Here is a 127,862-nt window from a genome sequence, read left to right on the forward strand (position 1 = left end):
AAGCAAATCAATCAGTTTTTGTGGCAGGGCTACAGCTCATTGAGATGAACTCATTAAAACTTTGTACTACAAACCACAAGTGAGAGGTGCAATATTTCATTGTTCAAACACAGAGAATAGACAGACGTCCTATGGAAAAGTGAGTCATATTCTCTGTAGTACATTCTGTTCATTCTGCTATAATAAACATGAGTGTTTGTTTTCTGGGAACATTAGCATCCAACCATAAACTTGATTAGGGGGACGAGTTCCTAGGCCTGCTTCTGAGTTAGCTTGTGCTTTGCCATTGGGTTGCTCAGTTGTGTAACGGTACCAGTCATGTCAGACTGCCATTCCAAAAGGAAATAACAGCACTTTGCTCATTTCTTTCAAATCCATCCCAAATTTCTATTAAAGACATCAAAGCGATAACTCTAATACTTTCCATGCTTTCTGAACGACTCATCTTTTAAAGTAGTTGCTGGGAGGCAAGGAACCAGCAAGGTTCCTTAATTTCAGGGCTTTAGACTTTTAAGAATCTCCTGGAAAGAAAGTCAAAACAAGCCATAAATTAATTTTGTCATGAAACTATTCTCCATGTTTTGTGTGTTTGCATTAATTTCAGTGCTACTAGTTTGAGCTGGGTTTACATGCTACAAGAAATACCAGGGAAGGAAAAAGGCCCTTATTGTAGTTGTTGTCTTCACGCTCTTATTTTTGTGATTGCAGAAGCAAAGTTATCGGATCAAATACATTTATTGTTGTTTTTGTTGGAAGAGAATGGCTTTCAAAAAGGATGATGGCTGGCTGCATCTAGAACTAGTACTGAAATACAGGATTGTCTGCTGGAAACAAAGGAAATTCTGGGAAGGAAGTTTCTGTGCAGCATAAATAGTGTTTTGGAAATCTGACTCTTGCCCAGTTGTAAGAATGGGAAAGGTCTCCAGATTTTTAAATGCTTGCTGCATTTCTAGGGACTCTAGATGTGATGGGAAGTGTTTCTGCTGACTTCAGTGGAAAGAGAATTGGAGATTAGCCGTGGATTAGACGCTCTGGCTATTGCTGCAGTCAGTTCTGCTCAAGCGTTTCATCTCTTTCCATAGAATCACTTTCTCATTACAATTATTTGTCTAACAGAGAGCTCCTGGAAGTGAGGTCACTGTCCTGCAGCATCTGAAAGGAATAGCTGAGAACGTTCAATATCTGTTATCTGACTCTGACAGGCAGGTATTCCCCAGCTCTTGGGCTGCTTGACGGTATACTAAGGCTCCTCATTTTTAACTGACTTTTTTCTTCCACCTTCTGTCCAGGTCTCAGAGGGGCAGTGGCAGGTGGTTGCAGACTCTGCACGGTGTGAGGTAGAGCATTCACTGGAAAGCTGCGAAGTGACAGCATGAGACTGCATGTGAAATGGCAACTTCATTCCTCGAGCTAAACATACGTTGCAGCGCCCAAGTAGGAAGTAAGTAGCCTTTTCTTTTTTATGTAGTATTTGAAAGCATTGGAGTGTTTCAAGTTCTACTGATCATACCATAGAAATATTTGGTGAGCATTATTTAGCTACATAGTGAGAAAATGATACATAGCTTTAAACCTTGAACAGAGCCAGGGTGTTTCAGTGCTTTCCCTGGCAAGAACACATGGTTGGTGTAGCTATTTTCTAGGTAAAATATAGGAAGTTTATCTATTAACAGAGCCTGTTAAATCCAGAGCAGCCCCAAGTCTCATAACACTCCCTGCACAGACATGCCCGTGTTACAGGTGAAAGCACTGCCTTTAGAAAATGGAGAATGACACGACTTCTTCTATTTTCCTTTTCCTTTCCCCAGTGGCGCACTGTCTTCTCATCATGGCAGTGTCACCCTGTGTCCACCTGACTAAAGCGTTCATATGTTTTTTTTAATCCGCTTTCTCTGGAGAAGGATGCTATGCATGCAGCAGGTGTCAGGAGCTGCAGAGGTCTTTGCTGTGATGGCTCCTGGTGAGGCTCGGGCCTGCAAGGTTGTTTGGTACTTGCTGCTGCAGGCAATGTGTGTGCAAGCATCACGTGGTATCTGTAGGGCAGGAGCATCTCTGCTGGTATTCTATTGTTTGATTTGCTGATTCTCACACTTTCGTGAAGAAATGTGTAGTTGCTTCCTGCCTCAGTTTATCTGTAGAACAGAAATAGGGAGATTCCCAGGTTACCCAGAGCTAAATGTTCAATGACTCGTAGCTCTTATGTGCCCTGGAGCAGAACACAGGCTTTGAAGCTGCATACCATTGCTTCTGTGATTTAAACATCAGAGGAGCCCCTTTTCTGACAACTGTGTTGTATTCTGGTTATGTTTGGTGGCACTGCTGAGGTCAGCCCTTGGCACACAGAGTTGCAGCACGTTGACCCCATGCCGGTCCATGTGAAGATTCAGGTTTTGCTTTCTCTAAGCTGTGTGCTGCTGGGGACCTGAGGAGCTGGAAAGGTGCCTGTTGTGCGTGCTGTGCTGTTGAGGTGCAGAAAGCAGCATTTACCAGACCCATGCTCTGCAGTCAGTAGGTGCAGACTCTGTGTGCACAAAGTGGAGGCCTGCTCCCAGCATCGGCACTGCCCCAACTGACCCACAGCTGTGCTCTGTCGGGTGTGGGGCTGCAGGCACACACAGCATCTCCCAGCTGGGCTGGAGGTCAGCTCACCCTTCCCTTGGGAGCAGGCCCTGCTGCTTTACCAGCAGCTCCTAGGAGGCTGCAACAGTCGAGCTTATGCTGGCTGCCCCAGCACACAGAGGTCAAACAAATTGAATTGCTCTTCAAATTAGCTGGATTCCGCTTTGATCGCTGTCCATTTGAGACGTGTGTTTGAGCTGGAAAAATGCATGCCACGTTCCAGCCACCTCCTGCAGCCAGGAGAGCAGTGATGCCACTGGCAAATGTATATTCTCACTGCGCCTAACTTAGCTTGGAAAGCAGTCGCTGAAGTGTGTCCTCTATCTAGAATGATCTCAGCTTTGCTAGGCCTATCTCTTACAGATGTTAATTCCTAACTATTATCTTTACAAGTTTCAATAGAATAATAAGCTGCAGTAAGGAGGGGATATGTTCAATTTAAATACTGAGATTACTGTGCTCCAAACGAAGCCACTTTTATTAATAATTACCTCTCTGCCGTGACTCTAAATTCAAACAGCTGGACAGACTCTGCTCTTTATTAATTTCCTTGGATCCTTTGGCACAAAGCCCTCAATTCCTGTGATGTAATGGTATAAAAAGTTGGCTCCTGCCTGAGCTTCCACCCACAAGTTCTAAATTTGGAGCATGGCAAATTTCTGCAGATTCCAGAGACAGGCTATGCTCAAGACGTGCTGATGCCTTCAGTCCCATCCCATTGCACCAAACAACAAAACTGTGTGCTTTTTATAACTAGGATAATAAATATGACTCAGATGCACATGTTGTCTATGTAAGCACTTGGGGTTGGCTATCACTTTATGGCACTGGGAAGAAGCCAAGCCAAATAAAAATTGTTTTGAGTAAATATTACATTTCTAGAGCATGAATAACATTTCTCTCCAGCCAGCATGTCACTGATGGGAATAAGGAAGAAGACGGGGTGGGAGGAAAGCAGTAACTAAATCATCCCACTGAACACAGACAGTCTGCAGCAAGACCTGTTGTTTCGACCCATCTGGGGCGTAATGTCCCAGATAACTCATAACGGGTTTCAGCAAGGCCACAGGTGATGGAAATAAAAGCAGCTAGATCTCTCAGCGCCATACTGCTGCACGGCTCTCTCCCGGGTGGGATCTCTGCCTGTGGTATGAAAAGCAGGCAGCCGAAGAACCCGGTGTCCTGCTCTCCCTTGCTCCCACATCGAGCCTGTGGATTGCTCCATGGAGATCAGTGTTGCTACTCACGTGGTCAGCGCTAAGCATGTGCATATGTCTGTTCAGGATCCGGGCCAGGAGGAAGGATGAGTTTTTTTATTCTGCAACTTTGGGACATTTGGGGGGTGTCTGCATTGTGGAGCTCGGGGAAACAGAAAACAAGCCTGAGTGCAGCTTGGTGCTGCTGCACCAGAAAGGGAGGTGCTGTCCTGCCACCAGCATGCACCACTGCAGGGATGGTCAGCAGAGCTGCTGGCTCCGTTCCGAGGCTTCCAGCAAGTTGTTATGTCTGTTGCTTTCCCCTCCCTGCCCACGAAAAGAAACCACCAACAAACACAGTTACCCCTTGAGTGCCCTTGAGCACTGCTCTGTGAGCAGCTTACAAAGTACTTAATGTACCTGAACTATAAAGGGATAAGAGCAATGCTTTGTGTTCCAAAGACATAGGGGAGAAAAGGTTATGTTAATGTATGCAGTGGGGTGGGGGAAAAAATTATCTGGAAACATTCCCTCGTCCGGGCTCCCAGGACACGATAGCCAGATAGAAATGATGGGAGAGAGTCTAGCTTTGAAAATCATTGGTGGCTTTCCTATTTTCCTGCGCATTCCGTCCTGTTGCACCTTTGAGCTTTTTCACATCAAATAAGTGAGTGCTTTCATGAACTTTGCCGTCTTTTGGGTTTGTTTTTTTATTACAGACCATTTTGGCACGGGAGGAAGAAAACCTGGCTTTAGAAGAGGAGTTCAGAGAGGAAGCAGCAATATTCCAGGAAAATTTCTGAGCCGAACAGGAGAGGAAGTGGCTTCTCTAAGAGCGTATTGCAGAGGTTCCCTAAAACATACAGCTGCACAGCTGGAGCAGGTGAGTGGGAATGCGTAAAGGGCACGCGATGTTCTTGTGTCCCAGCTGTCCCTATCAGCACTAGAGAGGAGCTATTCTATGCTGCAGGCTGGACCACAGCTCACAAATAACACATTTCAAGGGCTGTGAGCCCTGCAATAATGACAGCCTTGACGTCAGCAGACCTGCACCTCTAGAGACCGGGCTGAGAAGTCAGTGCCTGTTTGCCCAGCTAAGGCAGCTTTGACTGTGCTTCCAGTATCTGGGCAATAAGTCTTTTTCCATGCCTTGCAAAGCTGCCAGTGGTCATTTTCTGCCAGCAGATCAGCCCTAGCCATGTATGAGGAAACTAACCCCATCCCCTTTGTAATGCATTTTACACTTCAGTTGGACTTCTGTAACACAAGAAAGTGTTTTTACATAGTAGAGCTTCTAAATTGTTAGAACAGTTGGAAAATCCTAAATTGCTTTTAGCAGACAAGAAAAAAATAACACAAAACATTGTGGGTTGCAGAATTTACTGAAGTGAGAGCTGATGGTCAGTTTCCAAGACTGAAAACATATTTGGGGATGGTTGTTGCACTTGCAAGTTGAACACAAGTACTTCAGCCTTCAGCAAGGTATTTGTACCCACCTGCAAAACTTGTTGCTCTGGTTTGTATAGCTTAAGCTCTGAAACCTGCCCAGAGAGTCAAGGTCGGTCCTGGTTGGGTTTATCAGGATGTTCCTGGACTCCAAGTGCCCAAGAGAGGGGGAGAACTTACCTGGGATTGAGTCAGCAGCCTGAATTAGGGATGATGAAAGAGGGCTTGGCTCAAACGCAGTGACTTTATGACCGTTGCCATGTTTTTTTCTGATACTTGAGGGCTAGCTACGTGGCAGTTTAGCTCTAGGTCATTAGAAATCTAAAGGCTGCTTCGATTTGTGGTTGTAACCCAAGAGCTCAGAGGAGGTTTTCAGGCCACAAGGAGTTAGGCATGAAGGGAGGGGGGGCTAAAAGTTTCCCAGTGGATGGAAGGTGGGGTGCCAGGAGTCTCTGCTCAGGCGGAGTTGCTCTGATCTGAATGGCCTTCCCTGAAGGGCTCACACAGCTACCTGCAATTTGCACCCTGTGGGCATGATTTCAGCTTACCATGGCATTGCTGTGTCTCTTTGCAGGAACAGCAGGGTTTTGCAGGCACTTTAATAGATAAACTATTACCTATTAAAGGTTGCATGTTTAATAGATAAATATCCATCACATTTCATCAGCAAGCAGCTGAGGCATAAGGAGGTTAAGGGACCTGACAAAGGTGATAGCAAGTCAGATGGCTTGGAATTTTGTAGCTCTGAAAGATCATCTTTCTAAAACAGGAAAGCCTCTCAAGAGTAGTAGGTTTTCATTAAAACAACAGTTCAAACCTGTCGATCTTGATATATCAGGAAAACAAGGAATGTAGAAAATGTGAATGTTAGCCTGGTCCCTCTTAAACTAAACCACCAGGTCTGCGTTCCTACAGAGAAACAAATACCCTGCAGGCATCGTGGTGTCTTTGATTTATTTTTGGAAGCTGAACCTCCCCCTCTTTTGGTGTCTGAACGAAGAAAAAACAAGGATTTGGGGCCAAGAGAAGGTTTCTGGAGAAAAAAAAACCCTCCAGTCTCCCTGCTGGAGAGTCTGTGACATGAGCAGTTAAAGCCGTGTGATCCAACTGAGCCTCCTCTACGTTTCAAAATTAGATTAAAGTTCGTAAGTCGTTGAGGGAAAACGTTACCCAACAGAGCGACTGTCTGCCTCTCAAAGTAAACACTGGGCCTTTGCAGGGGAGGGCGCAGACCTGCTCACAGTCACCTGAGTAACTCAGGGTAGTGGCTGTGCTCAGGGGTGAGGCTCGGTGCTGCTGGGCGCCTGCTGGGCGGATGGCCTGCGGAACCGGCTGCCTTGTTGGTCAGCCCTGCTGGTTCTTGCCTGTGTTGCCATTGTGCGGTAAGGTAAGGTAGGTCACATGAACGCTGAGAAGAGCTTTGGGTTCACTGTTCCGCATGCTTTCCTCGCGATGGAAGACTGGTTTTTCCTCGTGCCCTAGCAGTGTTGAGCTGCACGTACGCAAATGACGCAGCTCAAAGTAAGCTACCAGCTCGGCTGTAAATAACTCGTGTAGCACCGCATCTGTGCGAATCTGCCTTTCAAAACAGGATCTGCAGATGTGATTAATTAGGAGTGTGAGAGGAGCCGTTTTGTTCCCGGAGCTGTTTCCAGCATGCCTGTGCAGCGGTGTCCGGCTGCCATCTGGCGTCGAGTGCCCGACGGGGGCCGCAGTAGGGCAGGGCCCCCAAAGCGTCCCCCCGCCAGCCCAGCCTGCCGACAGGGCCGCTCGAGTGGCAACTTCTGGGCGATGGCCAAGCCGTGAGCAAATCCTGCCCAGACTCACCAGGGCCCCCCGCCACCGTATCTCCCGCATTCCTGTGGCACATTTGGTATTTCTTATTGTTTTCTCCGTCTCTGGGGGAGCTGCTGCAGCTGCCTGGACAGCCTGTCAGGGCAGGAGCTGGCAGAGCCCCGTGCGCGGGTCCCACAACTAGCCGGGGGCTTTGGAAAATCTGTGTCAGTTTTCTCACCCTGCGTCGGCTCACAGGGAGCTGGGGATGAGCAGGAGGGGAGAGATAAAAGCGAGGAAAGAATGGAAGGCTTGAAGAGTCCAGAAGGGCTGCACTGCACCACCAGCATGGGAACAGCATGTGCTTGGTGTGCACTGCCCAGCGCCACTCCAGAAGCTCTGCTGAAATCCCTGCACTGGTTTGCAGCAGCAGAGCTCCTCACTTTGCCAGCAGTGTGCCCCTGAGTGGCGTGCAGTCAGCTGGGTGGTAGCTGGGAGTTGGACAGCAGCAGGAGTGAGTGTTCTGAGTTGGGTGAGGAGGGGAAGTGGAGACAGAGCTGTCTTTGGACTCTGCAGCACAGCATCGTTGGTCTCTGCAGAAATGCCAGGTAGCAGCTCAGCCCAGTGAGGGCAGGGCTGTTTTATAAGCAGGGCCACATACAGCTGGTATTACAAGATCAGCAGCCATGCATTGTGATCTGTGCCTCGCTGCCTCTGCTTTGCATGTATAGAGACAGAGGAAGTGTGGCAAGGCTTTTGCTGAGTCATGGAATGGGGAGAACTGCACAGATCAGCACGAGGGGGCAGCAGCTCCCAGCTGGGTACCTGCTGACATTGGCTACTGGGCCACCAGCAGCACGTAAGGAGTTGGGCTGTGGGCCTTGGGGTGATGGTCCTCCCGGACACACATCTGCGTGAGCTGCGCCACGGGACTTACTGGTCTTGTTTCTTGAAAGGCTGCAGATTCCTTGTGCAGCTGCAGGTAGGAGCAGCCAACACAAGCCTCTGCAAATTGCACTTATACTTGCAAGCACCCCCACGGGGTTTCTGTGACACACTGGTACTGCACAAGCAAATCACTTGTGTGTGTGGAGAACAGGCAGCAGGAATAACAGCAGACAGGCATTTGCACAAGGTGGCGGGCCTGGGTATGGCTGTGGTGCACCACGACTGTAGGAAGCAGCCCTGTTAATTTCCTAAGTGTACAAAGCTGGTACTAGAGCAGGTTCTACTGCCGGGCACAGGAGCTGTGTGAGCACTGAGAATGCTAAATGAAGTGGAAAGGTGAGTTATTTGCTTGGTTTCTTTGTCGATGAATTTAAAATAAGGGACAGAGGGAAAATGCAAATAAAATTGTTCAGATTTGGTGCTGTTTGTTTGTTTTTATGTCTTTTTATTTATGTGGTGTCCAGTCTGTCATGGGCTTTTTCTCTGAGTATCTGCTCCTGTCCTTTTACATTACCTGTGCTGGGTACATCTGAGAAATCAAGGGAGAGAGAGTCTCTCCTCCAGGGGTCTTTCCAGGATTGTGCTCCTAGGTATCATTGCATTTCCCCTTCATTTTTCAGGTTTTTAACTTCTGTTTTATATCATATTGTTCCAGGTTTCATATCTTTTGGAAGTGCGAAGCTGCTGCTGTGTTCCAGGTCTTCTCATTTCAAGTGTTAAAACAGCCCCTGGCACTGCCGTTCTTTCAAGGAGTTCCCACCTTTGGCACACATCCTGCCCTTCTGCATTTTTGGTTCTCTGGCATTGCCAAGTATGTCCACAGTGAGATTTACAGGCAGGTAACCTTCCTTACTCATTTCTCCTTGACCCAGGCCCTGCGCTCTTTGGAAAAGCTCAATTTATCCTTAGCTAATGGTAACACTGTTACTGTACAGACTTATTTTCCTAGGGATCATGTAGACTGCACTGAGATAACTGAAGAACCATGAAGTTGAGGATGGTGGCCTGCAGCGCCGATGGCAGCAATGTAATTGTGATACACAAGGTAATTGTGATACAGGTTGTGTAATGCTTGTTCATCCTTTGTACATCGTTCTTGTATGTGTCAGTGGGGTTGCTGAAGGGAAGAGAGGCAGAAGGGTGCTTTTCGTTGTCTGCAGACACTCAGCATGAGTAAAACCCCCGTTAATCGTGGTTCCCTGGAGAAGCTGAGCTGCTTAAGGTCCAAACCACCACCAGATGGCAGCTGAAGTCCAAAGATGAGATGGGCCCAAGGGCCCAGCAGGGGACTGCCAGAGGGGAACTCCGCGGTGCCCGAATTGGGAAGCTTTAAAAAGAAAGACAGCTATGGTTACTGAGTAATTGGCACAGCGCAGGCAGCGCTGGAAAGTCCCTGCCTGATGGGTGAGTGGGGGAACTAACATCGTCTTAGTGCTGCACCACTTCCTTCACTCTATCAGACAACTTTTTAGCATGCTTTTCTTTCCTTCACATGACAAGCAGCAGATTACTGCTTTGTCCCAAGTGGCTGAAACACCGTGTGTGTGCCTCTTATTCTGGCCACGCACCAGTGCCCACAAATGTGAACTTAAAATGCTTTATTTAATTGAGATAAAATCTAGAGCAGACATTTTCAGTTCACTTTTACTGAAATAGATGCTGTGGTGATGATGCTTTCTCCAGAAGAAACTGCAAGACTGAACACTTGTGTGCCTTTTTGGTTTTGCTTTGGTTTTGTATCCATCTCCCCACCCCAGTCCCACTCCGCAGCTCCCCTGGATACAGAGATGGCCGTAGCACGCGTTGCTTCCTCAGGTAGGCTTTGCTTTTATGGCTGGGAAGTTCAACTCAAGTAACCCAAGTTGCTGGAAACCTGCCTGTTACAGCTGGAGAATGAATGCATAAGGCTGCTAAAGTCTAAAGTCTTCATAAAGTGGTTACAGGGCAAAAATCTCATCTTAAATGAAACAAAGAATGATACTGTGATATTGGTTTGTAGGATTGTTCTCTCAGCAGCAGAAGGAAAACCTGAACTGGGCAGAGAGAGGATAAAGTCCATCCTACTGAGGCACCACATGCAACTTCCAGCTGCCCCAGCACATCTAAGTCTGGTATGTACACTCAGCACTAGGCTTTTGAACGGTGTGTGCCACAGATGGAACTGACTTGCATCATGTGAGGATGAGTTTGGTTCATCTCCTCTTGTAGCTGTGACTAAGAAGTACGTGGGTGACATGTTGATTAAGGGCTGTTCTGGCTGCAGTGCATGCACACCAACTCTGCAGCTCCTTGAGAACAGGAGGTCATTTCCAGGCCAGTAAATGTGGTGGGACATCAGAAGCAACTCTATGTTCTGAAACGTCACTGATGTTTATTACTTTATTAAATAGCCAATTCTAAAGAACAGTAAAAAATCTGAAAACGCATCTTTTGGTGTTCTTAAAAACAAACAAAAACCCCACAACATTTGTCCAAAACGACTGTTAGGAAAATTAACACGTGTGGCTCCAGAAGGTGTCTGTCTACCTTCTGCTCCCCACGAGAGGCACAGAGCAGTTATAAATACCGTTCCTTTTCATCTAGCAAAGTTGAACAATGTATACATTAGTATTTCCATTACAGCTTTTTTCACATTTTTTCTGTAAACAAGATCAATATAAAACTGCCTTGTTAGCAAGCTTAAGAAACTACTGCTTTTCTGTACAGTAAATACAAATAGGACAATCCTGGATTTGCCTTCCATTTTAATCAGCATCCCATTTACCAAAACATTAAAAGATTTCAATTAGTATAAAAAAATATAATCAAAGAGTAAATGTCTGCAAAGATTTCAGTATTTGAGTGAGTCCTAGTTAACAGGCAATGAAAATGCTATTGAGTTCTGAATCTGAATCCGCCTGTACAGCTTCTGAGAGCTGAGCAGCACCGCGCTGTGTCCAGAGGCACTTATGGTTACCCATCTGAAAGGCTCATGTCTTATTTCCTAAAGGTAATTTAACATCGAGCTGAATGAAAAACTGTTGTGTTTGGTGTGTGTGCAAAAGTCAAAGCGGATTAACAAACCACACCAGTGGGCACCTGGTCTTCACAAGGCAGGACTTCTCAGAATGCCAGTCGAACTTAGCAACAACTGTGACTTCAGCTAGACCTCAGCCTGGTGAAAATCCAGGTTACCGGTAATGCTGGAATGGATGGACAGGAATTATTTTGTTCTGTAGCAGTACTGCTACTGACTCATCATTCTCATACCAAATTAAAATGTCAACTTTAGTTTTCATCTCCCATTTTTCTAATCAGGACCTTAATGAAGAATAAGACAAAACGGAGCGCTACAACTATAGGACTGGTCATTGCATCGACAGACATCTTGCATAAACATAGGTCTGATGCAGATATTTCATCTCTGTGCCTCACGTTCCATTCATGCACTCCAGAAAAATCTGAGACAGAAGTGAGCATCTGTTAAACCACAAACAGAGTGCACTGTGGTTTTCTAAGTTCTTAAACTTTTTTTAAGCCAGCCTCAGGTATGAAGCAGTGACAAGATCAATCTTGCATGACTGCTTTTCCTAATGTTCTGCAGCAGCATTCTGTACATGCCTCCTTCCAATGCTTTTATGTGCATTCCTGCAGAGGACACACAGATCAGAGGAGCCAGGAACCAGAGACAGTGGGTACCCAGGGATGAAGCCAGCCACATGAAGAGCAACAGGCAGACAGAGGAAAAAGCAAAAGGAGCCTAAAAGGAAAGAAAGGTAATGCTCTGGACAGAGGCCACAGGACTGACTTCTCCCAGGTTTACGTTATACTAAGTATAGCAATTGCTTCCCTTGCTTTTTGATATGAGAAGGATGGTGCCTGATGGGTTAGATGCTGCCTGTTTGTTACAGGCAGAAACCACTGTGTCACAGGCTACACTTAAATAAAAATCTTCAGTAGAAAAGTCTTGCGTAAAGGAACAGAATATCTGTTAAGGTGAAGGAAAACAGCAAGTACTGCCCGACAGCACATAGTGGTGTAGTTACGGAGCTCTTAGTAGACACTTCTGCATGGTAAACAGTATTTCCTTTGTAGAAAGGCCCTCCTGCTGAGTAAACTAGCATCTTCAAAAGAGCGACAAGCTGTTCTGTGCAAAGCAGAGTGAACAAGGGTGGACTTCTGTTCACAGTGTGTCAGCTATCATCACTACTCAGAAGAGGCTTTTTTCCCTTTCCAGCTCTTCTGTCTTTGCTCCAGTTCAGCTTCAGTGAAGGCTGCTGGGCCCCAGTTTGTGATGAGGTGTGGATTCTTGGAGCCTGGAAGACAGAGAGCATTGAAACAAATGTTTCTGACAGTCCCACCACTCCCACAGCAGCAGGACAGACTTGGGATGGTTCGGTCAGCGCTCGATGGCTAAGGCAGCCCAAGGAGCCACCTAACTGCAGCAGGAGGGACACCGGGGACACAGCAAAGGTGCTTCAAGGGAGAGGTTCCCAGCTGCTGCCTAAACATCCAGTAAGTGGTGAAGGTATCTTTACTTTGTGCTTTTGGCAGTCCATATTTAGACTGACTAACACTCAAACATGCCACCTTCAGGTTGATCCTTGCTTTGTTTATATATATAGTAACACAATGCAATACTATAATAATGTAATATTAGAGACAAAATGGTATACCAGAGAATGTTGTATCTCGATATCAATACAATATTATGATGCAAAGTAGCAATATAATGTAACAGTAATTGCATCATGTCATAGCATATGCTATATTAGGATATAATACTAAAAAGAAATAGTTTTAGCAAAGCCACTAGAGGGGTAAAGATGTGAAAAGGATCTGATGTTTAATTTTTGCACAGGTTTAACACTCCAGGTACGTGGATTTCATAATGTCCCTTTTGAAAGCAAGAGCCTTTATCTACTGCTAATTTAATAATACTAATTTATTTCAAGTAAAACCAAATCCTCGGGGAGCAGCAGGTCTCATCAGTCAAGATCCTTCAGTACTTACACTGCAGCAAGCAACAAGTTTTAAGTCCTGTCCTGACAGTATTGTTCTGTAATATACTGTATGTAGTGATGAGCTGCAACTTCTCTTTTTTCCAAATCATGTAGGTTCTGAACACAGAACAACCCTACCACTCAGAGGGAAGATCCTACTCTGACCAGCAGTTCTGACAATTTAGTGTTTATTGGCTGTAGAGAAGCCACTAAGCTACAAGAAAAGGTGGCCTTAAATACACAGCTGGCTGATGCACATGTGTGAGTACACCGCCTTTGTGATTTTCATGTTAATTACTTACTTACCTGGCTCTATTAGTCGAATTAATCCCTCATGATGAGCTACTTTGTCTTTCCAGCTCCTGGTGTTATTAGCTGCCGTTTCCAACTTCTTTTTAACCTCCTGAAATAAAATATAGCCCCATTTGAACGTGAAAATAACTTCATTGTATTTATACAAAAATAAAGCACTTTAAAATCCAACAACAGACAGCTGCTGCTAAGCCACAAGCAAGAAAGAGATTCTTCTGCATAAAATGGGCTTTCAGTCAATTCTAAACAGAATGATCAGCTATTTCTAAAATGATGTCCTGTGCCAGTCCAGCCTGCTCCATAGCTTCTGTGAGGGACAGGCTAACTCCAAGGACACAGTGACAGCATCAAAACACTCCCGATTAAACAGAACTCTCACTGTTTTGTTTTCCTGACCTAAGCAATCCGGTGAACACCTCTCCAGCCCTACAGAGTACACAGAAATCCAATCTCTGTACTCAGCGATTCTGAGAACTACTTCACATTTCTTCCATGAGTACAGCTGCTGGCCTACGCACTCAGAGGAACAGAGAGCAGGCCTGGCATTTGGGAGACCAGGCACTGCTCCATATTAAAGGACCTAGACTCATTCCTTGCCATCCTCAATATCAATTCAGTGCTTAAGTATTCCTAAAGGAACAGGGGCTTACAGGTGCACATCAGTATTTCATCTGTAGAAGACACTGCCCTGTTTCATCAAGACACTGCAAGAGTAACTAATTCAGAAGCATCTCATTTGGTTAGGATAGCAATGGGACCGCATACAGTCTACAGCAGCAGACAGGTATGTGAAGTATTTTAGGCTACTGCTGAGCTGGCTTGCATAGGAATTAGGATAAAAGAATAAAGGAGCGGTATATTTGAAACCCGTCCTCTTCTTCAAATGTACTGGTCTGTGGCAAAAATGAAGTCACATAACTGCCCTCCCTGTGCTTAAGCTTTACTAATCCTTTAACAGGTGTGACACTGGTAAACTTCACATTCAGTTCAAATACCGCATACCTGGCTAACAGGAGAGGCTGATAAACAGAACAACTCACCTCATATTGTTCAAGGGCCTCTTTCCTTTCCAGTTCAAGCTGTTCCAATTGCTGCATAGCAACCTGAAGAGCCTGTTCCTTTATCATTCTCTGGTTTTCTAGCTCCTGCTTCTCAGCTTCTGTCATCTGAATGGTCTGTTGCTGCTGCAAGTGCCATTTTTCCAGTTCAGCTCTCTTTGCTGACTCCTCTTCCAGTAATCTGCAATGGGGATTATGGTGTCAGCTGCACTTCACAGTAAGCTGTAACCATGACATTGCATACACAGAGGAGAGCCAAGCTAATTATTTTCTTTCTTGGAAATTTTCATTAAAAATAAAGTCAAAGATTGGGAAGCAGAGAAAAAGTTACTGCTTCCTGGCTTGTCTTCAGTGTGGCACTGAAAGTGACGGCAGCAGCGCAGCAGGCTCACTGCTACAGGGGGCTGGTCAGAAAATACAGTCAGTGATGCAAATGCAAAACACTGAAAACCAGAGAAGAAACAAACATGCGTCAGTTGCCCTAACTGTCTGGAGAGGAGTAACTCTATGAGGAAACAAACCACAGAAAGCAAAGCCCAAAGCAGAAGATTTAACCCTTTATCATCAGTTAAAATACATCAACAAGCTGTATTCACAGCTGCTGCTTTACAAAACACACAACTGAAAGTTTATACAGAGCAGTGACAGTTTTTAAAGTGTGGACAGGCACAGCGCATGGTGAAAAGTAAGTGAGCCTGCTCTCTTGACATTGCTGAGCACTATCCCTGGCAGGGGCTAATAAAAACATAAAAAAAACAAGGATGCCAGTTGTGGCCTTCATAACTTAACAAAAGAAAATCTCCCATCTTTACACTTGAAGTTATTCCCCCTTCCCAGTGCAGCGTGCAAGATGCAAACAGTCATTAGAAGTATGGCACAGTTGGTTATTAGTACAGGGGAGGAGGAACAAACATCACCGCTGGGTACAATACATACCTGGCTTGAAGTTTCCTTACAGTCTCTTCATCCTGACGTGCCTGTTTCTCAACCTCCAAAGCTTCCTGCAGCTGCTTGTACATCTCTTCCAGTTCACGTACTCTCTGTAAATACTGTTCCAGTTCAGACGATTTCTGAGCAACTTGCTCTTCCATTTTTTGTCTCACCTAGCAGCACAAATTGAGGGCACATGTGAGTTACCATTCAATTCAGGTTTCCAAGGATAAAAGAAGTACCAGGTTTCTCTCAGATGGCATTTTCAGAGAGACATTTTCCTGCAGCCTGCAGAGCAACACCAATGAAAGAGGTCCTAGAGCTGTCACTGTGGAATGGTCAGTTACATTTTCTCACTGCATGCTGCACAGGACTTCTACAGTGGTTTAAGCCTATCTTCAGTAAGTTTGATCATGAGACTTAGCATACAGATACATGCTAAACAGAAGGAAGGAAAAGCTTGCAGATTGCCTGGACACAAAGGTGAGGGCACCTTAATTACACTGTTTGAGCTCCTTTACTCTGGCAAGCCCTCATCCAGCAGCAGCAGATTTCACACGCAACTGGATGATGGCGCTGCAGTGTGTAACAGCAAAGTGTGGGTAAAGGGCTGGAAATCTGCTGGGGAGCTGGCTGAGCTAAGAGCGACTATTGTAACCAAAAATTGAAGGTAAGGACTAGAGAAAAGTGAAGGAGAAACTGTGTATCCACAGACATCCTGCCTCATCCACCTTCCCCATCACTGACCCGAGCAGAAAATGAGGGGTACTGCAGTACTTGAACTGTCCTGCTCAGCTCACGCTGGAGACAACAGCAATCGGCTACCATTAAACTGAGAGGAGAAAGTAGCCAAACCTCAGCAATTAGTAATGCATAACAACACTTCACAGAAGGTAAAGCGTCAGCAAGAAAAGCTTGCTTTCTACTGAGATAGGACAGCGTGTCCTGCTCCACTGCTGCTCTCCCTGGACTAACCTAAATCCCACTGACCCAGAAAGCCACAGTGTCCAGCAATGCACACTCAGCCCATAACACAGCACTACACACACATTTGCCCTGAGGCGTTGTGTATAATTGCACTGACACAACTATTTCTTTTTCTGCAGCTGACAGAAGAGCCTGTTAATGCTTCACTAATTCCCTGAAGACAGAAAGATCAGTTGTGGGAATCCTTGTCCTGGATCATAAGAACAGCATTTTAATGCTGCAGGTTTCCCTCTAATTGTGCTTGTGTGTGGATAATAGAGAAGAACCAGCAGGATGGAGAAAGGAACCGTTTGGGGAATAAATTCAGAAAAATCCTAAAATGCATTTTAAATTGGGTCTTTCTTTGTTCATTTTCTGTATCTACACAACATGGACCAGCCCTGGGCTCTCTATCTGTGAAAATAAGGAAGGATAAATTCAGTCTGCATTTATTTTGCCCACCATTCATTCTACTTGTGATTTTCCAGTAATGCTGAAGCTCGCTGTGCCAACCATGGAGCTGTTTCAGGCTTTTTAGTTTCCCTGTAAAATCCTGTTATCCTTCCATCTCTACTGACAGCAATGCAGACTGCGTTCTCCAACCTCCTGAAAGTTCTGCTGGAAGCTTTCAGTGACTGTGTGTGAGGGACAGCCCAGCAGAGCGTGCTGCCCACAGCCTGGAATCGCAGCAAAAAGCTGCAGGCCCCACTCACCATTTTCTCTCTCTCCAGCTCCAGGCTGAACCGATCCTGTAACTCAACTTGGGTCTGAAGCCTTTTCTTCTCCTCCTCGGCAGCACGGGCAGCCGCTGCTTCCAGTTGCTGGAAGGGAAAGAGAGAAGGAAAAAATCATTCATCCAATCCAAACTGTTTGGGGAAATGGAATTCAACTGATTTATTTTAAAGAAACCTTTAAAAGCAATTGAGGCTTCAACTGTTGTTTGTTTTTGTTTTTGATGTCTGAGCCCATCCTCAGCCTCTGAGTCTCAGTTTCAGTGTCACTATTGCACGACAATTCTAAATTTATACATAATTATTTTTTTTAATTGACTACCAGATTTCCTCCACGTTTCCCTTGAGATCTCCAGGCAAAACCAACAGGGAAGGAAATACAGCCACGCCTGTTTTGTATGAGGTAGAAAAACTACTTTAGAAAACTCCATTCCAGGCGGGACTGCACAGGAGTTCAACAGTGAGAACATGGCAGCATGTACAGAGTTCATACAGAAAGAGGGAAGCATTGAATTGCCATGGCAAAGCAGAAGCACCACAACACTTGACTGTAAGAAGTGATTGTGCTATCATGAATCACATCCCTTTAACGTGCCATAAATTGCCATCTAAGGTAAAAAGAATTACAGACTATAATCACCACTTGAAACTGGGAGGAAAAAATTCTCCTTATCAAAGCTAAAGAGAAACAGCTGCTGGGACCTTCACAACTTACAACTTATTTAACAGGGTTGTTTGTTTTATTTTTGCATCTTAGTTTCACAAATACAGATTGCCGTTGCATTTCTTCCTTTCATCTTACTTCAATAGCACCTACATTCAGAGGCTGAGAGGGCTGGAAATGTACAAGCACCAGTCAAAACATTAACAGCACTGGGAACAAAATAACTCTTTCACAGCATTTTCTAAAGGAACTTATCTGATTCATGGAGAGAACAGAAAACAAGCACCCTTTTTTGAACATGCTAGACTGGGGCGTTCACTGCAGCAGACCTTCAGTGAGAGGGACGCCCATCTTTAGATGGGCAGAAGGGAAGGCTCCCAGTTTCTCTTTTTAAGCTTTAGGACACAGTATAGAAATGTTCTCCTTTGAAAAGCTAAAATTACTCCACCAGTCTTAGGGGAGCATTATCCCTCCTCTGCCAGAACCTCACTAAGCATGCAATCATGGTCAAACCCAGGCTGTTATTTAAGTGAAGTTTCCTTCCTCACACTCTAATCAAACAAACATTGCCAGCAGTGAACAGAGAGAGCAAACAAGTGCCAGGTTTTTGCTGCAGCTCAACAGGCTGCTCCTAGCAGCAGCTCCCTGCTTTCCTGCACGGTGCCTGGCCTATAATGTTACCTGGGTATCACAGCAACTGTAGGCTTTAGGGAGACGTCCCACAGTGTGAGGAGGGGAAGGGCAAGAAGAGCACACACTCCAGCAGGAGTTAGCACAGCCCCTGGATCCCATTCAGGACCCCAAACTGAAATAGAAAGGGTGCACAAGGCTTTTGCACGCTCTCTTGGTAAGAAAAAACCTACCTCGATCTATTCAGCGTGTGCATCTCAAAACTCCATTTCACATTATGAAAAAAGGTCTGTTTTGCACAAAGGCACCTCTATTCTTCTGATAGTTTTTAAAGCAGGAGCTATCAAAACAAAAACCGGTCTGAGTGTGCACTTTGGCAGCTGCTGTGTAGGGCTGGCTCCCAGCCACCTGCAGCAAACCAACCTCGGAGCCTGCCAGAACAATTCCTTGCCCTGAACCACTTACAAAGACTTTTTCTTGAAGAGTTTTGATGTTGTGTTGTTTTTTTTTTAACTCTTCAGTTTAAATTCTTCCAGCACAGCAGCTCCCAGATGATTCCTCTTAGTCAAAGTGCAGCAGACCAAATTCTTTTCCTTGAGAAGTCACTTCAATCCCTCCCACTTTAAAAGATGACCCTTTACCTCAGCTCCTGTTGGTTTACCCCTTGTGATTCAGACAGACAGCCTGGGGCCTGTCAGCATCCTGCTGCTCCCTCAACAATGCTCTCCTATCATCTTCCCCCACTGTCTCTCCATGAAGTCCATTGCACACAGAAATCCATCCCTGTGTTCTCTGTTAACAGGTACATTTCTTACCAGTAAATCTGTAACACAGGCTACCCTGTGAAGCACGTTTGGCATTACAACTTGGGTACACGCGGTATATAGGGATAAAATGAAATTTAGAAACATGGCTTTCCACTGTCAGATTTTCCTTTAAAACAAACGGAACGCATATATCCTCAATGGGAACACAGAGAGTCAATTTAGGAAGAGAGTGAACAAAAGACTCTCTAGACTAAGCATGGAGTAAAGATCTCAGCTGCCCCAGCAGCAGGCACTCAGCGGCCGAGGCATTGGTGAGCACTTCAATGGCTCCCTACCCTAATTCCAAGGCACACGCTTCTTTAAAAGGCATCGTGGCAATAAAACACATCGTAGCTCTCCCTGCAAGTCCTTACAAGTAAAATATGGGAAGCAAATCTGAATTCTAATCAGTGTCTCTGCAGAGAACTATCACACACATTCCTTGTTCCAACGATCCATCAGCACGTTCAGCCCACTGCCGGTGTGCAGCCACAGCAGAGGCACTTTCAGCCCCTGGATTTAGACTAGAAGCTGCCTGTGAGGAAATCAGTTCACTCCGAAAACCTGCTGCTAATGCTCGGAAATTCTTAGAGCAATTCTCAGGCTTTCAAAAGACAATCCAACATTCCCAAGGAACAAGCACTTAACCTACATCTAAATAGTACGTTTCTTACCTCCGTACATCCCTCTGGCACCGCTACAATATAATTAAACCTACACATATTCACAAAATCAATTTGCAACTTTGGAACCTTTGTAAATTCAACTTCTATCTCTGGAAATTAAGTCTGTGTGAGGAGGAGTGTTCTGCCCCAGATCGTTTGAACAGCATTAGAAAAATTGCCTAGGAAATTCAATGTGAAGCCCCCTGTTGGGCAGGTATTTCCAACAGGGAAAAACCCAAACCAACAACCGAACAAAAGTAACTGAAAATGCAGGAGTCCCCACGCACAAAGCTGGGGCTTTTCCTTCACAAACTTCAATAGCATTCATATGCACTGAGGATGGGGACACAGCACACGGGTTACCCTGAGCCCACAGATCCCTGTAACTGGCTGCAGGCAGTGCCCAGGCGTTCCTGCGGGCTGCAGCAATCCATTTACCTGAGCACTCGAGCTGGCACAAACTCCCCTCCTCCACCAGAGTCTGCTTAATGTGCCTCAGCACCAGAGCAGCCAAATGGACTTCCAAAGCCCATCTAAACCATGCAGGCTCAGCCTAAAGCGTGCAGGTCAGCAGCCTGCACTCCCACCTTTCTCACAGTCTCCAGCTCTTTCTGCTTGTTCTCGTTGGCCGTCTGCAGTTCCTTCATCTGCCGCTCCAGCTCCTCCTGCTCAGCCAACAGCTTCTGGCGCAGCTCCTTCCGTTTCTGGCGTGCCTCTTTGTGGGGCGGAGGGCTCCCCGCTCGCAGCAGGCTCACGGTGGTCTGTATGGCTGGGAAGGAGTGTGCAAAACACAGGGAGAGAGAGCAGGAGAACATCACTGAAGGGAAACACCCAACTTTCCAGGCAGCCCAGGGAAATGAATACCTCTGATGGGGCTTTTTCCTGTTCTAATGCGTGTTTAAATCAGAAACACAACCCCCTGCTAAAAGGAACTTGGCTTTGAATAGGCGCGTGCCACAAGAAGGTCAGGCCATTCCAAGGCATTCAATCAATTCTGAAACTAACGTCCAACAAGCAATGGGCAAACCAATTGTTTGTCTATTTGTATCACTACAGAAACAGCTCCCACACTTCCCACTGCCTGGGTTCAGCAAATCTAATCAAGGAGTCTGAAATGTTACCTAACGTACATGTTCACCAACACTCCCAGAACTGAGCTTACACCATTTTTAGACTCACTGGAAAAGCAGTCTCGTTTATATTCAGACAAGGAAATAACAGGCATTGAAGCTAAGGAGAAGTAGATGCTTTTGATATATATCAACACATGCTTTTTATCTATCACAACCATGAAAACAGATCTCAGTTTGGAACCACGTAATTCTTTGTACATTAGACTTTGGTGCAAAGTACATGCTTCAGGTAGAAAGCAAGTGTGAAAGAGCTCCAAATAGAAGCAGTATAAATATTAAAATGATTAAAATGCTGCACACGCTTAAATATTGCTGGCAACTGTGGATTTGCAACAGCCTCTGCCTTGCCCTGCAAAAGATGTGTGCAATGTCACACTGTGCATTACCTGGGAAGGTCTCAGAAGGAGTTAACTTCTTTGTGGTAATAGAAAGGAAGTCCCAATTCCCAGCCTTACCCTCAGCTCAGCAAGCCAAGCTACCTCAAGCAAAACCATGAAAACAAAGCCCATTTATGATGCTGAAAGAAACGAGCTTCCCCGTTCTCCTCAAATACAACAATTTCTTGTGCATTTCCTGCCCTTCTCACCCATAGAACAGCCACATAGAAAAAGCAAATAGTAACAGTCATTTAATTTGGGCTGCTTGAACTGAATGAAAGAAGTCAGTTCCCTCCCTATGGACCTTTAAAAGGTCACAAAATGGAACCCCCGAAAAGTGCAAGACCAAGCCATTTCATAAGGCTTCAGTTACTTTAAAGCCCTGGATGCTGGGCATCCTGATCTAGCAGATGGCAGCCCTGTCCATGGCTGGGGCTTGAAACCAGGATATCTTTAGGGTGTCTCCTTACACTTAAGCCATTCTGTGATTCCATAAGTTCAACATTTTGAAGCTTTACCTTGAATCCACTCTTGTCTCTTCTTTTTATCAGAGGCGCTGATCTCAAAGCTTTTATCAAGGCACTTGATGAGAAAAAGGCATTTCTTTCCATCTTTGTCAGGCAAGGCCTAGAATGGACAACAAAGGGTTGTTCCTGCCAGACATCATTAAGTTACGTTGTCAAGCCCCATTTCTGCACTTATCTTTTACATATCTACAAATACTAATATTAACAATACAAAGAACACATACAGACTGCTGCATACGAAGTAAAAAAATACTCTCTGAATAAAAGCTGTCAGAAGTCCCATTCCCCCAAAAAAGATAAATTCTTCTTTAGACACAGTCACCATTGGTTTTCTGTTCATCTTTTCCTTTTACCTCTACACAACAGTTGCCATCCAGTATGATGTCCCCCTTCTTGTCCTTTAGGTCTTCACTTACATAGTAGGAAATAATGTTGGGTTTTAGTACAAACCATCGTTCCGTCCAGTTTTTCCTTTTGTGACCTTTTTTCAGCATATAACCCTGCAAAAAAACAACAGCACAGCTGAAAGCCCTGGCCTTGTTTAACATCTCAGCCTTCTGGTTATGTGGCTTAAGAATTCTTCAGCAGAGTACACAGAAAAATTAGCCCAGGACCCCACAGACAGCCCCTACACATTTCCGTCCCTAAAAGCAGCATGCTGCTCATTGTCTGCCCCATGAGAAACAGCTCCCTGATCCTCCGTCCTACTTGCAGTACAAAGCAAGAGAAGTTCTACCCTGGGAGCAGCTCCTCACAGCCACACGCTTATTTCATTGCACCCTGTTAAAGCAGCGATCCACATACACTGCTTCTGTGCGTGTGCTGGAGGAACTGATAGCAGAACCATCCTCCTGGTACCTGTCCGATAGGATACAGCAGCACTCACTGGTGAAGCCTGCATTTTGCCTTCACAGCACAGAGCTGTGTCTTGATTGAAGTAACACCGAGATCTCTCTGCCAGTATTTTATTTCCTGAAGATGACTGACTCCACTTTCTTACCAAGAAAAACGTTTGTAAGCTTGTCCTGAATGCTGCTATTGAAGAGTATCTCAAAAGGAAGAGAAGTCCACACACTGTTGCTGAGGTCCATGGAAATAGAATAATAAAAATCACAACAACCTAATGATAATAACTGGGTATCATGAGCAAATCCTCCGAGTTTCTCTCTACTGAGCATTAACATATCTGAACCAACAGCAGAAATGCTAGTGATCCTGCTCTACTTGCTCCACTATGGTGATGGCAATTCAAAGCCCATCTCATGGATAGAAACTGATCACTCTTCCAGGCACTTGATTCTTTGTGCCCTTACGTAGGGGCACTGGGAGCTGGTTACCCTACAATCAGTTGTTACTCTACAGTTTCAAAGTTAGCTGGTAGTTCAGCTTCCATTTCTGGAATGATATTTCAGGTTAAGATAAAGGTAAAGTTAAGAGACAAACGTTCATGGTTTCCTTTCTATGTCTTTCAGCTACAGCACACTGGAAATAAGCAAACAAACATGCTCTGACAAACCCAGAGCCGTCTCTCTCTACAGGTCTGGGGCAAAGAAATCAGGACACTCACAGGAGCCTGCTTGTTTCTAGAAAACAAAACCACACACACAGAGCTTGGCTGCACTCAGCTCCTCCAGCCGGAGCCCAGCCATGCCTATTCCCTCGCCATCCCACCCCTTGCTCAGGACAGGAACATGCAGGAATGCTCTGCCTCCCCCGCACGCAGCTGGAGGTCCAAGTGGTTGCAAGGGCATGTGAAGGACTCCTGCAGCTTTGCTCTTCCTGCCTCACAGGACCCTGTCCGTAACCAGGTGTCTTTCTCTCCCTTATACACTGACAGAATTGGCTTTCAAAGCCAGGCCAGAATGATATTTTCTCCACAAAACTGCTGCAAAATCTGCATCTATTATTTTTTGAGAGCTCCTGGAGTTATTTCACACCAACTACCACAGAAGCGAACAGAAAGCTAAAATACAATAACATTTAGTTGTCGTTGCAACACTCCTCAGTCTTAGAGAGCCAGGATAAGTGCACAACAACAGCAACATGGGTGCTAAATGATGCATCCCTCATAGCTTGAAGCAATAAACCAGACCACTCTGCCAGCCAAGAGCTAGCAGGGAGCATGCTGTGGCTGAAGCAGACAGGGTCAGCCACAGAGGAGCTCCATTCTCCCTTAGGCCAGTGACCATCAGTGGTGGTGGGCCGCACCTCACTACAGACTATTTTTAAGCACTGAGGAACCACTCACAGGCACTCAGACATCCTTGAGAATGAGGCTGAGCCTCTCAGAGAGGAAAGAAAGGAGACAGTCAAGGGGAAGAAAAACATAAGAGGAAGAGACAATGCCATACAGAAACTGAAAAGAAATCAGATTTCCTCACAGGTTACAAATGGAAGGCCTGATAGGACACTGGCTATTTTATCTTCATGCTATTAAAGTGCAGAATGGTTTTGCACTCATCTGACTCAGAATGTGCATCTGTCCCATCCCTCACCTCCAAAAAGCAACCAAGAGTTAACAAAAATAGACCTCAACATTTTCAGATGGCTGTTCTAAAAGCAGCTCCTGTGCCAAAACACTGATGATTTCTGCAGGGTGGTTTTGCACAGCCTGCCAAGAAAGCCTCTGTTTCCATCCTCACCAAGAAATCAAAGAAGGAAAAAAAAAAATCCATATCAGGTAAAAGTCAGTGTAAAACAGCTCTGCGGGTCAGCTCAGCTGTGAGCCCGCACACCCCAAAACACTTCTCAGTTTTTAAAGCTGCTCCTGAACGGATCGTCTGGAAACGTGCAGAACCTAAAGGCTGACAGAAGCTTGCTGTGGGGTGAGCGAGAGTGTGTCTGAATACAAGTGAGCCCTGAGCTGCATTGCCTGCTAAGCACAAGAAAGGAGAAAGCTCTGGAGACCCCCTACATCTTCTTGCACTACTGAAGTAGGGCAACTTAGAAGCAAATGCTTCAGCCCAGCACTCCTCTGTCCAGGCCATGCTGAATACACCAGCTGTATCAGCACGACTTCTATTTGCTACAGTGTTTATTTGCATCTGGAAAAAACCTTTCCTAAGACTGAAGAATTGTCATAAATTAAGAACTGACAGCTGTAGCTACTCTGTCAGCTAGAAGGAACTGGTAATACCATGAAAAGCTGCATTTCAGTCAGAACGCACTTCCTTTTTAAATGGAAATCCTCACAGAGAGCAGCTCATTCACCATATTGCACAAATTATATCAATCTGAACAGTTCCAGTTTCTCTCTGATAAAAATTAGGTCATACTAAAGAACTAAAGATAAGTAATTCATCTAATTTTCCCCCTTCTCTTTATCTGTCAGCCAAAGAAATTCCATCACAAGTTTTCTACTCATACGGTAACTGGCTCTATTCTGAAACATCAGTTCTCTGTGGTCCTTACCTGTTTGAGTACATCTAATATGAGCTCATTAAAGACTTCGTTAACTGCCATGGACACAGTCTGCCGGTCCATGCCCTTACTGAACTGCCCGCTCCCGATGAGATCGATCAGCTCCCACGCAGAGAGACCCTCCCGGCTGGTGTTGAGGGCAATCTTGTAGAGGTCAAACTGCTCCTGCTGCCAACCCGCTCCCATTGCTTCCGTCAGCTTTTTAAGTAAGTATTCAATCTGTAAGGAAATATAAGCAGAAATTAATTACTTTCAGCAGATGTAGAAATCCAGAGTCTCCGGAGAAGCACAGTTTAATAGTGCTGAAACTCCTTACAGCTGTGTTCCCATGTAGGCACCAACATGTGCGCAGCTCAATCTGCACAGACTGCAGGAGCCAGCAGCCTTCTGCCTCAGCTGAACTGACAGCCAGCCCCACCTGCAGCTTCTCTCTTCATCACCAAGAAACAAATCATTAACCTGCGAGTCTCTGCTACATTCAGGTTCCTGCATGGACCTTCCCTACAGCACCCTCCAAGCCAGCACGACTGAGGTGTGAGAAAGCAGGAAGTTTCAGAAAGCACTTGTGGAAGAGGAAAAGCGAATTACAGACAGTAAGAAGAGTAAGGTGACAGCTTGGACAAGCGAAATGCAGAACCACTGGTGTATGGCCATGTCTCAGCCTCCTGCCCCTCCACCGCTGCACACCAGCTTGGCAGAGGCAGCAAAAATAGATACATAACTATTTTTCACCTCGGCTTTTATTGTTTCCAGAATGAACTCTCCTTTAATCTTTCATCATCCTGTACACATCACCACAGCGTAATGCTTCTAATAGCTGCTCCAAATAAATACAGGAATACAAAGAGGGAAAGAAAGTTGGCTGTGTTTTATTTTGCAATGCATTACTGTTCATTCACTCTTTAAACACAGCATGTTTCGAAACTAAGCCTGCCTACAGCTTTAGCGCAGGCAAAACGTTAACGGCTCATAAAGAAAACGATTAGTGAGAGTCTTTATGCAAGGACCTCTGCGCAGCAAAGCAAAAACCGCACTTCTGCATTTCCTTCAGCGATGCAGACAACACGAAGCAGAGCTCGGCCTGGCTGTGCGTGCAGACAGAGCGCACGGCACCTCCTGCAGCTGCTGACGCGGTGCTCTGCTCCCTCACTGCCTGCGGCCGGGACACGGGCGCAGTTGGCACCATGGCTGGGTGTATGGCGTGAAGGTGCCTCACCGAGAGCAACACAGACCAAATGCTTTCCAGGACTCTGTGTTTGGCTTTGGTGTTTTTTTCCCCCACTGATGTTGGTCTGCACTGCACCGCCGGGGAACAGAATGCAATTCCTCATAGGGCTGAGGAAGCCCGGCGGGGAGCCCCAGGGGGTTCCTCTGCAGAACTCGTGGACTGCTTATCCACAGCCTGGTCAGCTCGCAGGCAGCCTACTGCCCGGCACGAGAGGTTTGGCAGCGCCAAGAAACATGGACACGTCTCTCCTATTTGCCGCAAGGACCCAGCTCAGACATGCTTTGGATGCACTACACGTGTGGATACCTCAGCTTCTCTCCCACAACCGCAGCGGGCAGATCCCTTCCTTCCCTGCACTGCCATCAAAACACCCACGTGTGCACCAGGAGGCGCTCCCTTGGCAAAGCTGAGAAGTGCCAAACCTGGAGCTCACCCCACGTACAACTCTTCTCACTAACATTTCTGTAGGGTCCAGTTTCTTTAAACATCTTTTTCCCCATGTGGAAGCACAGATCTGCCCCAGCAGGAGCTCTGCACAGTGACCTGGGTTTCAAGTAAAGCAGGAGAGGGCGAGACCTGCCAAGGTGCTGGGCGGTCTGGCAAAGAAGTAAGGTAGAACACATATAATGTGGCATCGTGTCATGCACTAAAAAGAAGGCAAAATATCCTTTAATGTCATTTGTGCATACTTTTACTTTATTTTGCTTACTGGAACAGATGCAAACATTTAAGGCTGCTCACCTCCCCTCTACAAGTCACTACCATCACCACAAATATCCCAAATCCCACTAAAGTATTCAGAGCATATTTTAACTCTTCGTATATTACATATTGCAATGTAAACGGTCTCAGAACGTATCCTTCATTCAGAAAAGCGTGGCTGACCCACATCCCACACAGCTTTTGTCAGACATCAGTGTGGGGTGCTGGGGTGGGGCACGACTAGGGAGCAGTGTGAGGAAAATACCGAGAAGCGAGTTGGATCTGGCCAATATGGAAGCAAACAAGAGGCCATTCATTATGAGCTCAAATGAGGAACCTCTGTGAGCCAACGACATTTCCCCTCCTCCCCAAGGAGACGTGTGAGCTCAGCAAATAACTGACAAATTAAGGCTGCTGGCTCACACACAATCTGCCCTTGTGGTTAAAGAGCAGTGTTGAAAAGCAAATGTGAAGCAATGTTTGCTGTTGTCCTGATGGGGCCTTGCTCACTCTTTGATACTGATGCAGTTTTGCTTTAGAACTAACGTTGCACCCAACGCCGTATTCCATGTCCTGCAGCATGGAAAACCAGTCCCATTCCAAACCAACACTTTTCAACCAGAACTCTGCCAGCAGAAAACAGAACAATGTAAAGCTCAGGGGTTCCTTAACATGAGCTATGCAGCCTTCCCAGCATCCGCCCTCAGGGTAGCTGTTCTCTACCCACACTGCAATATCTACTTGCTTTCCACTTCCAGGTCTCTTCTCACTGGTGACAAGTGACAGAAGGAGGGGAAATGGCCTCAAGTTGCACCAAGGTAAGTTCAGGTTGGACGTTAGGAAACACTTCTTTACAGAAAGGGTAGTTAAACACTGGAACAGGCTCCCCAGGGAGGTGGTTGAGTCCCCGTCCCTGGATGTGTTTGGATGTGGTGCTCAGAGATACAATTTAGCAGAGGGTTGTTACAGTTAGGGTACTATGGTTAGGCTGCGGTTGGACTTGATGATCTTTGAGGTCTTTTCCAAGCTGAGTAATTCTGTGATTCTATGATTCTATCCCTGGCACGATTCTCTGCAGGGAAATAAGTTTCACAAGAGTTTCACCTATTTTTTCTGATACATAAAGTGGGTCTCCAAGAGGAGGAAAAAATAAATGATGTTAAGGAGGCTTTCATGCCCAACAGAGCATGGCAGACGAGGCTATTCTGGTGCATGCTATTCAAATGGGGTTTGTGGCATTAATAGTAAAGACAAAAAAAGCCCATCCAAGCTGTACCCAATTCTGTACAAGTAACATGGCAGCAATCATGGCCCATTTCACAGCCTTCGTCAGTTCCTTCCCCCACCCCATCGGAACAGCACACACCTTCAAATCAAATGTTCTTCCTTTCCACTATCACCAAAAATCCCCATATTTGAATTCATTGAACTTCACAGATAAAGGTTCCTCCGGATCAATAGTTGGTGAAAACAGAACCCCACGCACAGAGCCTTCATTCTACTTACAGCAGTTTTGATTTTACTTCTGAATTGCTATGGGTCAGTTCCCATCATCATTCACAGTATCAGATGCCAGCACACAGAACACAAAAGAGGTCACAAAATATTTCTGCGGGAAATATCTTCAGAAGAATCACTACTGGCAACTTGAGGCTTTCACCTCCCATCGCCTCATTCTCAAACATACAGCAAAACCACACAGGATTCAGACCCTCTTTGTCCCGGGTAGAAAGATTCACTAATGCAGTGAAGACCAGAGGACAAAGAGAAGGCGACTATACAAACCATGGTTCCTTAAGAAACCAGACCTAAAAAGCACAGACAGGAAGTACACAAGGCTTGCTTAAAAGCCATTACGTGAGCACTGCATTACAACAAGAGCATGCCGCCCGCAGTGCTCCTATCTGCCAGCTTCACCACTGGGGCGGCCCAGGAACACAGCTGACCACACACCACAGCTCTCAGGCAATAAAGCATTCCTAAGACTGCAGTCACATGTCCAGAAATGAGAAAGGGGAAGTGTTAGGAGACCTCCTCATACAACAGAAAACATCTGGTTAAACAGCACACAACCAAGTCTGACAACAGAAACAGGAGGCGTAAGGAAATCTCATGACAGACCAGGAATAGTTTTCCTTTTATGGCTGCAGCACTCCTCACCTCTCTTCCTTTTGTTTTCAGCTCTTTGTGGAGGAGGTTGGCCTGTGAGGGCTGAAGGAAGCACACATTTCAATACCTGCACCACAGATGCTGAGTGGGAGCACCCAGTGAGGAACAGGAGCAGCCCTCCCCATGCTCTGCTCTCTGAGACCAGGAGCCACACAGCTGCTCACTAAAGCTCTGCTCACTAAAGCTCTGCCCACTGCACACTGCTGCCATTAGACAAGAAATGCGTCAATTCTGGAGACCATCCACAAGGAACAATTTAACTTGAGCAAACAAAATACAGCACAGTTTTTCTCCCGTCTGCCTTCACTCAGCTTACAGAAATGCTGTACCTCACAAGTACCACAGCTTCTCCCTTGAAAGAGGAGGGAGATCTGATAGCTTTACACATTTCCTAGGGACTCAAATACTTTAGCACAACAGGCATTTATGGACCCCTGCTCCTTCCCAGCTCTCCTCTCTGCAGCCCAAGGCCACCACCAGCTGAGTCTGCCATACCCAATGGGGAGGCACAACTCTTGTGCCCATGACCTGGCTATTCACCATCAGCACAAAGCTGCAGCCCACCCCAGGCCTCTCCCCACACCAGATTTCACTGACCTCACTCACCCAGATGCCAGGCTGCCTCCTCTCCCTACATAGCAGGGAAGAGCCCAGGCCAAGCACTGCTTCTGGCTTCCAGTCTGATCTCTGCTACCCAAGCAACAGGACAGCTTCTGGCCTGTGCTATCCCTCTACTGCTTCTAAATTTCCTCTTTGTAACTGTTTTCCTTGCCTTAAGTTTCCAATGCTTTCCTCAGCCTATGCCTTTGAAAGCTTTCCAGACTGTTCTCCCTTTTCTGTTTGAGCAACAGCTATAACACTTCCAATTTGCAACCTGCCCAACACCTGGGCAGGGAATCAAGCCTGAATGCTTTGCAGCGGGGGCAACAGCCCGTCCCTGGTGTGCTAAGAGGAAAGGCCCAACACAGCAGCACCTGTGCGTAGGTACAGCACTGGCAGGAAGGAAAGACAGCAGTCAAAGCAGTGCAAAGAAGTGAAATTGCACACAAGCCAGAGAGGTTTTCAGATAAGAGATGGTGCAAACAAGTGCAAAAACAGTTCAGGTCATTAAGATCAAAAATGAGAATCTCAGACAGGCCCCAAGGAGCAGGTCCTGAGAGGAGGAGGAGGAAGAGAACTTTGCAGCCATGTGAAGTTGTACCAACACTACAATGGATACCTAAGAAGTTTCTCTGTATCACAATCTTGCCATCCACAAGGTGGAAAGTAAAAATGTTCGTGTGATCGCTGTTCCAACATGGAAGTACCACCCAAGTTTCTTAATTCCTTATAAAGGGAAAATAAAGTTCAAAAGCCAAAAAGCCTAAGAGGTGGGAGGGAGGAGGGGAAGCAGCTGGATCCTGCACTAATCCCCCTAAGCCAGAAGCAGCAGTAAGTGGCATGTTGCAATATTCACAGCCAAGGATAAGAGAAACAAACAGGGAGGGAGAAGTGCTTGCTCCCTGGCTGCAAGGTTACAGTGATTCATGTGAGGTTTACATTTGTCTTACCCAAACATAAACACTACAGATCATTGCCTTCCCATCTGCTCCACACTCTGCAAAAATCCCTGCTCACATTTCATTCATTGAGGATGTGCAAGACAATTTCAGTTCACAGACAGGCAATGCTATCATGTAGTAAAAACTGAATACATAAACCAGTTTTCATATGGACTTGGGAGGCATAAAAAGAAAAATACCGTGACCAGGTACCAATATCACTTTGAATGCTATTGAAAAGAGCTGTTTTCAGCAGGAACTTCTCAGTATCAAGACAAAGAAATTGCAAATTTGTACCCCAAAAAAAAAAAAAATGCCCAGGAAATCTGGAGTTTAGATTTAATGTTAAAAGCAGTATAAAACCATCAACAAAAAACCCCATAAGAACTTAAAAGGCAGATATGAAAGGTCATGCAGAGAAAGAGCAAAACTGATCTATATTAGAAGTTTCCATCTTTACTTCTGGAATTTTGAGTAAAAGGGTAAGGGAACAAAGGTGGACATTTCCAGAAGCACAGACAGCACCAAAAGGATCAACACAAACCAGAAAGGAGGGCATTCACAGCAGCATTCCTCCACCAATCGATTACATTACCTGTGCAGTCTAAGGTAAAAGGTTAAAGAGTGTATGTGGGTATTGCATAGGATAAGAACAGAGCAGCCTTTCTTTGCCAGGCTCTACAAGCTTTCCTTAAAGAGTACTGCAAGGTGTAAATCTTGCTGCAACCAAGGAGATGCAGACACACATCCACACTAATGAGTTTTAAAAGTAATCCAAGTGAAAGAGCCATACAGGTAAACCCTGGAGACCAAGGATGGGAAGGAAACCTGATGCTATTAAGACAGGAGTTATCCTGCCTTTTAGAAATGTGATCTCTGTCCCCCAGAATCAACAGGAAAGACAAAAAACAAACAAGGGAATGCAAGAAGGCTGTCCCACTCTCTGGGGAATCAGCATGCCTGGTAGCAACCTGTCATCATCAGTCTGCCACAAACAGAAACACTGCACAGAGTGAAAGTGCCCTGCAAAAAACAAAGTGACAAGGCAAAACCGAGTGGTTCATTTCAATAGGGAAAGGGCACGATCTGTAAGTAGTGGTTTGGCTCAGCAGCTGGGAGCTGTGGCATGTAAATCAGACTCTTTTCATCTTTGACTTTTCAACAGTTTGGAAAACAAATACACATCCCAGTGCTGAGCTGTAGTCCTGCAGGATTTCTGCAGCAGGTTTTGCAGAAGATGGTTAATGCTTAGAGTTCCACCCAGAGTCCTTCTTCCCTCACTCCTCCCCAGGGGAAAAAGCTTTAAATAGTGAAGATTCCAAAAGCTCGCTTTAGGGTTACCTACACGAGCATTGCCTGTACTCGTCCGTCCACTTGAAGCATAAAGAAACTTCTCTTTTTTGCTCACTGCTGTTTATTCCTACAAGCATTTCAAGCAAGAGCATTCAGGTGGTGGCTGGTTTTGATCAGAAACAGACATCATCTGAAAAGTCTCCACTTCTCCATTTCAACAGGAGGGTGACATGAGACTGAAGACTCATTTTGCTCATGGTAACAGAGCAGAGAGAATTTTTTTTTTAGAATCACACTGTGCAAAATGTGACTCACGCGTAAGAGAGTTCAGGTATTAAAGATCCCAACGTGCACTACTCATGAGTGAGATGAGAACCTCAACAGCCCCAGGCAGGTGCATGTACTGGAGCTTGTCTCCCCAGCACCAGTCAGGCCTCACAGTCTGCAAAATAAGGCATTTACGGGCAGCACTCCCACTTAGCCCAAGCTGTTTAAATGGCAGACAAGAATAGCAATCAGTATCTAAAATACCCTGCAGGATCCCCACATGTGCAATGTGCAAGAAAAAGAAAAGCACTCAAAGCCTTATAAAAGATGAAAGTAGTTTCTATTAAAAAAAAAACAAACAAAACTCCAGAGTAGCAACCATTAACAAACCCAACTGAGAAACTAAACTAAGCAAAGCAGTGCTCAACAGCACAAGTTGCTGTTTCTTACCTCCTCAGGTACAATGATTAAAGGGTACTTGTCCTCTGATAAGAAGTTAAAAATAACCCACACTTTAAATGCATCTTCATCACTGATCAGCAAAGGACTTTTCGAGAGGTTCTTTTTAGCACACAGAGTCCAACACATTCTGTTGAATTCAACTTTATCAAAGTTCCCTTGAACCTAAAATGAAGAAATTGAACAACAACAATCAATGCATAGGAATGGCACAGGGTAACAAACAGATGAAATTTAACAGACCAAGTCATACCAAAGCACCAAGAGACTCTAGTTTGTAAGAAATACCAAGGCCTAAAATAAGCACAAACACAGCCTGCTCTGACTTCCTGCACGGGGTAAACTAAAGAACTTCTTTCAGCAAAATCTGCATCCAACCTCCAATTTCTGGTGAGTTAATAACACCCTGACCTCATGGGAAGGAGGCCACTGTGATTTTGTCTTTCCTCTCACACATAAGCTTCTGTTCCCAAACCTTCTGCCCTTCCAACTGCCCTTCTGTTGCACTGCTACTAAAACTCAACACAGTAAATGTGGAAACCACGAGAACAAAAACTACATGTGGACACACTAGTACCCATACTGGAACAGCTGGAAAAGACCTTTAATAAGCTTTTCTGCTTGATGTTGCTTAAGTGTAACTCCTGTAAGAAAATATTCACAAACGTAATCTTGCTTTAACATTAATCCACCCAAAATCTTTTTTTTCTCAGACTCTGAAATCCTCCCCTTATCCTTTATCATACCTAGCACACGCACGTACCCATCTGTGAGTCATTTACATATGTGAAAGCTTTCATTTCCCCTATTTTGTTTTTTAAACCCTGTTTATGCTATGGATGAAGTATATTTATCTCCACGCAGCTTTGCCATGCTGTTTCTTTGCACAAAACCAATAAAGTCATATTCTGCAGTGTTACAGAAGTCTCTTGAGATGTTGGAAATTATGGGTAAGAAATAGGTTCTTACACCTTGCCTGGGGGCACCACGGGTAACATTCTGTGACATTACAGGGGGTCAAGCCACGCAGCACTTGCACCCCAGAAATGTGCTGCTAGTTACCCTTCTCCTGAGGTGATGTGATGGAGCAGGAAACTTGCTTTCCTACAGGCAGCAGCACTTCAGCAATGCATCTGGCTCTACAAGCAGCCCATCTTGGTGGCAGCGAACACAGGGAGATGGGTGGAGTGACAACTCATGCACAGGCCTTGGCTGGGGTAAGAGCTGGTGGTTCCAGCTTGTGAGACCTGAAAGAGGCACCAAACCCAAAGCAGCCCCAGCACCTGCCAGGATTTGGCAGCAGCCAGCAGGTCCGAGGGCTGCTCTGCCTCAGGATGGGGCTGTACTGCACCAGTACTGCCATGTTAGCCATTCTTCCTTCAGACCTGCACTCAGTTATGGAAAGGGACTTCATCAAGTGTCCAAGTGGCATCCAGAGTACAGACACTGCATAGAAATTACTCAGGAAAGATGATCAGATGAGCATGCAGACTCCAACTCTCCAAAATAACTCTAATCCACCTTCATGGGTTGTTTTGCTTCATTGCTTTTTTTTTCTCCACACCATCACAGGCTGGCTTTTAAAGAAAGGATATAATTATTCTGGGGATGCTGGGAGTTGTGGGTAGAACTAAGTAAACTAAATGCGTCTCTTTAATAAGAGATACTATTTTTTCTGAACAATTTCACATGGCAAAGCTAGCTATTTCTGGTATGTACATTCTTGAAGTACATTTGTGCATGGCTGTGGGGGAAGCAAAGAGAAAAGCCACAACCAAAACCAAATCAGCTCTAGTGTTATCCCTACTACAGAACCCTGGACTGTGCTACTTTGGCTTCCTTCACTGCCTGCGTTCAAGTCCAGATCACTACACAACAATTACTCTGAAGTAGTAATTAGTCTGAATGACTGCATCCCTGACTGGGATGTAAGAGAGATCAATTCTAAGCACTGTTTCATTACAATGAAAATATCTGAACAGTTTCTAGAATTACGTTTCAGCTCATTCCCAAAAGCACCTCTAGCTTAATTAACAGCATGCAAACATAAAAACATTCCAAACAGGAGGAACTGATGGCTAAAAAAAGCAAGTCATAAACACACATACACATTGCTTTTTAAAGACACAAACAAAACAAATGTCTTGAGATCAAGAACTTTTGTTGTCTGATCTCGCTCAGAACAATTAATTTGCCAGAAAATACAACCAGAAATTGAGAGAGCTTTCTCTGCGTCTGGGGGTATAAAGTACTGGTCCCACTTTAGCAGCTCTGCTTAGTATGAATTCATGGCATCTGTACTGTGATCACCTCATCGAGAACAGACTATGCCTTAAAAGAATGAAAAAAAAGACTTTCTTGTTTGCTTTTTTTGGTTTGTTTTAAACAAAGGAGATGTGCCGTGGATCGGTGACTTCATCCCACTGCATGCTGTCTTTTGGCACTGACGTGGTCATCTCCAAAAGATGAGATGTCACAATCAGTGCACAAAGGTGGCCTTTTGTCCAAAGACTTTCACTGATTTTCAATACCAGATGTCTAAACTCTGAAGAGACATTTAGTCAGGATAAGTAATGTGAATTCAGAGACTACTCAACCCTGTTCCTTAACATTTTCTGTTAGCTGTTAAGAAAAACCAATGGTATGGGTACATCCTGCAAGTATCAGAAGCCAGAGCAGCACATAAACGAAAGCAACACAGGACTCTACACAAAGTTATGCTCCTTCTTTCCACAAGAAAGCAAGGTAGCTTGTTCTTTGCTTTTGCCAGGGGGTAAGAAGATGCCCCAGAGTAGCTACATGCTGTAACTTCACATCAACAGGTTTAGGTAGCCAGGTTTCTCATTTACAAATTGAAGTGTTATTTAAGAAATGCAATTGCTGCTCAATTTCACAACTCTTCTCCCTATACACCTTTTAATAATAAAGCATATACTATTACATTTGAAAAAGCCTTCTGCCTCTCTTCATTCATTGACTCAGTGGCTTGCTAATGCCTACAAATGCTACTAACAACAAACCTGTACTTCAGACTCCACAGCCATGATCCTGCACTCAGAATAAGGGCTCTTATTTCAATCTATGTACAAACTGCTCAGTCTCTGTTGAACCTTACAAGAGCTCAGACAGCCAACACTAAGTAGAAATGAGATGATAACCTCCCTAGGGATGAAGGGAGATTCTCCCACAGCAAGCAGCCAAGACAGCACGTGGGCACTACTAGAATTTATCTGCGGCCAGCAACTCCCACACATGGAACAGGGCTCTGTCACTGGGCAGGAGACACACAGACTAGAGAGGCAGAGGAGCTTATCCAGATAGCTGAAGCTTTCCTTGTTTCCAAGTTGACGGACTGCACCTCAGCTATGTATCATATTTTCCACCAGTATTAAATGTAGATTAAAGCAGCAGCAAAAGTCATCAAAACGTGGCTAAGGAGCTTGCATAATCTGCAACTGTCACATGAGTGACTTTCCAGCAGAAGGTCACTTTGGGACTTGACGTTTTAAAAGAAAGCAACCATCCGTGTATCTCTGCAGCCACAAATCAAAGCTTGAAGGTTTCAGGGTCAGCCTCCAAGAGAAATCAGTGGTATTGAAGCAAGTATGTGTGTTCTGCCTAGACCAATCTCCCAACCAAAGCCGTTAGAAGAGAAGTATGATAGTCCTTTACTTTCAGAAATGTCAACTGAACCTGACACACACAGCCCCCAGCAACCAGCTCTGGCCCAGCGCCCGCCTCTACTTAGAATAAAATGGATTGTGGCAAGGGGGAAACCCAGGTGGTTTTCCAGAGCTTCCCCCAAAACAACAAACATACAACCATAAAACTCTCAAGAGCGCTCCAACACCATGGGAAAGAACTCGTAAGGCAAAACTTAGCATCACTCCCTGACATTCCCCACCAGAAACATTGTTGGGATCTATTTATTAAATTTTTTCATGAATGGACAGTAACGATATTTTCCCTGTCCTGTCTGCAGATGAGGCTGTGGCAACAATCTTTTGTGACCACAGTATGGAGTGGGACAACCTATAGCTCCAAACACTTCCAAATAATTTTACACTGTGCTGTTTTATTAATATTAACATATTTCTACACAGGCACAGCATAGAGAACAACAAGATGTAACAGGAAATGGAAACAAAGGAGAGCTAAATGAAGTCAAGCAGAGCATACCCTTCCATTTTAAGGCACAGACACCCCAGAGCAGTGCCCCAAAACAACCCTGCAGAGACACAGCAAAATGCCTTCAGACCAGCACGTTTCCTGCAAGCAAAGGCCTGCTGTAAGGATGGCATGCTAAGGAAAGACACTAAAAAGAATGATAAAGGGAAAAACGGAACCCAAGAACCTAAAACTTACCTTTTCCAAGATGAATTTGTTTAAATAAGGCATGTAACCCTGATTGGAAACTGGTCCTTCATCATCATCCCTAAAGTGTTCTTCCAAGGCCACTGGGTCATGGGGAACATTTAACACCGTGCACAAGTTGTGAGAAAGGACCTGGGGACAGAACAAACATCAGTGACACCACTGTCGTGCTGCATTTCCTCCAGAGCAGAGCTGCGATGCACGAGACTGAGAGCAGAAAATGGCACCTTCAGTTCTGCCTTGGAGATTTTTCTCAAAAAATGGAAAACACCAACATTTAACTAAAAGAAACTGACTGCAAGGATCTGACTGCTTCACACTATTACAGGGGTGATTACAAACAGATCCGTTGCTATAGAAGCTGCCCTTTATACGCATACTCTTATGCATTTGAAAGCCAGGAGAGGCATGGAGAAACAAACACCAAAGTAGCATGAACACTGTGAAATTAGACAGCGAGGGAAAGTGACCACCAACAGCTAGCCCTGGAGATTGTAAATAATTATTACCCAGTTAAAACAAGCATCGAGGAAAAGAATCCAATATGCCACCTTTAGCTCACAAAGAAATGACCATTCCAATTAAAGTATTAACTATGGGTTTCTGCCATCTGCTTGCTTTTGAGTTACTTTTCAACATTCACCCCAAGTTTTGGCTGGTAAAAGAAAGGGCATGGAAAGCGCAAGAGTTTAGATGTGCATCTCCAATTTTTATTTTAAAAAGGTATTTGCATGCATTGTGTCAAGAGCTTAACGCCCACCAGCTCTCACGGCTGTTCTTGAGAAATGGCCTTCAAGAGGCGACACGCTCCATTAGTTTTAAGGAAGTACAGAATTACTGAAAACCGACTGGTAGCCTATGTGTCTTAACTGCTCCAACACAGACTGAGCTTTGCACGCCCGAACGGTGCCCACAGCAGGAAAGCAGGGCCTGAGTACCAGCTGCCCCTGTGCCACCAGCACTCTTCTCACACGGACATCCCTTCTGCTTTCGCTCCTCCTCCTCCTGAGCCAGGTCACCCCTGCACACTGCCACCCACAGCACTCACCCTGGGGACCATGCAGGGTTAAACTTCTGGGATTGAGTACCAGCAGCAGGAGCTGGGTTAAGGATGCAGCTCCACGTGCCCAAGAATGGTCTGTACTGGAAAACGTGAAGAACCAAAGGCAGAAACACAGGTAAAACAACATTAGGCAGAGGCTGCAAAATAAGACATGGAAGCTTGAAGGCTCCAAAGTCCGGGCAATCAAACACCTGCCACACACCTGCAATGCCTTTTATTTTGTCCCTGGATAAATTAATATACATTTACTTTTCATATGTATGCTAAGGAGACATACAGAGTCTAAGCACTGATTGGCACAGAGTCCTACAAAGTCAGCCCAAAATAAAAGTTCACTTCAGCAGAGAATTCCTGTTTACACACTCTGAAAGTTTCCATTTCTTTCAGAAAAGCACACGTCTCCATAAGAACCACATTTCCATACTTGCATACCAGCACAAAGCTACTAGGTAGAACAGCTGCAGAGTTACAGGACAGGAAAATAATAGCATCAGCCTTACCACAACAAAAGCTGTATTTCCCAAAGTAGCACAACAGTATTTACAAGTTACCACATTTCAGGCTACTCTCCATCAGCTGTCTTTTCTCTCCAATCTATCCTTCTTTTAACAAACAAACTGTATGAGTGAGTCTTTGTGATTCACAAGCAGGGGGGAAAAAACGTGCCATCATGCATGTTTTCCTTTTCTATTTAAGGCTTGAGGGATTCCTGACTTCCCTGGGGGGATCTCACTTTTGTACCCAGGCTACAGTTACTAACACAGTGGCTATAAAGGCAGCTAACAAAAACGTTCTACAAATATAACTGATTTGAGCACGTTAGCAACATAATTTACATGCTCAGTAAAGCACTTTCTCATCATATCCCCTCCACGTTACTCCTCCCCCTGGCCTTCTTGCTGTGCTCAGGCTGTCAGAAAGTTAGGTGCTTTCTGCATCCAACAACCAATTACCAGGAAAGAATTCCACTTCCAATCATTTCTAAGGGCTGCCTTATCTGCCATCTCCTCTGTGCCCAGGGCTCTTTTCATAGCTCAGGAAATTCCTCCACGCCTGCCAAAGCTGCCATTCTTCAACATGGCCCAGTGCCAGCTCAATCCTTCCCTCACAGGGCAAGACTGAAAAATTCTGCTCTGAGGTCTCGTTCTGTCTTGCTTTGTTCTTTCAGATCGCATTATCTGCACCATCACAGACTCTGCTCTAACGACCCATTCTCTTTTGTAGAAGCTAAGAAAAAATGAAAGGGAGCGAAGCAAACAAAAAGCTCCCAACAACTAATAGCCGAGGAGCGGATTAATTAGGACAGGAAAATCGCCCTGCCATGCAGATCTATCAACCACGAGGTGGTTTTGCACCAGCAAGAGTTATTCCCCAGTGCCGTGTGGTTGCAGGGCAGCTTTCTCCTCTCCCAGCACCTGTGGTGCTCTGAGTGCTCGCCTAACAACCTACAGCTGCAGCAGGTGGATCCAGTGGGGGTCCCCAGGCTGCAGCCCACGATGGGTCACGAGCATTCTGCAAAGCGTCCACAAAGACACCGCTCTCATTCTCTTTTCAATCAGAAGTTTTATAAGAGAGGTGCCCAGGGCTACCAATGAAATACTGCAAGTGTTCTGCTATGCATACAGATAACCCAACGCCAAAGGTCTCTGTAGCTACTGCTACAGACTTTGGACATTGCTTTACCTGGAGGGCTGAACCTCAGCCCAGCTCTAGGCACTGCAGCTGCTGCCCATTGGGCCCTTCTGAAACCTCATGCAAGTGGAACTGTCACCAACTGAGTGGCTCCACTTTAACCTTGTCCATAGAAGCCATCTGCATTTCTAAGAGGGACGAGAGCTCTGCTACCTCTTGCCCAGTAACACAAATTTGGCCCAGATGACAGCAGGACCATTAAGAAGACAGATTATTTCTACAGTGGCTATTAACAGGCTCTTCTGTATTTTTCCTTTCCTTTCTTTTCCATTTTTAGGGGGTCTCCTCCCTCCCCCGTCTCTCTTCAATGCCTGAAAATGTTGGCAGCACAGACCCTGACAGCTCCATTCACCGGCCTCGTGTGAATTCCTTCCAGGACATTCTTGGCTCATCTCTCCCCGACATCCATGTCAGCAGCCAGCCCGCCAAAGCAGGCCTGCACAGCGCTTTCCCTTTTCCTCTCCTAATCAGCATGAAATCAGCACCGAGCAGGTCCTCAGCACAGCCATGAGGTGTTCTAGCCAGAGCATGTCACAGAACCTCTGCAGCACAGCCTTCTTGCCCACCAGACCTGGGCTCATTGATGTCAGGTTGGCCACACCATGGCACTTACACCAAGCCCAGTTCCCAACACTGCACAGTTCATCTGCACGGCCCTGGGGCTGGCTGCCATGAGCACTGAGCCCCGAGTGCAGCCCTGAGTCACCGTGACTAATTTCCTACTGCCCCTCAGCGCTGGACAAAACCAATTGTCCCACGGGGTCCAGCCCGCTCCTTGCAGACTCTCAGCCTTTCCAGCGCCTTGCTGCATTGTTTGAAGCCTTCCTCTCCGTCTGACCGGCCCTCTCACCCCAATTACACCATCCTTCCTCTTCTACCAGCCTCTGACTTCCCATTTAGCAGAAGGGCAAAGCGAAGGTAAGAGGCACAATAACCCCGTAACATCCCAGCTATGACTAAAGGCCGGTTTAAGTTTTCTAGGCTTCACCAGCAGCTTTGGCTGCCCGCACCTTGCCAGTGTGCCTGAGGCCACATCCTGCACCAGCAATGCAGGACTTGGCAAAGTCCGTCCCAATGGCAGCACATGGAACAAAACAGCCAAATAACCCCACTGCCAAAGCAGAGAACTCTTACAGCAACGCAAGGAAGAGCTTCCAAAGACAGAGTAAAAACAAACTGGTAGAAAATATTAGTGCCAGTATTAACATGTACCACAAGGAGCGTTGCTGGCTAAGTGTAACTCCATTTAAAGCCACACTCAAGTTCCACGTGGAAAGCAGGCTGAACGTTGACACATTTGAGAAACTTTTAAAACAGTTCAATTTTAAAATGGCAGAATGAAAGAGAGACCGGGTTTAAATGTAGGAAAGCAAATATTTGCATGTAGCTCATTTGAACCTCAACACAGCTATAATTTCATCCACCACAATGATACTTCAGTGTTGCTATAGCAGCATTTGAAAGTTCAGTAACAAAATGATGATTATGTCCATATTTAAACATGTAATTTATGAAAAAAATAAAAATAAAAACACCTCCACTGGTGTAGAAAACTGGTAACATCTACAGCTATAACAGTAAAACTTCTGGAGATTACTTAGGACCTTCTGTACATCCGTGCAGTACCTTACACTGGATTACACAACTCAGAGATCCATGGTCAATAAGCTTTCCTACCATGAAGGGAAGCTCTGTATGTTAAAATACAGCCTGCTGCTCTCTGAAAACAAATGGATTTTTACCAAGCTTCCTCATAATGAAAGATTCATTAAGCTATTAAACATGTTTCATATTGCTGCCAATCTCTGCTAACCTGCTTACTTCAAGTCTCTTCTCTCTGCTTTATGGGGGTGGTGCTCCTTATTTATTGTAAACTTGGACAAGAAACACATCACCACAAAATAATCCCTTGGTGCAACATAGTCCCAAGTCAACGAGGCAGAGCTCCTGCCCTAATGCCCCAATAGCTACAGCTGTGCAAACACATTCTCTCCATAGTAGGACCGTTGGTTCAGCATCCACATTCATCCTCTGCCACAAAAAGGTTGCAGAAGAGCACTGCCTCTTGCCAGGTTTCCTGAAAGCAAACTCCTGCTGGCTATGGAGAAGCAACAGCCTCATGTTAGCTCCCCAAGTGCCACTCCCCCAAAGCCTTTGCACCAGAGGCAACTGCACAGAACCACCAAAGCCTATTGCTTTTCCATGCTTTTCACTAGCATGAAACAACAAAAGAGCCTAGGAGGATGTCTGACAGGTAACGAGGAGACAAGTTTAGTTTCCCATTTCTCTTTTATCTTTTTTTATACATGAGCATTTGCAGGCATGGGATGCTAACAAGATCAATAACCATGCTTTGGTTTGGAAGCACAACTAATCTTCTAGCACCCAGCATGTGCTAGACGCACAGACACCACAGGTGGAGCACGCTGTCTAAGTCCACCAGCATCAGCCCCTTCTTCACCCATGGCCTCACCCAGTGCTCACAAACAGCTGCTCCCCACCTGGTGCCACCTCCTGGGGATTGCAGCACAGCAATCACAGCCCTGCACACGAGGCAGCATGGTAAGAGCAGCTCTGCTCTAAAATGCAAGAAGGGAAAGCCCTACACACGAGCCAGTTCAACCCTGCAGCCCTGCCACCCCTACACAACATGGAGAGGAAGGGGCTACCCACAGCCAGCCACACGCTGCAGGTGCTGCATCACACTGCCCATGGCAAGGCCAATCCCCAGAGCATCCAAACCCAGCAGGCAAGGAAAACCCAGAGTAACAACAGGGAGCCACAGTTCCAGATGTCAACAGGTGTTGCGCTCTTATTCAAGACATTTGTTTATCCAGATCACTACTATTATCGCCGGGCCAAGGCAGCCCCATAAAGCAGGGCCAAGACGGGACCAGGCTCGGCAAGCTGCCTGGGAGCTCTCTTCAGAGCACAAACATCACTTCAGAGCTCGAGCGACGAAAGAAAGGCACAGTTGGAGCCTCTTGGCCAATTCTCCTGTGCGTACCCGAATAAGAGAGCGCTGCGGAGCCCCCGCTCTTCCCTTGGCAGGCCACGTCCCGCTTGCGCGCAGCCAAGCCGTCGGGCCGGACGGCGGGGCAGCACCACAGCGGGCCGCGGTCAGGCGCTACGGGGGCTCCACGTGGAGCGCAGCGCCGCAGAACCGCGGGCCCGGCCTGCCGCACGGACGGCGGCCTCGAGGGAGGAAAAGCAGTTGACGGCCCCGGCGGCCGCGTGCCCCCGGTCGGTCCGGCCGCCCCGCCCCGGCCCCGCCTTACCTTGAGCTGCGACTTAGAGACCTTCCCGCTGCGGTCGAGGTCGAGCGCGGTGAAGGCGTGCCAGATGGCCTTCAGCAGCTCCTCCTTGAGGCCCACCATGGCCGGCCCGCCTGCCGACACCCCACTCCTGTCTCCGCTCCGGCTCGGGCTCTCCCTTCCCGTTGCCCGCCGCCGCCAGACCCGCCCCGCACCGCCCCGGGGGCGGGAGCCCGGCCCGGCCGCCACAGGCGCCTCCCCGCGCGGCGCCGAGGGGGAGCCGTGCGCGCGCCACAGGTCGGCGCGAGCTGCCCGCTGCCTCGGCTCGGGAGGGCCCGGGGTGGCGTCCAACCGGCCGCCTCGACCAGTAGCTGAGCAGCCAGCAGCACGAAGCAGGGTGTCAAAGCGGGGCTGAGTTCGTGAGACGTCAGGAGGAAAGCAAGTAAGAGAACTCGAAGGTGCTACTAGCTTTGAGCATCGACCTTATGCTTTACATGCAGACTTCTCAGAGCGGGGACCTAGTCTTTGTTTTGCAGCAGGGAGATGTGAAAGGAGGAAATCTGCAAGCGTCTCTCCAGTTATGTGGATTTACATGATGCGGTTGAATCCTTTGCTTGCTTCCTGCTCAGCTCATAGGCAGCAGCCCACGCTCCAGTATTTCATTAACATCGGTTCCTGTAAGCCTCACCTAATCCATCTGCTGGTGAGCTGATCAAAAAGAAGCCTACAAATTAAGTATACAACGAATACACTGTTTTGTGTACATACACACACACAAAACTCACTTTGTTTTACATATACGTGATGGAAGCAATAGAGTAAAACCATTTAAGCTGAAGTTCATGCACAGACAAGCTTGCATCTGCTCAACAAAATCTTTGTGGTTTATGCAGAAACACAAAGTTCAGGACTAACTGCAGCCACGTCACAAGTGTGACTGTGGGTTATTTTAAGCAACAATCCCATTAAAGTGGACCAGTCTGGGTCTCCCTCCAACAAACAATCTGCATTTAAAACCTTTCAAAATAACATTGGCACAGTCTGCAGAAGACTAATTAACAGCGCTCACACTTACCCACAAAGCCCTTGATAGCATTACATAAACTAATTTGCTTGCATTATTCATGTGACAAAAGTAAGTTGTGATGCAACTTGACACACTTCTGCTTTTCTTGGAATTTGAGATCTCAGCAACTTTATTTTACAAGCTGTGCTTATTCTAATCTTGTTTGCTCACCCTGGTTAAAGCATGACTGAAGTGTTGTGCTGGGGAGGTGAGGAAGGGAAAACTGGCTCAGTCTCAGAGTGACTCACTTTCAGGAAGAAGCTTTACTTAGAGCCTGCTGAGGCCCAGCCCTAAGAGGTCAATCACTTCTCTCTTCCTCCCCCCTCCAGAAGCTTAATTACTCATTACCTAAACATTTAAGTATTTGTCTGGGCGGTTCTAATGAGAATAAAGATTACACACTTAAACTGTCACTAATTTTGTCCTGTGTCACTGAGTCATTTCAAACAACAAGAATTCAGACACGTTTGTAACACTCAGATTTTGCTCATCAAGAACGTCATCCCAAACAGTGACTGGAAGAGTCATTTTCACTCTCAGTAAAGCCACACTGAAGTAAGCAGAAACCCAAGACTTTTAGTAATGCTTTTTTGCCTTCTTTGAAGAAAACTATTTCTAGCACCTGTCATTGCACAGCAAGATTTCAATAGAACATAAATCTAAAGCAAAATCCAGTGTTAAATGATCAACACATTGCAGTTTCTGAATGGAATAGCCCCACTCTTAACAAGTCTCAAACACTGACGGTAGGGTGAGAAGAAGCAGTAAGCATATTTGGTATGATACTGCAGTTGGTCCTCAAATCCCTAGGTGAATTTATTTCTTCAGGTATTTTAAAACCCATTTCATCTCTGGCCTTACAGCACACACCCCCTAAAGTTCTCACTGAGACTATGTAGAAACTAAGTATGAACATAATTTTAGGTGAAGTAGGCAGCAGCACTGGATACCAAGTGAAATGTTAGCTTGGTCTCACCTACAAAAAGCACTTAATCTGATGTTTGCTTCTAAGATTCTTAGAGCAATCCTTATAGATATCCCAGCAAAAATACACTTAGATACAGTTTTCAGCTATTTATACACATGCTTTTTCAATCACACTTTAATAAAGAGGTAAAATATGGAGCACTAAGTTATCTTTTCAGCTCATTCCTGTTCACAAGCATCTTAGCCTACATTTGCAGTTAATGTAATGGAAAACTCAGAATATCAAGTAATCTTTGAGCTTGTATAAGTCAGGTCTTCGAACATGCTAAATAGTAATAAACTGCTTCCTGTTTAATTAGGCACAGTAATACTCTCTCCTCGAGGCCGCTCCCTTTCCCTTACCCCAATCCTGTATGTTGAAGGTGATAACATCTTCACACAAATCAAGTGTTTAAACAGAAGTGGAACTCCAATTTCCTACGTGCTGTCCTGCCTGCTCCCTGCAGTTTCTTCAGACTGTAACCTGTGTCAGCTCAGCAGCCTCCAACTGGGGGAGCTAGAAGCTCTCAGATGGTTACTGAAAACAGGGAAGGCTGGTGCAGAGTTTGACTGTTTCTGGTCATTGCTTTAGAACAAGTCCTTGCAAACAGCAAGGCCATTGGTAAGCAGCACGAGTGCTGAGAGTTATAAAACCTGTGCATTTTATACATATATCAAAATTACATGATACTGCCATGATTTCACTGTACTTCTCCAAGCCTGCAGAAACACAGTGTGAAGACGAAAAAAAGATGTATCACTTATCTAAAGTGCTGCTGATAAGAATGCTTAATCACTACTGCCAAACAAAACAAACAAAACTAATAGTGAGAGAAATGCCATACTAGCACACAATGAATGTTTTGCTAGACATTCATTGCCTATTTTGTCTAGAGGGTGTTGCTGAAGACCACTAAGCACTTTAAAGACAAGGTCACAGAATCAGCTTTTGGTAGGGTGCACATGGGTTTATTTTGTCTTGATTTAAATTCAGTTCAACCACGCCACCACTGATGGACTGCAGCACTGGATTCAGATTCAGGCCGGATATGAGCATATTTCTAGAGGAGGCAGGGATGTAAAATACCAGCTTTACAGTTATTTTAAGGTTCTCTGTATATGTAGTTCTTCAATAAGTCAGGCATTCTGATCTAAGCAGTCAGAGTACAAGACCTCTGCTTTGCAAAAACAACCTATTAAAAAAAATAAAAATCACAAGAAAAATGGAAGTCATAACATAGGTATTGTGAATATTATTTGCCTCCCAGTTCGATACTTGCTGCTTTAACCGAGATCTAACCCTCAAAGTGCCAAAGTTCACCTTGTTACGCTGCACTGCACAGAGTTTTTCCAAGTGATGTTTGACTTCCTGCACCTCACAAGAGGCCGGTAGTTTCCTTCTCCAGCTGTGTACCTCTGTGCAATTTTTCCCTAAACATTTGTGCATTAAAATAATTGTGGTAGCTTATGAATTTAACTTTCTATTACAGAAATCTCTCAAGGGCAGTAAAATAGAGACACTGCTTCTCACTCAGCAAGCATATGAGTCACTGGATGCTAGGAGCATTCAAGAAAGCATTCACACATTTCACAAGTTCTCTGGCTCCTCCCACAGTAGTCAGGATTCTCAGCCTTACCATTGGCCTGACTCAGGAAAAGCTATTCCTATTGAGATGAAACTTCACCATTCTTACTGCTCCTCTCCCTCACACATGGAGGAAAGTTACAACCCCTAAGGCCACTTCAGTTGTATGTTGGGCATTACTTTCATTGCAGATACAAACTTGCAACCAGCACATCTGTGTAGCAGCAGTTAATTATCTAAGTAGATTTATTTATGTTACACAAGGAAACAGACTTTGCTTAATTTTCATGACTGCTTAGAAGCATGCTTTAAGAGAGGCCTCAACGTAGATGAAGACTGTACCATATACACCAAGCCAAATCTTAAAAGGAACTCCAGTCTATCATTTTTATTGATGAGAACTGCTTATTCAGCAGTTACCTAAAACAAGCCTGAGTTTATCATATAAGGAGCACCAAAACACCTCTTACAAAGAATACAATTTTCATATTAACTGCTAAGTTAAATTTTGCTGCTCCACTCCACTCACGTACATTATCTCTGCAAAGCCATCCTCAATTTATTTTTTAATACAGCAACCTAAAACTCGCTAAGTAGGCTTATCAGTCAAGCCTTTATTAATGTAGCTCTCCTCTTTACGTATACTACATACATGTATTTTACTTCCATGCCACAGAAAATGTGCTCTTATCACATTCCAGTTCCTACCAGTTTCCCTCCAAGCCTCTGCATTACCAATTCTCTTCCCACTCTCAGCAGTTTTCCCTCCTTACCTCAGAAGCAGCGGGACTTTCTTCACGGTCCACCCAAGTATTCAAGTCCAGTTCATCGAGTTCCAACTCCAGTGTCTTCAGCTTCCCACCTCACAGTACCTTCCTGAAGCTGTAGAGACAGATTGCTGTTGACATACACTAGCACAGGCAGATTGTGTTGCTTTTGCCCCATTGTAACTATTGGTGACTCCCACTCTCCTGTGAGGGACTTGCAAAGCGCTAGATAGGAATAGGAAGCAAATCTAACCCAAACTTGCCGTGTTCCTAAATACGCATTTCATTCCCACAATTATAAAGTTTAAATAAGCATAGGACACCACTAAACACAACTTTTAACTTTAATATTCAAATTCAACACTAGTAAAAACAAACAGAGCACAAATGGGAGAAACACCGTTTACACTAAAATGAATTGAGAGACAAGCCAGTCATTGGAACAGTTCTGTTTTTCAGTAACATCTACAGCCAACATCAGTACAAGTTTCAATGGCCACATTCTGTTTGTTTGGGACTTTAAAATGAACAGTTAAAATGTTTCTGTTGGCATCCCAGACTGCATGTTTAGTATCGCGTACTATAGGCACAGTTCAACTTATGTACATCAACCATGAACACTTACGCTAAACAATTATTTACAGGTATTTCAACATTAAAAAAAATATACAAGAATGAAAAACTGAAGAGAATACCAACATTTAGAGAACCTTATTAAAAGGATTACAGAACATCAATAGCCAAGACGTTAACAATTGCACTATACTAATACAGAGTCCAAGTATTAAATTGGTGCATTATTTCACAATGCACTAGCTTCAAGAGAAAATGCTGCCTTCACTAAAACGCAGCTTAGATTTGATTCACATAATTGTTTTAACAAGAAGCCTATTAACACAAGAATGATTGTTTTAATGCTACAGTTTACAGCGAGGACAACACACTAAAATAGCAGCAGTTCCACATGGCACTTAATTCCACAGGTTTCTAAGCTGTGGGTTATGCAATGCCTACAAAGTGCTCCCAGTTGAATATACAAATAAAATTCACAATAGAAGTCTACCTGACATCAGGTACACCGAGCATAGGTGGCCTTAAAGCCCGTCTGTCAAAATTCATTCCCCTCTGCTCCAAAACCAGTAACACAGCAAGTCCCCTTCCCTCCTTCTTAAAGATCATTAGGGATAGTACTTCTCATTACAATGCTGTAACACCAAAAAGCAGCACACCACTATAGTGGTTAACCCTGGGACGATGTAACATCTAACAGTGTAACTGAAATGTTCTTGGATTAACATCCAGGATCCTCTACAGATAGTAACCGAGTCCATTATCTCAATGGCCACTACAGCTCATCAGCCATATCGTAGAAATTAAAAACCCAGAAGCAATTCCTGTAAAAGTAGCGACACTGTTCAGACAGGACAAGAAACCGGGAATTGAACAATCCCTTCAAATCCTCAGGCTTCAGTCCAGCAGAGATGCTAGAGCCATTCTCAGTAGTTCTTTTGGACCTCAGTTCAGTATATAGTAAGACTAACTGAGCGGTTCATTTTCTTGCCAATGAGTCTAGATGGTCTACTTTGTGTCGTAGATCTGGTTGTCATTCTGTCAGTGAACAGAGCTCTCTCCTCAGCTGCAGCCTTTGCCATCTGTGCCTTCTTCAGCTCTCTGCAAGACATTGGAAGCCACACTTTAGCAAAGCACCAGTGGGGGTCTACGTGCACGTCACAGTGAGCACTTCAGATTAATCACAGCAGTTCAGAACTAAAGATTTGCCATCCGCTTGGGATAAAAACTTTTAACAGTTCCTCAGTGGCTTTTGCTTGTGTTTATAAAAGCCAAAATACCTGCTGGAATGGAAGCGTGTATACACAATATAGCTCACTAGTTTTTCGAACCTTATGTAATACCTATTTCATCTCCATTTGTCATCAGTGATAAATAAATGGGGAAAAATGATTTTCATGTTTTCACTCAATTGGCCAGTTCTATTCCTGTAAGCCAGAGTGTTATCAACACCAGCATCCTATCCCATCCTCTCCACATAAACATAGTGCCAGTTCACTGAAATAGTACAATCCATTTTAAACAATCTACTTCCTTAGAAGACTGGAGATCAGTCATACATGCACACGTCTACCCATCCATCACACCAATGCTAGGGAATTAAGATCTACAACATGTACCTATTCATCCCTAGAAGTCTAATCTTGAACTCTTCCTTCCACTGAAGGACGCAGTACAAGAGCCGAGTTACCTCAGCAAACCTGTCCTTACAAACCTGCACAACCTGTCAAATTCTTCTTTCTGCAGTCAATCATAACCATCTCATCAAAAACAGTACAAAACTAAGCTACATTTAAGGAGCCCGAGGAATTACTTACTTCTGCAAAAGTGAATTTTTGAATTTTTCAGCATTCAGTTCTATCCGCAGCTGCTCTGCGCTCTTCTTTGCGGCAGACAGCAGCACTGAATGCTTGACAAGCGCCACAGCTGAAGGTCTTTTCTCCGGATCAGGACTGATCATAACCTTGGAAAAAAGAAAGAAAGTCATCCTAGTTAAGGCCAGTAATACAGTAATAAACTACACGAATCAGCGAGAGGCTGGAACAAGAGTGCTTACTTTTAGTAACTCCAGCAGTTCTTGGGAAAGCACTTGTGGTATTCTTGGTAGTTTTCCTTGTCGAATTTCATGCCATTGGTCACCATTAGTTGGAAGAGGTTCAGCCCCAGCAGCGCAGACAACAGTTAGAGCAAGAGCAAAAATATCTGCTTTTGGCAAATGAGTGTAATTCTTTAAAAATAAAGAAGAAATTTATTAGACACTATCCAGTAATAAAAAGAAATCTGACAGACTGATGAATACTGAACACACACACACACGTTACATTTCCACCAGTTTTCAGGGAGAAGTCGTTTACAAGTTTCTCCCTGAGCAAGGAGGTGGCAGACAGCAAATCACTACAGAGAAAACAGCACACAGATCAAACACGACTGTCTTCTACAAGAAGGATAGCTACCTCCTGCAGGACTTCATTCGCAAGGAAACGGCTGTCACCTTCTTCCACCTGTGGACTCGATACTCGAGTTACATGACCAAGGTCACCTGCAAAAACATGAAGTTACTTCTCAGAAATGCACGTGATGCAGCTCTTAAGCACAAGTTAGCTGCTTCTTACCTATTTTAAATATGACTCTATCAGATGACCACTCTTCATCATCACCTTCTTCTGAAGTTGTATTTGGCACCGATGTCCTGGATATGAAAATGTTACCTGAAGAAGAGTACAACTGTTAAAAAAACACGTTTGTGTCTAATTTTTGCTTTACCTGGCTTCACCCATTTATCTTAGCCATAGAGAAGTTTCAGTTGCATACCCAACTCCTCAAGCAAGAAATTACAGCACACAAACGCACATACTCACTTTGTGCCTCTCTGCTGGGAGAACAGCCAAATTGTATGCAAGAAAGAGTCAATTACACAAAAAAGATCCAAGATAAACTCATTAACAGTTCAAGTTTGCTAGCCAACTTCCTAACTGACATCTTTGTACCGCTACTTAGAACTTCAATGAACAATTCACACTTAATAAAGCATGGTTAACTGCTCATTTGTCTACAGAAGATTAAGTTTAATGAAGAAGCTATCAGTAGATTAAAGCAGTTAACGCTTACTAGGTTTGATGTCCATGTGTACCAGTGACATTGAATGTATGTACTTTAAGCCTCGAGCCACCTGAAGCAGTAGGTCCTTCAGCTCTGGCTCAGTAAAATAACGCATGTTCCTGTAATTCTCACTTATGGCATCGGCTAAACTGCCACCTAGAAGAGACATTAAAGAAAACAATTATTTTCTACATCAGACAATTGAGAAAGTAATGACTGCAAAATTTAAGTACAACCGACTTCCAGAAATAGTAGCAACTCCATCGTCAAGAATTTGCTGATGATGCACAGGAAATGTAAAATCAAATGCATCGCCTCTTTTTATAGCCATGTAATGTATTATTCCACCCCACCCACCCAACACACACATTTTTTCCAGGGGAAAACCTTTCCTCACTATTCCAGCTTGAGGTACTATACAAAAGAAAGAACAGCTTTACTGCTCACAAACACCTAGTGTAGTTCCAACATTCTTGGACGCTTCACACCAACTAAAACTTTGCTATTATTGCTTCATGTACCTGTTATCCCTTTTGCAACAGAAAGAAACACATCTGAGACAATAAAAGCACCAGCTATGTGTAGGGCAATCAATTCTTGCTTAATGCTAGCAATTGGTAGATACCTGGATATCTTCAAAAATCAGGTTATTAAACAAGTTGAGGTCAATTGATAAGCAGTACTTACCATTGCAGTATTCATTCTGTATGAGCATATGATCATCTTCAGCCCATGCAGAGTAGTATCTTACTACATGAGAATGCTGTCCCAGAACTGCATGTGCATAAACCTCTCTTAAAGCATTTTGCCTGTTGCAGTCACAAAAAAACAGCACATAGGAATGTTATGAGGTAAAATTAGTTCCATTTCAGCTTGATATAGAAACACATTATAACATCACCCCCTTCTACCAGCTCAGGTCTTTAAATAAAAATCTTAACATTCATCGCTGTGGCACCTTCCATTGGGTTTGTATTTATATCCAACCAGCTAAAGCCACTTATTTTGCATTAGAAGACACTGAACGTTAAAAATCAGGCTTTGTTGCAGGTGATTCTTGATGCCACTTGCATCACTTGCTTTCCAGCCACTCCCAGCAGCAAGTTTTCAGAAGCACATCATTGAAGTTTCAAGTAAAAAAAAAAAAATCAGAATCATAAGCTGGGACAACTGAACAATTTGAAATCCCTCCTGTGTAGGCCTGGTATGCAATTTCAGGCAGCGCACTCTAATAGAACTATTTAACACTGGGGAAAAAAAGTCAGGAACATCAGGCTCACCCAAAAAACACCCGACAAGCTGTTTGTCACTCAGACATACCCAGCACACACCAACACCCAGTTGTGGCCACATTGCTTTCTTTTTGTAATTCAAAGATCAGCACCGCACAGCCTACTCAAACAGTACCCTCCTGCCAGTAATGCAAGGGAGCATTATCTTTTTATTTCCAGACCAGAGCAAACTGTTTCCATTTAGAATACTGGGGTAAACGTGTTGTGGTCAAACGACCTCTCTTCCCCAGTTTCTAAGTCTGTACAGCATTCAGAAGAAAAACTAAACCAACAAACCGATCACACACAAAAAAAGCACTAAAAGGTGGCTCGTAAGAGTAGGAAATACTCACTCATCCACTGAGCCTGCTAAGGGCTTCTTGGATCTTTTTATAGCATAAATGCAGCCATCAAGCCTCTTCACACACTTAAATACAGAACCAAATTCACCAGACCCAATCTTCTCCAGCTCATGAAATTCGGTTGCATACCGTGACTTCATATTACTTTCTGTTATTGTGATCCTCTGCAGAGATTAGAGAAGAAAATACTAAGGTGTGCAGACATGCAAAGTGCCAAAACTCACAAAAAGCTCTAAACGTTCATTACCTTAGCAGGTCTGATAGCTTCATCTTCAGGCTCTCCATCACTCGCTTCCATATCCTCTCCACAAGAGCTGGAATTCACACTTGTCAGTTTTGCAGAATTATAACAGCTTAATTTACAATTCAAGTCTAACATCTACTCACTGTTTTGAGATTCAGCTCTCCCATTCCCCTCAGGTTTAGTCTAACTGAACACGAGGCATTTACAAGCAGAAAGTTAAAACAAAAACCATAAGCAGCTCAAGCACCATTGCTATTTCTTCCCTGTTTCACACCAGCATTGAGCGTGTTTGCCCTTCCTCAAGGAACAGAGTGTGCAGTTCAGACACAGTCTGATCTTTCTCTGCCATGTACTAACCAGAAGATCAAACACTAAACGGTTCTTCCACACTACCACACATCTCAAAGACACACAGTCTCAAGAGGTGTTTCACATTGCTAACAGACTCATAAAGAAAACTGTTCTCACAGAAGCAGTTCAAAACAAATAAACTTCACAAAGAAAGAAATACATTACTCACTCATTCCAGTGCGTTCTCTTCCTCCTTCGACACTGCCCTTCAGAGTTGTGAAGGAACATGGAATCCGGAGTGAAGGGATTAATATTCACATGAGGTGTTTGTCTAATATTTGAGTCTTGCTTCTCTGACCTCCCAGCGTTCATAAACAGGGAGCCTCCTCGAAGTTTGACTGAGCTGGAGCCCAGTCCTTGGGCTTTAGAAAGCAAACTCTGTATTTAAAAGACAGAAAAGGCGCTTAATATTGCTTTAGACGCAACGAGTCACACGGGGATTTTTCATATAAACGGTATGGAGGTTAGACTAAACAGCGGGCCACCAATTCCAATGACAAGCTTAAAGCAAAAGTTGACCCCCACCAAGTCAAAGGGTTGCTCATCAAATCGGGAGCAGAAGCCCGCAGCCGGGCCTCCCGAGGATGCTAACCGCCGTCCTACTGCATCGCCAGCAGGAGCACCACCTCATCCGACCAGCCGCATACAGAGTCCGAATGAAACGTTCGCATGCAGAGCGCCCCAGCCCTGCTCTCCAAAACCAAACTAGTCGGAGACGCTCACGGTTCTATGGAGTCTCAGCACGGTTCTGCGTTCCCACTGGATAACGTCACCGATGTTTTCGGGTTCTAAAGGTAACCTCCCCGGGATAACCGGCGGGAATTCGGGAGACCGATCTAGAGATCTCCGGCGGAACTCAGCGTTAAGCTGTCTGCTTTGAGTGTCACGGTACAGACGCTCGCATCTCTAAAAGGTTCGCTCCTACTCGGCGTAAGCGCATCTCGCTCTCGGCCTTATCTAGACAGGACACTGCGCCGCCGGGAAAACCTCATCAGCGGTGAAAGTTGGGGAGAAAAACGAAAACTCGGCCGCACAAGTACAAGGGCCGACGGCACGCTGCCCCGTTATCAGCGCGGAGCGTTACTCCTCTCTTACTCCTCTGTTCGCCTTCCCCACGAGCACGCGAACGGCGGCGCGTTCCAGCCCCCGCCTCACGTGTCCGCACCGCTCGGCGCGGCGGCAGCACGGCGACGTGCCCGGAGGACGCGAGCAGCCCCGAGCGGACGCCCCGCGCCTTACGTAACCGCCACGGCCGCGCCCGGCCCCGCGTTCCAACCGCCGGACGCGAGGGGCGGCGCCCCCCCCACCTTCCCCCCGCCCGGTAACGGCCGCCCCGCCCGCCCGCTCACCTTCGGGGTGTGCGGCGTGTCGAACAGGCGCAGTTTACGGAACGTCTTGTGCGGCGGCGTGCCGGGGTAGTCGGGCAGCGGCGAGCCGGGCTCGTCGCTCCGCAGGCGGCAGCCGCCAGCCGCGGGATGCGGAGGGGAGCGCCCGCCGGAGCGGCGGCCCTTGTGCGGCGGCGGCGGCGAGGGCGAGCCGGCCATAAAGTAGGCGCCGGGAGACTTGACGGGCGAGGAGCCGAAGCCTTCCTCCTCCCACGAGTCCCCCTCATCCGGCAGCGGCGCGGCCGCGGGCTCCATCATCTCCTCCTCTTCCTCCTCCAGCAGGGGCGGGCCGCCCCGCGCCGGCGTGCGGGCTACCGAGAGCGGCGAGTCCGCCTCCTGGAAAGCCGAGTCCTCGCCGGTGCTGTTACCGCTGCTGCCGCCCTCCTCCTCCTCGTCTTCGTCCTCCTCCTCGCAGTCGCTGTGGCCGCTGAGGAACAGCAGCTTCTGCCGGATCGGGGCGGCCGCCCGCCGGGCCGAGACCCGCCGCGGCGGCGCCGTCGTCGGCTGCAAGCTGATGAAGCTCATCGCGGCTCGGCCGCCCGGCTCAGCCCCGCTCACGGCCGCGCCGAGCCGCTCCGTCCGCCGCAGCTCCGCCCCGGGCGCGGTATCGGCTGCTCCGCGCGGCTCTGCCCCCGGGCACGGCGCACCTCGCGCCGTTCGGACTCCGCGGCTTTCCCGCGACCGTTAGTCACGTGGCACGCACGCCAGCCAATCGCGCCCGCCCCCTCCGTTTGAAAACACGGAGGGCGGGGGCGCAGCTGCACGCGCTCGCGTCACGGAGCGCTTTGGCGCGAACGGGGAGAGCGGAGGGGGCGGGGCCGGGCGCGAGCCGACTGCGGGCGGTTGGGCGGGGGCGGGGCCGGCACAGCCACACGGCACAGCCACACGGCACGCGCTCCGAGGCGGCCGCGCGGACACGTCCGAGCTGTGCCGCACGGCGCCATCTTTGCCGCGGGGCGCAGCCTCATCCGGCTGCGGCGCTTCGGGGCCGGGCGCGGCCGGAACCGCCCGGAGAGCGGGCGGGGAGCTCGAGTCTGCCGTGCCGCCTCGGGCTGCGGAAGGAGCCGCGTCGCGGCGAGCTCTTGGCTCCTTAGCGTAAGGGCTCTCCGAAGGCTCAGTTTCACGCCGCGCTGAAGCGAGTTCCGGGCGCTCTTCCTTAACTAAAACAGAAAAACGGCGCTCCACGCTCCGTGCCGTTTATTTGCTCTCGGGAAGAGGAAACGCGCACGCATCGCCCCATGCAGTCACTGGCAACTCCCACAAGAGCCTTTAAAGGGCCCACAGGTCACAGCGCTGTGCCGCTGGCAGCGGCTGCCGGGATCGGACGGGCGGCTGGTACTGCACAAACGGCAAGAGTGCGTTAAATTAATTTGGCTGAACGTGCTGGCCATTGCCATGACTCAGTACCTCCCCACGCTCCCAGCTTATGCACAATGAGGTGGTGTTGCTCAGAGCTCCACCATCATGTCCAAGAACAGAGGCCGTCAGTTCTTCTGACAAAGTGCAGAGGGATGTTTCCACTTCATGTCAATACCCCATACACTCCTCGCACTTCTGATCGCCTGAAAGCTGAGGGCAGACAATGTAACCTATGAAAGAACTGGGCATCGTTCACACAGAGATGGCTACAGCAAGCCAAGTGCTGTACAAACACTTGCCCTGCAATAACTCAGAACTACAGTAATTCAAAACGTGAATGCACTGTGCAGCAGATACCAACTGAAGTATTTGAGTTTCAAGAGAGATGGAACATAAAAAGGTCTTTAAAAAATACAGCTTTCATCTTGATCAATGGCACACAGGAGATGAAAAGCAGTTTCTTATAAAGAACCCAAAAATTGCCCCTTCCCTCACCCCCCCCCCCCAAAAAAAAGAGGGGAAGGGGGTTAAGGGAAGAAAGTAAACACTTCAGCTTCCTTTCCAAACTCCACCTAAATGTAACTGTTGCTGCACTGCTTTCTGAGTCTACAGATACAGCTATTTAATGAGGGTAAGTGGCAAATGGAACTGTAGAAGCATCCTTGTACAGAGTAACCACTTAGCTGTTCATCACTTGAGGGCTTAAATGGGACAACATCAAGTGGAACAAGGATGAATTTGTGCAAAAGAGGAAATAGTTCTAAAGAACACAAAGAGAAAAATGCAAGAGGAAGAAAGGAATGGTGAAAGAAATGAACAAAATGAACCCAACTGTTTAAAAAGAAAGTTTATTTCCAAACTGACAGCAAATAAGAAAAGGAAGTACTGTATAAATATGCAGCTATAACAAAATATGTAGCTGCTGTAAAAGGACCGCACATTCATAGCTTCTACATACGTGCCATCCTGAATCCACATAAGCTGTTGTTTTTGCTGTATTTTGCTGGGACTATCAATAGTTGTACTATAGAAAAGTTGATTCTTCCCAAGCATGAGTATGGTAACTTGACTACCCTGCCCACCATGAACAAGGACTAACATTACCAGGCCTATCAACAGCCTAAATAAGCACTACAGAGCCTATTTCCTTAGAGAGTACATTAGCAGAGGAGACTGTCACAGGGAGAAGTGAGCAGGGAAGAGCCGAGTGGTCTTCTCCTGCACTATACTCTTTGGAGCCAAATTCAGCCCTAGCTCTCTGAAGCTCATTAAATTGTACCTTGGAGCTTCTGTAGATCGTGCTAAATAAAAACCTGATCCCATGAATAGATATGTACCCTGATGTCTGGGCAGCACTTACCTAGCAATAGTGCAATGCCTACTAATTCCATTTGTTTTCAGAATATACTTGCAATTTTTAAAAAACGACTTGCTTTTAAACTAAAGAGTGTATCAGTCCAGTGCACTCAAGATTTCTGCTACCAGAAATGCTTATCTGGGGTGGCACACTCTCAATGGTAACCAACAGCTTTTAACTAGGAGTTTTCAAGCTCAAAGGGAAACAGTTCTCTCCCTCCAACCCAAACAATGATGAATGGGAAAGAAGTGAAACAATGGCCAATTTGTCTAGCTGTAAGAGGAAACTGCCACGGAAGGGAGTACAGTGCCTACTTGTCAAGATTTCCTGCACTTACAAGTTCATCTGCAGTTCCCCAAAACCACAGTGATCAAATTGGAAGAGTTCTGCCAAAAACCGGATGAAACCCATTGCAGAGCAGCCAGCAGAGTATTGAAGCTGGTTCATTTTATGAGAAGGATAAACAAAGTGAGAAAGCCAAAGAAAAGGAAGGTCAGGTTGATTCTACGAAAATCAGAAACTCTACAGCAGCTTGTAGTTGATGCTGCCAGTCCCTTTGCTCTTTTTAGCCCACATTCGGCATGTAGATAGAGCATTTCTCAGTGATGTTATCTGCACTTATTGAGTGAACACAAGAGCAAGAGATGGAGTTGGACAACAGAAAGGGGAATTTGACAGCCTTCTATCAAAGAAATTCTGGGCCCAAACTACAGGAATTCAAAGGAAGATCTGAAAATACTCAGCAATAAGTTATATTTAAAAAATAAAAAACCAAACAGATTTTGCCAAGCAGTCAGGCGTAATTCCTCAATGTCTGTCTATAACAATGAAAGCACACACTCTTTTTATCAGGCCTTACTGGCACCCCTTCTGCATACATTTCTGCCTCTGGTTACAAAGAAAACAACAGAAGAATCTGATCCTGTGAGATGTGTTCAGATCAGAAATTACCTTGAAATCTGCACGGTGCTCTCACACTACACTCCTGTAGTTTGAAGAGAGAATGATTGCCGTGACTGAAAACAACAGGTACAATGAGAATGCCCCTTTCCTGTGCATAAGTGAAGTTAACAGAGGATTAAAAGCCTCAAAAGGTCCCATGCACATAAACAAAACAGTCACTACTACTTTACCAGCATCCCTAACCTTTGTCTTTTTCCCCTCCAGGAAACATACAAAATCATAGAAGTAATCTGCCTTTTCTCAAATTTACTGCAACTTATTTTAATGATCTCTCATGTGCATCATTTCATGTAAGAAATCTTGCAATCTTTGTTGACAAAGCAAAAAGCAGCTCATTTTGTCTGCCCCACAAATCATTCCTGCATTTGGCTATTTTTCAGAGCCATCATAACTTGCATTCAGTTCTGATTGAACTCTACATCATGGCTACCAGCCCATGGGAGATGTAGCTTTCTCTAGGAGCTTCCTACAGCACTGTGATAGTTTCTATTATGTCAGCAGACCTGCCAGGTATCAGGAATTGTCTTGCCTCACTAAGATACCTTCTCAGAAGCTCCTTATCCAAATACTACAGCATCAACATGATGGTGAATCAGAAACTCCCTGGATAAGTATGTAAAACACAGCAGTCAGCCAACATGGTGAGGGTAAATGCTTCCTTCGTGTAAGGCACTTACATGTAAGCATGCAAGACACTTTTTTTTTCTCCACGCAATCATTTGTGCTCCAAAACTATCAACGTTTTGTCATTCTTTTGAGTAAAATGCTTTAAATAATTTAAACAGAACAAAACGAATCTAGACAGAGTCTCTTAGGTCTTCAGAACCTGAGCTGGATGGGATTTAAGAGGGTCACGTTTCAATTAGAGAAAAACACACAGACTACGTAGGACAAAACGCTTCCTTGTTGAAATAAGCTTCTGTGTTTATTGGGATAATTAAGCCTGCTTTGAATATAGCTCTTCAGTTGCAAAAGTATGCTATCACATTAACAGTGGGTCAGGTGCCAGCCAATTACTATTAAAGGTGATAGTCTAATTGCACTGACAGATATTCCTTTGGCCAAGTGAACTTTGCTGGCAAAATAACATCAAAGGAACATCAAAGGATCATCAAAACTGCTGAAAGCACCTAAGCTACATTTTAATTACACAACATGACACCAAAAAATGCTGATTTCTATGACTTATGAGTATAGTTTACTATTTAAGGCATAGGAACCAACCACTGGCTTTTGGTCTCCCGTCATACAGGTTCAAACATCTGAAGGCCTTTATCCAATGGAGCAAAAAATACTTTTGGGAGATCCAGTACTCAAATACACACTGATTTGCAAAAATAGGAGTACATTATTATCAACAATGAGCTGGAGTCTGAATTCATGCATTTGCATCCGTGTAGACAAAGCTCCTTCAGAAATCATTTTCCTGCCCGCCCTGCTCTTACTTTCCCTTGTGCTATACATGAAAACTCTACTGAAATCTGTACTGCACTTCTTAGAATTACCCTTCAAAGACAAACTAAGTGACTGGGATGGGCTCATTACAGGGCACTTCTGCATTCTGGTTAAGCTGGAGTTATAGTCACCCTAAAGTATGCAGCCTGAGTTTACCAGATGTCGCTGTTAAATGGCTGGATTCAAACAGGTCTCCTTCACACCCTTACTCTGTGCCATCTTTTCCTAGTGGTTAAAACTGATTAAAGAGCCTCTCGGCTCTGCCTCCTTAGATGTATGCAGCACACAGGGCTTTTTCAGTACTCTAGTACAGCATGACTGTTAGAGAAGCCAGAACATCCCGTCGAACAGATTGTTCCCCACAATTCAGTGAAGGTCAGGAACTGGAGTAAAGTTTAGGAAGAGCTGCCCTCCATGCTCCTACATTTCATTTATCTGGACTACTGGCTTTCTCCTTCTGTTCTATGCTAGGCAGACATCACATGCCCTGTTTTTCCTCCCATACTGTGCCTGAATATCTCTGGTATCAGTCAGCTGACTGGTCGCTGAGATTACTTAAACTATCAGGGATTATGTCTTTTTACAACTTTGTTGTCAGACTTCAGGATTTACTCTTCTAAAAACACAGTCTTGCAGCTTCAGCCTATTCATGTGTGCTTTGGCATTAAGCTCTTTAGGGTAAAAACTGTCCCATTGTTATGCATAGTGCCTCTGGCACAAAAGGTCATCAGCCTGGAGCACCTCTAATAATTGCCTCTCTGTTTTTGCTATCTGGAGAGGCACTGAACTACTGCAAAGAAAAGCAAATCCCCCAGTGCAGACTGCCAAGTCTAGAGGTGGCTTGTTTGTCTTGTTGGGGTTTTTTATTTTTCCTTTAAGGAAGGAGTTGACTTAGGGCTGGAATTCAAGTCTAAAAGAAAATTGTGACTGGGAATGCTGGAAATGTGGGAGCCAATTTCTACGAGGAAAGGCTGCTCTACTTCATAGGATCCCTCTTTTACAATTCCTTCTCCTAGCGTGCCACTCCCTTTGAAACAGAATATTCGAAAAGAGGAGTAAAATCTGTGGTGAAATATAAGAGATTTCTACTGCCTAACACGCAGTTCTTTGGGGCATATTCTTTGCTTCCTCCTCCTGAAATCCTTTTCACCAAGATCCCTACTTCACCCAGTTTTAACTCATGTAATCTCCACTACGGAACCTTCCAATGGCAGTTTCTGCTCACAAGACGTTTCCCTTCCATCCCAAAGCAGGCAGAAAATCACAGATGACTCTCCACTCTGAAAACAAGTCTGTTATACAAACAAGGCCTCACAGTGAAAATGCACACAATCATCTCCACTTCTCTCTCAAGACTAAGCAGTCTAAGTCAGTCTGGCTTGTTTATTCAGTATTTAAGTATGTTTTCCTTTATAGGGGTAGCTATGGGGGAAGCACAACCTTTGACTGCAGTTTTGCAAGAACAACTGGTAAGATACAAGAAAAATCACTTAAAGATCTTGCAGCTTTTCCTTATCGAGCCAGTTTTCCATACCTAGCAGGAAACTAACTAGTATGAAGGAAGATGTAATACTCACATTTGTACAGTGGTCAGAAAGTGTCCTGGGAAACAAGAGGTACTGCTGTTATTTCTGTGCTAAGTCACTTCCAGCCACTGCTTCCATAAACTATTAGCAATGAAATTTAAGAAGAAAAAACTTGAACGCTCATGTCAAGTGATACATCTTTAATTTCTAAAAGGTCATAAAAGCTAAGAAACTGATCTAATTGACACGTAATTAACCTCTTTGCATAGTACAGTTTATCTCCAAGGGACATCAAAATTACTTAAAATTTCAGGAAATCTGGCATCTAAGTAAGTAAACAGCCTCAACCCTACAGGAAGGTTGCAGACAACCTCAGTTTTTTCAAAGTTGTGCTTTGTAACAGCTCTGGAGATTAGTCTGTTTTGACCACCTTTATCCCATAGTACTGTGTTCTCTCATTGCATTGCAGTTGGCCACCTGTATGAAAAGCATAAAAAGCCGCAACCCGTATTGATATAGTCGATCACATTAAATTCAGCATGGCCTTTTTGATGTCAAATACCTCCAAGTACATCATTACTAACTTACATTTTTTTAATGCAAAATGAGCCCCTCACAAGACATACAAAATGATCACTTGATCAACGTTTCATCCCCAAGATGTTTAATCATTCCCTTGAGAAAGATAAAGGTGGGGCTTCGGTTTCAGAAGTGCTCTCGACACTCATCCAAAGTAAGTCTTACAGGAAGCCAAGAAAGTTTAACTTGCTCAACAAGCTTAATAACAAGACAAGTAAAGACAATTTTCTGTATAAAAAGTTTTAAGTTATATCTTACAGTACGTGTTAGATTTATATACAGTGAATTTTTTCCTTTATAGAATGATAGGTGGAGAGGAGCACTGTACTTACATCATCTTTCATTAATCCTTTTTTTCCCTAGTAACTTGTGTCCTGATTTTCAAAATCATTGATTATCAGCACATCGTAGGTAACCAATAGTAGCTGCAGGCACTCAGAACTGTTGAAAACAGACTATTAGTACATGTACTTATGCCCCAAATGCACCATTTGAACATATTCCTCTTGAGAGCTCCCAGGTTACTTTCAAGTCAAAATCAGTTGACTAATTATGCTTTCTAATAATTTCTGTAGTGCTTCAGAATGCTGAAAATAACAACCAGCACTGATTACTTCATATACTTCAGTGGACCATGGTCAAAACGAGTAAGTAAAAAATTTAAACTTATGATAAATAAACTTTGGGGAAAAAAATTATACAAGGCTGTAAATAAATAATTTAACTTGTGCCACTAAAAGTAAAACAGTATGTCACAGAACAATGTCATCCTATCTAGATAATACAATCTTGTTATCTTTTATTGCATAATAATTTCAGAGTAACATCTTAAGTAAAGTATGTAAAGAAACAAAATCATTAGATTTACTTCTTTTAATATTGAACAACCAAAGTTTCTCCTTTGTACATAATCCAATTTAAAGATAATACAATTAGCACTCCCAGCATTAACAATCTGTATTTACAATGAATGAGACGGGCGGGGAGGGGGCATCTAAAGAGTATTCAAATCTGTATGAAACAAATCAAAATATGAAGGTTTACAGTAGGCTCAAAATCCACGACTTTTCCATTTATGGAAAACAACTGAAAAGACTCTGTCTTCTTTATAACTTGAAAGGGTTCTTGAAATTATGATTTTGTCATAGTCTTTACAACACTTCAAATCTTCAGTAATGCCTTCATTATTTGTACATGACACTAAAAATTAACTCCAATACTTCCGTTTTGTTTTTAACTTGCTTGTAGACCAGTCTGAAATCTGATGAAAGGATAACAAGGAAATTTACTATATAATCCTAATTCCATATTCCTGAATATACAACAGTTGGAAGTAGATGATGTCAGTCCATTCCCAGGGTTATGTACACAACACTTACAAAACGTTCTTTGCTCTTGCATAAAATGTGTACACAGTACCAATGAGCAGGGAACTTCAAAGTTTTTGTGGATTGCTGCTGCCATGGACCTTTGTAGTTTGAAAATAAAATACCTTTCAATCTATTGTTCTGGTAGCAGTTTTAGAAGTTAATCATCAATGCCCGGTGTTTCACCCTGTTGTATTCTGGAGGCTATCCTAATGGCTTCTTCCAGAGACTGTTGTTCTCCAAGCTGAAACGAATGCATTTAAACAGAAATAAATCTAAAATTCGACACAGATCAATTTTTCTTTACAGTTTTGTAAAGTGACACCAAAGGCAAAGATACCGATCGGCAGTGAGCACAAGTAAGTGTGATCAGTACTGTCACACCTCCCCTGGGTCATCTACAGTAACAGCTATCTAAGCAGCAGGAAAACCAGGAGATCCTCTGACAGCAGATTTAACTGAGATTCTATGTATTTAGCAAACTCAGTTTCTTCAGAGAATTGCTGCATGGCAAATGCATTTCATTACATATAATAACTTAGGTGATTGAGACAGATAATAATTTCACTTGACAGACAGAACAAAGCTAAAATAAGGCTTCTGAAATTCACAGTAGCCACTGAATTACATTTTAGATCTGGTAAACCAAACAAACGCTTTCAGTTTCCTTAATTCTTCTGGGAAAATAAGCTCTATGGAACAACAGCATATAATATACACAGTGTACACCTACTGAGGAATTCCGATAACATAAAGAAACAGTCCTGTTAACACTGTTCAGTTCTACAGCAGTTTAGAGAGGAAATTATTATTTTATCTGTATAGTCTGCGTGTTCATAGCCATCCAGCTTTCATAATGTGGCATTCCTGATCACCTCAACATGTAAAGCTGAAGGATGAATGAACACACTCTTCCACTAAAGACCTATTGACTCCCCAGCAGTACGAACATCGTTCTCTGGTAAAAGATTCAGCTGCCCTGAACTTCAGCCCTCCCCAGACAACTTTTTTTTTCTAAGTTCTACAAGTAGATTTGGAAAACCAGGTGCTTATTATTCTTCTTCCTAATACTATATACTATTTAAAATACAAAATTATATGGTTACTGATTGTTTTTTTTCAGGGGATCCAAGCTTATTACACTGATGTAGTTATACTACTAGAAGCTCCTAGCTCTAGAAGCAAAAAACTCTTCAACATTTTACCTGTACTGCAATTTGTGTTCCGTTGGATGTAGCCAACAATGTAACAGGTCTAGCTTCTGTGGTCACTAAATGGTGCCCGTGTTGTTGATGTCCTATTTCTGATGAGGTGCTATGAAACGCTGCTAAGTCTTGAGCCACAATGGCAACCTTCAGGAGCAAAGAATGAGAATCAGCGGGATGGTTCCAGATTACTGCTATTCACCTCATACAACTGTTACAGAACTGTAACATAAAGATACATTCAAAGCTATGGCTAATCTGAGCTCAATTTTAACCTGCAGAGCAGATCATTTTTAAGAAAGGTTACATCTCTGTGTTTCTCAGTGTCATCTCTTAGCCCTCATACATAATCTCAAACATAATCTTCAGAACAGCACAGAAGTTCAGTAACTGTATCTGTGAGCCTATGATTATCTACACATGCAGGGGATGCATACACTCATACAGAGAAGTCAATATATTCATTCTCACATGGCACATTTTTAGATCAGCATTTTCACTTAAATATAAAAAGCTGTATCACTGTATTTGTACTAAAAAAGTTAACTACTGTATATTAATAGCAAAACTGCAAATGTATACTTAAAAATGTTTTCTCTCTGCAAAACAGATGACAATCCCATAACATTAAGCAATAAATTCATACTGGGTTCTATGTTTAGCTTTACCACTTGTTTACTGTGCAATTCTGGGGGAAACGCTTAGCATTTCTATGTCTTGTTTTATGCATACCTACATGAATTAACAAATTGGTACCTCATTTTTCTTTTTCTTGGGGCCCAATTATTGTTTTTAAAGCAGCCTGTTGCTGTATGCTAATGGAATAGAATACACTGTAGTCTGATAGGAATGATACAGCCTGGTGTTGATTACTGTGATGACTTTTGTGCCTATGCTATACCATCCCAAAAGGAACATTACTTACGTACACAGGATAATTTTTTACCTGCTGTCCTTCGGTGCCTTCTGCAGTAACCATTGCTACAGAATGTGTTCCTGCAGAAGAGATGACAGCGTCGTGGGCAGGGACTGTGATAGTGGTGCCATCTTGTGTTACCATAGTGATTGTATTTCCAATGGCCTGCATATCTGCCTGAGATATGTTGACCTGAAACATAACATAATTTCTGAAGTAAAGAAGGTTTAATTGCTGCTCAAGTCATACCTGAGTCTGAGCTTTCAGCAACATAATGCTGTTTGCAGGTAACTGTTCTTAACTGAGATTTGAAAAAACAAAACAAAACAGAGTTTGCTTTTGCACTGTAGCGACATTCATCAAACACATTCCCACTAGTTGGTTCAGCAGCAGAAGGTGCAAGCTCACCTTCCTCATGTGAAACAAACTGCCTGACAATTCAGAATGAAAAGGCAACTTATAATAGCACTGAAAGAAAATACCCTAAATCCCATATACAGTAACATACTGTCCACAAGTTCTAGCAGCTATTATTCCACTTCTTGATGTACTCATGCATTTCCTGAGAATCACTGTCACTCTCTGGCCAATTCCCACTCTTGGATGAAGAGCCCTCATTGCAAACATCTTACTGATGGAGATCTAACACCCCGTGGTCTTCCAGACACATGTATCTCTTTACAGAAATACAATTATGGCTGAGAAGGAGGTTGTGTGCTTTCAATCAGAGCCTAGAACTCCATGTCAGTCAGATCATACCCCAGAGGACTCCATGTGAGGTTATCTATGCACGGGTCTTACACAAGAGGACAGTGAGACTCAAAGCAGTTGCATCACGTGCTTTTATCTTAATGGAGACGCTAAAGAGGTTTGGTAAGGACTTAGAATTAAAACCACCAATTAAAAAAAATCACTTAAAAATTGATATAAATTACTGATGTCTCCAATATAAATGTATTAGGGCATCAGTCAGTGATTTGATAAGATGCATGATTCAGAAGGCAATAAACATTCCAGAACTGAAATCAAACTGAAGGATTAATAGATGTGAGAAGAACTCCATGTTATGGCTTTCAAAGGCCTTCATTTCCAGGAGTTAAAATGTTGGTTTCTTAGCACTGCTGCAGTGTTCAGGGCTGGCAATGTGACAGCCCCCTTTACTATTTCATCTTCAATTCTAATACAGAAGATGTTTTTCATATCCTACTACACTACTACTAGCACAGTAGCTACCTTCTCAGTTGAAATATATTTTTTTTCCCTGCATTCATTCAATGTATTACCAGAATTAAACTAAAGAATTGTGCTGAAATCCACACTCAGTGGGTTTCTTACCCATTCCTCAAACAAAGCTATCCAAAGGAACTCTCAGGTGTAGGTAGTATCATTCTATTTCCTCATCTTCTCATGTTTATGTTAGAAATGGTAAGAATTGAATACTACCAGTTTGTAAAACATGCACTGGGTCGATGTAGATTATTTTTTCTAAAAAGCATCTGCAAACAACGCAACAGTGATATCAGTGATATTATTCTACTATTATCAGGTATTAAGAGAATAACCAGGAAACTCTGTGAAACCTCAGTAGCTATGTTGCATATGTAACAGTTGTTATACAGCCTGAGCCGACAGTGTGAGCATAATGGACTTCCAGTGATAAAAGTAACAGGATAGACCAAAAAGTCTAAGATTGTAGTAACATTGTTTCATATAAGAGAATATATGGTTGAATTTAGGTGCTCCAGAGGAGATCCAATCCTAAGCATACAGATAGCATCATCTTCAAAGAAGTTTCTTTCCATGAGAACTCAAAGCACACATTTATCAAAGATGCACAAGCTTAAACTCTCAACATATTTTTGTCACCTTTTCTGCAAAATATTTACTTACATGTTGGGTTCCATCCTGGGAAATTAGTGCTACTTGTTGACCTAATCCTGACTGAGTAACTGTAGCAACCTGTGCAGAAATTACGTCCTCTCCCTCTACACCTGTCACATAGGCTATTTGTGAGCCTTTCAGAACATCTTCCCCTTGACCTATTTGATACAAAGAAGGCAAAAGAGTAGTTTAGTTTGGGTACTCTAAGTACGGGCAGGAAAGATAACCAACAAGGAACAAATGCCAACCTGGTTTGATGGTTTTAAAACACTTCAGTCGAAAAAGGATAGTTGAAAGATGAGAAAAAGACATACAAATACTATACATAACAAAGGCATATTACCAGTTTATACTCAAACATTAAAAGGCAACAAACCATTTGTAGTTCAATCTTTAAATGCTAACTTTTCCATACAGGAGCCTTCATGAGAACACAAATGGCAGTTTTTCAAAGAGTTATTCATTAACGAGCAGACAGAGGAATACAGCGATGCCTTTGTGTGAAGATTTCAGTTAATTATCTGAATAAATGTTTAACTTCAGTAGAAGAATCCTGTAACTCCCTCAGAAGACGACATGAGACTATAGCAAATTTGCTTGAGGCGTTCAGTGCTGTTTCCCAAATACACGCAGTAAAACAGAACCCTTTGCATCAGCATTTTCTATCTTCAGACAAATCACAGTTTGCAAAGTAATAACTGTTCTCTCACAGTATTTCTTTTAGCCTCGTGTTTATAGTCACAAGATACTACTGATAACATGACAAACGTTCTTAGCTTATTTTCATCTTTGCCTCTAGGACATAAGTTCACAGATACTACCATTAGCTGTCACAAAACCACCACAGTATCGAAGCGCTGCACAGACAGATTCTTTCTTTTCACAAGGCAGTGCCTTTATTGCTGACAAAAGACCTCCAGCAACTACGGTGCCTCAGAAAAATCCAGTAGGTTGCAGACAAACACTTCAGACTCTTGCAGGTCCCTTCACACATTCACGTTTATAGCAGAATTGTTTATAGCAGGTTTGCTGAGACTGTAGCTCAGATTTCTCAACTCTCTCTTATCTCCAGCCTGCTATAAAATCAGTTTATGATCTGGTCAATTACTCTCTCGGTTTCTGTTTACAAGTTGACCAGCACACTAAAAAAGTCCCACAAAGAAGTTCAATAACTTTTATTAAGAACTTCAGATTCTTATCTACACTTTAATTTCCTTGGTTATAAACAGCATAATATCATTCAGCCCATTTGTTACGACAAGAGATTCAAAGACTGAAACTCTAACCTGGTGGTGGCTCAAAAAAAGCCTCTTGTTCCTCTTCAATGGGCTCTGTGTCATTATGTGCTGTCCGCTTGTGCATAGCAAGTGTAGAAATCTGCTTGTACGTCTTTCCACAGTGATTACAATTATACGGTTTGGAATGAGTATGTACAACATGATGTTTGTATAAACTGGAATACTCTGTAAAACGTTTATCACAACCAGGAACTGTACAGACATAGGGCTTCTCCCCTGTACAGAAAAGAGAAGGAGAGAATGTTATCCGGAATGCACAGACAAATTGTCCACGAATTTGTAGGGTATTTAGTGACACACTTCCACTACCAACTCCATTTCAATTTCAAAGGCAACAGTGAAGCTCAATAAGTTTATCAATGCAGCTTCTCATTGGTCTTTTTTTTAATTTTTTTAATCTGCCAGTGAGAGTCGGGCCCTTTTTTCTCCCTGTCATTCCTTATGAAATGTCCCCCTGATGAGTACAGGATGATGCAGGCTAAAAGCTGCAATTTGCAGAATCTTTAGAAACTGATACTGAGGATGAAGGCAAACGCAAACTGCATCACCGAGTGACACAGCACTTTAGGCTTCTGGAAAGGTGTCAACCTAAACATCAGTTTTGCACAGCACTGACAATTTCATTCCTTACTACTGGAAGCTCTGTACTTCTCCTCAATGATTAGTTGTACTGCTGCTCTGCTGCAAATTTTCTTTTGCTTGAGTCTTTAAGCTTTGAATAATCTATAGGAAGCATACATTTAAATAATTATGGTTTAATATTAAGAACACTTCCCAATAAAAACAAAAAATCAATGAAACAGATGTCTAAATTACATGACAAACTATAAGGCTAATCTGATATAAAAGTTCTCCAAGAAACTTATCCGCACTTCTATAAAAATGTAAGGCTTCTAAGATGATACGGCTATCGCTACCTTCTGCATTTTGGAATCTTGAAAATACAATCAAAGTGAAAGGGTGACTCACAAAGGTGAGACAAATTATCCTCATACAAGGAAAGATAAGGCCCAAACAAAGGCACCAGGTCAAGTCACATAAACACGACTAGATCCAATTACAACGCACCAAAACAGTGTTCAAAAAGGGAGACTCTCCCAAGCAGGATCCATTTCAAAACATAAAACATCGTTCACATACCTGTGTGTATTCTCACATGATTCTTATAATTAGTTGCACTGGCAAAAGCTCTCCCACATCCTGGCTCTGTGCAGTAATACGGTCTTTCACCTGTATGCGTCCTGATGTGAACCTTTCTAATATTAGATGTTGTGAATGATCTGCCACATCCTTCAAACGGACACTTAAAGGGCCTTTCGCCTGAAAAAAAGAAAAAGTACACACAGAAAAGTTACAAAAGAGTACAAAAATTGTGAGTCACACTTACACTGAGTGTTGGAATCCAAAGCTCCCTAATTGAGAGCCTCATTCAGAGATGCCATCGACACATGACCATGGAGCGTTCTAGCAATATCTGGCAAAGACTGTGAAAATCACATAACTGGTGAGATAAATTCTGAACCACTCAGTACTTCACAATATTTAAAGCAGACTCAGTTGCTTGAACTAACTTCCACTTCACCTATATTATAGCGTGTGTTTAACCCCTCCAGACAAACAGCTACGTGTTTCCAAAACAAGGGCATTATACCATTTGTACTTTTGTAATTAATAAAATGAAGAAAAAAAAAAAAAAACAACTTCAAGATCTAGTACATAACCAAGTTACAGACAAATTAGTAAAATACACCACAGAAAGCACTTTATGCACTTTATGCACTTTATGCACTTTATGCACTTTACCTCTGGCTGTGACAATTTTTTAAAGAGATGTAGCACTGAAATGCAAGTTTCAAAAGCCAAAGTCAAAGCAATCACAAGCACAGAATGTTTTATTCCTAAGTCCATTTCTGCACTATATTTACACACAATAACGGATTGCTCTTCCAAAACCTTCACCACGAGACCAGATAAAGCCACCCCCTGTCAAATCTCCCTGATCCTTCAGACCTAGCAGAGCACACAGCTCCTTTGGGGGAGAGCAAAGGGACTGACTTTGGAGAAGTGTGAGCCATCCAGCATGCTGTCCTGTTGGAACTGCACACTCAGTAGAGCTAAGTACATTCCCCCCGCCTTACTGTTCAACAAGGAGAGGAGTCCCGGAGCAAGAGAGGGCAGATTACCACTACAGATACAGTTCTAAGTACTTGGAAACAGAAATGAAAAACGAAGTCCTGACACAGACATTAATACCACAAAACTCCAAAGCAGTTAGCTTCTTGGCAGAGGAAACTGTAATTCACTCCTTAAGGCCGCTGTTTCAGGAACGTTTTCCACTTTTCTGCCAAGGCAGAACATATCTAAGTGTACACGCCTCGATGTTGTGTTACCATGGCTCCCTTGATCCCCGTCGGGAGGCAGAACCTCCAATTACAGCCTCAAGGAGGGCTGCAGTCAGAAACCACAACGCTGATTGTTCTTCAGCGATTGCAGGAATGTCACCCGACTGGTTTGCCTTTGTGTTTCTAATGGAGTTGCTAGAAAAGTGACCTGTTTCCAGGTGACCGAGATTTTCATGCACCAGCAACGCGAGAGGACTTGCTTGCCTCCATGGGTGCACTGTTGAAACTCACACAGGGTACGTATAAGCACACACAGCTCCCGTCTGTTTCCACAAAGGACTTAAGTTTTAATTATCACGCGTTTGGAACCTTCATTAAGTTTGATATGATATGTTTTATTATTTTTCTGCTGCGAGAAGGGCAACAACCTGGGAACTAACAGCCATCATGAACCCAGCTTTCAATTTATCTTAAGGCACCAAAACACTGCTAAAAGGTGAGCTACCTTACTGAGGAAAGGCCCCTTGTTCTGTTACAGCTGCAAACCAAACTGCAAAGGATGTCAGTCTGCATTGGCAGCACCGACACGTAAACACTTTTCTAAGCGCTGTGAATCAGAGAAATCCACCTCAGTGAATTAACTTGGAGAAACAAAAACAATAGCAATCCTACCTGTGTGGGTTCGGATGTGTTTCTGTAGGTCTCCTGAAGTCTTGAATGACTTGGTGCAGTTTTCTTCTGTGCACCGATACGGCTTTTCACCAGTGTGCGTTCGGATATGACTTTTTAATCCATACCCTGAAGGTCAGAAAGGATGTTAAAACAGCCCAAGTGCAAAATTAAGATGGTCAGAAGCCATTACTCTTTACAAGCACTTCATTCTACCATACAGAGCAACAAAACTCCTGATACAGTTTATGAATTCCTCCTTCCCTCATTTATTAGGAAAATACACTTCCCACTCCCTTCAAAGGGATAAACTGCACTTACTATAACACAGGTAAATATTTATTCTATCTTCTGAGGAAATGGCATGCTCTCTAGCCTGTCTACATTTTTCATCTTACCAGCGTTGCCATCAAAATGGTATTTAGTCATTAGAATATTATCAGAAATTTGATTTTTCCTTCCATTCACTAGAGATGTACGTATTTCTAACAACTAAAGGAACAGTCTGTAAGAAGATGGCACCTGCTTAATTTCAGAGTGCTTTCTAAGCATATTCACAAAGAGGAGCATCAGTTCGCTATACATCTAAAATAAACAGTACATCATGATCCAACACAGCAGAGTCCTTAATATTTAAGCTGAAAACGTTTAGTGTGTAACATGAACCATATCAAAGGCTGAAGCAAGGTGGTACAAATGGCTCCTGCCAAAAATACAGCATTAGACAAAAAGCTGTTAAGAGCTGCACATCAGTCTGTTGCAGTGGAAAATAATGTTTCATTACATTGTTTTGAAATCTCTTTAAAAAACTCACTACATAATTAAATTTAGGTACAACACTTCAAGTGGGATTGTTTGTCTTTCAACCTTTCTCATCAGCATTTCTTGTGCTTCTTATTTAAAGAAACACTATTCAATCTATTGCATCAGATGGAGTTCCACAAACATCTCAGTTTTTACAGAAAATCTAGAGTCTAACTTTTCTAAGTATAAGCTACATTCAAAGTAAAAGAATTTGAAACAAGTTTTGCTTTTTTGTACCATCTTCAATGGTCCATCCTTTATAACTGCATCCTACACCATCAAATCAAGTCTCAGGAAGTGTATCGTTTATGAATGGAGTTGTCTGTACAAAAGATGGTGTTCGCTTTAGGAGAAACATCACCCTGATACAATGTAATAAAAAACACTTCAAGCAGCTCCCACCAAAGTTCAGCTCTGGATCAGAATATTATCTAGTTTCCTCTGCCCAGCAGGTTCAGCTTTATTTTGTCACCTCGTGTAATTTACACTCTTAGTTTCATATTAAGAAGGCCTATTTCTTTCAAGATAAAATCTGACTGTAGCATGACAGGTGAAGACCAAATGAAAGTGCCAAGTGCTTCATCTCATTACCTCTTCAGTAACTGACAATTAAATCCTCCGTCTTTTCTATATGCTGAACCAGATAAAACATCACCTTTTTCTGCAGTTCTCATAAATGGATTCCCAACCAGGTTCTATACTTAGCAGTTAAGAAAAACAAACAATGGTAACTATAAACTTATTTTATACAGACAAACGCTAAAAAGCAGGAAGAGTTAGTCTACAAAGGATCACCTGTTGCAAAAGCTTTACCACATCCAGGATGTTCACACTGATACGGTCTGTCTCCTGTGTGTGACCTTTCATGTACCTGCCAACACATCCAATACGCTCATTTAACCAAATGTTGCATCTGATTACTTCAGCACAGAAAAACCTTATTCTCAAAGACAATACATTTTATTTCTTTTCCTGTGATTCACATTTAAATGTCTCCTTAAGCCAGTGATAAAAATTCACATAGGGTAGCCTTGTTTTCCTTAAAACTACAAGTATCTTCTTCTAAGGTCTAGCCTAATGCTTTTAAGTCAGTTTTACAAAAAACGTTTCTGTAAATATATACGGAATGGCCAACACAATGGCCAGCTATATTAAAGAAAGCATGCATGCATCCAGAGTCTACTCGCTCATTTTTTACTGTACTGAGCACTCCTACAGGTCCTCTTACATTGCACAAAACCTCACTGACTCCACAGTGTTTTGTCACAGATGAGGCCCAACTGAAAGGTTGCCTCACCCCCAGGTGATTACATCAGTCTAAACTGGAATACAGCTCTACATTCTTACTGTTTCAATAGTTTATTTACTAAAATAAGATAAGTAAATAAATAAATAAAAACAAAAACAGAACCAAGAAGGAACCAAGAAGTTGCTTCCAGTTAAGAAAAGATGTTCCATCTCTTTACTCTGCATGTTCAACTGTTATGAAGATCTGGACTTATGATGATAAAATCTTTCAGAAATCGGAATTCTTGTATAATTGTGTATACACGTAGATTTCAGAATTTCTGTGATACTACTGATAGAAAATATCTCAACAACAGATTTCTTACATGCTGGCAATATATGGGCTAACCATGACACCACACTTGCATCTATGCCAATCTGATGACTACATAGGCATCATTTAGAGTCAACATTTACACTTTTGCGAGTTTTAGTGCACATTTTATGTAGCACTAACGGACTAAAGGTATATTTTGTTAGTCAGTAACCTCAATCTATTAGATGTTATCTGTTTTCAAAAGTACTCCATGTCAGAGCACTAAGCAAAATCAGCTGAACATCTGGGACAACTGACTATTTTAAGACCAACCAAATAAACATTTGACAAAGCAGCACCATTGCAGTTGTTTTTCTGTTAATTTCCATCACTTTAAAGCACACAATTTGTCAAATAAATAAATAATTCACGCCTGCAAAGTAACAATGCTCACTGTACATCTCATTACCTTGAGATGGTGAGCTGTTGTGTACAGTTTTCCACAGCCATCATAATCACAGCGAAATGCTTTCTCCCCACTCTGCTGAGATTTTGCAGCCACTCTCGTTCCATGTCCCTGCAAGACAATCTGAAGTTGAAAAAGACAGATTAAAAAAATACAATGGATCAAGAAAGTCACACACTGTTTTGCAGCCAAAGCTTATTCTAACAAGTTTCCTTTCGTTTCTCTTTGCTACGCTACATATTTTGTAGCACTCAGTAAATGAAATAAAAAAACATGAGTTTTCAAAGAGAGAAGCTGTAAAACATATTTAACTTGGAGCCAGAACTTCTAAATGAATGCATTAATTAGTCAAATAACACTAAATAAGACTAAATAATCTGAAAAATAGGTGAAGCAGTAAGATGAGTGCCAGAAAGAAGAGCCTTAGATTACACATCTAAGGCACTGGCTTTGTTCCTAAGGGAGGTTAGTTATAAATCAGACTGCCTTCAAAGATAAGTTCACACAAAGGCCATCCAATAATTAAATGCACTAATAATGAGGACTTTCTAAAAATGAAGGAAAGCATTTTGCATTTCGTCAGTGATGGACGTATTTTGATCAAACTAATGGGTGCAAATGAAGCTAGGTTCTACTCTGCTTTCTTGCACAACACAATAGGAAAATACACAGAATAGCTTCATGATACAGCTTAGACTCCTATCAAAGGCTTTTTTGTTCTTACAGACAGAAAGGAGACAGAAGACCAAATGTAAACACATTGATACAACTGTATACAAAGTAACTGAAACGTTTACAAGTCTATCTTTCAAACTACTTTCATTTTCTCCATAATCCAGTTCCATTCTACGCTGCCAAAGAACCGGTCACAGCATCAGTAGGATGGGACAGCCTAATGCAACCTCTTCTCAAAGCAGAATCAGCTGCAGCAAGTTGTTCACAGCAGTATCCAGCTGAGCTCCGAGTATCTCTAGGGATGGAGACACTACAACCTGTGCAACCTACACCAGCATCAAAGACAAGACTTTTTTTCCTCCTCAAGTTTAAATGGAATGCCCTGCATTTCAGTGTATGCAGATTTCCTCTTATTCTGCTACTGTGCATGACTGTGAGCCAGGCTCTGTGATCTTTGTACGCCCACATCAGGTATTTATACGTATTGGTAAATTCCCCCTGGCCTTCTCTGCTGGAAGCTGAACAGTTGCAGTTCGCTCAGCCTGTCCTTGTCTGTCAGACACTCTAAGCCTTTAATCATCTTCATAGTCTTTCACTGGACTTACTCCAGTATGTCCACACCTTCCTGAAAGCTCAGAACTGGGCCAAGCATTTCCAGTGTGCATCACCAGCACGGTACATAAGGGAAAGATCACCTCTCTTGATCTGCTTATGTGTGGCCTTTTTTTACCAAAAGCACGCTGCTGGTTCACAGTCAGCTTGTCCAGCAGGATCCCCAATTTCTCCAGTTTCTACCAGTGCATTGGGTTATACTCCCCAGTTTCATGGCTTTCCACTTCTTTTTATTAAAACTTTCTGAGATTCCTGTTGGCTCATTTCATGCGGATAATAAACAATATCAGCTGTTCTCACAACTACAAAGGTTGTTATTTTGTCATAAAAGGGGATCAGGTTGGCCAGGCATTATTTCTCCTTCCCACATCCACACTGACTACTCCCAACTGCTAACATGTCTGAAGATGGCTTCGAAGATCATTTGTTCACCTAACTGCTAAGGACTCAGGTGAGGCCGGTGGATCTATAGATCTCCAGATCCTCCTTCTTACACTTCTTGAAATAGGAATAACATTTGCTTTCTTCCAGCCCTCAGAAACTTCCCCTGAACACCACAGCCCTTCAAAGAAAAATCAAGAGTGGCTCTGCAACAACATTACCAAGCTCTATCAGCAATTATTATGCAATATATGGCAATTACACTAGACCCATTAGGTCCAGTAGACGTATGCATATGCCCCATTTATTCAAATGTTTCCTAATTCAATCTTTCTTCCAGAGAACTGTTGTCTACCAATTAAATAGACAAAAGCTCAGAAATTCTTTATTTTGAAGGCAATCACAAATGCATCCTAACTCAGCTCAGGCAGGTAACAGAGGAGGACAACAAAGGTAACCTAAGATCTCAGGTAAGATTTTTATATCACATACACAGACAGCAGTCACACGATTCCGCTTTTCATGTGAACAGATGGGCATGGCAGATGTAAGAAAAAATAATGCACGATATCCTTTAGGTCACACAAAGGCTTTTGTTCTCATCTGTACAAATTATAAAGAGGTCTTACGCTTTATCTTTTTCTTTGGTGAAAACCTTAACCATACACAAATGGTCTGAATGACTACTCAGCAGCATAACATCTGTTCTGTTCTTGAGTTACTTGGTTGTTTGGATTTTTTTGAAGAATTTATAAATACACACTTATTCAATGAAATAGTTTCAAATTTCGATGAAGTATCTTAAGTAATACATTATTACTAACTGAGTCACAAGTAGGTACTTAATCATGCCAAGAAATAATCACTGAAAATATTTTCAGAAACAGCCAATAGCTCTGGGACCCTCACTTCCTTGGTCAGCCAAATGAAGTCACCTTACTGGGGGGGGTATCAGACTTTGAGACTGAGCCTAAACACCTGTTGAAACATCAGATCTTTTTCTGCTATTTGTTTGGAACACGTCATGCTCCATAAGATCAGCACACCTTCGTACAGCTATATGTGTTGCCATATGAAGTGTAAGGTAAAGCAACCTTCAGATTCACTTTGTTTTGGGGTTGTGGCTGAAATCATCATGTAACTGGATATCTGTAACAGCTTGTTTTGCATAACAGGTTTTTACTTCTAGTTAAAGTCAAACAAATCTTATTCTATTCTTCCTTGAATTTTGCATTTTGATAGAGTTGTATCCCTGTACTGTACAAAACTCCGCAAGTTCTTGATTTATATTTATGGAATACATTTTAATACCATTGATAACTTCTAAATTGGTCTTTCTCTCCCTTCACTATCACGCCATTCAAACAACTGTGGATTGTCATTGGTTTTAATTGCTGTGGGACCTAACATTAAAAAAAATCCAGAAGAAAGGACTTTGAGGTCACTGCCAGAGGTGAGCCTGTAATTCCCTTTCACAGGTACTGTAACATATTTTACCTCTGAAGATATTTTTCCATCCTCATCTACTTCATGACCTCTGAAATTAAACAAAAAGGAAGAACATCGATTCTTTGATGACCAAATCTTTCTCAGTGCAATGACTTGGCCATTTCTATGCCATGTGAACATGTGAGGGCATAGGGTTTTGTTATTAGTTTTTGTTGTTGTTTCTAATTAGGATTTTACGGATTCCTGGTTAAAGTAAAAAAGGCCTGAGACTTCATAATTTTTCCCTGTATTTTCCATTACTCTTAGAACTTTTAAGTTAACACCTTCACCTCAGTAAGTTTTTTATACCTCTAAGTAATCAGAGCATGATAGCAGAAAAAGAACTGGAAATATCTGTCTGCTTCTCTAGAGTTCACTCGAAGCAGTGTCACTTACAGTGCAGTAGATAAGGCACAGACAGTCAAACTATGCACAGAGAAGACTGAAGAAACATGCATGTAGGTATTTTGTATTGTGCTACATACCTGCATTTTTTTTTCTTGTTCATTTTCACCTATCATTCCCGTGCTACTAACACTGTCATTTCCATCAATAGATACCTGAAAAACGAGGTTGATATGGGAAAAACAAGTTATTTTTATTCACCTGAAAGACAGATTTACAGTCAGACAGCTCATGGGGGCTTATTTTTTCACAGCTCTCTAGCTCCCTCTTGAAACCCAGTTATCCCACAATACATTCATTCACATGAAAATCACCATTTGCAGCACCTGCATTATACAATAGGTAAGGAAAGTGTCTCAAGACTGACTCAAAATGACATCAAAAAGCCTGCAAGAACTGAATGTGTTAAATGAAAAATCTGAAGAAAGTATGTTGAATTATTAAAAATCGATAATACTGAGTTCTGAGAGAAAACATTTACTTCTCTTTTTATAGTACAAAAGCATCTCTCACACTGTGTTAAGCACAGTTCACTTGTTCCAAACAGCACAGCTCCTTTAGAATCAGAGTATCTAAACAATATATCACTTCTTAATTCATTATAGTAAAATTACAACAGGTAATAAAGGACTTGTGTATCTTGTGTGTTGCTCTTAAGGTTTAAGTACAATTTATAGGAAGAGAAAGGTGCGTCTGTTTTCCAAGGAACCTAGAATATTTGAAATGATTGCTTAACATGCTTTCAAATGCATTAACTCATAGAACAGTAGTCACTGTAGTAAAAAACACTAATTTGAGTTGTACTCTACAAAGTTTCCCACTTCAGTAATTGACTGTGTTGAGTGCTCACATTCACAATACCCTCTTATACTCAAGGCTGAGACTGGTGCCCCTACATCTAGTCACAATTCCTATATGTAATTCCACTACATATCCTCTGACTTTATGCAGACCAAGAGCAATAATCTGTTCATGGCTGCTTTGAGAGGAAGATGGCATTGACTAAGCCTAAAATTAAGAGGATTCCAGTTAGTCTTTACACACACTCTGTAAGACATTTTGGAAATGGTACTATGCCTAAAAGAGAAGTAAGAGGTGATGAAAACTGAATATAAAAATGAGCATGTTCCACCAATTCCAGTGAGTTTCTCTGTGGTCTTCTTTTAGCGGAACATTTCCAGAGATATTCTCCCAACCTCCAAGCAATTTGTGGCTTAGGAACTTCCTCAACTAGAAATCATATGTTTCTACCTAATAGCCCCAGATACATTTTTCTTTCATGAATTTGTCTAATTACCCTTTGAATGTAAGGATGTAATTAGTATGAGCAGCATCCTACAAGTAGTCCCAATGGTTTAACTTTGTGCTGTTTGAAAAAGTATCCTTCCCTTGTTATCACTGAACCTGTGACCCAATAGTTTTATCTGATGCTTCCCAGTTCTTATACTGGTAAAGACAATGTCAAGTCACTAATCTGTGTCACTTAAAATCATATAAAATTCTCTCATATCCTTACCTCATATATTTCATTTGTTTGGTCATCATTGCTGCCCCTTTCTGTACCTCTTTCAATGTCCTAAACCATCTGCTATTAAAAGTATACACTGCCTTATTATGAAGTCTACATGGACATGGAGTAGAATCATAAAACCGCATTTCTCCTTTTAAGAGAAAAACAGGGGTGTAACAATTCAGCTACTACTTGCTTTTGTACATCATGCAGATTCAGTACTTGGAAATTCACTTCGACTGATTTTCCTTGAGAAGTTCTAGCAGTATATTTCAGGATAAGGCTGAGATGAAAGCTTTAAGAAAACAAGTAGGGTTTTTCCTAGGTATACACAAGTACACTTCAGAATACTAATTCACATTACAGAACTCAAAAACACACATTGAGATGAATATGAGAAAAAAGCAAATAGATCTGCTTTTCTCCTATTGCTTCTTCTCCACAAAACAGAAACATACTCTTATAACAAATTTATATTTATAAGCTCCTTATTAAGAAGGACAAAGTTCAGACTGATTTAGACCTATACGAAATAACAGCTTGGCAATGCTTAATTAATTAAACTCCTCTCCTACCCACTACTAGCAGTGATGGTAGTCAACCAGGAATCAGGACACTCGGGAACTATTAAGTCATGAAAGTTGAACTGTTCACTGCATATTTAGACCACACTTCACGGAAGTCCATTGAAGTGGAGAACATGAATTTTTAGCCTCACATTACATTTTTATCATTAAAAGCATGGATCAGAGAAGCTTTCTTCAAATTCATTAGCTATATAATCGTGGTTTTTACACTTCATTATTATGTAATATCCTTATTGAAGATAATGGACCCTACTCTTCTCAAGGAAAGAAAAAATAAAATCAGCAACCGTCTCTGGTTAAGAATAATTTAACTTTGTCCTTCCTCCCAAACTACATCCTCTCTAACACTATGTGTTTTAAGGAAAGTAGTTATTTACTTGTCTGAATCACTATGCACATCAGCTCAACTCCACATCATTTTGGACTTTTTCTATTCACAAGAAAATCACAAGAAGTGGACTTCTTGTTCTATTTATGCAACAGCACACACCAGAGCTACCCATAACAGTGAAGCACTGTGTTCTCTCTTAAAAGAGTCTCAAGTCTCTCTTATTATTTTATTTCTTTGATCACAGTGGGCTTTTGCTGTCAAGTATCATTGATATGAGATTAAAACATTACCGGTAGGTGAACTGTCTTTCAGCATACCTTAGCTGCATATTGCTCCAAAGCAGTGATAGTATCCGGGTCAATGGCAGCATCTCCTGTATGAAGACCAGCCACTGTGCCATCAGCTTGAATGGCTAAAATGGTATCTGACTGTGGCATTTGCACTGCGTGGTGAATGTAGGCAGTAGTTCCATCCTCCAGCTGGACTGCTTGTAATGCACTCTGATCGTAACTGTCTGAGAAATAATAATATGACGTGTTACGAATGAAATGGAATAGCAATGTCTGCAGGTAACACAAGAAACTACTGCTGCTTAGGAAACGTCTCCAAATGCCATATCAATGTCTGATACTCATGAGAAATATAACCAAATAAAATAGCACTATGAATAACAGATTAACTTCTTTCAAGACAATACCATCTACATCTTTTACTTCTGCACACTTGCAGAAATGCAAAATCAATTCTGTATTGGTCTAGCTTTACTAACAAAGGAAATCACAAACACAAATATTCTTCCAATTCATTATCCACTCATAATAAAATGAAAATACATGAAACACATACACATCAGATTTTAGAATGTATGGATCTGATCCTTTTAAGACCAGAATCATGCAAAAATGCATGTAAAAAAACCTCTGAATAGTGTTGCTGGCAGTGGGATGTAATTTCTGTCACGTTAGCTTATTAAAATATCTGCGTGTTCACTTTTTCAAAAGAAATAGGATTGCTCCTAAGATGAGAATAATCAGCTTCTACAGAAATCCATGCTATAATTAAAAATGAACGTTTGCATTCTTGACCGTCGGTCATCGCATTTTCAGCCCTCCTACTTAAAGACAATGTCAAGAGATGATCTTTGAAATGTATGTCATGTCTCTACATTCTTCAGTTTAAGAGAGATTGACTGATTCATTCTCAACTGCTTTCTCTTCTCAGTTGTACATGCAGTTATGGCTGAATTCTGTACAACTCCTTACTTGCTCTACTAATGTGGCATTTACTTACTTTATTGAGATCAAGGGCTTTAAAAATAAATACAAAGTTGGTGTTTTTTTTAATTCTGCTTATAACAGCTATACGACGTCCTAATAAAGAACTGAATCAGAGCAATTTCAGTAATTTCTAGATGCCACTAAGCAGAAGTAACAAATAAACTACAATGCGAATCACACTAAATTATGGAATTGCCTAAACACAACATCATGTTTTACTGCTGAAGTTCTGTTGAACTGAAATAATAAATCACAATTCAAAAACTATTTACCTTTGGAGGTGTGATGAATGAATGCTGTAGTTCCATCCTCCAGCTGAACTGCTTGTCCATCTTCCAGACGCAAGCTGTCCCCTGTTTAGCAGAAAGAATTTCAATGCCTTGAAAAGAGGCTGAAAAACCCATTAGTTAGAAAAATTCTCTCTTCAAGATTCTTTGCAAAATAATTAGAAATCAAGCATTTTTAATTTTTTTTTAATGATTACTGATTAGTTAATATTGGTACCTATCAGTAATAAAATACTTTCAAATATATTTCTTGTATTATTACACTTACTACTTTTAGTCATGGGAACATGTTGAACATAGGCTGCAGAACCATCTTCTAGTTGAATCACTTGGCCATCCATTAATTTACCATCTGAAATACACGGAGTAATCTTAAGGAATCTAACAGTGTGACACAACTCACTTCAAACACACAGCAGATACTTCCTGGATCAGACAGAATATCAGTAAAATATCACAGACATACACTGCTTATTAAAGCCCAAGCATAGTAAGGGGCTAAGAAACAGTGGCTTTAAAATTCTAGGATAAAAGAAATGGTAAGAGGCACGAAGGTTGAAATAAATACACCCAATGCAGAACACTAAATTTTATTACCTATCCAGTAGGCAGAATGTTGGTATATGGGTTTGAAGCATAAAGAGTATCTTGCTTCTGTGTTTTGACTTATGTTCTGCATTTGATAACTGCACCTTATTAGTACTGGAAATTATTTATTTCCATCTGATATTATTACTGCAGTACCCCAACTAGGAGTACAGCTTTGAAAACACAGTGAAGATTTTCCTCAGTTTTACTACCCAGAGGGGTTTACAACCCAAGACAGGGTTAAAGAGAGGAATACAGTGTCGATACTCATCAACTTCCAGTCATTTACCTACCTTTAGAATTGTGCTGTATGTATGCAGTGGAGCCATCAGCAAGGGTAACTGCTTGCAAACTTACACCTTCCATGTTTTCCAAGTTGTCACCATCTAGTAAGGCAAAAGGTTCACATTCACTATTGCCAGCATTTAAAAATCACCAGTTAAGCACCTCCAAAACGATGACATCCCTTACAACTCAATGATTTTAGACATACTAGTAGGTTTTCTGGGTTTTCAACCCTGAAGATACACTGTGCTCATATGTTCAAGACCTCATTCCATAAACATGACAGCCACAATGTTACTTGTTCTAACTAGAAAATTTATGTTATTGGATAAATGACTGCAAAGTTTAAGTTTTAGGGAAAATATTAATTAGGTCGTGAGTCCCAGTAGTGAAATCATGATATCTATTTGAATCAATAATTTTGGTTTGCACACTATTACCCACTATTAATATATGCAAATCTATGTAGACTAAAATACTTAGGAAAAGGGTTTTATCAGTGAAAATCATACCAAAGCTGTTAGAAAATACCATGTTTAACCAATCCTAAATCACCAACCTATTTTAAAATTTAACTAGTTCAAAATTTACTTTGGTGAATGCTGAAGTTACAAAGTATAAAACAGTAAAACCACTATGAGAATTAAGATATTGGAGTATCTATTTTGACACATTTATACTATTACCTTAATTAAGAGATCACTTTTAATTAAATCAGTGAACTTCATCTCAGCTAACTAAGAATAATCTGCTGATTTGTGTTAGATTCTTCATTTAGAATACACTGCTTGAGTTGTAGAGTTTTATCTGACCTTCCAACAGAAAAGACTCAATAATATACATTTCAACTGAATGTTCACCTTGCACGGCTACTGCTTCTGTCAGACAGAGAGTCACATGCTGGGCCTCCATTCCTCCTCCAGAAAATTCAGTCATTCCCTGAGAGTCTCGGTTTATCTGAGCTAGTAACATTGTCTACCTAAAAAGAAAGCATTCACAGGACATTAGTACAGAATCTAAATACTGAACCAGAACTAGTTAAATACAATCCAAGATTAACTGGATTTTTATGCAACTGTCACAAATGTTTTTTGTTACCTTCCACACACAGATGATGCAATGAATGAATGAGATAGCTGTAAAATAATTCAATGGCAAAAAAAAACCCAACAAAAGTTATTAGAAATAGATAAGTATTGTTATCTCAATTAATTAAGCTATTACGAACTTCAGGTAGCAGTTAATAAATTGAACTTCAACCAACATATTGTATTTATTCCAGCTGAGATGGAATTGTTTTCTTCAGAGTGTTCAGTATGATGCTATGCTTTGGTTCTAGGAGAAAAACAATATGGATAACACACCAAAGTTTATAGCTGCTGCTAAGCAGTTTTGTACAGAGCTAAGGCCACTCTTGGAGAAGGGCACAAGGAGCTGGGAGGGAACAGAATCAGAATGGCTGACTTAAACAGTCCAAAGGGATATTCCACACCGTATCACATCAAACAGAAGGAGTTTTGAAGGGGATGGGAGCTCATCTCCCTCTTTAGCTGCTTAGGGGCTAGCTGGGCATTGACCAGGAGGTTGTGAGCACTTGCTTCCGTACCACTTGTTATATTTACATTTATATATATAGTCATAACAATTATCCTTGTCTCTATCTTAGTGAATAGTTTTATCTCAACTCATTAGTTCAAGCTTTTTTTTCTGACTCTGTCCCCCATGCCATTGGGAAGGACGGAGTGAGCAAACAAATGTGTGCTGTTCAGCCACCAGCATGGTTAAAACACAACACATACAAGGAAAAATTGTGTCAATGATGGTACAAATAATTATACCTTTTTGTCCCCAGAATTAAAATGAAGCTGACGATTCACTCATGGTCACCCATAACAACATCAGGGCTTTCACTGCATGAACACCTCCAGTACCAGCAAGAAGTTCAGGATCACACACTGGTGAAACACATACTTGGTTAGCAAATCTGAATGGTCCAACTATTTCACTAAGCTGCTCTGGGAGATATCTCTCTCTATATCTATCTATCTATCTATAAGGATATATATCTAAAGTAATAAATGATCTCACAACAAGATGTGTTAATAACAAGATAGAGATTGTTCAGTGACAGGCACAACTCTACGCATCCCACAGAACCAGCCATTCCTCTGGGTACTAATTTCTCACCCAGGCACGATTCCATATGAGATATTAAGAAGTCTATTGAATCTGAAAGGATTCTATGACATGCTGCGTTGTAATTCAAGGATGAGGAGAATAATCTAGCATTTCAAAATTACTTCTAATTAAATTTATAAACAGTTTGTTTTTTTTTTCCTTCTATGATCTGAAAATCTGCCATTGAATGAGCAAAATTGGGCTCAAAAACCAATGAGACACTCACGTTCACTAAGTTGGAACTAAGGAACAGTGAAAGCCAAGTAGACCATTTAGGGCTTATGCCTACAGGATGCCAGCAATACTTATAAGGTTTGGCACACAGATTCAGTAGTCAAAGAATAAATCCAAGCCACATTTTCCAAATAGATCCAAGTGACTTTGAACCAGTTTCTATTTTCCAGCATGACAGCGGGAGCCGCTCTACCATCTCCAAATTAGTGGCTTTAGACAAGTAGCTTTGCTCCCTGTTTACCAGCGATACCCCCTCTCCTAAAATGGGGAGAGAACTCTCACCTAGAAAGTGCTCATAAACCACAAATGGGAGACCGCACTAGAGCTACAGGACTGGCTTAAGCAAGCACTGCATGGAAGCAGCCCTTTCTTCAGTGTTCAAGTACCCCATGGTGATTAAGCACAGAAAACTCACACAGTTAAAATAAACAAGCTAACTAACAAAATAAACACATTTTTAAAAGTTTTATCCCAGACCAGGTTGCTGGGACTGCTTCTTTGGAGGTACTGCCAGCTTGTAGCAAGTCTAATTAAGTAATTAATTAGGTATTAGATGCTGGTGGGGAACAAAGTTTATTTTCCCTCTTAACTGCTAACACGGTGTTCTGTACTGACAGCGCTTCCCATTCACTCAATTTTCAGGGTGCCTTGTGGAAATAGGCTGCAAATCACCTAGACTGTTTCATACATCAGAGAGGAAAGGCTACAGAGCCTCTTTGTGATGGTGTTCTGCAATCATTCTAGCAGGAACTGGACTTCGAAGGCCTCTCATTTGGGTTTCTCTATTGAGAATTCCCCGTCCTAGCAAAGCACCTTTTAAGAAGCCCTCAGCATAGTTAGCATACAATCCACCTTTAAAATAGAAACAGGATCTCCCTCTAGAATTAATGCTGTTCTCTTAACTCTTGGGAAGCACAGCAGAAGCAAAGCCGTAGCAGAACACTCTGCTTGAAAGCTCAATGGCTATTTTGTAAGAAAAAATTAGATGTAATGCAGATAACTACATTGCTGCTTTTCCTCAATCCTGTCCCCTTTCAAAATGCCCCTTCCAATCTATCCTCCTCCCAGTCCTCCACCCTCCCACTAATTTACCTCAACTCCATCCCTTCTTCTCAAAGTACCAGTTTCCTTCCTCAGATGGCCCAATCACAGTACCAAATTTCCAACATGTTTCTCTTCATCCCACCCCTGTCACCAAAATAACACAAAATCTGTGCAGGGAGGAATACCCTCAAGCTGAAGGACACACTGCTCCCTTGAAAGGTCCCTTCTCATTCCCTAGCAGGGAAGGCAAGCTAAGCATACAGCACTATGGGGTCTGAGGAAGAGCATGGGCAGGGACTAAAGGGAAATTAAAAGCTGGGTAATATTGTAGAGAAATTGATCGGGATACCTCAGGGAAACTGTTGTATAGACATTGCTGCTACTGCACCATTACTTTTTGTTTTACCGTTCCTGGTTATTTCTTTGTTAAACTAGAAGAGTCAGCTACTGGAGCAGACTGCCAAGAAAGGTTATAGACCCTCCATCCATACAGGTGCTAAAGATACTGTGACACAGCTCTGGGCAGCCTGGTTCAACAGACCCACGTGGAGCAGGGGCTGGCTCAGGTAACTTCTGCATCTAGAGAACTTCCAAGTGCAACTGCTCCGAGTTTCTGGCTATCTTAATCATTTTGGTACCGCATGCTGTTGGTACATCACTCACCATGGAAATTTCACTTCCTGTCATCACTAAACTGGATCGCTGGGTCCGTGGAACATGGATCACTAAACAAGATCCATGTTTTCCAGTTCATCTCAAAAGCTGTCCTACAGGAAGGCACACGTACAGCCTCAGTCATGAGGTACTCACTGAACTGCAAACATAGGACTTGATTCTGTGAACTGCTGCAGATCTTCAGAGACAACGTTCAAGTTGTAGTTTTGAAAGGCACATATCGAGGTATGCGGGAAGACTTTCTAAAGGGCTGTAATACACGCTGCATGCCTGACATGACTGATCACCAGAATATACCTATGGCATTCACGCAGAGAGGATCTTACCTTTTAAGATGGTTGAACTGCTACCCAGAGAAAAATCAGCCCGACACAGCAAATGGCTGAAGCCTGAACCCCCTGCACTGAAAACAGGAGGATGTAAAAGGCAGTCACAAGAGAGGACACTGAAACAAGTCTCGCACCATCAAGCACAGAGGGAAAGCAGCTTGTTCAGTATATTGCTGATGAAAGCTGTACTAGAAGTGTGAAACATGCCACCCACCAGGGTACACCAACACTAACTTCTATTAATTGTTTAAAATATATGTTCTACAGTTCTCCAAACAGGGAAAACCATACGCTCTTACACACCAAGTTCTCAACACTCAGATATGTGGAGCTAAGTGAGGGAGGATTTCTCATAAAGACCTCATGAAGCTGCCTGTTAAAGGACTCCTGTAACTAACACTGTATTCCTCCCCCCACTAACATTCACATTACCAAACATCTTCTTCTGGGTGCTGTCAGCTGTTCTGGAGAAAAGGTGACACGCTAAAAGAGAAGTTTTTATGTAAGCTCTATATGGCAGCTGAAAACAGGAGTCTGGGCTGAAAATCAGGAATGGAACAACTAGGAAACAGCAGGTGGGATGGGACTGAGAGGAAAGCAGACACTGGAAGAGGGCACAGTGCCGTGTGGCAGAAATTGGGTCTGGAGGAGTGGGAGATCAGGCAGCTGAGGACAGAATGAGGAGGAGTTCCTACAAAGCTGAGAATGTGGCAAATAACAGCTGGAAAACAAAAACTAGAATTTGGCATTGATAGAATTATTATAAGATTGTATTGTTGGACAAAGAAAAAACCTGTACCGACAGCTGCAGAAACTCCCGAGAAAGGAAAAGAAAAAAGGCTGACACTTAGGGTATCAATAACATGAAAGGGAATAAAGGTTTTAACAGCAGCCAAGGAGGAAAAGTTAAGGTTACAAAATGCAAGGAGACAGAAGGCAGACTGAGCAGCGCCAGGTAAAGAACCATGAAAGACAGACAGGAAAAGGGCTGTTCCAGACATGAGGTAACCCCGTGATTGCTCACCCTCACCACACAGACAGCGCTGGGAAGTTTGAAATAACATCCATCTATTCAATTTAAAAATAAACGTCACTTTTATTTTTAATGCACTTCTAACGATGTGCAAAACCACAGTAATTTTACAACACTTATACAAACAGCAGATGATAGTTAACCTGGAAAAGTGAAGCAGCCAACAATGCAACCCTGTACCTGTTAATATCTCATTAAGGAATGTTAGGAAACTGCATTCCCCTGTTTGATTAAGCTGGATCCCAAGTTCAGTTCTGGTTGCATTATATCATAGAATGGCCTGGGTTGGAAAGGACCACACTGATCATGTAGTTTAAACCCCCTGCTGTGTGCAGGGTCACCAACCAGCATCCCAGGCTGCCCAGAGCCACATCCAGCCTGGCCTTGAATGCCTCCAGGGATGGGGCATCCACAACCTTCTTGGGCAACCTGTTCCAGTGCGTCACCACCCTCTGGGTGAAAAACTTCCTCCTAATATCTAACCTAAACCTGCCCTGTCTCAGTTTAAACCCATTCCCCCTTGTCCTAGCACTATCCAATTACGGCCTTCAAGAACTGATACGATTGCCAGTATCAGTGCAGTCATTTCCCCAAAGCAGTTTGATTAATAAGCATTTGTGAAAAACCACAATTACTACCTATGATTACATTCTGCTCCAGTGCACTCCAACTGATAACTAACAAGCAGTGCAGCCTGCTGGGTCTTATGGCAAAAAGCAGTGGGTCTGGATTGAAAAACAGAGCTGCCCCAAAACAATGTGTGTTATGGGACTGAGGGTTAGATCAGCAGTTACATGAAGGCAGCAGACAGTGGTAGGGTCAGAAATACAGCCACGGCAAAATGAAGGCTCTCACAAAGCTTCCTTCTTCTCCCAGCTGTACCTGCATGACAGTCCTTCCCAGTATTACTTAGGAAATCTGGAGGGTCAGAAATGACATCTAGATCCTGTTCGTGCTTTGACCAAACGCTTCAAGAGATGAGACAAGGATTTCCTGCTCCTTCAATAGCCTTTGCCTCTTCCAGGATTGTACTGTTGCACTACAATGTTGATTTCATACTATAATTGGTCAGCTTGATTTTTATTACATATAAGAGAGGCTCCTGGATGTCAGGCATTTCTCACTTTCTTGGTGCTTTGTTCTATCATCTTCACTTCCTGTACTTTTTCCCGTTCTTGCAGAGGGACCCAGGACATAATTAAGGAGCCATTTATTTCCACATTAAATCAATCACCCACTGTATAGGATGGATGTAAGGCTGAAACAAAGACCAAAACCTCTGCAGAAGATACTGCTACAGCTGGATTCAGCCAGACCAGCCACTGAAGAGGCATAAGACACAGAATTTACAGCACACCACAGCAGTGTTTTCTCAATGGCATGAAGCACTGCACCCCCAGCCTAGAAGAACCTAATCAACCCTGACAGCATTGCCAAGTGCATGAGTACCATGTCTGCATGTCGCATGGCAGCACCACTAAGCCACAGAGACATGTGTCGCCCAGAGCAGGGCCTCACAGTCTCACCCAAGGCTCCACTTCACTCTTTTTGCAGTACTTCAGCCCTCCCAATCCACCAGAGATGTGCTGTCCCAATGGTAATGCAGCTCCCTCCAAGACTCCTTCACTGCCAGAATTCGATCCCTTCACAAACAACACATGAACACAAATCTACCACTGCCAGAACAAAGCACAGCTCCATGAGAGCAGTGAGAACACAGAACTTTATGTCATCAGCTCACGTTCCAGCAGTTCTTTTCCCATCACCGTGCAGTCAGCTATGAGTGCTTGCTTCCTCTGCTGCCTGAACGTATTAGAGAAGAAATGGCTGGTTAGGCAGCGTGGGGTCAGTCTTTCCACCAGCCTACCCAGTGGCAGCTGTGGGTCAAACAGCTCCCCTGCAGGCAGCACTGCAAGATTCCCACTTCTGGAGAGACAGCACTCCATGGCAGCCCTGCAGTGGGGAACCCCCAGTGAGCAGCACGGCTGTAGGCTCTGCTTCAGACCAGAGTCCATACCAAAGCAGCAACTGAAACGTCACTGACAGCACCGCAGCACTGGGTAAATAGTAACGTGCACGTTCAGAAACTGAGTTGGGCCCGCAGTCAGAGGAAAGCTGCCAGCAGAATCAGAATTTTGACAAAGTATGTGGGTATGCGTTAATCAGTAACAACTGCAGATGCACCAGCTTCAGCCACGGCAAATTAGCTGTGCTTTCCATCAATGTCTGTTTGGCAGGAACTCCCTCCAACTCCTCCCTCCTCCCTCAGGAAAATACCTGTGAGCACGTCTGTTTACAGAAACCTGGACTTCAGAGCAGAATTTTCAGTTCCAGAAGAAAACCCATCCCCTTTACCGACCCGTGTGTTTCCTTCAGCCTTTCAGGAGTCCTTTGTGGCACAGGGACAGGTTACGCACATCGTGTATCTCTATCAGGCTCACCTATTTCCTTGTAGAACAGAAGAGAAAAACGGACGACCCGTTGGTGGGGAAAGAGCAGAAAGCACACTCTGCTTCTCTGCAGCTCAGCGGCGACGTGACAATACGGGAAGATAAGCCAATGGCAAGGAAAGGCAAACACAGGTTGGCTGGGATGCTACGGTACGTACATACATGTGTCAGAGGCAGCAGCATGGGAAGCAGAAATCAGTGGGGAGGGCAAGAGTCAAAATATAGAGAGCAAAAGACTAACAAAATCATCGAACTACAACACTAAAGACCCAGTTCTGTCTCTTAACTATTTGTAGTCTGTCCATTGCAACACCTGACACTTAAAAGAATTTCTCTGATTATCAGGAATGTGCCTTCTGCTGTGTGTGAAATCTCACCCACATTTAGCTGAGCTCTATCAGTGAGAAAACAGTTTGACACGTGCCAATGGAAGAATCCTCAGAAGCTCAGTGATGGCATTTCTTAAAGACTCCACCCACATGGAATGTGTTTTAACCCAAAACTCTAAGGTGATGACAGCATGTTCAACATCCTGAACTCTAATGGAAGCCCAATGGCACCATAAAGCTCAAAGCTATCTTCTTTTTAGCTTCATTTAAAACAAAAGCTTATACATTTTAAAAGGCCATTACATTAAGTCTGTAACAACACTCCTAAATTAGTAAACGCTATCATTTGCTGTCCAAAAGGACCTGGATGGATTCAAAAAGTGGGCCTGTGAAAACCTAATAATGTTTAAGAAGGCCAAATGCAAGGTGATGCACTTGGGTTGACGCAATCCCAGATATGATTACAGACTGAGGGAAGAACTCCTTGAGAGCAGACCTTCAGAGGAAGGACAAAGAACTGGACATGATCCAGCTGTGTGCTCTTGCAGCCTAGAAGGCCAATGGTATCCTGGGCTGCATCAATTGGATGGGGGGGGGAGTGTAGAGTGAGCAGCAGGGAGGGGGAGAGGATTGTCCCTCCCTGCTCTACCCTGGTGAGGCCCTATCTGGAGTACTGTGCCCAAGCCTGGGACCCCCATCACAGGATGCAGAGCTGCCGGAGTGGGTCCAGAGGAGGACCACAAAGATGGTCAAAGGACTGGAGCACCCCTCCTATGAAAAAAGGCTGAAGGAGTTGGGCTTGTCCAGTCTGCAGAAGGCTCCAGGAAGACCTCATTGCAGCCTTCCAGTTCTTGATGGGAGCTCACAAGCAGGAGGGGGAGTGACATAGTCTGATAGTGATTGGACAAAAGGGAACAGCATTAAACTAAAAGAGGGGAGATTCAAGTTAGATGCTACTAAGGAGTTCTTTACACAGAGGACAGTGAGACACTGGCACAGCTGCCCAGAGAAGCTAAGGATGCTCCATCCCTGGAGGTGCTCAAGGCCAGGCCTGGCCGTGCTACATGTGCCCACTGCAGGTGTGGAGCCAATGGTGGCAGCTCAGTGGCTTATAGCTCAGCTGGGAGCCAGCACAGCAGCACCATCTGCACCCTGCCTGTACTCCTGCCAGTTCCACCCCATGGGCAGCACAGTGCAGCAGTGTGGGCCAGAGGCAGTCTGACCTGCTGAACCTGAGATGGTCCAGAGATAAACACACATTTACAAAGCTAATTCTGGCACTCACCGCTGGGGAATATTCATTGCTATTACCTCTGTCCTTCTCTTCTGAAAGAAGGGAGTCCCAGCACGATGCCCCAGCACAGATACTGCCATGATAACACAGAGTGAACCAAGTGACATTCTGGCTAAGGACATTTTCAGCCTGGAATCTGCTGTACTTGAGCCATACAGTGTAAGGTAGAACAATTCTTCTGCAAGCAGGATCACAGAACGAAACATTATTTTATTATGAGAATACTTTATGTAAATTATGTAATCGTTTTGGAATAGGTTACTCAAAAACCATCGCAACGTTTATCCCACGCAGCCCAATTAAGCCACCATCTGGTACCAACACAGTCGCGTGCTATTTGAGAGCACATCCCTGACTTCCATCTTCCACAGCTATTCAGATGGAAGTTCCCAGCCTATGCACACCGTGTGAAGGCCCAGACCCAGCCCACGAAATACAAAGAGAAAAGCCACGGCAACGTGCTTCTGTTGCACTCCGTCATTTCAAAAACTGTACAGCGGGGGCACTTACAGAGGTAAAACGCACCGCGTTACGTATAGTGCTCTTACAGAGATATTAGGTAAGGACGTGCCGCTTCTCAGGTACCATCACCTGAACCGCGGCCAGCAGACCCGGCACGCAGTGCTGCGAGGCCTGGCAGGCGCACAGCAGCGGGACAGGATGCTGAGCACCGCCGTGCCCAGGAAGGCCGCGAGCCCAGCTCCGGTCCCGTGGCGCGGGGCACGGCTCCCGTGGGACACGCCGCCCGTAACCCGCGGCGCAGCCCCGCGGCGGCTCAGGGGGCCGAGACACCGCGCCGCGAGAATAAAAGGCGCCGCGTTCAGGAACACCGAAAGCTCTCCGAGCCCGCCGAGCCGCACTCCCGCACGGAGCGGCCCCGCCGCGAACGGCCCGGGCCCGGCCCGCTCCCCGTCTCTCGGTGCCTCCGGCCGGCAGCCCCCGCCCGTGACGCAGCGGCCAACGGCGCCCCGCGAGGGGGGCGGCCGGCGGGGGCCGGATGGGGTCCCCCGGGGGCTCGGGGTGCCGCCCGGGGCGGGGCGGGGTCCGTGCCCGGGGACGGAGGCCCGCCGCGCCCCGAGGCCGCGCCGGCAGGAGGAGGAGGCCGCGCGGGCAGCGTCGGTCCGTCGGCGTCGGCGTCGCCCGGTGCCGCGCTGCCGCCTGCCCCCCGCTCGCTGCTCCTCGGCGCAGCCCCACGCGCGGCGCGCAGGGTGCGGCCCGGCCCGTCGGCCCGGCGGCGCGTCCCCAGCCGGAGATGGCGGTGGTTAGAATAAGGCACACTGGGTAAAAACACATTTATATACGAACCTCGCCGAGAAATTTTCCAACAATTCCTCCGTCCGACCACCATGCACCAGGACAGGAAACGGCCGCCTCAGCGCCCGCCCGCCTCAGCGCCGCCCCGAGCCGCGCGGGCGGGCTCTGCGCCCCGAGCTCCCGCCGCTCCCATTGGGCGCGCGGCGCCGCGCGGCTCCGCCTCCGCCGGCCATTGGTCGCCTCCAGGCCCCGCGCCGATGCCCATTGGCTAGACGCCCGCGGCCCCGCCCCGCGGCTTCATGGCGGCTCGGCTATGCTGGGTTCGGGGCCGCCGCGGCCGCCATTTTGTACCGCGGGGAGCGAGGCGCTCGCGCGTCAGTAGGGGAGCGGGCGCCATTTCCTGCTCCGGGCGGCTCGCCCGGCGGCGGCGAGATACGCCGCGGGTCCCTCGGCGGGGGGGGGCGGAACGGAGCGCGGCCGCCCTTCGCGGCGCGAGCGGCTCTCCGCGAACGGGGCGCCGGCAGCGGCGGAGAAGGAATGCGGGCTGCGGACGGGCCTCGCGGCGACGGGCTCCCACCGCGAGCGCGGCGCCGGGCGGGTCCGAGCGCACGGGGCTGGGGGCGGGCAGGGCGTTGCGGCGGGGCCGTGTGCCGCGGGGTCCGTGCCGGCCGCCCCCGGGTGCGCCGTGCTCCGTCACCGCTTCATCCCGGCTTCCCAAGGTGTTTGTAAAGCAGCCCCGAAGGATGCGCGCTCCGAGCTGATCTGAGGGGCGCGGCGATCCGGCGGCAGCTCCAGAGGCAGTTAAAGTGCGTGGCAGAAAAGCCGTAGGTCGCCGCCGTGCCCCGTCGGCGCGGGCCGGGCGGCATTGCGGGGCCTCGGGACAACGCCGCTCCGGGCGGCAGCGCGAGAGCGACTGAAATCCCTCGATGGAAGGCTGTGCGTGAGGAACGGCTAGAAGACGAGTTAGCAAAAGCAAGCCGGAACAGGCCGCGAAGCTTAACGATGCTGCTCGGAACTGATAATTGCGAACATCTATAGGAAAATGCAGCTTAACCTGTGCAACTTGTTACCGGCTATCGATCGTTAGGCACAGCTGGAAGCACCTGGATGTAAGTGCAGTGCTTTGTAATTTCTCCACTGCACACCCGAGCCTTGTAGTAAATTCGAGGCTGTGATACATCTGACCATAGCTTTGATGTACTGCACCAAAACCTCCATTCTTTGAAAGTAACGGTTTAGGGAAAAACACATGATCAAGCTTACACAGTGGGTAAAAAGTATGGCAGGAACACCTGGGAGAAGAAACCAGAGCTCAGAGCTAAGCAAAGAACTCCTCAGTGCTGTCACACCAAAACGAGTGAAGATGATCCGCTTCAGCTGTTTATTAATCCAAAGAGATCTTCCATAGGTTCCCCAACTCCTCCTTTAGAGTTGCACCACAAAACACACTGTTACCACCACCAGTGTAAAATCACGCTGCCATGTATGTAAATTCCTTAGAGCAAAAGAAAGCAAAGCTGGAGGATCCATCTTTTGTAAAAGCTACTCCTTTCTACTCAGTGTAGTTAACACAGCCTTACTTCAAGGCTGCTTTTCTATCCTCACACCAAGACAAACTTCCTCCCTTGATATGGAAAAAATAGAAGCTTTAGAAATAACACTGGCACTTTATTGGTAATTCTCTCTCTTTTCCCATCTGCTTTGTACATACGTGTGTTGTATCTCCTACTGTGAGGCAAAAGCATCATCTGTCTTAAAATGTTCTCAGGCTTTTCTGGAGGGCAGGGAGCATAATGAGATAAGCAGGTACCCAACAAGCAGATGTTCAGAAAGATTGAAGTTCAACTGGGTGTTTTTCGAGGTCAAGGAATGCACAGGAAGAAACATCCTGTGATGATACATCACCTTTTCCTACAAGATAAAACTCCAGACACCTGTGAGTGCTCAGGAGTCATGCACTCTATACAACACGGTTCTGCCCTACGTACTTGGCCAGTCAGCTTAGGGCTCACTAAGTACTACTGTGGCTCCCATAGCACTAGCAGAACAGATACCTTGGATTCAATACTTATTTTTTTAGGCAATATCAAGTCCAAAATTTGCATCAGGTACCCCTTTGGTATTACAATAGGGCACAGTGACAGCATAGTGCTGCCTCAGCACACCAGCACTCTGCACAAGGAACTGTTCTTCAGCTTAAAAAGGCTGTCCAGAGAGGAGGGAGTGGAAGTGCCCCATGTACCTGGCTCACAGCACGAGCAGCCATGTAACACACAGAAGGCAGAGAACCATGCCAAGAGAACCGTGCCAGTCAGCAAAGAAACCCCACACCACCGATCCCAGCTATGCTGCTGATGGAAAGAAACACGCCACACAAACCAATTTTCTGAAGACTGCATTTTGAGTATCATAATATATATATGTGCATTTCATTTTTACAGATATAAACTCAGTTTATTTTTAACCTGTATTTAAATTTTGGAGGCTTACATTAAATTAAGGTAGCTCGTTTAATATCAATTGTAACAGCAGGTGACATTTTTTTTTTTCCCCGATATAAAAACAGCCAGAAGAAAAAAAACAAAACCAAAAAAACATTTGATTTAAAAGACCTGACACCAATGATCTCAAGGCAAGATCAAAAACCTATGGATTTATGCTTTAAGAAAAGAAAGGAAGGGGGCATTTGAGCCAACCCCATTCACAGCATCTCCCTGCTGGCTTCTTCATACAGTGGTTTTGATAGTGGTCCCAGAGGGAACTGTATTTTGCCTCTCTAGCTAAAATACTAGTTACTATAGCAACTTTGAAAGAAGAGAGTCGTGGCTTCGAAAACGGAAGATTGGCAAAACTTCAAATACACGGTCTGGATCAGGCGGACAATCGTACACTAAGGGTGGCAGCGCACTCACACCACCACGTCGGGGGAAAAAGCAAAAGGTTTTGCAAAATTATGGGGAAACTTGCAACTCACAGATCAAAGCCCAGGTTAGCCAAATTATTAAGTTGTTTTTTAATAGATTGCATATATAGATGTTTCATCCACACACTTCAATCAACTCATTTAAGAGCAGAACTTCACATCTACTTTACATGCTTCAGAAAAGATCACTTTCTCAGTGCTTACAATGAACATTGGTATCCAAATTGTAAGTCGTACAGTGCGATCTGTAAGAAAAACAAAGGACACAGAGGGCGTTGCTATTTTTCTCTTGTTTTTTTTTAGCAGCAATGAAATATCACTAACCCCTTTTTTACAGAACCGAATTCAAGTCACAAGCAGAGGTGACTGCACCACGAGGTCACCAGGTACAAAACTGCTAGTTCATTTTAAATTAATACCTTGAAATTATTTTCCCCAATACGTCCCTTAGTTTTTATTTTTCTTTTTTTTTCTTTTTTTTTTTATAAACAGCAAACATTTTGCTATTTTTGTACATAGGCTAGCAGGCTTGTTTCAATATGAAAGTGCTAATTCATTTACAGATTTATCAGTTATGTAGTGCTACATTAAGTGTCCGATATTCTACATATGAACAATCTTGATAAATGGAAACGATGAAGATTAAGTAAGGCTATTTGTTTACCTTATTTACACTGAAAGAATAGACACCCGAATAAGGAAGGGAGAAAAGGGAAGTTGGGCAAATACTCATACCGCCACAGGTGTAAAAATTAACTCTGCCTCCTAACTTGTACTGTAAATGAGATTCTAAATAGTCCTGCAGCCCATGCCTATGGTGATTTTTTTCCTCAGAAAAAGCTGCCTTCATGACATCCCTCTTGATTTCCGATTTCCAAAGTGTGTCATTTGAAGCTTTTAATTCAGATTCTTCCTATCTTCAAAAAGAAAAAAAACCAAAAACAAAAAAACCCTCTGGTTTGCTTTCCAGTATTAGATTGCATGATCAGGTCCCACATCGGGGGCTTTTGTCCAATCTATTTATCAATTAGTTTAGAGTGAGCTGTAGGTAACATGAACCAATTCTGGAACCACTATTGGGAGGAACACAAGCTCTTCACTACAATCACACAGTAGCAGGAAAAGTGATAATTCAATTCATTCCTGGGGCAGGGCCTCCAAAATTAAACGAAGTTGGCACGACTGGAGCATTGAATTTGTATCCTCCGTGCTTTTCAATCATTTTGGATTCTAAAAAGAAAAGAACAAAGGTAGAAGGAAAATTAATCACTGCCCGCAAAGCGGAAATGCACCGGGCCCCAGTAGATGGACTTACAGTTATGCTTAAATGATAAAAGAAATCTACATTTCCAACAAGCACACTTGAGCTTTTGGGAACGATGCATAATTCCCCATGTCAGAAACAACACCTACACAAATGCTGCATCTCTAAAACTGCTGACAGATGCCCACACTTCTTTCTGATTAAAATGGCTTGACCATCAGATCAGGAACTGGTCACATTTTTACAAACAAAAGCACTGAACAGATATCAGCTCAATATTCATTTGTTCCTATGTCAGCTCAACAGTATAAGCAGAAATAAGCTCAGTTCTGAGAGAAACCACATTTATCATTACCAACCACATTTTCATTACCAACCACGCCTTAAGACCTTTAGGCATTTGAGGTTCACAAATCCATCCCTCCATCTGTTTTTACTAGATGCGTATTACATCCTTCAAAGATCACAGCAAGATTGCCTTTTACAACTTCTAATCTTTTTACAAGCTCTAATGAAAGAAGAGCTCAAAAACAGGTTGGTAAAAAGCAGACATATGCATTTCTGCCAACCAACACTACAATCTAGGTAACACAAATGGGTTGCATTATCCCCAGCTCAAGGTAACAAGGGTTATTAAATGTCTAACTTCAAGTCTGTCTTTCTCCTATCTCGAAGGACTTCCAGATGGTCTCTTTCTGAGAATACAGGACAGCTCATTATCCAGAGGATCTGCATTCTGATGGTTCCATTTTCAAAAAGGCCAGAAAAATGCCACCATGGCTCATGAGGGACAAGGAGGGAACACAGCAGGGCAACACAGCTTTGTTCACTTCTGTTTATGCTTAGAGTATAGAGGGCAAGTTTCTCCTAGCATATGGAGATTCTTCTTAGCTACACTAGTAAAACAGTTGGGTTCCAGATCCTTCTATTAGGCTGTGTTCATGGCTGGTAGGAAGCCTGAATGGAGATCAATATGCTCTGTTAGTACCTGAGAATTTCCTGCGAGGATCTACCTCCTTAAGTTAAACTTCACAGCCTGAACCTAATTTGTTCACGAATAAGCAGTTGGAACGAAAAAGAACACTCTTGTTCATAAAATGCACAAGTAGAACACAGCGAGACTACAGTTCCTATCTGTCAAAGTGGATCACTCTAGACACTTAATAAGCTTTGAGATACATTTGGCTATTTTCAGACAAAAAAGAATAGTATTAAGAGTAATCATTTTATAATGAGCTTTTTACTGAAAGCTTTCTGAACTTAATCTGAAGCACCTACTACAATAAGATGCAGCATATGACCTAATCAAAATGCAGGCTTGACTTCAGAGACTGATATATATTGGCTTACACTCAAACAATCGGGAAATAAATAAAAGAACCATAAATATGTGCCCATTTCCTATGTTTAAAAGCCCCAGTCCGTATTATCTCCCCCAAAGAACAGTAACTTGAAATATTTAATAGATTTAACAATGTAGCATTATATATATGGATACTAGTTTCTGAGCAAGCATTTTCCCACCCACAGAATCAGTGTCTATCCCAGCTGTACTAAGTCACATCACAAAGTACTCTACTGGTTGCTAACGTGTCTGCTTGTTACCAAACCTGTACGTTCATCCACTTTCTGCTCAACAACTGTTATCAAATTCAACATTATAACAAACTATATAGTATATGCTTCCATATGTATAACAAAATATGTAATGTATAATCCAAATTACAACAGCTCTTCATTGAGACATTTCTACCATTTCATATACCCATGGTTTGCCATACAGACTATGCACTAAAGCTTTGTGACCTGGCAATCTTAAGGCTTTTCAAGCATCTCCAGTCTGCAAAACAAGCCTGCTTTGATGAAAGCATTATCATGCTTGAATTATAGGCCACTGAGTGCATAAACAGCATTCAAACAGCTAAAGAAACACTTAATGGTATAAAGGGGAAAAAATACCATGTGCTGCCCGCCTCTGATCTGCCAGAGTTGCTATATCCTGCAATTGTTTCCTTTGTTCTTCATTAAGGCCCTGTGTCAAAGTTTGGTACCACACAGGGTTACGATTCTGAATTGCTGCAAGAGAAAGAAAACATACAAAAGGCGTAGGTTCATTACAATGCTCTGTAACTCAAAGCACATTAACTCACTGCTGTTTTAATCAAAATAATATGCTGATAAACCCTGTTAGGATTAGATAATCCAACACATCTCTGACTCTTTCCCTCCCACCAGAAATTCATTCCAAGGGCTCCTATTTCTCTGAAAGTGAAATGATGGCATCGCTCTCCCCTTTTTCAAAGAAAGAACTCATTCAAACCACACATTGGAAAGCCTGTTGGAAGCTTTCAGCAAGTTCTGGTTCACAATGACAGGCTAAAATTAAGTTAAAATGTGATTAGTTGGCCAGAAAATAAAATCACTTACTCTGAAAAATTGTTTTAAATATCTGATATTCATCAACAGGGTTGTCTTCATCATCAATAATGGTGGAATAGCCTTCCAAAGCAGTCTCTTCAGCATCATCTTCTTCCCAGTCTTCATCATCTCCATCTTCACCCGCTTGTTTTGCTAGAATTTCTAGATATTCTTGGCCATCCTCATCAATGTCATCTTCATCACTCCCCAATTCCTCTGAGTGAAATATCACACACAAAAATGTTTAATCTCAAGAACAGGTGAAGAGATACATAAACATATACAGTCGGTGTTGAAAAGCGCTTGATAAAACTAAACAAAGCATTATTTGCACTCCAAAGGATGTTCAAAATAATTTGATGCTTAGTTAATAATAATGATGATAATTTGATAACAGATGTTTAAAAGGGTTTTCAAAAGGGACTTGGAAACGATGCTTGAGAACCACAGAAAGTAATAAGATTAACAACGTGTAATGAGAATAGTTTGGGGAATCCAGAAGGCAATAGCAGAGATCAAAAAGAAACATGGCTTCAACTAGGTAGATGAAAAACACCTTAAATGCAGAAAGCTGCTTCAAATATTCAGAGACATCAGGATGACAACATAAAAAGCAAAACGAAGCAAGAGAGAAAAGCTTAAGCAGTGTATAGAAAAGATGAAAAACAGACACAGGGAGGAGTTGCACATCATTTTCATCTTCAAATAAACAATACTGAAAATAATGTGAAAGTCTGTCACAAGTCCATTTAGAGAAAAAAGCCTCTACAAGCTGATGAAGTTCATATTATGAGAAATGAGAAATCCTTGCCCAAGAAAAAAAACTAAGAACTTTTATCTTCAGTGGGGTTGGAGCAAACTGACCTGGTGGGCAGTGCCTGTGCCAGGGCAGGGCAGTAAGAACCAAACCCTTAAAGATCGCTTCCTACTCAAACCATTCTGACTACGATCCGTTTTCAGTACACATCTACAACTCCAGCATTTCCATGGGACAACTTGTAATGACTGTTAGTCCAAACTATACAATGAAGCTCAGTAGCAAACTCCTCCTACTGACTCTAACCACTTCCTCAAAGAGAAGACAGGACCCAGCACTGACAGCATCCATACATAAAAGCTGGCTTGACAGCTTTGAGGAGACACAATTGAGGAAGTCAGAAGAAGCAGATATGCTTGAAAGATGTTAAAAGATTCTAATGCTCTATCTCAGCTTTGAGTTTTGGAATTAGGCAACTCTGAAGAATTCCACGAAAAACAACTCTGCGCACCCACCAAGAAACATGAAAACAGAACAACATAACAGATCTTCAGTTTCCATACCTGTTTCCTCATCTTCTTCAGCTTCATCATCATCATCACTGTCATTTTCATGCTCTGCATGACAGGCATAAGCTCTTTTTAATCCGTTAAATAAAAGGATAAAAGCTGGCAGGATCTGGCCAGCAACTTGATTTAAAACCTGTGGTATTTGCTCCAGATCAATGAGAGCACACAAGCCAAGCACACACATTTTTCTGTCATGAAGCCTGTAAAACAAAACAGCGTGCAAATTACAAATTCCATTACGATTCAGAAGCTGATAATACAGAGTTGTACCTTAGGGAATAGTCTTCAAGATAAGAAACACTCACCCCAAGAAGCAGTCCACATCATTAAGCCACTGTGTTATGAAGTGATTAGTGACAGGCTCCACGTTATTGGGAAAACGAAGATTTTCCAATGTATTTAATAATAGATGGGGATTGTAATACAAAGCAGCTATGGCAACCTGGAGGCACATTGTTCGTAGTTCACTTGTTTTCACTTCTCTGGTCAGTCTCTCTAAAGCAGCTTCCACAAATAAGGGTATGCACTGAAGAGCGAGAACCATTATAAACTTAGTGATCAAATTCAGTTCTTTATTTCACACTCCAGAAATGGCTGAAAAACCAGACTGGTGCATAAATACATAGGGTGTAAAATGGAAAGAATTGTTCACAGACAGCAGAAGTCACATATGAACAAAGATGAAATAAAGACATGACAAGTTACTACACCTACTCCGAACACATGGATTTTGTGACATCCCAGACAGCGGAAGTAAATCCTAGTAATTCTATCTTGGCTTTTTTAAAGGAAGCCCAGGGGGGAAAAAAAAGTTAGTTTTTGCTGGTGTGCTTTTGTTTTGTTTTTTTTACTATATGCAACTAAGTCAACAGCCATTGCCAACATTCCAAGATGACAGCTTTTAGAAGAGCTACTCTCCGTAGATGGCACACAAAAAAGGCTTGCTATAGAACGTTTTCCTTGAGGTAAGTTAAAACTGGAATTTCCAGGGACAACATCCACAAGTATGGAAAAACATGCGAAGATACTGATACTTTAAAAGCAATGCCTCCTGCTTTATTATGATGGCCCACAGCATCTGAGGCAGATGTTGGTGGGATGGCAGTTGAACCTTCCTACCAATATTCCACTATGTGTTGCTGTCGCGTGTCAGATGGCAGCAGAGGGGCACTAACAAAATGGTGTCTGAAATGGATACACGTATGGAGCAAAAGGGTGTCATTGAACCCCTCCTCATGGAAAAAAAATGGTATCCACTGACTGTTCTTGCTGAACATTTATGGAGGCCAGACAGTGGTTGTGAACACAGTGAGATGATAGTAGGTAGATGGTAGGCAGCGTGCTTCAGCAATGTAACAGTGGGTCACCTTTAATTTCTACTACATACACGTGTATACACATTGACTGCAGTGACTACATTGAAAAGTAACGTTTCACAGCTGAGAATTTGCTATGTCTAATAGTGTTATTACACTCTTTGTACCTGATGTAGTTTTCATGGAAATAAATAGGGGGCATTACTTTCAGAGAGACCTACATAGCTATTATACACTACTTGCCATAGATACAAAGGAAGCACACAAATGCACCTCTCAAAACCCAACTTCCATTCACGTTTAGTGAAATCCCTGACTCCCCTATGGTATTAATTGGGATTCTAAGAACTTCATTCTTATTTAAAGGCTACTAACTTGACAGACTGAATCATTTTCATCAATATTCACTATAATTACCTTAGAATAAAATTAACCACCTACTTTTAGCTAAGATGCTCCTAAAGCAGTACTCTTTCAGATTCATGAAAACACTTTATACTGAGCTTTGCAGCATCCTAAATCCTGGAGATGAAGTGTGCAATAACTATTTCCTTAGTGCTGTTAACTGCACAGTAGGATTTGTGATGCTGAAGGAGGAGTCAGGATCATTAGTCACCCTACACAAACTTCTTGTCACAGAAATTTTCGTGTTAATAGGTAATCAATTCATATTTGAGGGAAAAAAAAATAACCTTTTAATATTAGCAATATCAACCAGAAGTTACTGACCTGATCAATTCCACGCCCTTTACATTGAAGAATAATTACTTCTAATAGTTTTGCTGCATGACATTCTGCATCTTCTCCAGCAACTCCTGTCAGGACCTGAAAAGTAATTCTTTTTTATTATATCACTTCAAGAGGTGTTTTCAACACGCTGCTCTGCTTTGAAAAGCCAATATAAATTTACCCAACCTACAACACTTGTATAAACACCTATCAGTGAAGAAGCCAAATCTACAGCAATGGCTCACTACCAGAATCACAGAGAACATAGAATTGCTGAAAGCAGTCGAAACTAATCTACCTGTACAAACGTTAAATAACAATATGCACACAGACCTCACCACACAAACTGTATTAAGAACTGGCTGCCACTTGGAAAAGATTTACTTGCATACACAAAATAAAACTTTCTCTTAAGCATTAATGTATTCTGTATTTCTCCTCTTTAAAAAATATTTAGGATATTCTTTGGGAGATGATATCTCTACAGCTTTTGTGCCGGATTCGCTGTGCTCACCTAATAATACACTAAGGGGTTTTTGCTTTTCTTCCCCCACAGTGTATTAAATAGCACTTACAGCCAACCTGGTTGCAACTCGTCTTCAAATAAAGACTGGCAACAGTCAGAACCACCACATTCTACTCTCAGGTTTAGTCACTGATCTTACATAACCTTGGTAAAACAGATTTCCATTCCCATCCCTCTGCTTTCCATCTCCACTCTGGTTTAGCTAAAAGATGTCATATCTTTAGCATACATATAGCATTTGGTATTTCAGCTATAGCAAGGTTACAAACCCCAGATCAAATTATCTGCTCTTTGCAATACATATACACACACAGACACCATACGCACATTAAAAAAAAGACATGCACAAAAAAGGGTTGTTTAATCTGCTTTTGTTATGTACATACTACTTTTGCCTTTCAGCAAAAGTATAAGATATCGAAAAATATGAAGAGATTACATCAAATTTTAAGCAATAACATCATAACACATGAATTCACAAAGATGCTGAAGAGCACATATCAGAACGTATCACTTCTAGAGTCTACCATTGTGGAAAGAAGCACCCAGCTAAATGATGTATTACTTTAGAGATCACAGATGATGTGATCACAAAGTCATCTACTTACCTTCTTGCACATACTGTAGATCATTTCAAGGTATTTTGTGTCTGACAGAAGTGTATCCGTATCAACAGTAACATAATTATGTAAAAGAGGCATCATATCTGCAATAAGAATATTAAGTTAGATTTGTTTTCGTGCTTTATGAACAGAATAACTGACAAAAACAGGTTAAAAGCTACATATTACTAAGCTTATCACGAGTCGTGCCTAATGTTTTTCAAGATAGGTATGTATCTACACAGAGTTGCCTTAGCAAAAAAGATCTGTTTGCAGAATTAAGTATCTGCAAGTGAGAACACTTCAGTTTTCTCCTGAACATTTCAATAAAGTTGTAATTCACTTTTCTGCATGAAATCATACATGAAACCATATGGCCTTCTCATTTGTATTACCTACCAGTAAAATAATCAAAGCCATCCTGCTGAAAGACTTCAAAAACAAGAGGAAGAAGCTGCCACATTTGTGCAGAAACTTGTTGACAGGTCAGACTATGAGCCAAGGAAAATATCTCCTCGTAGAATTCTAAAAGAAACAAATGTAGTCAAAGTTTAAATCCCATCCCACACTACTGAAAACGTAAGCAAATACAAGCACACACACCTAATACGTGCTGCTGCAGAACTGTTCCAATCACTTGCAAGCAGATTCCCTCCAGCTGCTGAGTAATCTGAAAAAGCAGGAAAATGACAAAGATTTGACTGTCTTCAGCACTTTGGGGTTGAAATTAAACAATTTAAAAATTATTCCAACTTATTTTGTAAACACAAACATCTTCTAAAAACAACTCAAAACCTCCCACATTCTGAAACACAATGCACCCACATAACAGTTTTTAAGGCCACTTTTAATAGGAGATATTTTGGGAATACTCTCTGAACGTTAGAAAAAAATGATCTTTACAGTACATTATAGTGTATCCTTTAGGAAGGCCTATGAGCAAGTCTAATGCCATAATCCCATCCAGTTAAAACACATGAAACCAACATACAGCTCAAAGACGTAAGCAATGAAAGCTGTGGGAAGTATTTGCTGTTCCTGTTCCGGAAAAGTGAAATTTCAGAAGAACCCTGTAACTAACTTGGACTAATTGATTGCGTACTAAATGAACTTCAGTGCTGGTCTACAGGTCTGTACAGTTTTCCCAACAATAACTTTTCAGTCTGTGGAACAGCTAACAAAAAAAGTAAATAACCTGACATTTACAGCACTCACTCTGCACAGGAATAAGGGTTGAGTTTCTGGTCTTAGCTATGCAGAGCAAGATTTGAGACTAATCAAACAAAAAACCCACCTGATCATCTAGTAAAAGATAACTCTAAATATATATGTTTATTGACCAATGTCTTCCAAATGAGCTCCTTGGGATTAGAGTTTTGTTAGATATTCATCCCATTTTCATCCATTTGCCAACAAAAACAAGTAAATGCAGCTTCAGCAGCCAAGTCTATAAGCATAACCGGTCCTTTGTTTATTGCACAATAACTCTGGACTGTTACACCTTGGACACAAAATTTGTATTGTGTTTCCACAATAAAACCTTCTGAGCACTTAAGAGTACAACTTACTACTTAACTATTTAAGTCAAAGAAGAAGTATCCTGCTGTTAGTTATCAAAACGCAATAGCTGACTTTGTCAAGAAAGCTTAGAATTGGCAGTAGCATATTTAAAGCAAGCTGAATTCCAGCTAGAAGGTAGTCCATTTATTATGTCAGAAACATGATCCAGCCTGCCTCTGGTTCTTTGTTTTAAGCAGGTTTTGACTGCAGTTTTCCAACTAATTAATGTCATATACACAATAACTACAAAAGACTTTCCAGTGGCTTAACTATAGATATTGGTCTTGATAGTAAAATACACATACTTCCTTGTGATCTTCAACTACACTGAGAAGTGTATCAATAGTATTCAAAATTCCCATTGCTGTCACTGCTTTGTCGTCACTGCCCTCTTCATCAGGTCCAGTCTGAATCACCTGGTTGAATGTCATTGCCTGCATGTAATAACAAAACGACCCATAAATGTCATTCAGCGAGGACGTACTTGGAGGTAAAGAACAACTGTGCAAGTTTGGCATTCTACAGAATTAACTCAAGGTGTTTTGCTAGGAAAATATTAAGGTGACTGCTTCGCTCCAGAGTTTTGTTTTCATGAGTGATCAAGTTGGAAAATTAAGCCAGTTGAACCGCCACCCCTCAACCACTCACAAATAAAAAAGCAACATTACCTTCCATGAAAAGAAATACATTTGCACTATTTAGTTTTCTGAGATAAGGGTTACAAACTAGATTGGATCTCTCTGCAGGTACTCTCAAGGAGGATATGCAAACCATTCAGTGTTAATGTTGAGGTAAGGGCCTTGAATAATACATTAACGCTGAACTGAACTCTGCTACTGAAACTAATAGTACAACTTGCTAGATACAGTCATCTAAGCTTAATCTCTGCTGCAAGTAAAGTTACCTGCAGATTCAACATCTTTAGTGCAACTGCTACCAAATTTCATCAGTGCTTTCAGAAGAAAACATGGATAAGGGTTTCTCAAAGGTTTCTACAATTCTTAGAAATATCCATTTAGTTCAAGTTATGAAACCCGCTTTTGAGGGGAAAAGAAAGTCTAAGTGTTAAAGGAAATCACTTGTATTCATGCACTTCAGCAGATTGATCTCCTACATATAAAACAACTCTCCAAGTCACTAGAAAGCCTTACCAAGTGCTGCGTCATTTCTACTGCAATTGGGGTAACTTCTTCACTATATTCACAGATCATCTTCTGAATCACATTAGTAAGATCATCATTTTCAGTCTCTCTTATAATATGAAGTAAAGCTTGCATTACAGGCCTAATAAATGGGGTGATATATTCTTTAGCTGGAAAGAAAAAAAAAAAAAAAAAAAAAGTGGAAATTAATATCTGACAGTATCAATACCAGTATAAAGATGTCAATATATACTGAATATTTAGCATTTTGGCATCAACATGCCATATACATGAATAGTATCTATCATTAGAACAATAGTAACGTTAAATTTGTAATTAAAAAAGCTACATCAAGAGGCTTACAACTGAACTAACAAAGGCCACAGAGCTCCACAATCAATGGAATGCAAGATTACTTTTCAACACAAGTTCTGATTGAACAAAAATATATATAAACATTCCTGTCAAATTAGCAAAACAGTTGATACAGAATTTGTTTGCACTGTTGTTCTTCTGCCAGCTTCAGGAATATTAAGCGGCTTAAAGCCTGTTAGGACAAAAACTACTCTTTTTTTATACAGAGTAAGTTTGTTGTAGTTTCATGAAATGAGGGCTACCTTTCTCTTGATTACTGATCAGAACTTGTAGTGCTATTGCAGCTTCCACTTTCACAGGCATTTCCCTGTCATCTATCAGACACCGCCTTGTGAGTTCTAAAGCTGTTTGGAGATTCTGGTCACTCTTAAATTTGACTTCACAAAAATAATGAAGAACCCAACAAGCCTGAAAAAGACAACAATGAGCAACTTTAGTGCCATAAAATTAAAATCAGGATTATCGACTATCCACATACCTACAACCATTCAAATTCTTAGATATGAAATAAAACTGATGTTGCGTAATGACACCATAAAATTTATAGGATGAAGATGTTTGAGAGTATGGAGGCTGGCCAGCGGGAGGCATGTCATTCAGACGTCACTAGACCAGTACTATGATCTCAAGTTCATCTTTGGCCACAGGTTTTGTGTGAGTAGCACAGTCTAAATGTAGAACACAAATAGACTGTACCACCAGACACAGATGGACAACTATGCACACAGTTCTGCAGCCATTTCATAGCTACACAGTAGCTGTTCATAATAATATACAAAGACTAATCACTGATACAAGCATTCATTTTATCACAGGTACAGAAAGAAATGCACCCGTTAAAAGGACAAAGTAACTTAATATTCCTTAACTCCTGAGCTAGAAAAATGTAAATCTTAACATTAAGTCTTGGGCTTTCTTACCCGTGCTCTCATGTAACCCAGCTCACTGCTGAAGAGAGGGAACACATGATTCTGCAACATATATTCCATTTGATCTTTATATATTTTTTTCTGTTGGAATATTAACAAAAACATTTATCAGTTTAAAATTTCACATCAAAACATATTCCTATTACAATAAAAATGGCATATACAGAAGTCTGAACTTCTATAGCGTGTGAGCTTAAAAAATCCTCACGCTTAACTTTCCCCTTCAATAAAGGCCTCAAGCAATACAAATCCCAGATTCTACTCAAACTTCACATAGATACAACTTGAAATCATCAGACAAAACCATTCACTTCTTTCCCATTATTCATAGACTCCAAGAAAAGGCTTTTGTTTGGTGGTATATTACCCTGATACCAAAGGCAAAAGTGGTCTAAGAAACTTCTCAGTCAAGGTCCCAAAACAAATGAAAGACCTGTTTCTTATTCACTACTGTGCTAATTGACAAAGTTCACTGATTTCACTTTATTTCTGTCCTTCTAAACAGAAAAGATCTTGTTAAGTCATCAGCCCCTCATTGGCTGGATTGTTCTTTCCTCCATGAAGAAGGAATGCAGTTAAACAGTACAGCATGGAAGAGCACAGCAATTCTTACCACAAGCAGAGAATTTAAATGAACTTAAAAATAAGTCAGCTGAACTTGAGCAAGCCCTAGTAATTAAACTTACTTTCAGAAGAATTTCAGCTAAGGAACCAATCATATGTAAAGCACCATCTTTCTTACGAGGGTCAGCATTTGGCTCCGTAAGGATCTGATAGCAAAAGCCCATTGTCTTCTGCAAAACCTAGATTGAATACACAGACAAAGTATTTCAACTGGTCATGGCACATACCATTCTCAGCGCTCTGAAATGCTCAAGTTGCGTGAACGTCTAACAATCCACCCCAAAGTCTGGAATTTCCACTCTGTTTTATCCATCAGTTGTAATACATAACATTCTTGATATATGGGTCCCAGAGGAAGTGACAAGCACCACAAAGATTACAAGTAGACTAGTGCAAAATAAATCTGAGATAAACGGCAAATGTCACTGTACTACAGTATGACAGAGCTGAAAAATAAAGCTTCTCAGTAATTCTCCCAGCAAGTAAATACAGATTACAGAGTAAACCAAAGAAGTACTGTGTTTCAGCAAAATCCTTGAACAGCTTACCTCTTTCCTTTTACTACATGATGTAAACAATAACGTTTGAGCAGCAGTTGTTGGTGAAATGAAGTCTTCAAATACATCTATTAAATAAACAAAAGAGCTACATATTTTAGTCTTTCGATTTAAATAATTATCCTAACGTTATCTAATGGTTTCATACCAAGCACAACAATGTTCCAGTGGTTCATCATGCTTTCTTATTACGGATGTTTCAAGATCAGACAACAGACACACAATGATTTTTTAACTAGACATCACCATCTGCTTCCCTATGCTATCTGCTGCACCAGAAAGGACATGTATTTTTTGGCTGAATCAGTTAAATTTTTTTCTTATTTCCCCGCAGAAAAGGATTATCAGAGCCATGTATAATACCTAAATTGTTTACAGGTCCCTCTGACCTAAGGGACAAGAAATCTCCAAAATTTCTTGTTCTAAACACATAAAAATCCTAGAGAAAAGAAAGAACTTGTTCAGGAAGTGTGAAGATTCTCCTTTCTTCCAAGGCCTGAAAGACCTTCACTGGCTTATAAATAAAAATCCATGAAAAAAGGGTAAAACTAGGCAAGTCTGGAAGGTGAGGCTTACTTCATGCCACGCCATTTACCATTATGATACATCTGTTCTGAACCACAGCACGCTGGAAGTTCACTGACATAAGAACACCAGAGCCTAAACTGAGACAGCGCAGGTTTAGGTTAGACGTTAGAAGATTTGCACTCAGAGGGTTGCCCAAGGAGGTTGTGGATGCCCCTGGAGGCATTCAATGCCAGACTGGATGTGGCTCTGGGCAGCCTGGTCTGGTGGTTGGTGACCTTGCACAAAACAGCAGGAGGGGCTGAAACTGGATGATCAGCGTGGTCCTTTTCAACCCAGGCCATTCTGTGATTTTATGATTCTAAAATACTAATGTAAATCATCAACTTTTTGTAACATTAAACTTAGGGAAAGGTAAGCTAGACCTGGACTGTTTGACTTTTGGAAAAGAAACAATGTAAATGCCAAAATCAGTTACTTTACAAATGCAGAAGCAATTGTATCATAGCTGAAATATCCTATGGTATCTGTCACACAGTCTGATCTATCCAGAAGTTGACTACATGAAATACATTGCATTGTTTTCTTTTTTGAAAGACTCAAGTTATCCTTGTTCTCACACACACAAAAAAAAACCTCTTCATAGGAAGTTAAATTTTAATTGAAGACATTCCTAATCCTTACCAAACTTCATGCGAATATATTCATATGGATCCTCTTGCCAAAGCTCCTCATCAGCATCTGTATAGCACATCAATGGGAAAATCACATCTTGGATAATCCCCTGCAATTAAAAAAGACAAGCTGAAAACAAACTAACACTACAAAAATGAGCCTGTCCCATACTTAACAGGAATCAGATTTTGCTCCTCTTCAGTTCTGATACCTCATGGTAACATTCAAAAACTACTTGAAAAAGGTGGATTTTCTGCACTTCCTTAAAGTTTGCTTTGGATTATGCTGTACAGAGATGACTCAGTGTGATAAGTCCAGTAGTTATCACCACCTCCAAATTTGTTATGTTGCTGTACAGCCGTGTGATCTTTCCATTGGCAAAATATGAAAGATTTGTAGCAAAAAACCAAACAAACAAAAACAAAACAAACAAAAAAAACCCAGCTAGTTAGCTTTGCTCATTCATCAAGAAAAACTTAATCAAATAGGCTTAATAGACTTAAAATCTTGTTGCAGGTAATTTACAGCAGAGATTCCCAAAAGTTTATTTCTAGCAATGACAAAGACATTGTACCACAGATTCATGTACTACTGACTCATGTAAGTATGAAATCCAGAAAGTGATTTACTTGAATATGAGGTTTCAAATTCTTCCAGGTGACTGCATGCGACACTCCTTGATTAATGTAGTTCAGTGTTTGCTGCAGAACTCTAGGAGCCATATACTGCTTTTCCTTGTACTGATACAACACCTTCAGCAACACCTAGAAAAATTGTAACTAATTAATAGCTTATACTGAGCGCTATTTTAGCTTGACAAATGACACAATCCTATCACAATCCTACAGAAGAACCTCTCAAAACACATCTTAAATGTTTACTCATTAGATTAAAATGGGTACTGACTAATCTACTAAATGTCATTGTTAATTTTACACAGCAACTTGAAGCTCATATCAGGTACTGAGTATTTTTTAAGCATGCAATCCTCTAAAAAGTAAACGTTAGTGCTAATTAATCACCACAGCTCAGGGAACCTTTTTTTATGTGGTTTATTGCTCTATCTCGCCAACCTTTAGGGGCATAAAACCATACCTAAACACCAGGCTGGTAAATGCACCTTGTCAGTCTACTGTCCTTATCCACACACTGTATTACAACAGCGACACTGTATGAAGAGTGCATTGGTTATAAGAGTGATGAGCCCATTCCGTGCCCACTGCCCTCTGGTGTAGAACCATCCCCAGCTGCCCCTCCCCAGACACAGCTCCATGCCGTTCCCTCGGGCCCTGTAGCTGTCACACAGAGCAGAGCTTATCACTGCCCCTCCGCTCCCTGTGAGGAGCTGCAGCTGCCATCAGGCCTCCCCTCAGCTCTGAGTTCTTGTACTGTGGTGTCAACACTTACGAACAGTACTTGAGGGGGAGCTGCACAAGTGCAGCATAGAGCAGAAGTATAAAAGCCTCCTGGACTTAAAGGAATTACCAGTTGTTACCCTCACTTCAGCACAAGGTCTTGGTGGTATCAGACAGTGATTTAGGATAGGAAATTAAAAGAGAGGAAGTTGAGACTTGAAGCTGCTTCAAGAGCTATAGAAGAACACAAATACCTATACCTCTTGCAAGCAAACTAAGAAGAGAAAACAATCCTCTGCGAACAATATAGCAGTGATAGTGATAGTAATTGTTTGCAATGTCCAAAACCAGTAAACCACCAGTATGTGGTAAAAGTGAATGTCCTTCTTGAAATCAGAGCAACTAAAGGAAGAGTTAATCATTAAAAAAAGTCCAAGACAATATAAAAAAATGACTGAACAACCAAACAACTCAATGCATTTTACTTTCCGGATTGATATAAATTACAGAATCCTTAGAGTTGGAAGGGACTTTTAAAGGCCATCTAGTCCAACTCCTCTGCAACAAACAGAGACACCCACAGCTCAATCACACTGCTCAGAGCCTGGTCCAGTCTGATCTGGAAAGTCTCCAGGAATGGGGCATCCACCCCATCTCTGGGCAACCTGTTCCAGTGCCTCACCACCCTCCCTGCAAAAGTCTTTTTCCTTATATCCTTATTTCCTTATATCTACCCTCTTTAAGTTGCAAATTATTTTCTTCATTTCCCATATTCCATGCTTTAAACAAATTACTTCCAGAAAACTAATGAAAATGGTGAATTTACACAGAGTAGTTAACTTCCAACTGATTGACTCTCTCTATAAATTTAAACACAAGCAATAAAATATGACCATAAACTTATTATATACATATACTGAACTGAACTATGTAAGCCATATTCTATGGGCTCCATGGCCTAAGGTACACCACAGCAGCAGTTTAGTATGTAAGAAAATATAAACTAAAGGCTCTTCTTTCTCAGCAAAAAGAATGATCTTGGGACTTTGGTGAAAGAGAACTTTTAGTATTACAATATTCTTTGCGGAAGTTTATGCAAGAAGATCTAGTTTTCTGGTATATTTGAGTTTTAGGAGGGTTTGAAGTTGGTTGGATTTTTTTTTTGTTTCTTTATAATTTAGAAAAGATTATCCAATTTAACAGAACAACACACTGGAAAGCCTAAATTCATCAGTATTCAATGAAAAAAATGGGTAATAGTCTTTGAAAATGAAGACAAAACTGAAGATCAACAAATGGTCTTTAAAGCCATACTAGAAAAGTGTTCCCAGACAAGCATTTCAGGCTTCTTTTAACATACTGTTCAGATGCAACAAAGAAAAAAACTAAAGCAAAGAATAAGACAGTATGTAAGATTAAATGAGAAAAAGCATGATGTAGGATGTAGGCTGCAGGGAAACAGGAGAACAAATTCTACAACTGCAAAAAAGAACAACCAGGCAGTAGAGTTCAACCAGTGTTTAGTACTGGTTCATCGGGTCTTTCAAAACATAAAGCATCTTGAGCAAAAGAACCACAAACACAAGGGGTGAGAATCAAGATATTCCAGCTGGGTAGGTGAAGCTTAAAGCAGTTTATCCAGAAAAAAAATGCTGGATTTTTTTGGTGTGACATAGACATGAAAATAATATAGGCTAGATAGTCAATGAGAAAAACAGATTTCAGAACTAATACAAGCACACAGATTCTAGAACAACTTCTGAGACGTTTAATAAACTTGTTCTAAGAGAACAAGAAGGAAGAAATGGTTACAAACTCTAAACCTATCTCAATACTCCCCAGGTTCTGTGTTTCTTACTTGCTGAACACCAACAGCAAACGCCTTCAGGAACACTTCAGCAAACTCATTGTATTCCTTGGAAACATTGCCAGGGCTTCCATACCTAGAATTTGAAGCAAATATGCCAATTTAAGTGTGAAGCACTATCGCTGACTTAATCATTTGCTTGAGTTCTTAAAAGTAATTACAACGGAAGTTACCTCTCAAAAAGTCTAGCTAAGATATGCAAAGCCCACTTCTTGCACTTCCACCAAGGCAACTCGGGTCTATCATCTTCATCAACTTGAAGCGTTTCCTTAAGGAAAAAATAAAAAAATTACATGACTTTTGGACATCCACATAGCATATCTTAATTTACTTTAATGTTACACTGTAGTTTGCATATCACACTTCTAACTTAAAAGCATAAAGTACAGTGCATCTAAAACCAAGTCCCATGATGTACACTGTCTAAGTGGTCAAAGTACTGAAACAAGAAGCCAAAAATAAATCATGCTACAAATTGAGAACAGAACTCCTGCACAAGCTACTTATTTTCAAAACTCATCTAGCCTGTTTAAAATATCCTGTTCATTTTAAAATTATTTTCTTAGTGCCCATTGAGAAATACGCACAGAAAGACTATCTGTTGCGAAAAAGATTTCAGATTAAACAGATAATAGTCAAAAGACACTTACAGCGGGTACATCTCTATCAACAACAGTCTTCAGGATCTCTATCCATTCAGTCAAGTTTTGCTGATTTATCAACTCCAAAGGTAACGTGTACTTATTCAAAATAAAGACAACAATTACAAAGCAATTCGAAAATAACGTTACATTCACAGTTTGAAATTTAGCTCTTTCAAGTCTACGTCCACACCTAGTTTCCTTTAAAGAAAGCAAGAACTTAAATCAATCTAGACCACATCCCCCAATATCCTCAATTGTGCTAGAAATCTTCATTGCAATTTTGCTTATGAAGCACTAAGGTACTACTTAACTAGATGTTACACTGATTTCTGAAGCAATTAACACATTTACAGTTTCCTTACGTTCGCACTGGCAAACCTGTGTAGGCTGGCCTCTATCTGCCTTTAGAAAAGTAATTTCAATGGTTTTGTAGCAAACACTGCAGCTTAGGGGAGAGCATGAGTACGTTTCTGCCAAATGCAGACCAGGAAAAAGTACAGCACTGATTTTACAGCACAGTTTATGATCCTAAAATACTTGTGACTCGTACCACAGCTGAGTAAATGTAAATAAGTTGCCACAACTAATCTAATTAATATTTCAGTCTACTTTAAGAAAAACATTAACATTGCTTTAAATTACTCACTCAAAAAAATACACAAAATTTATTTTTACCTGGACAAGGGCATAAAATATTTTGAAGATCTGCTTCTGGATGAGGACAGACTGATCCGATGGATCACTCAAGAGCTGAATGAAACTATCCTTCAAAACTGGTAGAAAATGTTGCATTGCAGCTATCAAAGGACTACGCTCCTCTGGTTTCTTGTACCTTTAGATAAAGCACAGCTAGCTTTATAGGCCTTCCAGACAGTTTTGGAATTCTATGCTTTCCCCAGTGGAGATACAAGTAGGTTATATTACAGTTCAGAACAATGTGTGGTTAAAAAGTCCTAAGTATTTCTTGCTACAGAACTTAGAGTAAAGCTATAGCCAGGGAACATTACAACCAAAAAGCAAGTGGAAAACCAAAGGAGTTTGTTACTCCATTATATATCCACATGATGTTTCTGCTAGTACTGCATTCCTGTCAATTTGCACACTCGAATACTAAATCACGTTCTGCCACACCATTACTAGAGTGAAAAAACAGTCAGAGCACTACAGAAACTGCAAGCAAAAGGAACACATTTATTGCCAGAAATGGCAGATGTCGGGCTAGTCCATAAAATTCTACAAGTGCATCTATCGGGGTTCACACTTCATCAGAAACATTTCCCAAAGCTGGATTGCTTCACCAGCACCGAAGAACGCAAACCGAAAAGTCTCTCACATCTTGCTATCTAATTTGCCCACATCTAACAAACCGAATGTAGGCTTGAAGAGCACGTGACAGACTCGCAGCCGGCTTCAATTGCAACACCCTTTGAAGTAGGGCCCCAGATGTTTCCATGCCTATCTGAAATGAAAGCTCCATTCCCTTTCCCAAATATTCAACACTTCTGAATTAAATTGAAGCCACATTTGTAAATCTTTTCCCAAACTTTTAATTTGTTAAGAAGGAAGTCCTTATTAACTCAAGTGTTAACTCTGCAAAACAGCAAGAACATTGTCTAAATTTAGATGTCTATCAACCTGTGCTCCATCCTACATGCAACTTTACACTGTTGCAAAATGTATGCGGTACACAGGAGATATAAACATGTACATTCTGCTCTTATATATGGTAGGAAAAAGAAAACAAAACAACACCACTTACTCATAGTTTTTCACAAGTTGATAAAGACACAGAAGAATCCCGAGCCAACAAGCACTGTTGTCAGACTGAAGATAAAACCCAATTTTCTCCACAACTGCAGTCCAACGACTAGGATAATCATGCTTGATAATGTGATGAATACAAGTAGTAAGTTGTACTCTAGAAATCAAATGTACAATGATTAAATAATTAATAACATTCTTGTGGCACTGAAACAATTCACGTTGCCTAAGATTTTAATTCAAGCATATTTTCTTTAAGTAGAAAGTTTAGGTCCCACACTTTCTGTTTAATAGTGCTCATTTGAAGGAAAAAAAAATGGAGTGACAGGGGGCTGACTTTCACATTGTGGAGGATTTTGTACCAGTACGTTTCCACACGCATTCAGGTTATGTCAGTTGTGTAAAAAGAAGAAACAAACACAAAAAAAGTCAGAAACGGTAACGAATTTGGAAACAGGCACAAACTGCAAACCTGATCAGCTCAGGAGAGTGAATAATGGCTTCTACAATATTTTCACGAATACAGTGTCTATCCTCTTCTGGGATGGAGTAAGGTGGAATTTCTCCTGGTGCAGTTTCCCGGTCCGGCCAATACTGGGTTATCATATTTTTCAAGTAGATAACCCCTGTCAGACAAAAGTAACAGACCAGCTCATAACCAAAATATCAAATGAACACTCATTTTGCCAAGACAAATCTATTCCAGAACAAAACTGATTATCATGATCACCGCATTGACCATTTCGAACAAGGAGAACCATAATGCATTAAACATACAAATTATCAACGTACTAATTTGCTGTATTGATAATTCTCCACATATTTTGATATTTAGTACCGTAAATAATGTGTATCCACATGAAAATACTAAACGCTGTTTCCTTCTGTTACATATATAAGGCTTGTATAACACTTTAGCAGTAAGCTACTGAAAAAAATCCTTTCTCACTACTTTCATTAAAACTGATCAAATAGAATTAATACCAATGACTACCTAAAACATTCCATGAATTTTCCAAGTGAAAAACAAACAAACAAACAAAAACAAACAAAAAATTAGGTCCCTAGTACAAGTGTAAGTGTTGAAAGAGAGCTCCTTTATACTAAGGTAACAAGCCATAGCGCTTTGCATCTATTGGGTCACTGGCACAATCGCTTGCTTTTACCTTTTGACAACCAAATCCAAACTGCTTATTTGTCTGAGCAGTTTACAGCACTTGAAAAGAAACAGACTGACAAAGGCAACAGGAAATCTCAAATTACAAACTAATATTAATCTAATTCTATATACAAATCCATAAAGAAAACTCATTTTGCAAACATCACATCTATCTTCCGAAGAGTCAGAAGCAAACAGTTTCTGAAAGGATCTGCAAGATACAAAACAACCTGCAGATACGTGCTGTGACAACACTGAAGCGATGCAAACTTGAGTGCCCTCAGTGGGATTTATCATACCATTAATTGCTTTGCAAAACACGCACTGTTTGTAAGCTGTGTGCTGTATAAGTTATCTCCACCCTCTATGGATTGCTTTATTTTTTAATTAGCTTACATCAAGGTGGAATTTTCAGAGGTTTTCAAACTTCCCCCTTTTTTCACACATACATTAAGCCTAACATAACCTTAAGGCTTACTGTCCCCAAGCATCAAGACAAAAAACAGAAATTAGGCTTACACTACAACATGGAATAATCTATTACCTGGAAAACCCAAATAAGTGATCAAGATCCTATCTCCTGAGATGTTTGAACCCACAGTATTGTATCAGAAACCTTTATCAAGTAATCACAGTAGCCTTTAGGTGATATTTGGAGCTGTTAATACTCAAAACAGAATTCTACTGATGACTTGTGCAAATTAACTGAGTTTCAATTAAGAGTCAGCCACCTTTTCTTTCTCTTCCCCATCTAATCTAGTGTATGGTGCCAGGTGAAGTTATGATGACCCTAATTCTGATGCCCCCTGACTTTCAGGTGCTTGAAATTAATACTGTTAGAATTCCTCAGCAATATCTGCGTGTGTAGCTGTGTGCACACCAATACAGCAGAAACAACGTAAAAGGATTTAAAGACTTGCCTGCCTGTCTCACTGGTAAATCCAGTTGCTCGGACATAGTGATCTGAAGCAAAGTTGAAACAAAGTTCACTGACTTATGAGCCTGTAAACACAAAAATGTTACAAATTAGCACACTCATAGTTTAAGTTTTCATCCCTTCTAATACTTTATTTCGATTTTCAACAAAGAATTAATTTGACTGAAGATTTGCCCCAAGATACTAAAATGTTGTACACTAAAAATCCACCAATTTCAGAAAGGCCACATCAGCAACACTTGCACCTGGTCCAACCACGACACTTATTTGTATGGGGTGCCTCGATACACTGGGAAGAAGAGACACCAACGTCAGCATGCATCTTTCTGGCCCAAGTCCCTCTGATATCTCTGACATCCTCAAGAAGCAAATACGCTTCCAAATGAAAAAAAATATATGTATTTGTTTTCAACTGTCAAGTAAATAAATGAATATTTTTAAGTAAAATGTACTTGTTGGTAATATTATAATATAGTAATATAATACAATTCCAGGACTATTCAGCTCCTTTTTCTTCAGAGGCACTAAAAGGCACTTCTCCTGCAACACATACCCTAACTCAGCACAGTATTTCATCGTACCCCTAATACTGATGCCAATAGGAGTACTCCTGTACTTAAAAGCATTAAGAATTGTTGATGAAAGGATGCAGTTTCAATAACTCTTAACTCACCTATGACTAAGGCTGTATTACACGATGCTCAAAACAAACTTACAGTGAAAAGTGATGTCCTTCTTTATAAGTAGGATAAATTTAACTGTCTTTTTAGTATTGTAAATTCTTTAATGCATTTCATGTTTGGAATTTGGGAAGTATTTAATCCAAGAACATTGAAAACAAAGCATTCCTTCCATTTTCTTGTGACAAATGGTAACTATATTGCAATTAAAAGATAAAAATAAATAATAAGCTGCTTAAGTACTGACAAAGAACTGATGAGCATAAAAATTGAATAAGGAAATGTTCAGTGCCTTAAAAAAAAACCAAAACTAAAATAGATAGCAATGTACAACAAGACTGCCACGCACTGCAATTTAACTGAATTAATTCCAGATAATCTTCCCTATATTAAAAAAATAAATCAGGACTGAGACTGTAATTGCAGCAAGCCACAGAAGTTCCTAAAAACACAAACTGTATTAAAACTAGTTTATTTTCCTAGAACCTTTAAGGTTGGAACAGATCACCAATAAGACCAATGCCAGCCCATCCCCACCATGCCCACATCCCTCCATGACACATCTGCACAGTTCTTGAGCACCTCCTGGGACAGTGACCCCACCACCCCCCCGGGCAGCTGTGCCACTGCATCGCCACTCCTTCGTTTTCACTGCATCCTCTGAACTATTAAATGATCTGAGATGACAGAACCAGAACGTTTATGCCATTACCTTGGTCTCCCCAGACCTTACAGATATCTTCCTTATTAACATTTCAGGCATCACACACCAACCAATCACAGGGATGTGCTTCTCTCAGTTTTACTGGTTCAAAGCACAGACTCAGGATAGAAATAACTGGCGATTTTAATACAACTGGCATATAAAGTAACTTGCACTTTTCACTTAAAACATCCTATTAATTCATTCGGTTACAGCAAAATTCACACACAGCTCCATGAACACTGTGCATTCTACACAAAGAACTTCCCACCTCTTCACCCTGAGCTTTCCCACTCCATCAAAACCAACATGCTTGTAGAGAGGCTGAAACATGGAGAGAACAACTCCATAAAGGGAATGCGCATATTGAGTGGGAATATGAAAGCCCAGGTACCATAAAACTCCTTGTTTGCTCCCTTGTTTTGCTTTGCTATTAAGAACATTGAGCCTTGGCATTCAGATGAAACAACTGGACTTAATTTTAGAACAACGCATAGGTGCCGATTTTCTATCTATGGTGCTAGGAATACTGAACACACATGCATTTCAGCTATTTTAATCTTTAGTATTTTTATACTGCAGAGATGGCTGGCCTTCAGGACACTGTGTTTGACTTCACTGACACCACGATTAAAAAACCAACCAAACAAAAAACCAGCACCTAGCACTGACAATTAGTGTTGGTCTACAGAGACCTATCAAGGCTCCAGAACACAACAACTAAAACCACCATTTCACAACGGCTTCTCTTGTACACACCAACTGCGTGGAGAGCAGAAGCAACTTCTGACTGAACCTGTGATGCAGGTAAAACCTTCTCCCTTATTCTCATGCTCCTTGCTTACAAGCACCCTTTACTTTTATAGATACGAAATTAAGAAAACCATGATAATTGCAGAAAGAAGTTTGTGTCATGGGTCTATTTCTCAACATGCAAGTCAGCACTGAAAAAAAAAAAACAAACCACCTCAAGTCCTTCCCCGTTACTAATCTTCCAATGTGCCATGTCACTAGTATGACTTTCTGTTGTCTAAGAGCCAAAGAATCCGGGGACTTTTCCCGAGAGCAATCTCTGCTATGCAGCCTCACTGTCTGAGGAATGTGTTCTATCAGACCACAAACGTTGCACCACTGTCTGTTAATATCAGCATTCCAGAACTTACAATCTTTGTTCATCTTTCTCTGCAGATTTTTCCTAGCCAAGCTGGTTTGCAAGCCATGTGCTAAAACAATTTCCCTATGAGGTGTCATGCCAGCCTCAATCTGAAACATGTACCAAGTACAAAGAAACCAGATGATAGCATGCAGAACTACCAACAGTTCATTATCATGCACAAAGGCACTTCTTCCCCCCAGTGATACCCACTAAAGACATTCTTCTCTAATAGCACAATTATTTATATTTCACACAAAGCATGTATGACATTAACTGATTAAAAACAACAAGCTCAATCACAGCTGAAAGCATCTCCATACATTTTTCCTAGATATCAATTGCATCTGCAGATTCAAGAGTCCTACGCCTGGAAAGCAACAACCATGTGCATCAGCACTAGCTGGGAGCTGGAGAGGAGCTCAGCAGAGAAGAACCTGCGTGTCCTGGTGGACAACAGGTGGCCACAAGTCAGCAGTGTGCCCCTGCGGCCAAGGAGAATGGTGTTCCAAGGAGCATGAAGGAGAACATTGTCAGCAGGTGAATGGTGATTCTCCCCATCTACTCTGCCCTGGTGAGGCCACAGCTGGAGCACTGTGAACCATTCTGGGCTCCCCAGTTCAAGAAAGACATGGATCTCCTAGAGAGCGTCCAGCAGAGGGCCACAGAGATGATGAGGGGCCTGGAGTGTCTCCTGTATGAGGAAAGGAAGAGAAACCTGGGGCTGTTCAGCCTGAAGGAGTGAAGACTGAAAGAGAATCTTACAATGCTTATAAGCATCTGAAGTGAGGGAGCAAGAGAAAAGGCCTGGCTCTTTTCAGTGGCACCTGACAACAGAACAAGGGGCAACGGGCACAAACCAGCACACGGGAAGTGCCATCTGAACACAAGTGAAAACTTCTTTACTGTAACAGTTGTGAAGCACTGGAATAGGCTGCCCAGAGAGGCTGTAGAGACTCCTATGGGGATATTCAAAACCTGACTGGATGCTTTCCTGTGCAACCTGCTGTTGGAATCCCACTTTAGCAGGAGTTACACTTGATGATGATCTCCAGAGGTCCCTCCCAGCCCCTCAATTCTGTCCTTCCATAAAGCATCTCCTAAGCTGTCAGCAAAAAAAGCAGAAGAGAATAGTAATAAGATATATACTACATGTTGCTGAACTAGAACCTTAGGTTGTATTATTATTCAAATTATTATTCAAATTAGCACATATTTAAATAAAATCTATAACTTATTTTTTAAAGAGCTAAAATCCATAATTTAAATACAGTTTCTCGGTTCCAATTCTGAAGAATACAGTATTTTATCTAGGCTGTAACAGCACTAAGCACTAAGTGAACACACAGCTATTACACTGAGATGAAACAGCTTGGCTTTTTTATAGAAAGGTAAGGTCAGGAACTGTAAGGCCATGCTGAATCAGCAGACTCCTCTGTAGCACTCTTTCAATCCTTTTTTAAGAACTCAGCAGGTGTGGAAGTCATTCTGACCTCAGGTTTTTGCAAGCTGGTTTCACCACCTCTTGCACAGCTGCAATGCATATGTAAATAAAGCTTAAGATCCACTAAAAACACATGCATGCATATCAAATCTGGCAAATGCATTTGATGCTCATCTCATCAGAGAGCTGTCCGCAAGTTCTGAAATCTATTTACTTTTCAATTCAGAGGAAAAAGGAAATGTGCTCTTTGTAAAAGTTAGCTAAGCACATACAGTAACCATTCGCTAAGCCATAAGAAAGGGACAAGTCACCCTTGTCTGCTAGGATTCTGCCTCGCTCTGGTTAGCATGATTCAAGCATCCAGCTGCTTCCTAGTGACAGCAACACTGCCTCGATTCCTCACTGCTCCCAAGGGGATTTCTGATCCTGGACCAGCCTTGGCATACACAACTTAAATCCAGCCTCTCGCAAAAGATCTCTCATCTGACACACACCAGAACATACAAATGGGGGAAAAAAAAAAGGGGGGGGGGAATGGAAATAGGAGAAAATTATCATGCACTTTCATAAAAATGTCATGCTAAGAAGTTCCACCAAGCAGCCATGATTTGGTGATCAGACAGAGCCAGGGAACTCATGCTTTGCTTTTGGTTTTAGATACACTATAGTGTACAGCTGTAGGTGTCATACATGAAGATCATGTTATACCTCCTAGATTTAAAAACAACAAAAAAAACATTACAAATACCTCCCCCAAAGCATTCAAAACCATCGCATGTCAGTATTTTGAAATCCCTGAGTTGAAGGAATGTAGTACGGAACTTGCTTTTTCCCCTTGGACAGCTCTTCACTGCGAAGTTCCCAATAGTTAAGAGCCCAATCATTTTAGTTCATCAATCCATTCCTCAGGCATTGATCTCCTGAGCAGACAATAAAAGGCACTACATGAGGTCATGCTACACCCTGTTTAAGAGATTGCACACTATGATGACACATTCACAAGCTCAAGCATTTTTCTTTACTATCACTTGTATCAGAACATGAAAAAGGGTAGATGCAACTTCTGAAAGGCACTTTTCAATGGAGCAACAGGGTAAAGATTCCCTTGAACTCAGCTAAGCTTTGGAGTACAAAACATTGTGAGTGATTGGGGTTATCTTTTCTTTAAAGAATAAAAAGAAAATTTCTCAGAGAAGTTGGATAGCTCCTCTGAAAAGCAGCTCATCCACACTGGGGTTAATCTCAAATACAAAGTGTATTGATCCATTATATGATCAGTTCTCTTGAGCCGCAGAGAAGAAATCTGCAAGGCAAGTATTATCTAACAGCAGCATCTTTACAAATACGTTGATATTAAGGGATGAAGCAGCTGTGCATAATTTTCAGGGGTCACTCCACAGCTGCATAGTTAAAGATATTTATTTTCATCATCGCTTCTGGGAAGCACTTTATAAGCATAATACAAAGACGGCTTTGAAAGGCAATAAAGTCCTCCTGCTGCTTTCCAGTAGCTTACTGGAAGAGTGGTCCTAAGGCCCTGTAAAATTCTACCTCCTCTGTAAGACAGCACAGGGACAAGCAAACACCACACAGCGTATCATTAGCTGGAAATTATGAGAAGCTGGAAGCTACACACTGCACACAAGGGCTAGTGGCATCATTCACTTCAACCTATCTCATTAAAGAAAGTAAAACCAAAGAGACGGAGAGCCCTGAGCTGCCTACATCTAGCATATCTCAGCTCACAGTCCTCACTGTGCTTTAAGTGCAGGCAATATAACTTGTCAGAATGTAGTGAAAGAAGAATAAAAGAATACATGACTTAGCCAAGGTCAAAGGAAAAATAACAAGGTCTGGACAAATCAACACTCACACAATTCAACCCCATTCTCAACTCTTGACTGATATGATTCAATGTAGACACATCTAGATATTTAACTCGTCGTTAATTAGAAATATCTATTACTGGCTGAAGCTCATTCTTCTCTGATAAGGTAAAAGATTTTCCTACTGAAAGGTCCCCACAGCTCAACAGAGACACTACAGGCAAAATAAGGATACAATAAAAGGTCAACCAAGGACAATTAATAGTCAAATTATGAAGGTGTTCTTCTGTCCCTAGCCACCTGCAAGATTACTCACTGCTGTAGGATTTCATCTCAGCAGAAAAGTGAGGACATAATCAAGTATTAACTGATGACACAACTGCTCTAACAGTTCAATTCAGAGTAGTATCCTGCAAGCAAACGCAAAACAAACTGATTTCATTAACTCCATGTAAAACAAGACCATGAAAGTGAATAAAATTACACATGTACCAATCCTGCAGATTTAGGGTGCTGTAGTTTGGGCTGTTTTTAAATTTTTTATCACAAATGGCCTGTGAAAGATCAGCAAGGCTGCATTTCAAATAAAGAATTCTTAGTCAAGGGTTCACTGATGTTTGGTGCTTTTGAAAGGGCACATGTATGTGGATTTTATTCCAGTTTAATACCACGTTTTGATTCAGAAACATGACTAGAAGACAGCTGATGAGCACAGCCCTTCACATAACAATCAGCCATTTGCTAAAGAACCTGACTGTCAGAGAATGCAATTTCCTGCACGTTCAGCAACTCGGTACCTGCAGAAAATAGCTGAAATAGATTTGAAGTAAGTTACTATATATAGATATTGACACGCACAGAATAAAAAACCCCATATTGGAGTCAGATTAAGATTTCATGTATTTTGTTGTATTTATAAGCCACTGCATTATTTTGGCTTTTGGTTTAAATAGAAACCACTGACAATACTTAATAAGAGAAATATATGGAGAAGAAAGCCAACTGCTTAACACAAATCTAATCATCACGTAGTGTTACAGCTATGGATTTCAGACGTGTCTAACTCATGAACTGAATGACTTCCAGCCATTCGGTGCAGTTACACACTCCCAGTACGACAAGTTGTACTTCCAGTTTTTGGAAGTTCCCTGCTGCCAGCAGAATGCCTGGGCCAGTTTTAGTCAAGCTGAGTGGCTGTGGCTGTGCTGGACGTCCCGTGGTAGGCCCAAGGTCTGCTCCAGGGTGACAAAGGAAAACGTGTGTGGAAAGGCCGAGCTCAGAGCACAGCGGGAGCTGCCATGCAGGCTCACCCTTCACCTCCTCCTTCAGCCCCCTCCCCTTCACACCAACCACTAAAGCACCTTTTCTTCAAGACGTCCAGAAGCAGCACGGGTTGGGTTTCATCAAGAAGGAATTTTCACCTCCCAGGTAAAACGAAACAAGAAGGCAGCTGTCTCCTCAAGCCCGCGGAACCAGGGCTCGCCAGCTGTTAGGCCGCAGCACAGAGGCACGCGGTGCGAGCAGATGACAGGGCTGGGCCGGAGCGCCATCGCCTCTCTCTCCACGTCTCCCGGGCACGTGTTGCTGCTACACCCGCTCAGCACACCCAGCTCGGCCACGCTGCCGGCCCGGAGCCCGAAGGATTTCCGTGAACCCCAACGCGGGGCCCCTCGCCCACCGAGTGAGCTGAACGCGGAGCGACGGGGCTCCCGCAGCCCGCTCCCGTCGCGGCCTTCCAAAGGCAGAGCCGCCTTCCGCCGCCCCCGCAGGTACCTCGGGCGGCCCGAGGCCCCGCGTCCGCGCCCCGCCGCGATCCCCACTCCGCGCGGTCCCCGGCCCCGGCCGAGCAGCGGCACAATGCAGACGGCCCGCTGCCGCCCGCTCCCCCCTCGGAGCCCCGCCCGGCCCGGCCCGAGCTCCGCCGCCACGTGCAGGGACGCCGCGGCCCGGCCCGCGGCACCAGGCGGGGCCCTACAGCCTGAGCGGGGAAAGCAGGCAGGCCCGAGGGCGACGGGCTGCGGGAGCGGGCGGCCCGGCCCGGCCCGGTTCCTCTCTCCCCCGGCCCCCACCCGTCGTTCCGCCGCCCCGCCGGGCCGAGCCCTGCCCCGCGGCCCGCCTCGACCCCGCCGCCCGCGCCGTGCCCCTTCCGGCGTGGCGGCCGCCCGGCCCGGGCCCCCGCGGCTCCCCTCACCTCGTTGAGCTGCCGCTCGGCGGCTTCCCGCAGCGCCGGGTCCATGGTGCCCCGCAGGGCCTCGATGATGGTGTTGGGGTCCATGCCGGCGGCGGCGGGAGGCGGGGGGCAGGAGCCGGGGCCGCGCCGCGCCGTGCGCACATGGACCCGCCGCCTCGCAGCGGCCGCCGGCGCGAAAGGAAGGGAAGCGCCAAAGGCCCGGATAGAGCGGCCCCCGCCGCCGCCCGCCCGCCAGCCAGCGGCGCCCTTCCGCCGCCCGCGCCCCGCCCCGCGCCGCGCGGCCCCACGGGAGCTGTAGTAGCCGAGCTCAGGGAGCGCGGAAGGCCGCGAGCCGCCGTCGCCTCCTCCGGGGTCGGGCTCGTCGTTGTTGGCAGTCGGGTTTGTTGCACGCTCGGGTGACACCGCCAAGAGAAAAAGTCTGCAGAAGTGATCGTTCCTGGACTAAGAGCTGGATTCCCCACTTTCCCTCACCGCTGCTGCGTTCTTAGTGCTTACAACCCGTGATTTTTTTATCATCATTATTTTCTGCAGGTGTGAAAATGAGTGCCCCTTTTATACATGTAAGCGGTGAAGCAGCGGCGAATGGCTGTCTTGCCACATAAGCCTAGGAAACATACAGGTCCTGCAGAACCCAGTGGCGGTGTAGCAGCTTTTCAGGACACGGTGTCGTATAAGATTCTTCTACAAACTGCCTAGATCTGCAGTACGTGCCGCTCTGGGATGCTGCCCAAAATGTAAGTGAATGTGAAATACAGTAGACTCAATATCATCCAAAATGCTACAA

General features: G+C 42.9%; 4 protein-coding genes, 2 long non-coding RNA genes and 1 other non-coding gene across 13 annotated transcripts; 2 read left to right on the forward strand and 5 right to left on the reverse strand.

Annotated features, from left to right (window-relative positions):
- The first annotated feature begins 1,302 nt into the window (after nucleotides 1-1,302).
- LOC140253609 (uncharacterized) lies at nucleotides 1,303-8,805 on the forward strand. Its single transcript, XR_011903913.1, has 3 exons — nucleotides 1,303-1,441; nucleotides 4,535-4,698; nucleotides 8,638-8,805. It is a non-coding gene; the product is annotated as an uncharacterized lncRNA (long non-coding RNA).
- A 2,810-nt stretch (nucleotides 8,806-11,615) lies between these two features.
- On the forward strand, nucleotides 11,616-13,264 carry LOC140253135 (uncharacterized). The gene is made up of 3 exons (XR_011903784.1): nucleotides 11,616-11,737; nucleotides 12,199-12,476; nucleotides 13,079-13,264. It is a non-coding gene; the product is annotated as an uncharacterized lncRNA (long non-coding RNA).
- Nucleotides 11,731-43,426, reverse strand: SWAP70 (switching B cell complex subunit SWAP70). Its single transcript, XM_072338546.1, has 12 exons — nucleotides 43,250-43,426; nucleotides 37,208-37,348; nucleotides 32,834-33,007; nucleotides 25,175-25,402; nucleotides 22,117-22,263; nucleotides 21,755-21,863; nucleotides 20,314-20,495; nucleotides 16,944-17,051; nucleotides 15,271-15,437; nucleotides 14,317-14,515; nucleotides 13,271-13,367; nucleotides 11,731-12,277 (listed from the first exon to the last, which is right to left on the reverse strand). Exons 1-12 carry the CDS (start codon nucleotides 43,346-43,348, stop codon nucleotides 12,168-12,170), a joined length of 1,761 nt encoding a protein of 586 aa, XP_072194647.1. The 5' UTR covers nucleotides 43,349-43,426; the 3' UTR covers nucleotides 11,731-12,167.
- Nucleotides 43,427-47,935: 4,509 nt separating this feature from the next.
- WEE1 (WEE1 G2 checkpoint kinase) lies at nucleotides 47,936-55,481 on the reverse strand. Of its 5 annotated transcripts, none has more exons than XM_072337505.1 (11): nucleotides 54,856-55,481; nucleotides 53,676-53,884; nucleotides 53,159-53,225; nucleotides 52,903-53,075; nucleotides 51,966-52,087; nucleotides 51,288-51,434; nucleotides 50,792-50,887; nucleotides 50,633-50,718; nucleotides 50,236-50,406; nucleotides 49,997-50,142; nucleotides 47,936-49,280 (listed from the first exon to the last, which is right to left on the reverse strand). In XM_072337505.1, exons 1-11 carry the CDS (start codon nucleotides 55,414-55,416, stop codon nucleotides 49,130-49,132), a joined length of 1,929 nt encoding a protein of 642 aa, XP_072193606.1. In that variant the 5' UTR covers nucleotides 55,417-55,481; the 3' UTR covers nucleotides 47,936-49,129. The 5 variants fall into 5 exon arrangements, with proteins under 5 accessions (XP_072193606.1, XP_072193610.1, XP_072193609.1 ...); XM_072337509.1 differs by lacking the exon at nucleotides 54,856-55,481 and adding an exon at nucleotides 54,602-54,746; XM_072337508.1 differs by lacking the exon at nucleotides 54,856-55,481 and adding an exon at nucleotides 54,026-54,653.
- Nucleotides 55,482-61,635: 6,154 nt separating this feature from the next.
- Nucleotides 61,636-94,049, reverse strand: ZNF143 (zinc finger protein 143). Of its 3 annotated transcripts, XM_072338814.1 has the most exons (17): nucleotides 93,919-94,049; nucleotides 84,886-85,002; nucleotides 83,908-84,026; nucleotides 83,056-83,148; nucleotides 82,443-82,526; nucleotides 82,160-82,240; nucleotides 80,928-81,124; nucleotides 78,263-78,337; nucleotides 74,625-74,744; nucleotides 73,408-73,483; nucleotides 71,812-71,937; nucleotides 69,938-70,117; nucleotides 68,786-69,013; nucleotides 67,509-67,657; nucleotides 65,649-65,810; nucleotides 64,703-64,849; nucleotides 61,636-63,741 (listed from the first exon to the last, which is right to left on the reverse strand). In XM_072338814.1, exons 3-17 carry the CDS (start codon nucleotides 84,017-84,019, stop codon nucleotides 63,658-63,660), a joined length of 1,914 nt encoding a protein of 637 aa, XP_072194915.1. In that variant the 5' UTR covers nucleotides 84,020-84,026; nucleotides 84,886-85,002; nucleotides 93,919-94,049; the 3' UTR covers nucleotides 61,636-63,657. The 3 variants fall into 3 exon arrangements, with proteins under 3 accessions (XP_072194915.1, XP_072194916.1, XP_072194914.1); XM_072338815.1 differs by lacking the exon at nucleotides 84,886-85,002 and having other exon boundaries at nucleotides 74,625-74,732; nucleotides 93,919-94,017; XM_072338813.1 differs by lacking the exon at nucleotides 84,886-85,002 and having other exon boundaries at nucleotides 93,919-94,017.
- A 2,204-nt stretch (nucleotides 94,050-96,253) lies between these two features.
- IPO7 (importin 7) lies at nucleotides 96,254-127,313 on the reverse strand. Its single transcript, XM_072337701.1, has 25 exons — nucleotides 127,079-127,313; nucleotides 119,065-119,146; nucleotides 117,458-117,611; nucleotides 116,984-117,142; nucleotides 115,900-116,056; nucleotides 115,231-115,320; nucleotides 114,754-114,848; nucleotides 114,572-114,656; nucleotides 111,988-112,122; nucleotides 111,368-111,467; nucleotides 110,150-110,226; nucleotides 109,664-109,780; nucleotides 108,969-109,058; nucleotides 108,291-108,456; nucleotides 107,683-107,843; nucleotides 106,837-106,965; nucleotides 105,575-105,641; nucleotides 105,371-105,496; nucleotides 104,978-105,075; nucleotides 103,844-103,939; nucleotides 102,104-102,324; nucleotides 101,793-101,998; nucleotides 100,482-100,688; nucleotides 100,014-100,130; nucleotides 96,254-98,020 (listed from the first exon to the last, which is right to left on the reverse strand). Exons 1-25 carry the CDS (start codon nucleotides 127,160-127,162, stop codon nucleotides 97,923-97,925), a joined length of 3,117 nt encoding a protein of 1,038 aa, XP_072193802.1. The 5' UTR covers nucleotides 127,163-127,313; the 3' UTR covers nucleotides 96,254-97,922.
- Nucleotides 108,601-108,782, reverse strand: LOC140253667 (small nucleolar RNA SNORA23). The gene has a single exon (XR_011903943.1). It is a non-coding gene; the product is annotated as a small nucleolar RNA SNORA23 (small nucleolar RNA).
- Nucleotides 127,314-127,862: the final 549 nt, after the last annotated feature.

This window comes from Excalfactoria chinensis, chromosome 5 (genome assembly GCF_039878825.1).
Source record: "Excalfactoria chinensis isolate bCotChi1 chromosome 5, bCotChi1.hap2, whole genome shotgun sequence".
Taxonomy (NCBI): Eukaryota; Metazoa; Chordata; class Aves; order Galliformes; family Phasianidae; genus Excalfactoria; species Excalfactoria chinensis.

Coding starts and splice junctions, on each gene's coding strand:
- SWAP70 (XM_072338546.1), bottom strand. CDS start 43,348: ATGGTGGGCCTCAAGGAGGAGCTGCTGAAGGCCATCTGGCACGCCTTC. Junction 22,264..25,174: donor TATTAGATGTACTCAAACAG/GTAAGGACCACA, acceptor GTTTTTTTGCAG/GGTTATATGCTGAAAAAAGG. Junction 21,864..22,116: donor ATGGCAACTGTTGTGTAGAG/GTAAAAGGAAAA, acceptor TGTCCATTCTAG/GCCTTGCCTGACAAAGATGG.
- WEE1 (XM_072337505.1), bottom strand. CDS start 55,416: ATGAGCTTCATCAGCTTGCAGCCGACGACGGCGCCGCCGCGGCGGGTC. Junction 53,076..53,158: donor AAGCTATCAGACCTGCTAAG/GTAATGAACGTT, acceptor TAATCTCTGCAG/AGGATCACAATAACAGAAAG. Junction 50,888..51,287: donor ACACATGGACATCAAACCTA/GTAAGCGTTAAC, acceptor ACTCTTCTTCAG/GTAACATTTTCATATCCAGG.
- ZNF143 (XM_072338814.1), bottom strand. CDS start 84,019: ATGTTACTAGCTCAGATAAACCGAGACTCTCAGGGAATGACTGAATTT. Junction 83,149..83,907: donor AGAAGCAGTAGCCGTGCAAG/GTGAACATTCAG, acceptor TTGCCTTACTAG/ATGGTGACAACTTGGAAAAC. Junction 71,938..73,407: donor TGGTAAAGCTTTTGCAACAG/GTGATCCTTTGT, acceptor TCTGACCTTCAG/GGTATGGATTAAAAAGTCAT.
- IPO7 (XM_072337701.1), bottom strand. CDS start 127,162: ATGGACCCCAACACCATCATCGAGGCCCTGCGGGGCACCATGGACCCG. Junction 117,143..117,457: donor CACTCTCCTGAGCTGATCAG/GTTTGCAGTTTG, acceptor TTTGATTTCTAG/AGTACAACTTACTACTTGTA. Junction 114,849..115,230: donor TTGATAGAGATGTACCCGCT/GTAAGTGTCTTT, acceptor TTTTTCCTTAAG/GAAACGCTTCAAGTTGATGA.